Consider the following 144179-nt stretch of genomic DNA (forward strand, 5'->3'; position numbering starts at 1 on the left):
TAGACCCGATGCCGTCACGGACCAAGGGACGATCGAAAGGGGTGACGGCGGGCTTGCGGCAGCTGCAGACACAGGTGGAGGAGTCCACCCGAGTGCAGGAGCAGGGAGTGGTGCCGATCATGCGTGCCACCCAGGCCGAAACTGCAAGGGTAGCGTCCGCGATGGGGGAAATGGGTACGATGGTGTCAGACATGGGTCGCAGTATGCAAGGCCTGGGGCGTTCCGTGCAGGTCACGTTCATGGCCCAGGACATGGCTGCCCTCTCACAGGCAGGGCTGTAAATACACCAAAGGGGTCCCTAGTCACAGGTCAGGAACCGCAGGAGTCCATCTCCAGTTCTGCTGTACCGTCTGGGGAACCACCTAGACGTAGTCAGAGGGCCCGTAAGGCCAAACAATTAGACACTGAGTAAGTTGGCACGGGTGCAGGGCACAGACGAGTTTTAGGGGCTCGGGCATGTGGATGAACTGTCCGTTATTAAATCACTTCCACGCCTACAGAAGTTGCCTTTGCTCTCTGTCCGATGCGTGCGGGGTTGTGGTGTGAGGTGAGCACCAGTGTGTGTATCAGGGGTGATAGAACGTTGGCCTCAGTTGAGTGTGCCCCCCCTCCTCCCGGGTCGCCCTCGCCATCCCCCCAGGCAGACGACGGGACCGTGCGCTGCAGTGTCACGGCCGCATGCAGGGACGGTCCGGATGGAGGGTGGTACTGTGGCCATGGGTCAGACATTGTCCAACGATATAGAGGCCAGAGCTCATCACAGAGCGGGTCGTCATCATCCTCCATGGCCTGCAATAGACACGCTTCCACCGCCGACCGTGTGAGCCCAGCCCGTTGTGCCGCAGGTGGATGTGCAATGGAGGGGTAGTATGCATGGGGGTGGGGTGAGGGTAGTAGGCTGGTGGGTGGGTGGGGTGAGGGTAGTAGGCTGGTTGGTGGGTGGGATGAGGGTGGTTGGTGGTGGGTGGGTGCGGTGAGGGTGGTAGGCTGGTGCCGTAGTGTGCAGTCTGTGCCCATGCTCGGCGATTCACACGCCCCCCTAGTCAGTGAACTGGGTGGCTATCAGCCAGTCCTGTGCCCGCTGGCCCAGCCAGTAACGGTGGGCAGCCTCCCGTCCATGTCCAGCCTGTCTGTCCGGACCATTGCCCCCATCCTCCTCTTCTGGGGAGGTCTGTGCCTCGTCATGCTGGTCCTCCCCTTCCCCTTCCCCTTCCTCTTACTGCAGCATATCGCCCCTCTGCTGGGCTATGTTGTGCAGGACACAGCAGACCACAGCGATGCGGCCGACCCTATCTGACGGGTACTGGAGGGCACCTCCAGAGCGGTCCAGGCACCCGAAACGCATCTTCAGCAGCCCAAAGCACCTCTCTATCACACCCCTGGTTGCTGCATGGGCATCATTGTAGCTGTTCTCCGCGTCAGTCTGTGGCCTCCGTATAGGGGTCATCAGCCACGACCACAACGGGTAACCCCTGTCGCCCAGCAACCAGCCCCTCAGCCAGCTGGGTGGGGGGGGGGGGGGGGGGGGGGGGTCCTTGAACATGGTGGGGATGAAAGATTGCGCCAATACGAATGAATCATGTACACTGCCCGGGTACCGGGCGCAGACGTACAGGATCATCATGTGGTGGTCACAGACCACCTGAATGTTCATGGAATAGGTCCCCTTCCTATTGGTGAACACGGCCCTGTTATCTGCAGGTGGCCGCACGGTGACGTGCATCCCATCGATCACCCCCTGAACCATGGGCATCCCGGCCACCGCAGCGAAGCCCGCTGCCCGGGCATCCTGCCTGGCCCGGTCCACAGGGAACTGGATGTAGCGGTCTGCAATGGTATATAGGGTGTCTCTCACTGCACGGATGCACCAGTGCACCCCTGCCTGCGAGATGCCGGACAGGTTCCCACTCGGGCGCCTGGATGACCCCGTAGCAGAAAAGTTCAGGGTCACCATAACCTTGACGGCCACGGGGAGAAGGGGTCTTCCCCCAGTGCCACGCGGTGCCAGGTGTGCCATCAGGTGGCAGATATGGGCGACGGTTTACTGGCTCATCCGGAGTCTCCTCCTGCATGCCCGGTCCGTAAGGTCCTGGTAGGACTAACGGGGCCGGGACACATGGGGGAGGGGGGTGGGGGGAAAGACGACATGTCATCATTGCCCATACCACTCCCCCCACCCCTGCAGGCAGGTGCCATGGGCTGCATGCTCGCGACTATTGTAAGCTGCCACCTGGCCAGGCGGACACCCCCCCCCCCCCCGTCACGTGACCTCCCCCCTCCCCAGCACCCGCCCTCTCCACCCCGGCACTCGCCCTCTCCTCCCCGGCACTCGCCCTCTCCTCCCCGGCACTCGCCCTCTCCTCCCCGGCACGCACCCTCTCCTCCCCAGCACTCGCCACCCTCCTCCCCAGAACTCCCCCCCCCCCCTCCCACACCCCTCCCCAGCACTCACCCTTTAATCCCCGGCATGCACCCACCCTTCCGTGGTGCTCGTCTCCCTCTCCCCGGCACACGCACCCTCTCCTCCCCAGCACTCGCCCCCTCCTCCCCAGCACTCCCCCCCCCCCTCCCCCACACCTCCCCGGCACTCGCCCCCCCTCTCCCCAGCACTCGCCCCCCCCTCTCCCCAGCACTCGCCCCCCCCTCTCCCCGGCACTCGCCTCCCCCCTCTCCGGCACTCGCCCCCTCTCCCCAGCACTCGCCCCCCTCTCCCCAGCACTCGCCCCCCCCCCCCCCCTCCGGCACTCGTCCCCGCTCCCCAGCACTCGCCCCCCCCTCCCCATCACTCACACCCCCCTCCACCACTGGTGCACAGTGGCAGCAGTGTGTGACTTCTCCAAGATTTATTGCTGAAGGCAGCACCTTCCAAAGCCGTGACCTCTATTACCAAGAAGAACAGGGGCAGCAGATGCATGAGTCGGGAATTGAATCTGATGGGTGGGAAGATTCAATGAGGTCTGAAGATGTGACTTTAATCTCACTAAGTAAATTATAATGGTTCAAATCGATGTAAATGAGATGCGCGCCTTTCTTTGGCGTGGACCTGGTCACTTCACCAGGTAGGGACCAGGCAAATCGCGTTCGAAAACCTCACTGCCGAAAATCCCATTGTTGACCTCTCACAATATTTTACGACCATTATGGGATTTGCATCCATAGCTGATGGGTCCGCTAAATCCTGCCCACTGATAAATTATGGGAGTTCTCTGCTGCAGACGCCTCACAGTGTTGGCCTCGTTGCCTCAGAGTGACAGCACCATCTCCTCAGACTCCTCCAGTCGGCCTTGTTGTCCAAGAAGATATGTTGACATCCCTTCCGGATATTCATGACTCTGCCTTTGCAGCTCCAGTAGCTGTGGGAGGACCAAATCCAGGGGCACATCATCCGATCCCTGGGATGTCCCTGCCTCCACCTGCTGTGGAACTTCAGCTGTGAGGTTTTCACCTGTGAGTGACCCAGAAGCCTGTCTACCAGCTATTCCCACCGAGGTATGGATATCTTCGTTGGAGGAGAGGGTGGGGAGAGCTGTGGTGCAGCTTCAATGTTTGACTCCGAGTTGTCTCCCTCGGACCTACTCGGTTCTGTGGTCTCCAGAGGGCTGGAGGATAGTAAGGGCTGATCAACTGATTAACCCACAAGAGAAGTGAGATGGTATCAGTACATGACAGGGGCAGACTGATAGAAGATAGTAAGCTAACGTAAGGCTTGCACCACAGCTGAACATGTTGAGGGTCCTCACTTTTGTCTTTTGCTTCCACAGACACAGTCCTGCTCCTCCCCAGACAGCTCAAGGGCTCTCTCCTCAAATGGGGTTTTCAACTCGGGAATCACACTGGCTGTCTGTGCCCGATCTTACTTGTTGTGCTTGAGTTTGTCCTGCAATGAGACAGCTTGGGGGTGTGTAGGCAGAACTCCTGCCAGGTCAGGTGTTCATAAAGCCTGGCATGTGTGGTAGGTAAGTAGGAGCAGGGGTGTGAAAAGAGGAGCTCCTTAGGAGAATAATCGAGTGGCGGGGTGGGGGGGGGGGGGGGGGGGGACACAATTGTCAGGACCCCATTACGTGGCTAGGTGTGAGGTCACCATGGAAGTGTGATGGGTGTGTTAAGGGGTGCAGCTGGACACATAAGGAGGCTGACAGCATGAAGGAGGCCATTCTTCTTCTTTTGGCATAGTATCCCAGTTCTCTTATGGAGCAAGCTGGTGCTCACTATCACAGCCACAGCCTCCCAGGCAGGGTTAGTCATCTTGCAAGCTGCCCATCTGCCCATTCAATGGGAGAGGATGTCACACCTCTGCTCATTCCATCTAGCTGTTACGATCCTAGTTGATGTTACTGGAAGGGAAGGACCCAGAATGGAACCCTGGCTCAAAAGACCGTGGGCTAGATTCTCCGCTGGCGGGATGCCCCGTTTTGCCAGCAGCCCAGAGGTTTCCCGATGGCGTGGGGCTGCCCTACAATGGGAAACTCCATTGACCAGCCGGCATAACTCAACATCCCGCCGGCGGGGTGAAACAGAAATGTGGTACGGCAGAGCGGAGAATCCAGCCTCGTAACTTTTAAAACTGAAAATGTGGAGGACCAGAGTTACAAGCCCGCTAATTAGTTTTGACAAGAATAGAAACATTTATTAAACATAAAAAGATTGGTTTATGATACAATATGACTTTACTCCCCTTTACCTTCACAACGGCACATACATTTTAGGATTAACAATGGTTACAAAGTACATCTTAATCTACAATAGTCTCATTAACATAATGTTCCTATTAAGCACACAAGATGACTGTGAGCAAATACACTCTCCACGCTGAATTCTAAGTGAATGTCTGTTCAGAATCCCCCCAATGATTGTCATGAGAGAGTTTCCAAACTCCACTCCCAAAAATATGCTTTCAAATTTTCTCTCATAATTATGCTTTCCCTTTGCAGTTTGCATTCTGAAATCCAAACCAGGTTTTCCAAATAACACTTTTAAACTAAGCTGCTGTTCCACAATGGATCCAGTACAGGAGTTTACAGCAACTCTTTAGGATTACTTTGTCTTGACTGTTGTGCAAACTGCTCACAATTGCTTTAACTCTCGATTCCCAGAGTGCATTAAAATGACAACAAAACATTCTACTTCCCTCTGAAGTCTGCTGTCCAACTTTAAATCTAGTTACTGCAATTATCTCTTTAGCTCTGAACACTTTGTTTACTCTTCCTTGAATTATTCTGAACAATACTCCGGTCTCTGTTCTCTTAACTTCAAACACCTCAAGAAATTCAAAGAGAAAATGCTGGAAAATCTCAGCAGGACAGGCAGCATCTGTCGGGAGACAAAAGAGCTAATGTTTTCAGTCCAGATGACCCTTTTTCAAAGCTTTGACAAAGGGTCATCTGGATTCGAAATGTTAGCTCTTTCTCCCCCTACAGATGCTGCCAATCCTGCTGAGATTTTCCAGCATTTTCTCTTTGGTTTCAGATTCCAGCATCCGCAGTAATTTATTTTTATCCTAAGAAATTCTTTGTGTCCCAATTCCCTGGTAATCAAGATCATATCTTGTTGCTTCGCAAGCTTGCATCTTTGCAACTCCCTTGTACAGTCCAGCTTCTCCTGGCAGAGTTGAGAGCTATTCATCCCCCAGTGTCCTGTCTCCAACTGCAATCAAATTAGCTAAATTAAAAGTTAAGCTTACAAGGCCCTAGTTGCTAAGCAGCACCCACATGCGTATGCTCTTATTTACTCTTCACGGTTTAACCCTCTATTAGCACAATAGAAATGCAATTGGAACTTCACCAACCGCCACACATACACCTTTGTCCAATACAAATCTAAATATAAGTTTTTCCCTTCCAGGCACAAAAACATTAAATTAAACCCACTTAAAACTCTACCTTATTTTTAATAACTAAGAAAAATTACAGCACAGGAACAGGCCCTTCAGCCCATCCAGCCTGCGCCGATCCAGATCCTTTATCTAAACTTGTCGCCTATTTTCCAAGGATCTACTTCCTTCTGTTCCCCGCCCGTTCATATTTCTGTCTAGATGCATCTTAAATGATGCTATCGTGCCCACCTCTACCACCTCCGCTGGCAAAGCGTTCCAGGCACCCACCACCCTCTGCGTAAAAAACTTTCCACGCACATCTCCCTTAAACTTTCCCCCTCTCACCTTGAAATCGTGACCCCTTGTAATTGACACCCCCACTCTTGGAAAAAGCTTGTTGCTATCCACCCTGTCCATACCTCTCATAATTTTGTAGACCGCAATCAGGTCCCCCCTCAACCTCCGTCTTTCCAATGAAAACAATCCTAATCTACTCAACCTTTCTTCATAACTAGCACCCTCCATACCAGGCAACATCCAGGTGAACCTCCTCTGCACCTCTCTAGAGCATCCACATCGTTTTGGTAATGTGGCGACCAGAACTGTACGCAGTATTCCAAATGTGGCCTAACCAAAGTCTTATACAACTGTAATATGACCTGCCGACTCTTGTACTCAATTCCCCATCCGATGAAGGCAAGCATGCTGTATGCCTTCTTGACCACTCTATCGACCTGCGTTGCCACCTTCAGGGTACAATGGACCTGAACTCCCAAATCTCTCTGTACATCAATTTTCCCCAGGACTCTTCCAAAGGAACAAAGAAAAAATGTTTATCAATATAAATATACCTTTGTTCTCCGGACATAACATTTTGGTAAGGGCTCCCTCTGAGAAATGTGGGGCTGTCGTTCTGGCTTCCAACCCCCGAATAGACTTGGAACATGTGCTGGGAGGCATTTAAAAGGAGCTCCGGCACTGATTGCTGAGATGGAGTAATTTTGAGTGAGCGGGCCAGGGACAAGCCAACACGAGCGCAGTGTTGAACATGTGGAAAAATACTTTTTTACAAAGTGGCTGAAGATACACCAGTTTTTCTCCCCAGTGTCGGCAGGATCTTTGCCAGTTCTCTCGTTGAAACCAACACTTAATGCATCATTTAGCAGGCCAATTAGCCATGGGCGCAAATCCTGTATTGGCCGCTAAATCTCACACGAGGACAAAACTGCGGCAATATTTCAGAACCTGACCTTCCCAGGCCCCCTCCGCTGACACAATCAGGTTCATGCCCAGGAAGGTCACGAACCAGATTAGCATTGATGGGACCATCAATTCAACCAGAGACACGAGTTGGAGTAAACTGTGGCTTTAATCGGCTTACAACTGAGCCTGCCTGCGACTGTGCTGAACTGAAGGCGGACTCGCAGGACCGCAGCACTTTATACTTCCTGCTGGGGGTGGAGCCAAGGGCGGAGCCCTGTACATGCTCCTCATCTCCCCCTGTGGGCAGAGCCCCGCAACGGCTCACAGATGAAGCCCACAGGGGCACAGTAATGTACAGTGTGAATTATTGTGGTTACACATTCACCACATTCACCCCCTGTTAAAAAATCAAGTCTGGTGGGGGGTGACGGGTCTATAAATTCAGTCGGTCCGGTGCCCGAATTGTGCGTTGCAACCGACGAAGCACCAGTGTTGCAGCCGTTTCAGGTGGCTGTGTGAGGATGTTTGGTGCGGGTCCGGGGGTGGACTCCGGGGATGGTTCTTCCTGAGCTTCGTTCCTGCGAACCGGTGTGTCGGGTGGAAGGGAGCGCGGGAAGCAAATAGGTGCGGGGGCGCAGGGCCTGGGAAGTCGGGTGGGGTGTAATGTGGGAGGTACATCGGCGGTAGTGGTAGTAGAGCCTGCGGGTGCCAAGTCCCGGAGGGAAACGGTGTCCTGTCGGCCATCAGGGTGTTCAACAAACGCGTAGTGGGGGTTCGAGTGCAGGAGTTGGACCCTCTCTACCAGGGGGTCGGTCTTATGTGTCCGAACGTGTTTTCGGAGGAGGACAGGGCCCGGTGTCCTCAACCAGGGCAGAAGCGAGACCCCTGTAGTAGTTCCCCTAGGGAAGGCAAATAAGTGATCATGAGAAGTCTGATTTGTGGCCATACAAAGGAGGGACCTAATAGCATGGAGTGCATCAGGGAGGACCTCCTGCCAGTGGGAGGTCGGGAGATTCCTGGACCGTAGGGTCAGTAGGACGGTCTTCCAGACCCTCGCGTTCTCCCTCGCCACCTGCCCGTTCCCCCTGAGGTTATAGCTGTGATGGAACCATCAATTCTACGGACACATGCTTGTAGGGTTAGAATAGCGTTTTAATATACTTACAACAGAGCCAGCCTGTTAGCCGTTGAACTTTCGATGAACTGGCTGGCTGACTCTGTGGCACGGATCTTTATACAGCAGCTCCAGGGGGAGGAGTTCTGGGCGGAGCCAAGGGGGGAGTCAAGTGCAAACTCTCGAGTACTCCCAGAGCTACTCCCCCTGGTGGTCAGGTAGTGCAACTGCACTTACAATATCGGTACATATATACAATGGGAACAGAGTGACATTGGTAACTTATAATACCGTGTGAATCTCATTCACCACAAGCTGGTAGTCCTGCTCGAGGCGATGCCCTTACTGAGCAGGTACTAACGCAGTTTATCGCTCATGAAGGACGAAACCCTGTCACTGTGGACATAGTTGGGGAAACCGAACAGGGTGAAGACACTGTGCAGGGCTCTAATAACTGTAAGGAAGGTCATATTGGGGCATGGGATGGCAAACGGGAAACGGGAGAATTCATCTATAACGTTGAGGAAATAAATGTTGTGATTAGTTGAAGGGAGGGGCCCTTTGAAATCGATGCTCAGGCGTTCAAAGGGCCGGGATGCCTTTACCAGGTGGGCCTTGTCTGGTCTATAGAAGTGCGGTTTACACTCCGCGCAGATCGAGCAATTCCTGGTGACAACTTAACCTCCTCAGTGGAGAAGGGCAGGTTGCAGGCCTTGATGTAATGGGCGAGCCGGGTGACCCCCGGATGGCAGAGGTCATTGTGGATCACCTGAAGACTGTTGTCTTGCGCGCTGGCGCATGTAAGGGAGGTCATATCGGGGCATCTGGGGGCTCATTGAGCTTCCCAGGACGATATACGATATCGTAATTGTAGGTGGAGAGTTCGATCCTCCACCTCAAGATCTTGCCATTTTTGATCTTGCACCGCTGCGAATTGTCAAACATGAAGGCAACCGATCTTTGGTCGGTGATGAGGGTAAACCTCTTACCTGCGAGGTAGTGCCTCCAATGCCGCACGGCTTCCACAATGGCTTGGGCTTCTTTCTCGACTGAGGAGTGTCGAAGTTCGGAAGAACAAAGAACAAAGAAAATTACAGCACAGGAACAGGCCCTTCGGCCCTCCCAACCTGCGCCGATCCAGATTCTTTATCTAAACCTGTCTCCTATTTTCCAAGGTCTACTTCCCTCTGTTGGAAGGGGAGAGGGTTCGGGAAAAGAACGCTACTGGCCTGCCTGTCTGGTTCAGAGTGGCAGCGAGAGCGACCTCTGAGGCGACGCTCTCCACCTGGAACGGGACAGACTCGTCTATTGCGCTCATGGCGGCCTTAGCAATGTCTGCCTTAATACTGTCGAAGGCCTGGCGAGCCTCGGCTGACAGTGGGAAGAGGGTAGCCTTAAATAGTGGGCGGGCTTTGTCTGCATACTGGGGGACTCACTAGACATAGTACGAAAAAAATCCGAGGCACCTCTGGAGGGCCTTGGGACAGTGAGGGAGAGGGAGTTGTAAGAGGGGGCGCATACGGTCAGGGTCGGGTCCTAGGACTCTGTTTTCCACGACGTAGCCGAGGATGGCTAGCCTAGTGGTGCGGAAAACACATTTCTCCTTATTATAGGTGAGGTTGACCTTTTGGGAGGTCTGGAGAAATCAGTGGAGATTGGCGTCGTGGTCCTGCTGATCATGGCTGCAGATGGTGACATTATCCAAGTACGGGAAAGTGGCCCGCAGCCCATACTGGTCCACCATTTGGTCCATGGCTCACGGTCCATCCACACAGTCTCAAAATCAAGTTTTGGTTTCAGCCTCAGGGGTCAGGGCTCTCAGCTTGATGGCATGGGAACAAGTGGCAAGAGGGTCACTTCTCTCCGGGGTCCCCAATTCCTGCCAATCAGGATCCATCAGCAGCCCCTCCCTCACCCCACCAAGGCAGACATCACTGTCCAGCTGTCCTCAGCCAGTCAAGATGACCAAACACATTTCCCTCCTGAAGGAGGGAGGGGAAATCCAGACGAAGGCTGGATGCAAGCCGAAGTGGGCGAGGGCATATCCAAGGTGGAGTAGGAAGTGCACCTGATCTGTGAATGTGCAATCATTTCCAGAGATGGTTTTGGGTTGACTGAACCCAGGTCAGGAGGGCCAATGGGTCAGGTGAGATAATGATGAAGAGTGTTGTGAAGATCAACCTGACTCTCTCTCTCTCTCACACAGGGTCCCAACACCTGATCTCCCACAAGCTTCCTCACACCTCCTGGGAGTCCTCTCCGTGCAATCCCTCCTTGCTCACATACCGTGCCCACAAATGCCAGGTTTCATCGACATCTGAAACGCCAGCAGCCATCCAATGTTGTCCCCCATATGTGTTCCTGCAAAATAAGCTTGTTCACAACTACCACGAGCAAGCAATTTGAGCCCTGTAGGGCCGGAGTTGAAGATCCTGACTCCATTTGAGGAGAGAGCCCTGGACCTCGCAGCGGAGGACTCTGCTAGGTGGCAGTATGTGAGGGCAAAGTGGGGAAGGGTGACGACAAGGTGAACGCAGAAAGGGTAAATGAAGTACTTGCCCTGGAAGGATGGAGTAAGCCATTCATCTTTTTGCAGCACTGCATCTCCGTCCTCTTGCAGAGTACGCTGGCACTCAACAGTGCGACCACTGTCTCCCAGTTAGGGTTTGTGACTTTGCTGGAGGGTCTGCTGCGAGCCTGAGGGCAGATTGTTGCCCCTGTGTCCTCCAACACATCCATCATTCTGACTAGGACCACTGCTGTAAAGCATGAAGCTAGCTTCCTTGCTGCCAGCCTCCTGGAATGAATGAGAACAAGTGTTGTGGAGCCATTTAAATGCAGTGCCCCCTTGACTAAATGATCCTTCGGGCAGGTGGATCTGACACTCTGCACCACAGCTGCAGTGTTTTTTTTACATGGGAATTTTGCTTTCAAAGTGTCGAAAAATTGCGTTCCAGACTGCGCCGCCAGGATTTAGTACATTTTCCGTCAGCCACCGCAGCAGGAACCTCGCCACATCGTCCCGAAACATAACCTCATAAATGTAACAGTATTAATCTGAATATTGGGAGGATTTTAAAATTCATGAGCAAGAAATTGATAAAGATAGAGAAAATAGGGCATCAGCGTAAACTAGCAAGGAATATTAAGCAGTGCATCAAAGCTCCTCCAGGTATTTAAAAAGGAAGAACAAGCAAAACTGAAGCTACGTCCCTTGGAGGCAGAGACAGGGGAAACTGGAATTGGGAATAAGGAAATAATAGATATTGAATTAATATTGTTTAACTTTCTTGACATAGAACACACAAAGAAAAATGGGAAGTAGTGGGGTATAAAGTGTCTACTGGGAATGAGAAACTAGTATTGGTAAAAAAATAAGACTGGAGAGCAATTAATGAGACTAAAAGCTTGCAATTCCTCTGGACCAGATGGCAGAGAGGCATCTCTGATGTTGCTACAGGGAGCATGGATATGTTTGTTTTCATATCCTGAATTCCCTAGTTACCAGAAAGGTCAACAATGTATTGGAAAATAAAATGCTATTCAAGAAAGGAGACAGAGAGAAAACAGACTAGTTAGCCTGACACCGGTGTAGAGGAAAATTCTAGGACCTATTATTAGGGCGACGATAGCAGGACATTTAGATGATGTAATGATAAGATTTGGCAGAGTCAACAGGGATTCACAAAAGGAAAATTATGGGTGGGATTTATCGACTGGAGGCAGTGTGCCCTTTGCTGCTGGCGGGATGTTCCAATCCCGTCATTGTCCACTGTGTTTTACGTGCCTCGCCCATAACCCGGGAACCTGCCGTGGGCGGTTCGGGGGCGGTTACCTTCGGCAGGACCAGAATATCCCGTCAACGGGAAATACTGGAAAATCCCGACCTACGTTTAGTAAATCTAATAGGTTATTGAGGTTGTGTCCAGTAGGATGACCGGTAACCAGTGCATCTACATTTCCAAAAAGCATTCAAGCACCAAACAAGAGATTAGGGATAATTTATTACCTTCGACTGAGAACTGTTTAAAGAAAACAGGGTAGAAATCAACGGGCCATTTTCTGGTTGGCAGACTACAATTAATCGTGTACTATTGGGATCAGTGATTGGGCCACAGATAATTACGTTCTATCTTTACGATCTTACATGAGGGACCGAGTGTGAATCAGTGGACAGAAACATGGCAGATGGATTATAACGTAGAAAAGTGTAAAGTTACCCAATTTAGCAGGAAAGTCCGAGAAGCAGAATATTTTTGAGCTTGTGAGAGACTGGAACATGTTGATACTCAAAGGGATTTGAGTGTCCTTGTATGCAAATTACAGCAGGTTAACATGCAGGGATAGCAAGCAATTAGGAAAGCAAAGGGCATGTTAGTCTTTATTACAAGGGAACTGAAGTCAAGGACCGTAAAATTAAGTTCCATTACACAGCTGGCTTCGGAGCTATGGGAGCCCGAAGGAGCTAATAATGGTGTGGGATCTATTTACATGACTCCCAGCGCATCCCATGCCTGTTTTAAAGGACTATAACTCAGGTGGCCATGTGTTTGCCAGGAGCATGAAGAATGGACACGTCGTGACATCAGACTGGCATCTGACCTACCATTTTAAACCCAGCGGTTTCAGTTAATTCCTTCACATGAATAGGGACAATGGAAAACTAGATGGGCCTCTCTCTCACTGGTGCTATTTATTTAAAGGCACTGCATGGGACTTTCACGCGACATGCTTTTCATCTTCTTTTGCTGCTGTAGGGTTACTGTACTGTCTTATTGGAGAAGCTTGCACAAGTTGTTTGAGTCAGAAGTGAGCGGTGTTGGACTTTTCTTCTAAGTTCAGTAGATCCCGAAAACTTTTGCTCAGAAGACACACTGTCAATCATGGTTTACAATCCCTCATGGGCTGCAGCTCAAGAGGGGAGTGGGACGCAGGGAGCAGAGAGGAGAGGGTGTACGAAGAGAGAAGAGGAGGAGAAGGAGGAGGCACCCAGGACATTGTCACTCTGTCTGTGAGTGGCTCGTAAGACTCCAGTTCCCCTGAAAAGATCTCCAAGTCACCATTGCTGTACAATTCAACACCTTTCCATCCCTAAACTATGAACAATCGCAGCATCCTCTTCGCCAAAAGACTGAAACAAAAGACACAACTTTAGCCAAAAGCATTTCCAATCATACATGCAAAAATAAATTATTACATCAGAAAATAGGAACAGAAATGGGAGATGGAGTAGGCCATTCAAGCCCTCAAGCAGGCTCTGTCATTCAACCATATCTTGGTTGATCTTCCAGCTCAATGCCATTTCCCCCACATTATTTCCATTCCCCTGATGGCTTTTCTAACTCGATCTCCATCTTAAACACACTCATTAATTGAGCCTCTGGGGTCGAGAATTTCAAAGATTTAGCAACTCTGACTGAAGAAACTCCACATTTTAACCCTACCTAAAAGCTAAAAGTATGTGGTCACCCCATCTGCAGCTTTTACATCATACCAGTTTGTACGCCAGGGATGAGGGTGAAATGGGATTTGAGAAGGTGTATAGGGCTGGACCACATCGTCCACTGTCTGGCATAGGTCGCTCAGGCACCCTACCAGAGTCAGCAATGTTAGACCCCAGCTATACCTATGAGAAAATTGGTGGCTTATACATGAATGTAAGAAACAAAATCCTCACCAATGCTGTTTTCTGAAAAATGAAAATCTGAATATGGATGGCAACTTGTGAATGACGTTACTATTGAACCAGGTGTTTTCTTTTAAAAAAAAGCAATAGTAGATTCATGATCACTGTTACAGACAGGATTGGAAGAGAACTTGAACCCTTATACCCTTTATTTTACTGTCTGCAATCAGTGTGGTTTTATAACTGTGGGTGTTTCCTAACCCCGAAAGTGTGCGGTCAATTTGTAAACAGCAACAAGTTACAGTGGGTTCAATAAAGAGGATTATTTATTCATGCACTCACCACAAAAATGTGAATGCTACATCACTAACATACACACACACACACCACATACACTCACAAACACGAAAGATACAGTTCAAGAAAATAGTGCACTTTTGCAAGTTCGAAACAAAAAAATAGTTCATTGCTCACATGTTTGGTTCCTCATGGGAAAACTGTCATTGTGGGCCCATTGGAGGTGATATTTTACCATCAGAAGAATAGCTTAGATGGCTTCATTAACTGGAGGCATATATCAGGATAATTGAAGAAATCTCATTTAAATTAATACTTATCAAGTCGTAAATTCACTTGGAAGAAAAGCCAGGCTCTGAGATATTTTAGATGTAATACGCTCCATGTTTAAAAATAATGTAAGTCTAGAGCCTTTTAATCTGCTGATGTCTTGCTAGTGAGTAAATATAATTCAATACTTAAAGACAGTTCCAATCACGTGATCAACTTTTATTGTCCACCCAGAAGGTTTGGAAATCCAAAACCATGGATACACAATGTGGTAATAGATGAGTTCTTCGCACTTATTCAGGTTGAATACGTTTCTGCCCAGCTCACATTGTTAATGTTCAAAACCAGAGACAGTTAGCAAATCCCAGAATTGCTGCTACATCTCGCAAGTGGCCAAAATCAGGATTTACACCGATGAGAGCTCAGTTTGACATCTTCCTCACTCCCCGCTGGTGCTGTGATCAGGTCCACGACCTTTCTGATTTCAATACATTAACATATTCTAATATATAATTAAAGGTCTTGATGCCGTAGGGTCCTCCCCCCTCCCCGATAGAGTGACATCACACCGGTGAAATTCATCACTGGTTTTCAAAAGCGGAAATCAGCCATGATTGCCATGGTGGGGCGTAAAGGTGCAGTTCCCCCTGGCACCCTGGCAATGGCCCACTTCCAGGGAACAGTGCAAAGAAGGCAGTGCCAAGGGCACATGCAGGGGCACTGCCAAGGGGGCACATACAGGGGGCTCTGAAGGGGGCTCTGGCAGCGGGATTTACCTTCATACATTGGGGGAAATTCCCCTTCAGCATGTGGGGGTTTGGGAGTGTTTAATTTGTTCACCAGGGGGATCCTAATCTCCATGAGGCGTTCCCAATGTCTATTGGGGGGCTATCAATATCCGTGGGGGGGGGGGGATTGCCCCAAATTTCTGTTGAGAGGGTCTTGATATCTGTGGGGGGGGGGGGGTCCTGATGTCACGTTGGGGGGAGTGGGGCCTTACATTTAAGTTGGAGATTGGGGCACCCTTTAAAAACGGCTTGCCAATCTCAGATTCCTAGCTTTGCGGTGTGTTTAGGCCCCGCCCCTTCAGCCGGCTATGTGATCCTTGCCAGCACTCTGAAATTGCACAGAGTACTATTAGATCAAGCACAAAAAGGCAGCTGCAATCTCGGTGAGAGTTTCACACAGCTTTTCTCACCTGATCTAACACTCTGTGCAATTTTGGGAAAAGTGCACCCAGGGTAGCAGGGGCAGCAGGGTAGCATGGTGGTTAGCATAAATGCTTCACAGCTCCAGGGTCCCAGGTTCGATTCCTGGCTGGGTCACTGTCTGTGTGGAGTCTGCACGTCCTCCCCCTGTGTGCGTGGGTTTCCTCCGGGTGCTCCGGTTTCCTCCCACAGTCCAAAGATGTGCGGGTTAGGTGGATTGGCCATGCTAAATTGCCCGTAGTGTCCTAAAAAGTAATGTTAAGGGGGGGGTTGTTGGGTTACGGGTATAGGGTGGATACATGGGTTTGAGTAGGGTGATCATGGCTCGGCACAACATTGAGGGCCGAAGGGCCTGTTCTGTGCTGTACTGTTCTATGTTCTATGTTCAGTCTCGTGTTTTTGATAAAACCACAAAGAAAAGCAAGTGTAAATTCCACAGACTGTTTTGAACTTTGTCTGTCCATCCAAGGGGGAGCAATCCATCCTCAGGCATCCAAGTAGAAAAGTTGGGATAGCCTGTGTAGAATTTGCAGAAGTTACCTGCCCCTTAGCAGCCATCTTAACAGTCTTGTAAGTGTCTAGATGTTTAACAAAAGACAGTTCAAGAAGGTAGATACTTAGTGTCGTCCACATTTAAAGCTATGAACAGGACATTCCTTCACTGGGCATGACAATCATCATAATGACCAGTTTCCATTCCAGAACACTTAAGTAACTTATTATTGATCAATTGAATTCAAATTCCACGAGGTGCTAAGGTGGGATTCAAACCCAGAGCATTAGCATGGGCCTTTGGATAACTAGACCAGTGATGTTGCCACTATGCCATCATCTTAATTGATCATTCCTGATAAAGTATAACTGATTACTCTGCGGGTATTGATAAATAACTGGTTAGTCAATAGCTGGGGAAAAGAAAAGAAAAATAAATAGGATACTGGCCAATCTGCAATTGATGACAATAACTAAAAGAACCACACAGGATTTTTCCATAGAAGAGGTAAATATGTATTAATTTTGCTTCGTGGCAGCAGGGAGGGTGTATTTATAAAAAGTCTGCCTGAATTGTGAAAGAAGCTCCATTGGCTTTTGCATTGCTTCTCACGAACATCCCAATCTCATCCATTGCCGGGAGCAGTTAATCTTAACTGTCCCTTGCAATCCTGGTTTAATATAAGTTTGTACATTGAGTTTCACCCACAGTATATTGTCTCCAGGAATATTTTGGCCCACATAATTCAAAAAAATTCTCGCTATGGATAATATTTAATATTACTTTCCGTCACTACAGGAATCTATATCAATCTTTGCACATTTCATAGAAATCTGACATGAATGTATTTTTATTAAAATATTTCAAGCTTCTGAGCACAAATGCAAACTGATATAACCTGCAAGGGTCTTAAGGGGTGGGTACAATTAACTATCCGTGAATCTTGCAGAATATGAGCTCCCCCATTGAGGGAGTGGGGGATCTCTAAATAAAATGTACAGTTGTGTTGTATATAAAGCTGACCAGTTAGGCACCAGCAAGGCAGACCCAGGAGGGGTCTACCACATAATGTATATAATAGTTATTGTAATGAACTACGTTTCTTTGAACTACCCAGTGTGGACTCCTTTGTGGCCTTATTAAACTGACGACGAGCATCAAACTGGATAGCTATCAACGCTGCTACACCATCGGATAAGCCATCTCCCAGTCCCTGTAGGATAATGGTTGGTATTCTCTCTTCATTCTGCCTCTGTTTGGGCAGCTAGATGTCTTTGATGCCGGCTTGGAAGACTGGAAACAGTACACGGAGCAAACATGCTACTTTTCCAGGGCTAACCCTAACAATATCATAGAGAATGATCGGCAATCAGTCATCTTGCTGCCTGTCTGTGGCGCACGTGCATTCCGAGTGACACAAAGCCTTGCGTACCCAGCGGCACTGAACACGGAAACCTTCGACCGACTAGTAGCTCTAGTGATGCAGCGCTCTAAAACAAATCCATCCGTTATTGTACAGCAGTGTCATTTTAATATTGCAGAGAGGACCCCAGGGTGAGTCCATCATCGAGTATTTGTCAAGGTTGCGGAAGATTGCCAAGTTCTGAGAATATTGACAATGCAGAAACCTAAGACAAATTATTGGATGAACCTTCCCGAATCTACAGCAGGCCACGCAAATTTTGCTATCCTGGGAAAGCGCTAAGCGAGGGGTGTAGAAAATCCAAGGCATGGAATTAAACACTTTGGGGCACACCCCCCTCCCAGTGTAGGACCCTTCTCTGAACCACTATCTTGCCCTTGACCAAGTGCGGTAAAAACCCAGACAACCATTGAGAAGTTACAATCATCATTCAGCCCTCTGAAGTTCTCGTTACAGACAATGGAACTTCTTTTACAAGTGAGGAGTTCTCTGGGTTTTTGAAGGGGAATGGGTATAGTATATCAGTACTGTTCTGTACCACCCAGCTTCTAATGATTTAGTAGAGCGGGCGATACAGATGTTGAAAAGAGGCCTCAAGAAGCAGCCTTCTGGTTCGATAGACATAAGGTTAGCTCATTTCTTATTTTGCGACACGACCACCCCAGACACAGTGACTGGGGTGGACCTGGCTGAAATGACGATGGGCTTTGAACCCGCCTTAGTATGATTTTCCCTGACATGGGTGTGAAAGTTGGATTGGATTGGATTGGATTTGTTTATTGTCATGTGTACTGAGGTACAGTGAAAAGTATTTTTCTGCAAGCAGCTCAACAGATCATTCAGTACATGGGAAGAAAAGGGAATTGAACAGAATTCAAGAAAATGCATGAGAATACATAATAGGGCAACACAAGATATACAATGTAACTACATAAGCATTGGCATCGGATGAAGCAGACAGGGTGTAGTGTTAATGAGGACAGTCCATAAAAGGGTCATTTAGGAGTCTGGTGACAGTGGGGAAGAAGCTGTTTTTGAGTCTGTTCGTCCGTGTTCTCAGACTTCTGAATCTCCTGCCTGATGGAAGAAGTTGGAAAAGTGAGTAAGCCGGGTGGGAGGGATCCTTGATTATGCTGCCTGCTTTCCCCCGGCAGCGGGAGGTGTAGATGGAATCAATGGATGGGAGGCAGGTTCGTGTGATGGACTGGGCGGTATTCACGACTCTCTGAAGTTTCTTGCGGTCCTGGGCCGAGCAGTTGCCATACCAGGCTGTGATGCAGCCCGAGAGGATGCTCTCTATAGTGCATCTGTAAAAGTTGGTAAGGGTTAATGTGGACATGCCAAATTTCCTTAGTTTCCTGAGGACGTAAAGGCGCTGTTGTGCTTTCTTGGTGATAGCATCGACATGAGTGGACCAGGACAGGATAGTGCGTCACAATCAGGAGTTGCAAGGGCGTTGCCCCATTCGCCAGTTTTCTATCAAATGTATGTCCAAGGTCGGATCATGTGGTAGCACCTTGATCACATTTGGTATATGTAGGGCAGCACGGTGGCGCAGTGGGTTAGCCCCGCTGCCTCACGGCGCCGAGGTCCCAGGTTCGATCCCGGCTCTGGGTCACTGTCTGTGTGGAGTTTGCACATTCTCCCCGTGTTTGCGTGGGTTTTGCCCCCACAACCCAAAGATGTGCAGGTTAGGTGGATTGGTCATGCTAAATTGCCCCTTAATTGGAAAAAATGAATTGGATACTCTAAACTTAAAAAAAACATTTGGTATATGTGACCAATTGTTTGGAAATTTCCTCATGGGCGTAAGGTTTTCATCCAGCCAACAGTGATGCAACTGCAGGCCATAATGGAGCCCCAAGGGGTCAAGATGCTGAAATGAGGGAGGTCATGGACACAGATTTGAAAATGGCACCTCAAGCATCACAAATCTCCGATGGGGATCAACAGTACCGCAGCCTCTAGCAGAGTATCCGCCACGGCGTTCGAGTCAAAAGCGGCGTCCGCCTTCCAGATTCACGCTGCTCGATCCAGCAACTCGGGTGCGCGCCACCTAGCCTGACACAAAGGGAGTCTGGCTCCCTCCATCCCCGCAGACATCGGAGGATTCTTCGAACTTTGGGGGGGGGTAGGGATGTTATAACCCACAAGGGTCTTATGGGGCAGGAAAAATTAACTTCCCCGTGAACCTTGCATAATACGAGCTCCCCCATTAAAGGGGCGGGGGACCTCTATGCAATGTCTAGTTGTACGGTATAGTTTGGCACCGGCAAGGCAGAGCCAGTTGGGATCTACAGGTGATGTGTAGAATTATTGTAAAATAAACTAAGTTTCTTTGAACTACTCGGTGTGGACTCCTTTGTGGCCTTATAAAACAAATATTTCAAGTTTGAGTTTATCAGCAGTTCCAGGCCATGTATGGTATTGGAGCTCCTGTTATTGAATGCTGAAGGGCAAAATGAATGCGTTGTGATGGAAGGTCAGCGACCAAAACCTGTTTCTCTTTCTACAATCCTGTCAGACAAGCTGAGAATTTCCATCATATTCTGCTTTTATATCAGACTTTCAGCATCCACGCTATTTGCTTTTGAACAAAATGATACATGTTAAGTAATCCTCTGATTATTACCTGTCAAAATTTAAAGGCAAAGAAGATATTACAATGAGATTTCACATGCCCAGCACAAAAGGCCACTGGCATGCTCAAGGCTCCTATAAAAACAAGGACGACCTTGCGAGAAAAGTAACCAAGGGCACTGGATCTTCGGCTGAAAAATAAAAACTCGGGCCAATTTTAGTCATGTGGCCTCTGTCAATTCTAAATGGTTGAGTGCTGTTAGATTACAAATCTCACCTAAAAAGAGAAATACTAACAGCAAGCAATTATCCAGTGCACATTCATTTGAGTAATCTCATAGAAACAGGCAAAGTCGATGATGGGGTTCATTGAGCATACTTGGGGTGGCGACAATGTTGCATACAATTCAAAACTTACTGGTTGGGCTAACTAAATTACAAATTAGAACAAAGGGAAAGGGAATCCAAGTGTTAACATGGACCTGCAGACAGATGTTGAAGCTACTTGTTTGATATGGGCAGCACAGTAGCACAGTGGTTAGCACAGTTGCTTCACAGCTCCAGGGTCCCAGGTTTGATTCCCGGTTTGGGTCACTGTCTGTGCGGAGTCTGCACGTTCTCCCCGTGTCTGCGTGGGTTTCCTCCGGGTGCTCCGGTTTCTTCCCACAGTCCAAAGATGTGGTTAGGTGGATTGGCCACGCTAAATTGCCCTTAGGTTTGGTGGGGTTACTGGTTTACGGGGATTGGGTGGAGGTGTGGGCTTAAGTGGGGTGCTCTTTCCAAGATCCGGTGCAGACTCGATAGGTCAAATGACTTCCTTCTGCTCTGTAAATTCTGTGATTCTATGATGGCTATGAAGGAGCTACATTAAGTGTTTGTACTTGGGATCGTAAATTCCATTCCTCCATCTTAATTGATGACCATTGCAGGACATGCAAGCAACCCTATCATTGCACATGCTAGTTGTCCTTGGAGAAAATGGCATGTCTCTGTATCTGCCAGTTGGATTGGTTAGAACTTGAGAACACAGGTCTATCCTGGTCTTTGCCACCTCATGCACCAAAGCTTCAGAAGTGATTGATGGGCAATGGTTGTCAGAAGAGATCAGTCACCTGATTTTTACTTGTAACAGCCCTTTTACAGATTTCCATAAACGTCTTACAAACTTTGCCTTGCATCCTAGTGTGTAGTGGTGAGGTCTGGCCCTGGCAGAAACACCCTGGCCAGCGGCACAACAGTCAGCACACTATAGCGATGTTGGACAATTTTTGTCCCCCCTCTCTCTCCCTCAGCAGCCACGGTGCCCGTGTCTCGGTTTTTAAAACACCAAGTGAACGCGCCATCAGTAGTTCCTCCTGGCGGAGGTGGAGCACTGCGGGAGCCCCAGAGAATATTAGATCAAGTCTGTTAATGATATGTCAATGTAATTTACTGTACTGTGCAGAGTAGAACGCATTGACGCCGAGACACCAGAGCATGGCATTCTGTCGGGCGCCCGGCGCCGGCCACGGCTTTTGCCTCCCACACGATTCTCCGCCCAATCACGTTTCCTGATTCTAGCATTGGCCGAAGAGGAATCCCGCCCCAGCAGCGACATAGGCACAGAAAGAAGTCAATTGGTCTGTGCTGGTAGCCGACGGAATTCCTTTTAATCCAGGGAGAATCTTGTACCATCCTGTGAATCAATCTTGGATATTGGCTTGTGACTATCCAATTTTAAGGTGCAAGACGCTGATGTTACCACTTTTCAATCCCATTGCCACCAAATTGTTAAACCTGGAAAAAGTATTTGCTACACTTCTGGAAACTAATGATCAAATCACACAATGCAGATTATTGCCATGAGATTTCTGAAACTTTCCCCCAAAGAGCACATTGCTTATCCCAAAGTAGGTGAGAACAGGGCTTTTATGCACATATGTTGGTGAGTATAATTTCCAACCTTGTGGTGATTTAGGTATGCGGTAGATGCTGAAAGGAGCAGCAGCCAGTACAACTGACCCAGCGCTCAGATGTAGGATCTATAAAGGATCCAGTAACAAGAAGATGGAGCCTGCACAAAAGGTATGTTAATCAACATTATTGTCAGAAGTGGAGGTCCTTTGACCTCTGTTTTAGACAGCAGTCAGAAGGCCCTGCAACCAGCGGCTGTTACCGTGGTGACAGATCTGAGAGACCTGTTATAACAGCTAAATCTCTGCCTCCCTTCCAGGCACAAGGACACGGTCTGGGTTAGTCTCCTCTAAGTAATCTAAACCCACAGTCAGATTCCTGCTCCACTTTCCAGTCTACTGGCAAATTCAGATTTTCTTATAAATATACAGTTGGCTGCGTGCAGAGAATTTTGTGATCAGAATACCATGCAGAGTCTTTAATGCTCTCTGACCCTAGCTCTTCATTTGCCTGGAACTTTACGCATATCCCTGTCTAAAATCCTTTCTTGCCAACAGCAACGCTGAAGTCCATTATTACACTTACGAACAAAAAACATACATCTTGTCCTTTCAAAGAATACCAAGAAATGTCCCATTAGACACACTCACACGGTAATATTTCTCGTAACATGATGCCAGTGACAAATCAGAGTGCAGCATGATTTGACAGATACCAAATATGGCAGTCCGTTCATGTTATTCAAAACACAGTAACCTAGGGTATGAGCCTGTATGAATGATCTCCAAATAAGTTATCTAACAGTAATGATACAGTAGTTGCCCTCAGCCATAATAATGTCCTCAGTCTTCCGAATTAAACATTCAGTCAATCTAGTGTCCCTTGAAGCACCATTCGGGTAGTGCAGATCTCGATAACGTTCATTTCTCTTATGATGCAACACATCTGGGTGAATTGTGTTTTTGAATTACTGAAATGGTGCAGCAGATCTTTTCATTTAAAAGTCAGGATGGTCAAGCTTTTGAAAGACTGTTTTGAGGAAGATGAAGGTAATTAACAATGCATTATCAGGAGTTTCTTTCCAAAAGCCAATACTTTCTTCCTTCCTTTCATTAGCATCAAGTCTTGCATTGATCCTATATTCGCCCTTAACTAGTGGATACATTCATCTTGGACATGACACCTGGGATAATTTTTCTAATGAATCAAAGAATTAAAAGAAATAATTAATATTTTTTTGAAAAAACATACTTTATTCGCAAAATATCTGAAAGAACATTCCAAACATTTCAAAATAGCCATCACACAAAGTGCAATAATCTTCAGGTTCTCTACATACTTTTTGCCGCATTCTTGAGGTGGCTCAATAAGTCAAAGAAACATTCCAGACAGTTAAAGCCTCACCAAACGTATAGCTGAAGAATTATGGGCGTGGTCTAATGGCCTCGTCGTGCCCGACTCAGTGACAGGACAAAGCAGTGCCTCTAATGAGATTTGTGACACTCTGAATGTCTCACGAGATCAGACAAGATCTCCCCGTGAGATGTCATTATCTGGACCTCGCCCTCGCTGGGCGAGATCTGGATTAACAGATTTAAGTGAGCCAATAGGCTCATTTAAATATGTCTGTGCCGGATTCGCCCAAGGGCCAGGAAATAATGATCTCATCTGGGAGGCCTCGCCATGGAACCATTTAGCACTAGTCCACACAAATGTGGATCAGGCCGAATAGCATCTGGGTGGTCTCTCAGGCTATGGAAAGCACACTGTTTGTTGGGCTCTGGACAGGGTGGTACCCTGGTATTCCCACTGGCACCCAGGCACCTTGGCACTGCCAGCCTAGCACCTTGGCAGCGGCACCCAGGCACCTTGGCAGGGCAACCCTGGAAAGGTGCTTGGGTGTCAGGTTGCCTGTGCCAGACATTGTGCCCAGGGGTGCCCTGCCTTTAAGAGATGGCGTGAGAGGCGTCTCGAGGACCCCTCTAAGAGGTAAGCTGGGACAGTGGTATTCCTGAGGGCGGTTGAAGGATCGGGGCAGCATTTCAAAATTGATCCCTGAACCACGGGTCAACTTCCTGCACTAGCGAGTGCAGGAAATTAGATAATTGTGGGCTTGTCGAGGAATTCCCGACTGAGGCCTAAAAATATGGCAGAGTTCCATTAAATGGTGGGGTCGTTCTCGACACAGCAGGCGCTGAGAAACATTCCGCTCGACACGCCCAAACCAGGACTCTTTTTCTATCACTTTAAATCGCTCCCTATGTCTCCTCTTTTAAAAAAATCCAACTTACATTTGGGATGCGCTACAGACCTCTAGGTCAGCATAAGAAGGAAAGCAATTTACTCCACAAAGAGATAGGATGGATGTGTGAGTACATGGAAGTTGCATTACGGGAGATTTCTATCAAACAAATATAAACTGTGAAACTTCAGGTGATTTAGAGTAAGGTTTGATAAAAGTGATGCATGGCTGTTTCACTATCCAGCACACCAGGAAACCACAAAATGCAATGCTCATCTTGACCTGGCATTCATTACTTACACTTACAATGTACGGGAAATTAAAGTTGTTGTAACCTTGAATATAATACACTCAGCACAACCAAGTTCAACATAAACTGGAATAGTATGTGGCCAGGAATCAGATTTATAATGTTAAAATAGCTAAATTCAAAGAAATGAATCTTAACTAAAGCCATTAAGTTGGATTGGCAACTGAACTAGGCTCCAGTTGAGGACACATGGAACACTTTAGAAGGAATTATGCTAAACATGGAGGGTTAATATATTACTGGACAATATAAGCTCAGACGAACAAGCATGGTCCCAAACTATAATCATATTTTTTATTATTGTCACAAGTAGGCTTACATGAGCAATGCAATGAAGTTACTGTGAAAATCCCCCTGTTGCCACATTCCGCACCTGTTCGGATATACGGAGGGAAAATTCAGAATGTCCAAATTACCTAACAGCACGTCTTTCAGGACTTGAGGGAGGAAACCGGAGTACCTGGAGGAAATACACGCAGACTGCCTCACGGCGCCGAGGTCCCAGGTTCGATCCCGGCTCTGGGTCACTGCCCGTGTGGAGTTTGCACATTCTCCCCGTGTTTGCGTGGGTTTCGCCTCCAAAACCCAAAAGATGCGCTGGGTAGGTGGATTGGCCACGCTAAATTGCCCCTTAATTGGAAAAAAATAATTGGGTGCTCTAAATTTCTAAAAGAAAAACACGCAGACACGAGAGAACATGCAGATTCCGCACAGACAGTGACCCAAACCGGGAATCGAACCTGGGACCCTGGTGCTGTGAAGCAACAGTGCTAACCACTGTGCTACCCATTGGAAGATATTACGTTCCTGGACCAGACCCCAACAATGGCCAGAATACTGGTCAGAAATCACAATATTTTATTTTAATTTTGTAAGACTGTGAAGAATGAGGAAGATAGGGAACCTAGTGGCGTGGTTTAATGACAATAATCTTTCCCTCAACGTCAACAAAACTAAGGATGTGGTCACTGACTTCCTGAAGTGAAGTGTCTTACACACTCCTGTCTGTATCAATGGTGCTGAGGTGGAGATGGTTGACAGCTTCCAATTCCTAGGTTTACACATCACCAACGATCTGCCCTGGTCCACCCACGTTGATACTACAACCAAGAAAGCACAAGAGCGCCTATACTTCCTTATGGTAGCGAGGGATAGGTTTAGTTATTTGGGGATTCAGGTAGGGAGGGAATGGATGGGGCTCCATAAGTGGAACTTAACAAAGCTGGTGGAGGAGGTTAGGGAGGATCTTAAGAGGTGGGATGCACTGCACTTAACATTGGCGGGGAGGGTCCAATTGGTGAAAATGAATATTCTGCCGAGCTCCTTGTTTATCTTTCAAGCTCCCCTGATCTTTATACCAAAGGCATTTTTTCGGAAAGTGGAAACGATCATTTTTGACTTTGCCTGGGCGGGGAAAGTGCCGAGTGTGAGGAGGACCCTGCTACAGAGGCAGAGAACAGAGGCGGAGGGGCGGGGGGGGGGGGACATTGCTGAACTTGCTTCATTATTATTGGGCGGCGAATGTGGACAAGGTGCGGCGGTGGTGGGAAGGAGAAGGGGTTGAGTGGGTTTGGATGGAGAAGGAATCTTGTCAAGGGTCTAGTTTGAGGGCTATGGTGACGGCAGAGCTACCAATGGCTCCGAGTAGATATTCAGGCAGCCTGGTGGTGCTGTCCGTGATGAAGATATAGAATCAGTTGAGGAGGCATTTTAGGGTGGAAAGGATGTCGGTGCTAACGCCGCTGTGCGAGAATCATGGGTTTGAGCCGGGGGAGATGGATAGTGTATACAGGAGGTGGAGGGATGTGGGGCTGGTCAAGGTGAGGGATTTGTATTTGGAGGAAGGGTTTTCCAGTCTGGAGGAGCTAAGGGAGAGGGTAGGGCTGCCGAGGGGTAGTGAGTTCAGGTATCTGCATGTTAGGGACTTTGCACAAAAGGTCTAGAGGTGGCTCCCTAGGTTGCCGAGATACACCGTGCTGGAGTGACTGCTGCCACCAGATGTGGAAGGGGAGGGAGGAATTGGGGATATATACAAGTGGCTGGGGGAGCAGGGAGGTGAGCGGGTGGTGAAGGTCAAGGAGAAATGGGAAGCAGAGTTGGGAATGGAGATCAATTGGGGAGTGAGGCACTGCAAAGGGTAAATGGGACCTCTTCTTGTGCAAGGATGAGCCTAATACAGTATAAGGTGGTGCACAGGGTGCATATGATTTGGGCGAGAATGAGTGGGCTCTTTCAGGGGATAGCAGATGAGTGTGAGATGTGTGGGTGGGGGCCAGCGAATCACGCGAACATGTTTTGGGGTTGTGAAATATTGGGAAGATTCTGGGCAGGAGTGTTCGGAATCTTAGCCAGAATAGTGGAGGAGGAGGTGGACGCAGACCCTTTGTTGGTGATATTTGGGGAGAAGCCGGAGCTCATGAAGAGGAGGAAGGCCGATGTCATGGCCTTCGCCTCTCTGATTGCGTGGCGGCGAATTTTGCTGGAGTGGTGGTCGGCCTCACCACCGGGGGTAGTGGCTTGGTTGGGTGACCTGTACGACTTCCTGCGTTTAGAGAAGATAAAGTATGAGTTAAGGGCTCTTCAGGGGGGTTTGAGGAAAGGTGGGGATGTTTGTGACCTTGTTTGAGGGGCTGTTTGTCACGGGGAAGGGGGGCTGAAAAAGGGGAAATATCTGCACAGACTGTATAGTTAATTGTTGGGAAGTATGTTTCCTGGGGTGTTTATTCGCTGTAACCTGTTTTGATACGTTTGTAATAAAATACATTTTTTTTTAAAAGAGCGCCTATACTTTCTCAGGAAACTAAGGAAATTCGGCATGTACACATTACTAATTTTTACAGTTGCACCATAGAAAGAATCCTATCTGAATGCAACACAGCTTGCTATAGCAATTGCTCAGCCCAAGACCATAAGAAACTACAGAGAATCAAAAACACAGTCCAGTCCATCATGCAAATCTGCCTCCCATCCATTGACTCTGTCTACATCTCCCGCTGCCTTGGGAAAGCGGGCAGCATAATCAATGGCCCCTCCCACCCGGGTTATTCTCTCTTCCAACCTCTTCCATCAGGCAGGAGATACAAATGTCTGAGAACACGCACCAACAGGTTCAAAAACTAGCTTCTTCCCCGCTGTTACCAGACTCCTAAAGGACCCTCTTATCAAGTGAACTTATGGGTGTCCAGCAAAGGTTCACCAGACTAATTCACAGAATGACAGGGCTAACATATGAAGAAAGATGGGATCGACATGGGCTTGTATTCACTGGAGTTTAGAAGAATGAGAGGGGATTTCATAGAAACATATAAAATCCTGTCACCTGCCACTCAAACAATTTCCTAACTATGTTGTAAGGGTCCTTCCTGATGGTTTCATTATTTCCCCATCCTTTACTTTTGTTGATATCATTCTTGGTCTATGGATGCTTAGTAGACATTTACCTTCAAGTCAAGAAGCAGAGAGAATGAGAAAGTCAAAAATTTGCAACATATTATTTGATAATAGTGTTCGAACAGGAAACCTCAGACTGTTTGGCTCCCGAGAGATGGGGTGAGACTCAATTCGATTGATTGGCTGATGGCCAATGAATTGGCCAAAAGGCCGTATCTGCCCAGTAACAGATGGTGATTGGGTCTGACACAAGTGGATTGATTTTCAGAGACTCAGTGTTATAAACTGCCTTTTTAACTACTGGCTGGGGACTAATTGCAATCCCACAATCCTTAGTGACCATGAGCTTCCCCAATGTGGGGGGTGGAGAAATCATTATCAGAGTCACCTGCATAAATAGAGCTAGCCAGTGTGGAACCAGCCAGAGCAGTAAGGGAGTGCCGCCATGTTATTTCTTTCAATTCTATAAACTCGTGCTGAATTCTTTGTGGCTTTCACAAAACCCAAGGAGCTCAGTTTGAATCCTGGACACTCTGGGGAAGGACCTGCTCTTCTCTCTCTCTCTCTCTCCCCCTCCAGAAAGGCCACCCAATCGATTTGGCAGTGCAATTAGAAATGTGTGTACCAGCTGGAGCTAGGGAGGTGGAGATAATTGATGTGATTGCTCAGCATTTAAATTTGAAAGAGGTGCTGGGAACACAGGAGAGCTCACAAAGTAGTTTAGCATCAAGGACATTTCTGGTGGGGAAATTGTGCTGGAGAGAATTCAGTTGCAGCTTGAGCATGAAAGGGAATTAAAAAGAATAGAAAAAGAAAAGGAGATGCAGCAAAAGAAATGGGGATCGAGCAAAAGGAAATGGAGATGAAGCAAAAAGGAAACAAAATGGAGATGGAAATGAAGAGGTTGGAATTAAAGAGCAGGGGAAGCAAAATAGAGAGAGAAAAAGCAAAAGAGAGAAGCTTCCAATTTAAGGCACTGGAAATTAGAGGAGAGCTACCAGAAATTAGAAGGGGGCTTAATCTTAGAACAAAACTCAGTGGCAAAATGCTTAAACGTATACAGGCTCTCCAAAAAATTTGAACAGAAGGAGGGAGAACTTTTATTAGGGCTTTTGAGAAAATAGCAACACAAATGGACTGGCCAAGAGAAAAGTGGCCAATGCCAATACACATGCAGAGTAAATTGAAATTTAAAAATGAAATGAAAATCGCTTATTGTCACGAGTAGACTTCAATGAAGTTACTGTGAAAAGCCCCTAGTCGCCACATTCCGGCGCCTGTTTGGGAAGGCTGTTACGGGAATCGAACCGTGCTGCTGGCCTGCTTGGTCTGCTATTGACAGGGTGGGCATAGGAAGTTTATGCCTCCCTGTCAGGGTGGGTGTCTCATGAATTATGACATAGTAATATGGCTATTCTGGTGCATATGAATTGGTTCCTGAAGCATACAGGCAAAAGTTTCGGAATTTAAGGAGACAGCCGGAACAGATGTATACCGAATTTGAAAGGGTTAAGCAGAACAATTTTGATAGGTGGGTACGAGCATTAAGAGTTGCAAATCACCATGAGGCTCTGAGAGACATCCTTCTCGTAGAGGAATTTAAGAATTCCCTACCTTCCATAATAAGAACCCACGTTAAAGACCAGAGGGTGAAGACCACCAGGCAGGTACCAATTATGGCTGATGATTGTGAGCTAAATTTAAACATTTGCTCCATCATTCACATAATTTTGAGAAGGATAGAAAGTGGGAGAGTGAAAAGAAGGAAGGTAGTCAAGGTGAAGCACTCAGACCAGGAAAGAAGGTACTGAGAGCGGAGGTGAGATTCAGAAGCCTAGATGTTGCCATTGTAACAAGCTGGGATACATTCATTCAGCACATTGTAAGTTGCAAGGAAAGCTCATGGGACTGGCGGGAGTTAAGAGTATTCCAAAAAAGGAACAAAAGTGGAAAATACTACAGGGAGAGCTGTAGATTTAACTGGACTTAGGATACCCGTGTAAACACTGCTGTAGGGTGTGAGGAATGAGGCAGATGAGAGATATTCTGTGTTTGTGTCTAAGGGGAAGATCACCCCCTTTTCCTCAACTGATGTGGCCAAACATACAACTATCTTAAGGGACATAGGTGCTACTCAAACTCTTCTACTGGAGAAGGATATGTTTTTCCTTTCAGAGAGCTCAATGAAAGCTAAGGTATTAGTGATTGGAATAAGTGGAATTTATATCCCAATTCTAGTGTATAAAGTACAATTGGAGTGCGATTTAGAGTCAGGTCCAGTTATTGTCAGAGTGATTAAGAAATTCCCAGTGGATGGAGTAGACTTATCTTTGGGGAATGATTTGGCAGGAGTTAAGGTGGTAGCTTCATCCATAAGAGTCCGAGGGAGGTACTGGAGATAGTACCTGAGGTACATGAGATACCAAAGGTAGGTCATGTGGGAATTAGGAAAACTCATTGAGCATCAAATGACTCAAAGAAATTACGACATATGTAAATCACATATCAACTGACAATGGTAATAAGTCAGATTATGCTGATACTGATGAAATTATCTCTATGAGAATGATTCCTCACAGAAGCTTGTTAAAAATAAAATCTAGTAGAGAACCAGGGGCGGGATTCTCCCGTAACTGGCAGGGCGAGCCGTACCGGCGCCAAAGAGTGGCGTGAACCACTCCGGCGTCGGGCCGCCCGGAAGGTGCAGAAACATCCGCACTTCCAGGGGCTAGGCTGGCGCTGGACGGATTGGCGCCACACCAACTGGCGCCAAAGGGCCTCCGCCAGCCAGCACGAGTTGGCGCATGCGCAGGAGCACCGGCGTGTTCTGGCGCATGAGCAGAACCGCTGTCGTGATCCCTGCGCATGCACAGGGAGTTTCTTCACCGCGCCGGCCATCACGGAGCCTTCCACAGGCCGGCGCAGAGGGAAATAGTGCCCCCACGGCACAGGCCCGCCCGCAGATCGGTGGGCCCCGATCGCGGGCCAGGCCCACCGTTGCCCCCCCCCCCCCCCCCCCCCCCCCCAGCCCCCCCCCCCCCCCCGGGGCCAGATTCCCCCGCGCCCCCCCGAGGACTCTGCAAGCCGCCCTCAAAGCCAGGTCCCGCCGGTATGGACCTTGTCTAATCCACGCCGGCGGGGCTGGCTGAAAACGGGCGTCCGCTAGGCCCATGGGGGCCCAGAGAATTGCCGGGGGGGCTGCTGCCAAAGGCCCCCGACCGGCTCGGTGCGATCCCCGCCCCCACCCAAAAACCGGTGCCGGAGAATTCAGCAGCCGGCGACGGAGCGGCGGGGTGGGATTTCCACCGCTCCCCGCCGATTCTCTGACCCGGCGGGGGGTCGGAGAATCCCGCCCCAGATTCTGAGCATTCCAAGACTAAAGGTGACCCAAAGAGAGTGGAGTTTGAAACTAACAGTAATAAGTGATGAAGTCAGATGAAATTTTTGAATCCGATTTCAGCTCTGATTCTGAATTAATGATCCTAACTGATCTTGAACAAATGGCAAGTAATTCTTACAAAGCTGTAGAGAAGACAGCAAATCAAAAGAAAAAAGTGAATCAAACTTTCCTAAAAGTGGTTTGCCGGCACTCTTGCAGTAAACCCGTTGCCATCCACTTCAGGTGCAAATATTTCCCAGAGCATGACTCTGTACCCAATAGCATGGTATCAGTTATGCAGGATGAGGATGGCAAGGAATGTGAAGTGACACCAAGCAAACAATTATTAACCTGCATCCTTTTAAAGGTCTACAGTGCCTCTTCGAGGTAATGGAAGCAAACAGCAAAGGAAATGAAATAATCAGTCATCAATTCCTTTTCAAAATTAAGAAGAGGGTGGATGGAGACCCATGTAATGATTCTGTCACTGCATCTGTTAACAACAACCAGAAAGTTCATAATGTGCTACCTTCTGATTCTGAAGGTAAAGAAGAACAGTTGACATTTGGAAAGTACAAATTGTTTCAGGCTGTCTGACTATGTAGAGATAAGGGCTGTGGTTACGAGGACTTGAATGAGAGGTAAAAGCTGTAAAATAAAGAATAATGCATGTACGGCCAACTAATTCTGCGAGAATTAAACCCTCAGCTTTACTTGTCACTGAAAGTAACCATGTGAAGAAAAAGAGAGAATGTAAAGCTAGAGGGGTTGAAGAGTGCTTATTGATTAAAAATGAACCAAATATTTCACTCAGCATTGACAATATTGCCTGTAGTTTGGCTACAGAAGGTCTTTGAAATTTAGATAAACTTTCATTGGACTATTCGGAAAGACTGGCTGCATTACACAAGTGACAGAAATGCAGAAGAAACTTATACAGGGGGTCCTCTCTAATTTGGACAGCCAGAATCCTGACAAAGGGAAGTACGCTGGGCAGGTTTTCTCCAAAAATGGAGCTACGTCCCTACGACGGCGTAAAAACGATGGTATTTCATTCCCCAGTTTCCTGCAAAAAGAAAAGAGCAAATTCACTTACCTTCAAGGGGCTAGCAGGGACCCAGCACTTTGGCCGTGCGAGCGCCATGGCGGACTCGGGAACACGGATCGTCATGAAGAACCAAGGTCCCCCTGATTGACCCCGCCCCCCTTCATCGGACCGGCCCTGTTGCTGTCCTGGTCGCTCCATGGCCCCCCCACCGGTGCTGGATCCCCCCGACCCCCACGAAGGTGGCCGTGGACTGAGTCTGCAGCCGCCACGCAACAGTCCCGACCAGCCATACGTGGGTAGAACCACGCCGTCAGGAAATCGGCAGTTCTGGAGTTGAGTACTGCTGGGAGGGCCTCTGGCAATGGCCCCCCAGCCGCGCGGCGTGATTCACGGACGTGCGATTCTCCGTGGCCCGGTGAATCACCGGAGCAGCGCTGGGCGCAGTTAGGATGTGAACGTCGATTCTCTGCCCCCGCGCCAAACACAATTTTGGCACAGGGCTGCAGAAAATCCAGCCCGTTATCTTTGATTTTGATGGTGAAAGTGAACACAAGACACTGGGCTGGATTCTCTGCCACCCGGTAGCAGGGACCCCGATGCGGAGGACGATCCGGCATCTTAGTAAAAACCGGGATCAGAGCCTGATCATGATGCTCTGGCCCCCCACTGGCAGTGGGATCGGGATATGTGCCCACATTAACTGCATCAAAGAGGGTTAAGTGCATTCCAAGCATGCCACTTCACAATTGAGTGATTTTGAAGTGCTGAGATGGAAGTTGACAGCACCTCTCTTTGATGTGGTTGATGTTTTTAAACATTGTGTCTTCAGAACTTAGACTTACTCATCCATGAAAGGGATGAATGAAGTAAGGCTTACAGACGGTTTGTGGAAGCTGTCAATCACAGCCCTGTGCCATATATTAATGAATGGCTTGCAGCTAATAGAGCTGAAGGATTTAAACACAGGTCGCAGTTGTTCCCCTTCCAAGAATGGACATGGGGTGCTTCCAGGTAAGTGTTACAACCTGCTCTCTATATTCTCTATATTCCAGACAAAAGCCTGTGAAGGAGCCCCTTTAGTTGGAGAATCCCTCTGGGGGTGTCCTTTAGTTAGAGGGTTCCTGTGGCGGGGGGCTCCCTATTTAGGGGTCTATGGGGTGTCCCGCTAGTTAGGGGGTCTCTGTGGCGGACCCTTCCAGTTCGGACGTCCCTGTGGGGAGTCCTTTTCCTTAGAGTGTCTCTGTGGGGGTCCTTCTAGTTAGGGGATCACTACGGGGTGGGTGGGGGGGGGTTCCTTTAGTTATGGGGTCTCTGGTGTCTCCCTATTTATGGGGTCCCAGCAGGGGTCTCCTTATTTAGATGGCCCCTATGGAAGGGTCTCCCCACTTATGTTTATCAAGGACAACTAGGATGGGGAATAAATTATGACTGTGCCAACAAAGACCATGGTCCAAGAATGAAAATAAAGCATTGCATGTGCGTAAATGACATTGCACAATATGCATTAGTGAAAACACCCAGGCTTTGCACACAGGCCTTGTCACATGGGAGTGTTTAGTGGCATATTTTATCATAATGGGATAGCCATGTTACAAGCTGTAACTTTAAAAGAGCTGGTCACCAAGGATTTCCTGTCAATGTAAGTTGTAGCAAACTCATCAAAGGACCAAAATTAACTGGACATGTTGGAACAGGACATTCCATTTTACATGGACAGATTGCTGTACAGACCATGTCTGCAGGCAGACAACTGAATCAAGACAAACAGGCCATGAGTCATGAAACAGCCCAATCTCAATCAAAAAGGGGCAGTTCAAATGCAAATCACTTGCGGCCCCGGCCAGAAGGACTCACAATACCTTAATGGGATAACAATTAAAGTTATCTCCAGTGGCCATTGTCAAGAGACATGGGGCAGTTGAAATGCAAATCACTTATTGCCCTGGCCAGACGGAAGCACAATACCTTAATGAGATAACAATTAAAGTTGTCTCCAGCGACCATTGTCAAGAGACCAGCAGAAATCAGAGACATTGCAAGCTTTTTGTAAGGGCACTGATTAAAATCAAATTACATTATGACACCTTTCGATTGGGGTGTCGATTGATCACTTCCATTCTGTCAACAATCAGAAAAGCTTCCTTTGTCCTGGAACTCACCTGTGGGAGGGTCAGTGTTTGACCCATTCAGGGTTTTGCCCTTGAAAAGTCAAGTCTGAGGAACTGTTGGAAGAATTCTACTCTCCTGCAAAGAACTCTACTCTCCTGCAAATAACTCTACTCTCCTGCAAAGAACTCTACTCTCTTGCCTGTCATACGCTTCGCCTTGCTGAAAACAGACCACGAGAACCGGAGGAACAACAGCCACAAGGACCGGCCAGCTTGGAAGAAGATCTAAAGAAATCTGTGCCAACGTTTTTTTAACTATCCTGTCCCTGGAGCGGTGAGTATATTCCTCCAGCTCACAGAAAACTCCCAATTAGTAAAGCTTGTTGAGGCTTGGGGTGGTGAGTGAATATATCTGTGTATCTGTGTTTGCGTCGCGAAAGTAAATCTGTGTAAGCTGTAAGAATTTTCGATGTGCCGTTTAGTCTCTTGTTTTGCACATAGTATTTCATAATCGGGGTGTGTGTGTGTGTGGGGGGGGGGGGGGGGGTTAATCTGAGTTGCAGAAGACTTAATTTCTCTTGAATAAGTCAATTATTGTAAAACTACCAATATTGTGGTCTCACCTTCCTTTCACTGTCCGCTCCGGTCAAGTCACAATAATTGCCAGAACATAATCCCATATTCAAGGACCGGAAAAGGGAATCTGAGCGCTTCGAACACGCTCACTCAAGAGAGGCTACTGGTCAGTAACAAACAGTGGTCCCTCTTTCTCTCTCTCTTGTGAAGTTGCACTAGTGGGGCACTTCCGGGTGACATTTCACCATCACAGGAGAGAGACTCACACAGGCGTAGGTGGCAGTCAAGGTAACTGGTGTGGCATAAGGACAACCTCACTGGTTAGGTATAAACAGTGAGACTTGTCCCCTCTCTCTTACGAAGCTGTCGCAGTGCGACACTTCCAGGTCATGGTTTCAACACCTGCAAGAGAGAGACACCCACGGTTATCTGTGACACCCAATACCAGCCTGTTGCGGAGTAAAGGAAACCCTTTTTTGTTACAGGGTCTGTCTAGTTCCAAGGACTGACTGGGAAGCTGTTAAAATTGAAGCATAGCACAGTGAATAGCATGGATACATTCAGGGAAGGTAGATACATGCTTGAGGGAGAAAGGAATGGAAGGATATGTTGATGGGATTGGAAGGGTGGAAGGAGGTGTGTGGAGCATACACATAGTCATTGGGTCGAATGGCATGTTTCCGTCCCGTAAATGCACCATAGGTTCTTGCACTCCTCTATGCTGCAAAGTTATCAGAGATTACAAATTGTAATGTGACATGGAAATGGCATGTGCAGGAACAAAGTGGAACAATGATGAAACATAGGTAAAAGGTCTGAATCAGTGCAGAAAGGGTTAAGAGCATCCCAAGTACTTTTATAGCAAATGGAGGATAAAAGAAAGGGGCACCGACCTGACAATGTGTATCTGTGGAGCAACACTGACAATCCAACAAATGGAACACGACTGTTTCACAGACACGCAGGATTAGAAGGAACAGGCACTCGGCTATATTTAGTTTGGCATTCAGCAGGATCCGGCTTGCTAATAAAAACTAATAGATAATATTGCTAATTTCAGCTCCCAAACCTGTCAAAAAAAACAGTAATAAGGCAAAGCTGGCCTAAAAACAAATCTGGTAAAACTACGTCATTGCTCACAACAATGTCAGGAGCTGTATTATATAGATGAGTAGCTCAAGCAGAAAGCCAGATCTAAATTTAAACAGTTCCTTCTTATTTCAGGCTGTTAGTTTTTTTCTGATGATTTTAAACATTGTAATGTTTATAACAACAGCAACTATTAATACTGCTACTTAAATTTACATCACCCCTGGCTGCGATGAATCATCCCAAGGTATTTCACAGGGCCATTATAAAACCAAATATGGATATAACAAGATATTAGGTCAAATGATCAAAAGCTTGGTCAAAGAGGTCGCTCATAAAAGAGAAAATTAAGGTAGAAAGGTGGAGAGGTGTAGGGAGAAAATTCCAGAGTGTGTTGCCTAGGCAACTGAATGCATAGCCACCAATTATGAAGCAATGAAAATTTTTGGGATTCAAAGAAGAAGCTAAAATTAGATACGGACAGATATGAAAAATGAAATGAAATGAAAAAATGAAATGAAAATAGCTTATTGTCACGAGTAGGCTTCAATGAAGTTACTGTGAAAAGCCCCTAGTCGCCACATTCTGGCGCCTGTTCGGGGAGGCTGGTACGGGAATTGAACCGTGCTGCTGGCCTGCCTTGGTCTGCGTTCAAAGCCAGCAATTTAGCCCAGTGTGCTAAACAGCCCCGGGAAGGGTATATCTTGGAGGGCTGTGTGGTTAGGAGAGATTGTAGAGTTAGTGAGGGCCAGGCACCATGGCAGGGATTTCCCGACCCCGTGCCGGGTCAGAGAATGCTTGGGGGGACGCGCAAATCACGCCCCGCCGCACCGGCGTCAGCTTACCGATTCTCCGGTGCCGATTCTCGGGCACCCGCATTGAAAGTGGCCTCCCCCGGCGATTCTCCGGGCCCCAACGGGCCGAGTGGCCACCGAGTCCCGCAGGCGTGGGTTACTCAGGTCCAAGGTGTGTCTGTGGGGGTGATCCTGGAGGGGGGTGCAGGGCGACCCAACCCTGGGAGGGGGCGTCCACAGTGGACTGGCCCACGATTGGGGCCTATCGATCGGCGGGTGGCCTGGTTCCATGGGGGCCTATGTTCCTCCGCGCTGGACCCCTGTAGGGCTCAGCCATATTGCCCGGGGGCCAGCACGGAGACGGGAGCCCACGTGCATACGCGGAATCACGTGCGCGGAATCACGCTGGCTGTTCCGTGCTGGCTTGAGCTGCGGGGACCACTCCGGCGCCGACCTTGCCCCCTCAGAAGGAGAGCATTCCTGATTATCGGGGACCATTGACGTTGGAGTGGTTGACGTTGCTTTTCACACCGGTGTCAGAACTTGGCCGCGGGATTGGAGAATCCAGCCCCTTGACTCTATGATTTGAAAACAAGGATGAGAATTTTAAAATAAAACTGTTGCTTGACTGGGAGTCAATATAGGCAACAGACTAACAGCGCAGGTATGATAGAGAAATGGGACTTGCCTCAGTTAAGAAATCGGCAGCAGAGTTTTGAATGACCTCAAATTTAAAGAGGGTGCATTGTGGGAGACCAGCAAAGAATACATTACAAAGGTTGAGTCTAGAGTTAGCAAAGGCATGAATGAGGGTTTAAGAAGCAAATGTACTGAGACAGGAGTGAAGTCAGATGATGTTATAAGGATGAAAAATAGGCAGTCTTCGTGATAACATGTATACAATTGTCATGTGAGAGTACCTTTAGGAAATGAGTGTTTATAAATGGGTATGTATATAAATATCTGTAGTGAGAGTACCTTTAAGAAATGGGTGTTTACTATTGCAGTGATGTCAGAGAGTGGTTGGAGCTGGGCTGTCTGTCAGCTTTTTACTTTTGTTTTAGGCCGTTTGCTGCAGGGTGCGTTTTAGTTTCGGTTTCAGAGCTGGATAGCTGCAGTCACAGCCAGAAGGGGTATTAATCTCCCTCTCTGTAATCTAAAGAATTTAAATCAATCATTTGGTGATTTAAAAGTAATAACTGCTCTCAATGACTTTAACCTGATGTGCTTCTGTTAAAGTTTTTTTTAAAGTCTTTTGGATGTTAAAAGGACAGCTAAAGTATTACGTAGTGTTGTATTCTTTGGGGGTTGTATTTGAATTAATGGTTGCTAAGATGTTCACTGTATGTTTTAAAAAGGATAACTTGAGTTCATAGAATAAACATTGTTTTGCTTTAAAAAAATACTTTTCCATTTCTGCTGTACCACACCTGTAGAGTGGGCCGTGTGCTCCCCATACCACAATCTGTTATAAGTTGTGGGTCAGGTGAACTCCATGAAACACTTTGGGGTTCTCTAAACCCTGGCCCATAACACTATGAAAGAAGGTAATTTCAGGATCAAGTGTAACACTATCACAGACAGAATGTATTTTCCCTCTTGCTGCCTGTATTCAGAATGTTTTGTATGGAAGGAGGAGTATCTTTTACCTTTGCAGCGTGCAGTCCAATAAAATAATTCAGCAGAAATGTTTTGTGAGTTTGAAATAAAGAATGCTATTTATTCTTGTACTCTTAACCCAAATTAACACAGCATCACATGCAATCTCATGCATGCACACACACACACACACACAAAGGTTAGATACAGATAAATATAGTGCACTTTAACAGATTACAGTTAATTTAGTGTCTGATTTGCAATTTCTGGTATCCCACATAGCAGACCTGTAGTTTCTTGAATGGTTTTGATGAAGTGAGGGCCTTGTAAAGTCAAGGGTTCCAAGCAGGCTGTGAGGTTTCTTGTAATCAAATACTTTGGAGGCTGTTCCTCAGGTGAACTTTGAAACTGGATCAAGTTAAACACTTGGATTTCTTGATGACTTGCATCTAGTTTCAGGGTCTGGTTCTCAGTCTGATGGTCATTACAAGGCATAGATGGCACAGTCTTTCTTTAAGATGTTGTCTTGTTGGTCTTCTTCTACAGTCTGCCCCAAGATTTTCTTACTCTTGGGATAATAAAGGATCTCTCAATCAGCAGCCATATTTGGCCACATGGTTAACAGCCATTGTCCATCCAGAATAGCTCACAGCTAAACAGCAATTGATGTACAATAGGAGGTAGATGGTGGTCTTTCACACTTAACTGATCTTGTCAGCTTTCCTTTATCGAACTGCAAATGTAGAAACAAAGAGTCTAAACATTCACTGAGTCTGTGTTTGTGGTAAACTAACAATGGCAGGAGTGCATTCCACAGGCAAACTCATCTTGGTATGTTCATTCTAGGGGAGGGCCCCTACCTAGGGTTATTCAATTTGAAACTCTCTGGAAGCTTGATAGTTTGTGTTGAATAATAAAAGGTCACCTGACTGCTTGGCAACCATCATCACTGTCTATTTTAGACAAATAAAAAACAGATCCAGAAGCTTGCATGCGTGGGCATGACAGCCACCAGGGTAGTGAACAGATTGGCTTAATCTCAGAGCGTTGCTAGGGAGAAGAATACAGTCAGTAACTACAGTTTGTACATACACAAGGCTTTGAAGTAACAGGAGAAGATTCAAAGACTGTTAAAAAAAAATATGGAAAGGTATGATGTAAGTTCGAGAGCAGCTGTGTTTTCACGAGCTCTGGTTCTGCACATCTTTTAAACCGTAGGTTCATTCTGATGCACATTTCTTACCTGTTTATTTTGGGCTATGTGGATTGCGCCATGCCCCTCGAAGTTTTAGATTGCTCTTTTTGTGAAAAAGAGCTGAAATAAAATGCGAAATTCTTGGGCGGAATTCTCGGTCCAGTGACTAAGTGCTGACGGCAACAGAGAATCCGCGGGTGGATCCCGACAGGAAAATCGGCACGAACCCCTCACCAATTCCGGTACTGGTGAGGGGCTAGCACTGGCGTGGCATGAACCACCTGCGCGTCGCACAGAAAACAGCCGGAGCATCGCCGGGTCCCGGGCTGCGCATGCGCAGTGCTGGCAGCCTGCACCGGTCGCACCGGAAAACATGGTGATGGCCATGTTGGAACCCTAGCCCGACCACCGCGACCCCACAGCCCATCCCCTGTCAACCCCGCACCACTCCCTGAGCAGAAACGCCCCGGACAGCTGCATGGATCCCAGATGTGTGGCGCGGCGCTGGACACTGTCCGCAGCCAGCACGCCAGGTTCCCGATTGCTGGGACCACGCGTGGCCCACGCCGTCGGGAACACAGCCCATCAGAGGCAGAGCATCGCGGCAATGGCCTGTGACAGCACGCAGCACGGGTCACGATTATGCTGATTTGGAGGGGGTGGAGCATCGTGTACAGGCATCAGCCGGCCCCTGTCAGGATTCCAGCATCAGGAGCCATTCTCCACCCGTTTGCCAAACCCAATTTTGGCGTTGGGCTATGACGAATCCCACCTCTTGTTTTATTTTGTGGTGGTTGGAGTGGGCTGAGGTGGGACCCGACTGGCAGTGGTGCAGTTGGTGCTGAGCGGAGCCGCACCTTGTTGGTCCTGTGTACATTGGATGATGGCCAATTTTGAAGAGGCTGTCTTGACAGAGATGTTTGGTTCTGCAATGCAGGTCATCAAAGCTCACTTGGAGGGATTGTGGGGTTACCCTGAGAAGAGTGGAAGAGACATATGAGAGTGTTCTTGCACTCTAAAGAGTGCTGTCCCTGGTCAGGTGCCACCTTCATGTTGTCAAAATCCTGCTGCATGGTGCGTCATTTATCCTGACAGGTTCAGATGAGAGGCCGGGCAGGATGCCCCTGAGGCCAGTCCCTACTGAGTGATGGAAGATGAATTCCTGATTGAGTTTAAAAATTGGTTGCCATGTTTTGGTAATCTTGATTTGGATGCTGTCTGCGAGACCTGGGGTCGGAAGGGTCCATTGATCACTGGTCCTATTTCGTCCTGTTCTCAATGCTCATCACGAGGGTTTGGAGTCATTCCCCCTGGCGAGGGCCTAGGCTATGGACCACCTGGACATTTGGGAGATAGCATAGTAGAAGTAATGGTATCTTGTGCTCTAACCGATGGAATCCTTGAGTGATCCTGGAGAGTACTCATTGATCCTACCTTATCCTTTGCCTTCTCATGCAACATGGAAGACATCTTTATCCTGCACCTGCATTCTTCGATAAACCTGATTGTTATTCCCTGTTGATCTTGTTGACTTGTTATTGCTGTCTTTTTTCTGTACGAGCGTGTGAAATCTGAGAGTGATGGCTTGTGCCGCTGTTTATCCTTATCCTGTTATCCTGTGTTTGTCAGAACATTGTGAGTCAATTATGGGATGTGTGATTTGTGGACAATTGTACTCCTTCTAGTCGATGTGTTATATAATCATTATGATTCGGTGTGGGGAGTGACTTTTATCACCCTCTGTCTTGTTTATGAAGAAGACGTGTGGAGCTGGAATGGGGTGAAGGGTACATTAGTAAAATGGGTACATTGGTAAAATTGGTAGTTAGTTCAGTCCTCACTGAGATTGAGGATAGCCCCCCAGTTGGAGCTAATCCATTTCAGGCTTTTCTTTTGGATTTGTACATTCTTTGAATTAAGAATCCGTGCCTTCAGCATTCTTTGGCCTAGGCAGTGGTTCCTTCTGTCTCGTTCTAGGGGTTGAGCTTTTCTTTCCCCTGGTTTGGATCAATCTTTGTGCTCCTCCCGTGGGCTTTTGCGAAGGTTGGGTTGTTGAGGTGGAAGGATGCTACAGATATCCTTTCTGTGATGGTGGTTACTTTGATCTAGGCTGTGTGTCCGCTCTCTGGGAGGTGTCTTCTCCTCTTCTCTTCATTCGGGCAGGAATAGTGCTGTTTTTTTAAATCCTAATCTGGTCCAGTGGCTTGGGGAAAAGTATCTATGTTTGTGTCAGGGAAAGTGGAGTCGATCTTCCCTCCCAGGGTGGCTAATTATTGAGAGTTTAATGAGCTGGAGTTGGAATAGTTATCCTCTTGCCCTGGATAGGGTTGGGCAGGTACAGGCTTGAGGGGGATGCAGGTTTTGGGGTGTGATGGAGGCCCTGGAGGGTATAGACGTTTTATTGTCGGTTGGTGCTCGGCTTGGCCAGGCCCAATGCTGTGGCATGTCCCTTTCCGAGGGCATTGAGAGAGGCTTCCTGGATGTTTGGGTTTTATTACCTTGTCTCTCAGGTGCACACGGGCAGGGGATGGATCAGGTTCTGTATCTTGGTGGGTAACCTGTGGTTCTCATGGGGTGGGGGTGGGTCCCCATTTGTTGATTGAGTGGCCTGATCTCCTTTTCACTGGTGAGTGTCGTGATCTGGTGGGATAGACCGGTTAGCTCTGTTTCCTTTGTTCTTCTTTACCTTCTTTTCTAACTTGGGAGGCCCTGCGGGCTTGACCATGGTCTGAACATATTGTTACTGTTGCCAGTCCTCTCTTCCTCTCCTCTCGTTATAATTGTGATTCCGCCTTGGGCCTGGCTTTGGGATTTTGTAGCATTATGTGATTGACCCCCCCAACCAAGGGGAACAGCTGCTTCCTATTTACCTTTGATGTGGAGATGCCGGCGTTGGACTGGGGTGAGCAGTGCTCCGAAAGCTAGTGATTTGAAACAAACCTGTTGGACTTTAACCTGGTGTTGTAAGACTTCTTACTGTGCTATTTATCTTGTGCAAATCCCCTTAAAATCCTCCACCTCAATCGTATTCCCCCTTTGAACAACTCAATGCATTGAGATGTTATGATCTAGAAAGGGGGTAGTAGCACATTCAATCAGAACTTTCATGAAGACATTGGTTAAATACTTAAAGATGAAACATTTTCAGGAGAGTGGGACTAAGGCATAGATTCAAAGAATTAGCATAGGCCAAATGGCATCCTCTGCTACACCAGTCAAAAGTTTCCCTAATTTTAATATACTTAGAATGATCTTATTTACATGGGTTCAGTGTACCTCCATTGTTCTGTGGCAAGACAAATGCAGCCGCCATTAAACACGTAAAGGATGGAAAATCCGCAGGATTGGATGGAATTCCAGCGGAGATTTTCGAACTTGGAGGGGAAGAGATCACCGATCATCTCCATCAGATGCTCCTCAAAATCTCAGACAGAGAAGAAATCACTGTCAGTGTCAGGGATGCACTGACAGCATCCCTGAGGTTGGCTGAGTTGACAGCCAACCTCAGGGATGCTGTCAGTGCTATCATCTTCAAGAAAGAAAATAAAGCGAATTGTGGAAACGACCAGGGAATTCTCCCCACTCTCCATCACCAGGAAGATCATCGCCAAAATCCTCGCTAGCTGTCTTCTCCCAGTCTCTAAAGAAATCCTTCTGGAAAGGCAATGTGGCTTCCAACCAAACCATGGAAGAGTGGACATGATTGTTGCTGCTCGACAAGTTCAAGAGAAATTCCAGGAGCAACATCAACCACACTACATGCCCTTCATCAATCTGACCAAGGCTTTTGACTCAGTCAATCGGGAAGTGCTATGGAAGACTCTGTCATAGGCAGGATTTCCAGAGAAACTCATAAACATCGTCCAACTCCTCCACGACAAAATGTCGGTGATAGTCCTCACTGACGGAAATTAAATAGAAACCTTTGAGGTTAAAACTGGAATCAAGTGGGGATATGTCATCATCCCAGCCTTTTCTCCAGCTTCATCACCGCCATCCTTCCTTCATCTTGTCAAGAACACGCTTCACAGTGGAGTGGACATCGTCTACAGGATGGACAGAAAGCCTTTAAAACTCAACAGCGCTCATGGAATTTCAGTATGCAGATGACATTTCCATCTTCATTCTCTCAGAAGAGAATCACCAGGCCATGCTTGATACCTTAGCGGAAGCATACAACCTCAAGAAGACTCAAGTCCTTTACCAACCCACCCCAAGGCAAGATCCAGCCTCTCCCTCCAACAAGATCAACGGAGAAACACTTGCAAATGTGGAATATCTCCCCTACCTGGGGAGCCATCTCTCATCTAAGGCTGACATTGATGGGGCGTTCTGACATCGTATCCAACCTGCAGGCACTGTCTTTGGACACCTAAGGACAAAAGTCTTCAATGAGTATGACATCCGGGCTGATACCAGGATCCTCGTGTACAAGGCACCTATCCTCTCAATTCTTCTTTTTGGCTCAAAAACATGGACGAGGTACCGATGCCACCTCAAGGCCTTGGTAATGCACCATCAACGCTATCTGAGATGGATTCTCCATATCAGCTGGGAATACAGGCATATTGACATCAGTGAACATGAAGGAACCAGGAGCACCAGCATTGGGTCCATGATCATCCAAAAGCAACATCGCTGGACCGGTCATGTGCTTACGATGCCAGGGTCCCGACTGCCAAAGTAGATCTTCTTTGCCCAGCTCAAGGAAGGCTCCCAAAAAAGAGGACAAAGGAAGGGCATCAAAGACACCCTGAAGGCTTATCTCAAGAAATACAACATAGACATCAATGCCTGGGAGATCCTTGCTCAGAAGAAACCTATTTGGAGGAACCATCTGATTGATAGGACATAATTGTTTGAGAATACACAACGGCAAGAGGAGATTTGGAAAAGGAGTCTGAGAAAGGAATTCCAGCAGTCTCCAGTCCAAGGACCATCCCACCTCCTGGAAAATCCTGCCACGTGTGCGTTCAGAGGTGTGACTCTAGGATATAGCTCATCAGCTACATAAGGCCCAACAGAACCCATGACAAGTGACACAGAGTTTCTTAGGTGGACAATCACATTCGTTAGCGAGTGATTGTCAAAGCCTGTGATAAGGTGGACATGAAATGGATTACATCCCTCAGTGACTATGTGCTTCATCGCACCCTCTTTATCCGGAAAAATTAAAGGGGCGAGGAATAAAGTTCTTGACCACAAAATCTTGAGACAGGAACTAAGTACTGAGAATTTTACTTACATAGCTGTTCCAACAACGCAGATCCAACATAACACACAAAGGTGGACAAACGCAGCATACTCACCAGTCCACTCTACCTTGTATTCAACTACCATGGATGTTACCCTATTCCTCTGTTGCTATTTTATTGCGCTGATACCAAATTAACGCTTATGAAAAAGTTATTCTTTCAATCACTGTGCCCATGTCTGTGATTCCTGAGGGTAGGATGTGGTATGTGGTTAGCAGCTCAATGTCACTTTGTGACTATCAGGACAGAGATGCTTGGTCATGGATACCGAAACTCTCAATTTTTATGTCTCCTGCTCCTTCCAGATTGCTACAAGGAACATCTGCACTGCTGGATTCCCCAGAGTTGAGGGGATCTTTGAGACAACCTGAAGCACAGTGCAACATGCCAGACGAACAGAAAGAGCTTCATTTCCAATGATATGCACTTTTAAAGGTGGACATCTACACTGTTTCTTGCTGGTTGAATCCACTTCCCAAGCAAAGGCCACAGTGTTTTCCTCATCAGGTAATCATCTGTGTTTGGTTCATTTGAAGGTACTGGGAAGGTAGTTCCTTGGAGAACGAGGCTACGGCTTCATCTCTTGCTATTGATACCGTGATGCGAGCCATGGGGAGAAGCACAGTGCTCAATGAGGCTCATTCATGCAATGACAGTAAATAAAAGCTATCCATGGATGGATCCCAAGAATGAATTTTTAAAATCCTGCTGACCAAGTTAGTTTTACAGTAACAATCACGCTGAAAATTATTTGTCACCTCACAGTAGCACACATCCCATGGTCTCCATATCATTGTCAACATTCCTTACAAGTTACACAGCATCACAAGATAAATGTTGTGTTTGGTTCAGTGGTAGCCTTTAAATTAAATGCAGGGAAATTGTATATTAAATTGAGGCACCATCTGTTCAGCTGGTAATATTTAAACATTCAATAGGCCTTGAAGAAACACAGAGAGCTTTCCCTTGTCCTTGTCAATGTTTATCCCTCAAATGACACCATCAAACCAGATTTAACTGGTCATTTATTTTGTTCCTGCTTGAGAAATCTTTCCTCCTGCACACTTCATTGAACAAGGATTGATCCCCTGGCGTGATTGTAACGGTACAATGGCAGATATACCATGAGGTTACAGATTGTGGTTGTATGTTGGAATTACCTTAGAATGTAAATGATGTTATATAGATACAAGTTTTTCCTTTGTTTCTTTCTGTACATCAAAAGATCTAACTGTGGAGGTGGAGGATCAGATAAAACTGGACAGAAGAATTTATAACCTAGGCCAGCAAAGTGTGTAGATACGTGTTAATGGGAAGGCAATGTAGCCAGGACGACCATAGCATTTGAAACTACTCCAGTAGTTGTTAGAACCTTTTAAATGATCTACGCAATTAAGCTTATGCAACAACCCCATTAGGCAGCCTTTGATGCATGCGGAAGTTCACTTTTACACAGACAAAATATGTTAATTCAGAATATTAGCAATAAATGATCATCTGCCTTCAGTAATGAGAAAACCTTGCATTGCGTCATTTATTCTAAAATAGAGTCCAAACCGGTTTATGGAACAAATAGAGTTGATTACAGCACATGAAGCAGGCAAAACAAAGTGAGGAAATGGTCCATCATAAGTTCAAAACTTACTTCACAATACAGATTGCAATTTTTCTGTGCTGACTTGTATTTCAATTGCTTCACTTTATTTGCATTGTATTCTCAGGACAGGGTATATAAGATCAACCAAAAACACAAATCCAAATCAATGAATGTGAATTATCCTGATGATATTGTGCTGTCACCAAGGCAACCTCACAAAGTATATGTGGACTATTAAACATTGATGAAAGACGAAAGCATGTGGGACTGCATAGCAACATAAAGGAAAGAGAGCACATAGAGGTACAGTTAAAGCCTGGCATAATGGTTGATGTGCAAGGTCAAGGGACAGATGTGTACAAGCAGAAAAGTGGCATTGATGGAGTTGATGGGAAGGAACTCTGATGTACAATTTGTTAAAATCTGATGGACACATAACATGAATATAAAATCTATGCAAAGTGAGCATTGACATAACTAGAATAACATTAAAGCAAGAGATTTATTTTTCTTCCTTTCAGTTGATTCCGGCGATTGAATGTCGTTGTGAAGCTGCAAAGCCTCTTCCTGTCAAGTAACCAGTAAGTCCCTGTTAACATCAAGTAGAAAACCAGAGCTCACCACATGAGACTTCATTCATAACACCACCATATCCAATAATTTAATAGAATAATTAAAAGTAACAAATTAAACATATATGAAAATTTGCATGTATCGAAGAAGCGCAATCTTAAAAATGTAGTCAAGGTAGGCAGCACACAATAGCAACAAGTGTAATATTGATGCTGCCTCATAATCAGCTTGCTGATTCACTCTAAAACAAAAGCAAAATACTGTGGATGCTGGAAATCTGAAATAACAATCGGCAGGTTAGAATGTGGAAAGAAAACAGAGTTAACAGCCCAGTTTCTCTCTCGGAATTGGATAATGCAATTTGGGGTCATTGTCCACTTCCAAAACTTGAGGCAGCCTGCAAGCCCCATTCCCACAAATGATTGTTTCTGGGATATGTGGGTGGGGACAGGTCGGGTTTTGTGACCTATGGCATATGCCTATGCCAGGAGTTCAGGAGGAATGTGAATGTGAGGCAGGCTGGTTAGCAGGTATGCCTCAGTTCTCAGGGACAGTAACCCAGCTCCCAGCATCATTTTCGTGCACCCCTAAATCTCACCCCTCAACATCTCACTCCACAACTCACCCTCCATGCACCCCCACCACACCCTCATGATCCCTCTACAGCTATTCCCCCATGATATGCCCATAAATGGCATTCTTCAGAAGCCACAGGCTGGATTCTCCAATTCTGAGGCTATGTCCGCACGCCGGCGTGGGAATGGTGGCGTTTTACAACTGTAGATTCTGTGCAAAACAGCCACCGATCCTCCATTTGGCTTGGGGCTAGCATGTCAGCAGCATAGAGCACCCGGTTCTAGCTGCCAATACGCCGGGTCCGTGGCCACGCATGCGCGCGGCGGCGGCTTCGAGCGGCTTCGAGCACCGCCCGGCACAGACCCGTCTTACAAAATAGTGCCTCCCCTTTGCAAGCCCTGGATCACCCCCCAACAGTGCACCCAGCCTCTGACAAAGTCCCCCCCCCCCCCCCGCCCGCAGATCGTCCCTTTCCAACACGGGGCAGCACGGTAGCATGGTAGTTAGCATTAATGCTTCACAGCTCCAGGGTCCCAGGTTCGATTCCCGGCTGGGTCACTGTCTGTGTGGAGTCTGCACGTCCTCCCCGTGTGTGCGTGGGTTTCCTCCGGGTGCTCCGGTTTCCTCCCACAGTCCAAAGATGTGTGGGTTAGGTGGATTGGCCATGCTAAATTGCCTGTCCTAAAAAAGTAAGGTTGGGGGGGGTTGTTTGGTTACGGATATCGGGTGGATACTTGGGTTTGAGTAGGGTGATCATTGCTCGGCACAACATCGAGGGCCGGAGGGCCTGTTCTGTGCTGTACTGTTCTATCTATCTAACTGTGGCAGCGGTGGACTGAGTCCACAGCTGCCACGCTGAGTTCCCGACGGGTGATAGCACACGCGACTGTTGCCGTCAGAAACTCGGCCAGTCGTGGGTGGAGCATCGGGGGGGTGCCGTCAATACAGCGCGCTGCGAACTCTGTGAATATGCCATTTTGGAGGGGGCGGAGCATCACAAAAGCGGTGCCGCCCCCGATTTGGTCAGAAATAGGTATTCTCCTGCCAATCACCGAACACGAATTCGTCATCAGCAACCAGAGAATCCTGTCCCACATTTTTGAAATGGGCATTTAAGCAAAATAAACTTCTAACAATGAAATCATCTGTCATTCACACAGAAATCTTTCATTCATTGAAATCATTCAAAAAGTTTAGATCCCCTCTAGTGGTCAATCTGTAGTATAAAAAAACAACAGACATTGATTAAGTAACCACATAAAAGATAGATAATCCTCTAACAATCTCTTAAAACAATTGACAAAACTATAAACACAATCCCCTGCTGAGATAGGTAGCTCTCTAGCTTTTGGAACTCCGCCAAACAGTTATCACTGCCAAAGCAAACTCTTTGAAATGTAAATAATTGAGTTTATTGGAACTGATAAATGGATCATCTTTTTTCTAGTCTGCTGGTGGTGCCTTTTCCCTTTCAAAGCAGATTGCCTGCCAATCAATGAAGTGCAACAGGTAGTTAGATTATTTTCTAATTTTTAACAGCAGGGTCTCTTTGTTTCAAAGGTAAAGACCTCCCGACATTTAAATAGTAGTACAAAACATGACCGGAGAGTTTCCCAGCATAGTGTTCTTTCATTTCCATTGCATTATTACATATTTTTCCAGTGGGGAAGGTACTCTAATACATCTCAACATTAAACAATGCTTATCAATGTAATGGTCAACTTATTTTTTTCAGAAAAAAGGAAAAAACAAAATAAACTTACATTTTCAGGACAGATCCCTATGATGAATCGGTGCTGATTTTATTTTATTTACATTAAATACAGAATTTAATAGTAACATTTGAAGTTGTCAAAATATTTAACAATTACCTGTTAGAATGTTCCCAATTCTCAGCAGTCTTCCCCCCAGTGGTCATGAATTCTACGATGAGGTAGAGTTTTAACGACTTCCAAAAACCCAGACCAGTGTTTGGAAATCGCAGGATAGAAGAAACTCAAATTTACTACAGGGCTCACAATGGTGACCCTGACCACAGAAGCGGTCATGTGCAAGTCATGATCCAAGGCCTACCCAATCTTTGAGAAAGCTGCACCATCAAATGCAAGGCTGAGAAAACACTGCAAATTTGAAATTACTGCACAAATTCCAAGTTTTCATCATACCCTCACCTCCATCACCAGGAAGAAACTTGGCCCAACTTCTCCAGTCTATAACATTCCATTATCTCCAGGTGCTGCATGGCTCTGAGAGCATTTACAGAATTTTTTGTTCTTACAGCTGATTTTGACTGTTTGTAAAGTCTTTCTGTACCACAATGGTAGCTCGACTGATGACATGTGCCAAATCTTTGGGGCGACACGGTGGCACAATGGTTAGCACTACTGCCTCACAGAACCAGGGACCCGGGTTCAATTCCAGCCTTGGGTCATTGTCTGTGTGGAGTTTGTGCGTTCGTATCGTGTCTGCATGGGTTTCCTCCAAGTGCTCTGGTTTCACCCTACAGCGCAGGTTAGGTGGATTGGCCATGCTGAATTGGCCCTTAGTTTCCAGGGATGTGTAGATTAGGTTATGGGGTTATAGAGGTAGCGGGGTCTGGGCATTGTAGAATGCTTATTTGAAGGGTCGATGCAGTCTCAGTGGGCTGAATGTCTTCCCTCTAGGGATTTTATGATTCTATGATGATTCTATGATCTCTCTTGCCATGGATGTCATCCACAAGCACTAGCTAAGAGCGTATTGTCCAATTGCCAATGCAATCACCACATTTACATCTGTTTTGCACTCGGCGGTTAATAATATGAGCAACAAATTAACATTTCATGATTCTGAAAGAAGCACATGGAATGGATAATTTTATACAGTGGTCCTGTGAGTATCTTCCAAGGGCACGAAGAATGTCAAGAGCACCATGGCAACTGCATAGGACAGGGCTGCGGAAAGGAAACAACTCTTTCCTCTTGTAATTGAATACCATCACTCAAACTGAAATGAAAATTGTAAACTATGATGAAAGACTCTTCAAAGGAAAACAGATAACAACAAAGCTAACACTTCTTAGCATTCTGGTGACATAAAGTTGCAGATCTAAATGAGCTGGTTGCTTCTCTGACGAGAACTGGATCACTGCCAGGTGCAGGCACACTTTCATGGTAATGAGCTTTTATGTTTTAAAAATAAATATGTGATGAGGCAAAATGCTTAGCTATTTCGCAGAGCTTTCATTCTATAAATTATGGACTCCTGCGGCTGCCAGTGGTGTACCGATCAAACATAACAAGAGAGCTGCTTCCTGTGCCCCGTATTATGCATTCTGGTTTATTCATTTCAATATTGTAGATTAGGTCAGATGTCAAGGGATCTGTTCTATCTGAATAATAAGGGCTGTTCGGACAGAAAATGTTGATGTATCAGCACAGTTACAATGGCACTGAAAAGATAATAGATTATAGTATATACACAGTAGAGTGAGAGACGGACGGAACAAATCTCTTTTTTGATAAAGCATACCTCTATGTGATTTAAGTATAATGACCCCAGAATTTACAGGGAGGGCGGCGGGAATGTGTGCTGGGAGCCATAACAGCTCAAGAACCTATCGAGGCACAGGATGAAGAGGTGCTACCAAACCTAATGGCAGGACTTTGTTACCATTTTCTGATTTACTTCCTGCCCTGCAGCCAATTTGGCGTGCTGGCCTGAGGTTCGGAGGAGGCTATGCTTGGTGGCAGAAATTCGGCAGGGAGGGATGATTCACCAAGGGAAGGAGAGACCATTGAGGCTGGGAGGGGAGACTTATCAGGCGGGAGGGAGAGGGATGTCATCATGCCTTGAAGGGGACAATATCTGGCATTGGGTTGGAGAGGGCGGCTGGAGATTGTGATGTAGGGAGAGAGACGCCGCAATAGGCAGAAGGGAGACCACAGACTTCCTTGAGGAGCTAGGGGAGAACTGTTGCTCCTGCTGACCCACAACAAGTGCTGGAAAAGACATTTAAGTACAGAATCTGGTCGATCACCTGGAGTGCTATGTACAGTTTGGGTCTTCTTACCTAAGGGAGGATAAGCTTGCCTTGGAGAGGTGAATCAGATTTGTTCTTGGGACGAGAGGATTGTTCTATGAAATGAGATTGAGTAGAATGTGCTCATGCTCTCTGGGCTTCAGAAGAATGTGAAGCGATCTCATTGAGGTATGTCAACATTTTTTAGATGGTTAAACTGGGTAGATGTTGACTAGCTCTTTTCCCTCGTTTTAAGCATTAGGGGTTACGGGGATGAATCTTCCCTGCTTTATGATGACAAACTAAGACAAGAGAGCTGGTAATTTGGTGGGGGAAGGTGTCAAGAGGGGAGAGCCAATAGCTTGCCACTGCCTTGGCATATTACAGTGGCAGGAATCTCAGTGGCACAGGCACTCACCAGGTGCCTAATTGAGCCTTTTAAGGGCCCAATTAAGGATTATGTCTCAACCTTTTAATTGGCTGCCTGTAAATTGCCCACCAATTTAGTGTCATCTTTCACTTTCAACCTGAACCATGGGACTTCAAACCATGGAGAGATTTCGGCCAATAGGCTCAGGATAAAGGGTTGACCATAAAGAGATGAGGAGAAATATTTACACTCAGTGGGGTGTGAATGTTTGGAATTCTCTATTACAGAGGGCTATGAATGTCTAGTTATTGAATGTATTCAAGACTAAGATCAGTAGATTCTTGGACACATAAGGAATCGAGGGAGTTATGTGAAAGGTCAGCCATAATCTTATTGACTGGTGGAATATGTTTGAAGGCACACGGAGCCTTCCCCTATTTCATGTGCTCTATGTTCTTATGCTTCCTTTTCCCTTTTAATGCTGAGAAATCTATGCAGTAGCTGTAAATTTTAAATTGGTCTTCTAATTGGGCTGTGGCTGTTTTACTTAAAGAAGAGAAATTTTTGAGGCGATTTGGTAGAGGTGTTCATAACCATGAGAGGAATAGACAGATTAGATAGGGAGAAACTGTTCCCAAGAATCGGAACCAGAGGGGTTTAAGTTCAAAAGAAAGCGGGGCTTTGGGAAAAAGGCTTGGGAGTGGGATATAATGGAAGAGAGCCAGCACAGACATGACAGATCAAATGGATTTGTTCTATGTGGTAACCATTCTATGGTAATTGCAAATGGAAGTCCGATTTAAGTGTCCTATCTCTACACATGAACAGACCGCAATCACCACCATAAAACAGGTGGTAGGCAGTGTAGGATAAGGGATTTTGGCAGTGTAAGGGTTACTGAGGGACTGGAGAACAGTACTGCCCACAGTATGATGTAGAAAGCCACATGATAATAGACCATCTGTGGTGTATCGTTTGGAAAGAGCTGACAGGGACAGAACCCATGCGTGGTTGTACCTGGGATGTGTACATAGTTATTGTTCACCATTGAAGGATTTACGTTCAACCGTACAAACCTTTTTCTTTTCTTTTTTTTAATAAATTTAGATTACCCAATTTTTTTTTCCAATTAAGGGGCAATTTAGTGTGGCCAATCTACCTACTCTGCACATTTTTGGGTTGTGGGGGTGAAACCCACGCAGACACAGGGAGAATGTTCAAACTCCACACGGACAGTGACCCAGAGCTGGGATTGAATCTGGGACCTCAGTGCCGTGAGGCAGCTGTGCTAACCACTAGGCCACCGTGCTGCCCTCAACCATACAAACCTGAAGAATTCTCCCTGAGCTACCAAAGAACAATTACAACAGGCAGGTGTTGCAATCATGATCCCTTTGTTTGCATCTTTAACACCTCCCCCCTCTATCAGCCCCAACTGCCCATTATAGATTTTACTATCAAAGCCAATATTAGAAACCTGGGGCATATTTTCTATGTTTTCGTTTCTAAAAATCATTTAGCTGGAAAATTGCCCTCTCTGTCATCCCTCATCCTCAATTCTTCAAGGTATTTGGCATGTTGCATGTAGGAAGTCTCCAGTTTCTATATGATCAAACAGAGAGGTTGCCTCAGGAAAAATAGGCTCAAATAAATAAAAATAAAAATGTTAGAAATACTCAGCATGTCAGGCACCATCTGTGGAGAGAGAAAGCAAGTTAACATTTCAGGCTGTTGACCATTCATTAGGAAAGTTCTGATGAAAGGTCCTCGACCTTAAACATTAATTCTGTTTCTCTCTCCACTGATGCTGCCAGATAGAACATACATAGAATCTGGTGAGTATTTCCAGCATTTCCTGTTTTTATTCCAGATCTCCACAGTATTTTGCTTTTGCGTTAACTTAACCAATTGTCCTCAGAGCAAGTACATTTCCCATTTGGTTCCTGGTTTGTGCTGAGTCAGATGGTGTCAGTAAGGACACGATTACAAACGTCACAGTTATTGTCAGTGCTCCTTCGTGACAGATGGGAAATTCCAACCTGGTTCACATTTCTGTTTGCCATCTGATGTCTCTGTTTAGAAGTCTGTAAACAGTGATATCAGACAGGGATAGCATCAAACTGAACTCAAATGTCTGTTTTCCGTACCACTGCAAAACTCACCATTTAGGTTTCCAAGAGGACAAGTGGCTTTTTCCATCCTTGGGGTTATTGGAACCCATGGCAACATGTTCCAATACAACTTACTTCCAATAATGTAAGGGAAACAACTGTTGTAGGAGGGCATAAAGCAGTTGGTGGCATATAAATCTGCTTATTGTCCACCATGTCTGATTTGCCTGAATATAGAATGGAAGCCTGATTGGCTACCAACGTTTCTTTTTGCCTCCACCAAACTTCATTTTTACCCACATAATTCTTAGTAATGTTTACAAAAACTGCACATTTGTTGGAAATTCAACTTTGCTGCTGAATTTCGAATTGTAGAATCATAGAATCTCTACAGTGCAGAAGGAGGCCATTCAGCCCATCGAGTCTGCGCAACGACCTTCCGAAAGAGCACACCATCTTGGCCCACGCCCCCACCCCATCCCCAAAACCCAGTAACCCCATCTAACCTTTTGGACACTAAGGGGCAATTTAGCATGGCCAATCCACCTAAACTGCACATCTTTGGACTGTGGGAGAAACCGGAGCACCCGGAGGAAACCCACGCAGACACAGGGAGAAAGTACAAACTCCACACAGACAGTGCTAACTACTGTGCCACGTGCCACTCCAATTTTCTTTACAGACTTCTGTGAAAGCTTTCCCTGTCGTCCAGCGTTTCCACCATTTCTGAAAGCATCTGCCAAAACTCTGCTGAAGTTACTGGTAGGAGACTGCGGGAACTCCCATTGAGAGTCTAAAATTTGGCTTCAATCTAGTGCGATAGATCAGTGTTCAAAGTGATTTAGTTCATATATAGAGCAGCTTAGACATGAATCCTGTCGTAAATGTGCAGCCTCATTATTCTGCAGGAGGCCTTAATAAGCAGAAAAGGGACTTCCTGCTGTCCCACAGTGGAGAAGTCCCACCGTCAAGAGGCTTGCAGCCCCAGCAGCTCCACAGCTCAGTAGTGGGCACTGCTGGGACTGTGGGTAGTCCCATGAAGAAGATTGATGGATCCCGGACCTGGGTATGTCCCGAGCTTTATAATAATATAATAATCTTTATTGTCACAAGTAAGCTTACATTAACACTGCAATGAAGGAACTGTGAAAAGTCTCTAGGCCCACATTCCGGCGCCTGTTCGGGTACTGATGTGACCATCAATTCACAAGACACGAAATTGGAAGTGAACAGTGGTTTTAATAGTCTTACAACTGAGCCTGCCTGCGACGAGATGAACTGGCAGCAGGCTCACAACCGCAGATCTTTATACTTCCAGTTAGTGGGAGGAGCCATGGGCGGAGCCAAGGGTGGAGCCCAGTACAAACTCCTCATCTCCCCCTATGGGCAGAGCCGCGCAACTGCTTGTATACCGAGCTTACAAGAACACAACACATACAATATAACAGTGTGAATTACTAGGAATGTGATTCACCACAGGTACACTGAGGAAGAATTCAGAAAATCCAAATGACCTAACAGCACGTCTTTTGGAACTTGTGGGAGGAAACCGGAGTACCCCGGAGGAAAAACACGCAGACACGGGGAGAACGTGCAGACTCCGCACAGACAGTGACCCAAGCTGGGAATCGAAACTGGGACCTGGAGCTGTGCAGCAACAGTACTAACCACTGTGCTAACGTGGAGATTGGTCACGGGTTTGAGTGGGTTTTGAAAGCCAGACGGGAGGCACATAGTGGGGGAGGGAGGGATATCATCTTGGTGGGGAGGTGCACCCAATACGCACAGGGCGCCCCTAAAGAATACCTTTCCTTCCCGCACTTTTAACAACTTCGGTGAAAAAAGTGGCCTTCCCACTCTCGCCACCCTCCATCACTGCCAGCATATTATCGGTGGAGGCAGATTGAGGTGCTTAAATGGCCCCACCATTATATTATGGGGACTGGGTTGGTGAGGAGGCAGTGGGCTACCCACCCATTACATTATATCTGCCCCTCTGCCAAAAACACACCTTCTGAAAGGCCATAAAATCCAGCTCTCTGATCAGAACAGTGCAAAGAGCTCAGTGGCCTTGTGTACATGTTACTGACAACCTGGGATGGGGGAGACGATTCTAAAATGTGAAACCTCCAATAAAGTAGTTTTTTCCCCTTTTTAAGATGTATGACTGCTGACTGTCCTCCCTGCCCTACATCACAGACACCCCAGTGTTTGTTTTTAAAGATAATTAACTGGATGAATTTTATTTGTATTTATGACTAACTGTAAGACCCCAGCGGTTTAATGAATGGCTGCAACCAATGTGAGACTGTGCAGAGAATAGACACCAACTCTCACTGCACTCAGATATCTTTCCATTACCTCCACACAGTAACACAGTAGCCCACTGTAATCTGCTGCTATCTCTCACACAGGAGCTTGGCTTGAATATTAGCTGTTTCTCATCATTGTTAAAGTAAATGAAATCACATTGAATGGAGATAATTTTGGTAAATGTCAGACGTTTCAATTATTATTTGTTCCACCACACTTGCTCAAACATCAGAACAGTCAACCTTGCTAAACGTGTGGGGGTGAGGTAAACCATGCACATTGAAGGGATGGGCAGCTCTGTGTTACAGTTGTTAGAATGACTGCCTCACCCGTCTGTAAAGTACAGTTCTCTCTTTTTAGTCTTACTCCAGCATTCTGGGACCTTTTCAAACCTTTTCCAAGTTCGTTCGGTGCTCCTGCTCTGTGGCTCCCATGATTAGGGGCACAGTGGTTACCACAGCTTCCTCACAGTGCCGGGAAACCCTGGTTCAATTCCAGTCTTGGGTGACCGTCTGTGGAGTTAGCACGTTCTCCCTGTGTTTGTGGGTGCTCCGGTTTCCTCCCACAGTCCAACAATGTGCAGGCTAGATGGATTGGTCATGCTAAAAAATCAGAACAATTGCCCCTCAGTGCCCAACGATGTGTGGGTTAGGTGGTGTTATGGGGCTAGGGTGCAAGAGCAGACCTAGATCGGGTGGTCTTTCAGAGGGTCGGTGCAGATTCGGTGGGCCTCCTTCTGCACTGTAGGAATTCTATGGGTACTGATGAAGAATGTTGGTGGGTGGGCAATGGGGGAAAGGTTAATTAAACTGTGAACGAGGCGAGTTGGTGCAATTGATAGGAAATAATCATTTAAAGATTGAACTCACTTACCGTTACAACTCGAAACAGAGCAATAAACATCTTTCTGCACTGCACCCATGCTCTCAGAGCTATACCCCTGGCATTGACCATCCAACTATGTCTCGAGCAACGTGCCCCACTGTGGATGCAGGATGCCCCTATTTCTCTACATATCATGCACCAAGGCCTACAGTGCATCATCTGAAAACGTTGATGCACGCTCTCTCAGATTGAGCCATCCTGAAGAAACTCAATGTTGCTTGCTGATTCCATGATTGCTGTGTGCAGCCAGCAGTGCCCATGCTGTTCATTGACTGTATGTATCAGCAGTCAGGCCAATGCTGTGAGCAGCAAACATTACTTAAAGGTATGCTGGCTGCACACAGCAATCATGGAATCAGCAAGCAACATTGAGTTGATGAGCAGTCTACAGCACAATGTACAGGCAAAGTCACGCACATGCTGTGATTCCCATGGCTGTTTTCGGGTCTAATCCAATTTCCCCCCTCTAAATGATCTTACACAAGCTCTGTACAGTGTAACCTCAAAACTAAAGTTTTAGATCAAACTCCCTGCAGATGTCTGACATAAGGCACTTATACAAGAGTTGGAAAATGTGTCAATGCTCAACATTTAGCTGCAGTGCCTGTGAAGTAATGAAATATGTGGAGGAACTCACAGCGAGCTATTGGTAAAACAAAAACACCACATAAAATGATAGCTGAGATTTCGCCTCTCTCGATGTGTTGCTTACACCTGTCAAAGTACATCAGTGTGTCAACAAATTAGCAGCACCCCCACCCAAGAATCATTAAACATCAATATTTCTTGAACATGTTTTACCAGTATTCAGGTTTCTATCACTTATGTGAGGTTACACCTTCAGTGATAAGCAGTTGCAGCTGATAAAATATTAAAAGTATTGTTCTTCTGATTCTAATGTTAAGAGCATAAATAAGCTACAGAACTCAACGCCTGATTTAACATCGTGAAAATAATTAAAGCAACTAATGGTTTTGTCTCTTCCTGCGCAGAATTTCTCAGTTTTCTCCCAGCTTGCGGCAGCTTGCTGTGCACATCTTGGTTGCCACGCTAAATACATTACACCAGTGCATATACTTCAAAAGTACTTCATTTCCTGCGCAATGCTTTAGGATATCCTGAGGTCATTTGCAGTGCTATATAAATGCAAATCTTTCTTTTTAGTCCTGCAACTTTGATTTTTTTTTAAACACAGCAACGATCTCCTGAAGGGATAATAGTTACTGTACTGAAAAATAGGAATAATAAATGCTTCACTGAATCACAGATTCTTCACAATGGCCATCCAACCCATCGGATCTCCACTGGATGTTTGAAAGAGCATTCTAACTAATCGCGCTCCCCTGCTTTATTCCTGTAACTTTGCACATTTTTATTTCAGATAGCAAACCTTTTGATTGAACCTGCCTCCAACACACTATCATGACGTTCGTTCCAGACTCCGAAGACCCCCGGGGTGAAAAGATTTTTCCGCACATCTCCTCTCCTCCTTCTGCTCATTATTTTGAATCTGAGGCCTCCAGTTCTTGATGTTCTCTTGAGAGGGGGCAGTTTCTCATTCGTTACCAGCGAACCATGTCCACTTGTTTTGGGCATGTCCACAACTGAAGGGGTTCTGGCAGGGGTTTGTGGAGGTAATGTCCAAGGTGTTGGGGGTGAAGGTGGTCCCGAGCCCAGTGGTAGTGAGCGATATTTGGGGTGTCGGAAGACCCGGGAGTCCAGGGAGCGAGAGAGGCCGATGTTTTGGTCTTTGCCTCACTGATAGCCCGGAAACAGATTTTGATAGGGTGGAGGGATTCGGAGCCACTGAAAGCGGGGTGTGGGTGAGCGAGCTGGCAGAATTTCTGAGGTTGGAAAAGATTAAGTTCGCCTTGAGAGGGTCGGTTGATGGGTTCGCCTGGAGGTGGAAGCCATTCATTGACTTCTTTAAAGAGGATTGAGAAATCAGCAGGGGGAAAGGGGGTGCAGGGATAAGGGAGTTAAAAAGGGGAAGGCAGAATGGGAGGAGGGGAAAGGCGGGGGGGGCGTGGTGTTGTTTATTTATTATGCTGTACAAGTTTGCTTTTGCTCTTTGTGTGTTTGCTGTTCATACAAATGCCTTAATAAAATATTTTTTTTTTTAAAAGAAGCAGTTAGATATAGCACTTAGGGAGAAGGGGATCAAAGGATATGGGGGAAACTGGGATTAGGCTATTGAGTTGGGTGATCAGCCATGATCATAATGAATGGCAAAGCGGGATTGAAGGGCTGAATGGCCTCCTCTTACTCCTATTTTTTCTATGTTTCTATGTGGCTGATGAATAGCTCGGGACTGCAGTAATAGCAGTGTGACACTAACATTTCAAGAATGAGTCCCTCCCAGGGTACCAAGGGACTTCTGCATTGGAAGGTGTTTACTAGGCACAGATGCACTACTCACCTGTCAACGGTTCACTCACCGAACAGCAGCAGCAACGTGAGACAACCACATTATACAGCAAAACCTGCAATTCTGGTTTTCCGAGGGACCAGAAGGCCATTGACTGCACGTATTATTCATAGAATTTACTGTGCAGAAGGAGGTCATTCAGCCCATCGAGTCTGCCCTTGGAAAGAGGACCCCACTTAAGCCCATGCCTCCACCCTATTCCCGTAACCCAGTCCCCCCACCCAACCTTTTTAGACACTAAGGGCAATTTATCATGGCCAATCCACCTAACCTGCATGTCCTTGGACTGTGGGAGGCTCCCGAGCACCCGGAGAAAACCCACGCAGACACAGGGAGAACGTGCAGACTCCGCACAGACAGTGACCCAAACCAGGAATCGAACCTGGGACCCTAGAGCTGTGAAGCAACTGTGCTAATCACTGTTCTACTGTGCTGCCCACGGTAGCACAGTGGTTAGCACAGTGATCATTTTGCACAATCCTGTGCCCTGCATGGTCTATAAGGGATTTTAAAAAAAAAATTTGTATCAGTGTGTTCATGGAATATGACCAGCAACACAACTCAAAAAAACTTTTCGGACTCGATTCTCCATTCGGGCAGTTCAGTAAATCACTTCAGGTAAACTCACAGCTGTTGCAATTTACTTCAGGGAAGTGGGCAACGTTTAATTTTAGATGGAAGAATGAGGAGAGCGGATAGAAATATAAATTACAAGGTGAAAACGCAGAGAAATGGGTTACTCATCCTCTGCGGTAATCACACTTCATCATCTGTGGCACCATTACCTGAAGTGGAATGAGTAGTGGAATGATAGCACTAGAAAGGCCAAGGCTATCAATGCAACAGTAGTTCATGGCAGCCGTGTCCCAACCATAGAAGCAGAGGAAGTGCAAAAGAGATCATGCTGCAATGGAGTTATCAAACATACTGTGTATCTTTACCTCACACATTTGAACTGACTTTGACAACCTCACTGTACATGACGCCACATTTCTTTATCCTGCCCTTTTTCCCCATACCAATATAATTGGCATCTATATAGGCCAAGTGGGAGTCGTCATGCGGCCAGCAATGCGCTCACCACATGTCCAGGATCCATGTGGGACTCCAGAGAAAAGATGCGTGAAGGTCACAGAAAAGAGGAGAGGGTGGGTTTGGAGGCAAGGACAGGGGATGGCTTTCAGAGACCATCCCTTCCCAATGTCAGGCCCCTTGATCTGAGACAAAGTGCCTGACTCTAACCCAGGGAGGTAGCAGGCAAACCCTTATTTTTGGCAACCTTCCAAGCATCTGGGAAAGTTAAGCAGACCCTATTTAATCTCCGAGCTACCATTAAATTGTGGTGGGCTGAGGGATAATGGGTGTCATTAAGGAGCCTGACTGACAACCTGTCACTGGCTGGGCATTCCACATCAGCCCCTTCCGCCCTCCCACGTAATCGGGAGAGGTTTTGCTTCCATTGAAAGACTGTTGCAGGACCTCTCCCGCGATTAAATGCGCCCGTAAACTATGGTTTCTGCATTAAATCCAGCCCTCTGTGGCGATATAGATATCCAGTCAGGCAAAAAGAAAAGGTTTCAGGTAATGGAAACAAGAAAAACAATTACGATCAGCCATTTTGCACCATTACAGTCAGGATCCACCTGAAATCGTAACTTGGGATCAGAATCGAAAACCACACCAAAAGTTTCCACATTAATCTCAATAAAGATAGGAGTTAAAAACAGGGTAAGTGTATAGATGGGAATCTCAGCTGCTTCTGAATACCTGGAAGCAAGGGGTTTGATGACTTGTAACAGGTTAGATTTCTGTTCTAGCTCCCTAATGAATATAATTATTTCCCATTTACTGTACAAGCATCCATTTGTGATGCTCTGCGTGAACAAGTTTTCAATGCACTAACTCAATTATTAAATCATTATATACTGTTTGTCTTTGCTAAGGAAATTTAAGCTTTGCACCAGTACACAGCGCTTCCTGTATATGAAGGTTTAACTCTCCAGATAATTTTTGAAGGGCTGGAAAGGGGGAGCTGCTATGTCCGGCCAAGGCAGACATTGCAAAATAAGTTATTTTCAATACACCTTTGGATTTTTTAACTAATCTATTCTCAGTAAGAATCTGGTTTGAATATTATTGTGACATTGGTTTTATGATCTACGGTTTGATCATGGGATAAAGGCAGAAAATGCTGCGAGCATTCAGCAGGTAAGAGAGCATCAGTGCTAAGAGGAAAGTAGGATTCACGTTTCAAGCCATTGGTCTTTATTCAGAACTAGCAAAAGTAGCAGATGAGCAGTTTTTAAATAGGTACAGAATCAGGTGAAAGACGATAAGATAAGATTCAGTAGTGGACAAGAAATGATGGTGTGAGGTAAAAGAAGATGAGATTGTAGACATTTTGGGTGGAATATCCCATTCCAGAAACTGAATATGATGGCCGACGGGTTTCACCGTGTGATTACCAGTGGGCAACATGGCAGAAAATCGCACCCAATTTCACCACGAAAGCTCATTAATTATGCATCGGAGAGTAGTTCTCTGAATCACATGGCAGAGCAGGCATTGATTCGAACACCCTGCCGTCACCTAGCGGGGTCAAAGGTCTGCACTCTACCACTAAAGCCATCCATCAGTGGCTAGGAGAGAGCAGGAGTTGGGCACTTCATGCATAGAAACAAGCTTAGAAAATAGAAGCAGTGGGAGGCCATTTGGCCCTTCGAGCCTGCTCTGCCATTCATTATGATCATGGCTGATGATCAAGTTCAATACCCTGATCCTACCATCCCCTCCATATCCCTTCATTCCTTTAGCCCCAAGAGCCATATCTAATTCCTCCTTGAAATTAAACAACGTTTCGGTCTCAATTACTTTCTGCGGTAGTGAATTCCGTTGGTTCACCACTCTCTGGGAGATGATATTTTTCCTCACCTCAGTCCTAAAAGGTTTATCCCTTATTGTCAAACTATGGCCCCTACTTCTGGACTCCTCCACCATCGGGAACATTCTTTCTGAATCTACCCTGTTAGAATTTTATAAATTTCCATGCGATCCCTTATCACTCTTCTAAATTCGAATGAACATAATCCTAACCAACTTTGTCTTTCCTCATATGACAGTCCCGCCACCCTAGGAATCAGCCTGCTAAACCTTCGCAGCACTCCCTTCATAACGAGAACATCCTTCCTCAGATAAGGACACCAAAACTGCACACAATACTCCAGGTGTGGCCTTACTAATACCTTATACTTCAACCTCACACCAAAGAGTCAGGCAGGGCACCCCTATGTTTTATAAGCATACTAAAGGCAAAAAGGTAACTTGGGAAAGAGTATGGTCCATTAGGGACCAAAGTGGCAATCTGTGTGTGGAATCGAAAGACATAGATGAAGTATTAAAAAATATTTTGCATCTGTGTTCACTATGGAGAAGGACGTGTAGGTATAGAAAGCAGGGAGGGGAACTGTAATATAATTAAACAGATTAACATTGAGAAGGAGGAAGTGTTAGTGGCAAGCATTTGTAAGGGCTAGAAGGCTGGGAACAGACAAAGCCCGTGAGGAATATAAGGAATGTAGAAAGGAACTTAAGCAAGGAGTCAGGAGGGCTAAAAGGGGCCACAAAAAGTAATTGGCAAACAACATTAAGGAAAATTCAAAGGCTTTTTACACATTAAGAGCAAGAGGGTAACCAGGGAAAGGGTTGACCCACTCAAGGACAGGGGAGGGAATCTATGCGTGGAGTCAGAGGAAATGGGCGAGGTACTAAATGAGTACTTTGCATCAGTATTCACCAAAGAGAAGGACTTGGTGGATGATGAGTCTGGGGAAGAGTGTGTAGATAGCCTGGGTCACATTGAGATCAAAAAGGAGGTGTTGGGCCTCTTGAAAAACATTAAGATAGATAAGTCCCAGGGCTTGATGGAACCTACCCCAGAAAACTGAGGGAGGCAAGGGAAGAAATTGCTGAGGCCTTGACAGATATCTTTTTACCCTCTGGCTACAGGTGGGATCTCAGAGGACTGGAGAAAGCGCATTTTGTTCCTTTGTTTAAGAAGGGTAGCAAAAGAGCAGCACGGTGGCCTAGTGGTTAGCACAACCGCCTCACGGCACTGAGGTCCCAGGTTCGATCCCGGCTCTGGGTCACTGTCCGTGTGGAGTTTGCACATTCTCCCCGTGTCTGCGTGGGTTTCGCCCCCACAACCCAAAAATGTGCAGAATAGGTGGATTAGCCACGCTAAATTGCCCCTTAATTGGAAAAAATAATTGGGTAATCTAAATTTATAAAAAAAAAGAAGGGTAGCAAGGATAATCCAGCAAATTACACACCTGTGAGCCTTATGTCAGAGGTAGATAAATTATTGGAGAGGATTCTTCGAGATGGGATTTACTCCCATTTGGAAGCAAAATAGTGTGTGGCAGCATGGTTTTGTGAAGGGGAGGTTGATTCTCACTAACTTCATCAAGTTCTTCGAGGAAGCGACAAAGATGATTGATTTAGGTAGGGCAGTGGATGGTGTCTGCATGGACTTCATTAAGGCCTTTGACAAGGTCCCTTATGACAGACTGGTACAGAAAGTGAAGTCACATTGGATCAGAGGTGAGCTGGCAAGATGGATACAGAACTGGCTCGGTCATAGAAGACAGAGGGAAGCAGGGGAAGGGTGCTTTTTGGAATGGAGTGCTGTGACTAGTGGTGTTCCGCAGGGATCAGTGCTGGGACCTTTGTTGTTTGTAGCATATATAAATGGTTTGGAGGTAAATGTAGCTGGTCTGATTAGTAAGTTTGAGGATAACACAAAGGTCAGTGGAATTGCAGATAGTGATGAGGACTGTCAGAGGATATAGCAGGATATAGATCGGTTGGAGAGTTGGGCCATGGAGATGGTAGATGAAGTTTAATCCAGACAAATATGAGGTCATGCATTTTGGAAAGTCTAATACGGGTGGAAAATATACAGTAAATGGCAGGACCCTGAAGATTATTGACAGGCAGAGATCTCGGTGTACAGGTCTACAGGTCACTGAAAGTGGCAACGTTGGTGGACAAGGTAGTCAAGGAGACACACGGCAAACTTGCCTTCATCTGTCAGGGCATAGAGTATAAAAATTGGCAAGTCATGCTGCAGCTGTACAGAACCTTAGTTACGCCACAGTTGGAATATAGTGTTGAATTCTGGTTGCCGCACTACCAGAAGGAGGTGGAGGCTTTGGAGAGGATACAAGAGAAGTTTTACCAGGATGTTGCCTGGTATGGAGGGCATTAGCTATGAGGAGAGGTTGGATAAACTCTGTTTGTTCTCACTGGAACGGCAGAGGTTAAGGGGAGACCTACTAGAAGTCTAAAAAATTATGGGGGCATGGACAGAGTGATAGTCAGAAGCTTTTTCCCAGGGTGGAAGAGTCAATTACTGGGGGACATGGGTTTAAGGTGCGAGGGGAGGGGCAAAGTTTTGAAGAGATTTGCGAGGGATGATTTTTACACAGAGGGTAGTGGGTATCTGGAACTCACTGCTGAAGGAAGTAGTGGAACCAGGTATTATAGTGACTTTTAAGGGGCATCTTGACAAATACATGAATAGGATGGGAATAGAGGGATATGGACCCCGGAAGTGTAGAAGGTTTTAGTTCAGACGGGCAGCATGGTTGGTGCAGGCTTGGAGGGCCAAAGGGCCTGTTCCTGTGCTGTACTTTTCTTTGTTCTTTGCAGGGCCGGCTCAAGGTACCGGCAACTCGGGCAGTCGCCCGGGGCGCCATGTGCTAGGGGCGCCGCGTAAAAGACTCGGGTCCCGCGCATGCGCAGTTGGGCCGGTGCCAACCAGCGCATGCGCGGTGGCCGCCCTCCCTCAGGCCGCCCCGCACAAACATGGCAGATGGATCCAGGCTCGACGGTGGTCACTCCGGCCCCCCCCCTCGGGGTCACTCCGCCCCCCTCCCCCCCCTCGGGCCCACTCCGCCCCCCCCCCCCTCGGGCCCCCTCCGGTCCCCCCCCCCCGGGCCCCCCTCCGCCCCCCCCTCCCTCGGGCCCCCTCCGCCCCCCCCTCCGCTCCCCCCCCCTCCACCCCCCCCTCCACTCCCCCCCCTCCACTCCCCCCCCTCCACTCCCCCCCCCTCCACTCCCCCCCCCTCCACTCCCCCCCCCTCCACTCCCCCCCCCTCCACCCCCCCCCTCCGCTCCCCCCCCCCCACTCCCCCCCCCTCCACCCCCCCCCTCCGCTCCCCCCCCCCCCTCCGGCCCCCTCCGCCCCCCCCCTTTGACAAAGAGTCATCAGACTCGAAACGTTAGCTCTTTTCACTCCCTACAGTTGCTGCCAGACTTGCTGAGATTTTCCAGCATTTTCCCTCGAGTCTCACATAAGTGGTGGGAAAATTATTGGAACAACTTTTGAGGGACAGAATTAATCTCTACTTGGAGAGGCAATGATAAATCAAGGATAGTCATCATGACTTTGTTAAGGAGAGATCATGTCAAACAAATTTGACAAATTGGATCCAAAATTGGCTGAATGGCAAGAGGCAGAGGGTGATGGTCAAAAGTTGTTTTTGTGGATGGTGTACCAGAGGGATTGGTGCTGGGTCTTTTGTTGTTTGTGAATGTGGGGTATGATCAGCAAGTTCGCAGATGACATGAAAATTGGTGGTGTGGTAAATAGCGAGGAGGAGAGACTTAGAATACAGGATGATATTGACAGGCTGCTCAGATGTTAAGAATGGCGACAAATGAGCAGCACGGTAGCATGGTGGTTAGCACAATTGCTTCACAGCCACAGGGTACCAGGTTCGATTCCCGGCTTGGTTCACTGTCTGTCCGGAGTCTGCACGTTCTCCCCGTGTGTGCGTGGGTTTCCTCCGGGTGCTCCGGTTTCCTCCCACAGTCCAAAGCAGGTTAGGTGGATTGGCCATGCTAAATTGACCTTAGTGTTCAAAATTGCCCTTAGTGTTGGGTGGGGTTACTGGGTTATGGGGATAGGGTGGAGATGTGGGCTTGGGTAGGGTGCTCTTTCAAAGAGCCGGTGCAGACTCGATGCGCCGAATGGCCTCCTTCTGCACTGTAAATTCTATGATTCTATGAAATGGAATTTAACCATGAAAAGTGTGAGGTGATGCACTTTGGGAGGACTGACATGGCAATGGAATACACTATGAATTGTAGGACATACAGAGGACCAGAGGGACCTTGGGGTGCATGTTCAAAGATCCCCAATGACAGCAGGATAGGCAGATAAAGTGGTTAAGAACGGATACTTGTTCTTTTTAGCCGCGGGCTAGAATATTAGAGCAAGGAGGCTATGATGAAGCTGTATAAAATGCTCCTTAGGCCAAAGCTTGATTAATGTGCTCAGTTCTGATCACTACACTATAGGAAATGATATAATGGTACTAGAAAGGCTGCAGATGAGATTCACCAGGATGTTGACTGGGCTGGAGCATTTCAACTATTAAAAGAGACTGAATAGGCTGGGATTGTTCTCCTTACAACAAGGAAGGTTGAGGGGGACCTCATCAAGGTGTACAAAGCTATGAGGGATATAGATACGGTAGATATGAATAAAACTTTCCCCTCAGCAGAGGGGTCAATAACCAGGGGGCATAGATTTATGGTCAGGAGGAGGAGATTTAGAAGGGATTTGAGGAAATACCAGTGGGTGATGGAAATCTGGAACTCATTGCCTGAAAGGGTGGTAGAGGCCGGAACCATCTCAACATTTAAGAAGCATTTAGATGAGCACTTGAAACACCATAGCACACAAGGTGATGGACCAAGTGCTGGAAAATGGGATTAGAATAGCTAAGCACTTGATGGCTGGCACAAAAACACGATATGCCAAACTGGAAACTCTATGACTCGGGCACTGATAGGGAAGAGGATTAGCTGCTGGAGGCCCCAAGGCCATCCACCATTGACAGCAAGAGTGTCCAACCGATCCCAATCCCCACTGCCTGTGACCCCATCATCTCCAGTTGTACAGGCCGAGGAAGTTGCATCGCCCCCACAGCAAGACATCCAAAACAGACCAGAACCTTCCATGTCTTGAAGCTTTATAGGATCCACCAAAGTTATCAAAGACAACAGGAAATTGTAATCAGCAGCCTGCCCCTACTTCTGCTATAGATGTCGGGGAATCCACAGGGATCTATGTGGCATCTCGCAGTCCTCAACATATAAATGTGTCAAGGAGGTAAAAATATATTTGAAAAGCTGGCTGCTTGGGGATCAGGAGAACATGATCAAATTATGGCTCATGATACCCGGGCATCATCTCCAGAGTTCATCTCTGTGGCGCTTAGGTCAACATGATCCATCATCGCACAGACTATTGCCATCCTGAGGATGTTTGGACAAAAAGGTTGGGTCTACAAAAATTAAGAAACTTTGACATTGCCTCTTGGTCACAGGTGTTCAATCACTGGATACATCATACACCTGTGTAAATACATTTGCTGTTCATGAGAATAGTCTTGTCATTTGAAAGCATCGTGCATGTGCATCTATGTGTTCTCTTACTGAGAGGATGAACCACGCTCCCACTCTGTGATCATTTCTCTTTGTGAACCTCACACCCGTGCGATATGTGGCTAACTCATGATCGTCACTCGACTCTTGTGTTATGTCAGAGAGATGTCTCAAACACTTTACTGGAAATATTTGCTACTCCTTACAAGACAACCTGCAGTTAGACGTGCTGGAGGATTAGCTGTAATTGTTTCTCAAAATGAGATGGCTGTCTTCATTGGTAATGCCAAACACAAGACCTGCAGCCACGATGGCCTTTCCAATCATGTGTGCATCTCAGTGTCCGCTAAAAGTTTTCATTAAGGCGATGATGACCACATTAAATCCTTTGATGCAGCGTTTGAGCTGTTGCACCTCCACTTCCCAGAGTGCCTGGACCCACGGTTCATCATTGACCTGTCCAGAGATTAGGGCCTGGTGCATCTTGAGAGGGGAAGGTGTGAGTCTGAATGCTGAACTTGCTCTCGATGTGACTGGCTCCAGTGCACTGGCATAGTGCTAAGGGAGAAATGGAATGTGGCCGTATCCTGTGGTTATGTGTGTTGTACAGGCGCACCTTCCACATTGTGCTTCTTCAATGGAACCTTCACCTGGAAGCAGAGCTTCATCTCCCTCTTCAGGTTGCTGCCCTTCCCGCTCTTCATCATTAGAGGAGCCTCCTCCATGTCTCTCACTGGAAAGAGATCCCCCACCTTGAATCACTAGGTTGTGTAGGGCGCAACAGACCATGATGATGTAAGACACCCTCTGTGGAGAGTACGGCAGATCCGACCTTTTTGTCCAAACATCCTCAGGATGGCAATAGTCTGCGCGACGATGGATCATGTTGACCTAAGCGCCACAGAGATGAACTCTGGAGATGAAGCCCGGGTATCATGAGCAATTATTTGAGCATGTTCCCCTGATCCCCAAGCAGCCAGCCTTTCAAATATATTTTTACCTCCTTGACACATTTATATATTGAGGACTGTGAGATGCCACATAGATCCCTGTGGATCCCTGAAACTATAAGGTGCGCAAAACCCCAGGACTGCCTTTAATCTCTCACTCGGACCTCTTGGGCGGCACGGTAGCACATTGGTTAGCACTGTTGCTTCACAGCACCAGGGACCCGGGTTTGATTTCCGGCTTGGGTCACTCTCTGTGCGGAATCTGCACATCCTGCCAAGTCTGCGTGGGTTTCCTCCGGATGCTCCAGTTTCCTCCCACAAGTCCCAAAAGACATGCTTGTTAGGTGAATTGGATATTCTGAATTCTCCCTCAGTGTACCCGAACAGGCGCTGTAGTGTGGCCACCAAGAGATTTCCACACTAACTTAATTGCAGTGTTAATGTAAGCCTACTTGTGACACTAATAAAGGTTGTTATTATTGTATTGGCCCCAGAGCAGTGATTATGACTGTCTCGCAATGAATTATCCTATCCTTTCAGGACTGATCACAACACAGCTTCTCTTGTCCCCCACTCCACCTCTCATGACCCTCTCTGCAACCTGTCCCTCATGTGCAAGTCTTCCCCCTTTCTCACCTCCATGAGTCTCTCTGCAACACATCCCTTTTGTGCCATATTAATACAATGCCTTCCACTTCCATTTCCATAGTGCATTCCCTCCCATTCATACAGTTTAATCACCATCCAGCCCCTTCTGTGTCTGCATTCTAGTCTAGTGTCGGGCTCCAGTTCCCCCATCGTCAGTCTCTCCTTTGCCTGTCATTGTCCCCCACTCCCCTACCTCCAACCCCACCATCGCCCTTTGTGCCCCATGTCTCCGTCCTCTTTCACACTCACACCCACTGCCCCATTGAAGCCCATGTCTCAGTCATCCTTCCACCCACATTGTGCCCAATGCTGGTCTTGGTTTCAGATGTAGCCCTGCCTGAGACCTGGGTTTGGAGGAAACCTGTGAGCAAGCCAATCCTACACTCCCACCATTGGAGGGTCACAGTGGCATTGCTGAGCAACCGGAGAAGTGCTGCTGCAGGTTGGCATTGAATGTTGAACCCCCCTCAAAATCACAAGCAAAATAAGAGTGGACAGCTACACGCCACTCATATCCGATCATGTTTTAGACTGGTCTAACATCCATGGTAATATCCATGACATGGTAATGCTTGAAAATGGGGTTCCCAATATGGAGCAGCAGGAAACATGACCCGCCATCAGCCTGACATGTAAGTGGTGAAAGGAAAATTCCGAACTGATTTCCCAGCAGCGGGTTTCCAATTTTTGGTCTTTCAGAATTTTCCACTCCTCCCTCCATGAAACCCATCACTGGCAAGACCTGAAAATTCCTTACTTTGTTTCCCTTTGGACCAACAGACAGTTGAAGTGTTAAGCAGAGGAACCGGAGTTGTAACCTATTATGTTCTGGCACTCTTTCTGCTTTCATTTGCTGGCTCACTTCCTGACATAAGTCGAAGTTTTATCACAATTTGTCAGAGTGTCTGTCTCTGAATGAAAACCGGCATGTATCTCTCCAGATGCACTGCTGAGTATTCAGACAAGATTTTCTGGTATTTAGTGCACAGAATATCTGGGGTCGTGGTTTCCACTGTCACTCTGGCAGGGCGGACCTCAAAGTGCTAACAAGGCCAGCTCCACAGAGATCAGGGCGCCATCTTTAAGGGGAGCCCCAAATGCATTAAAAATATACTTCCCCCAAAACACCACGGGCAGAGAAGATCCCCCTACAAGCACAGGGGCAACCTCCTCACCACGGAGAAGACGGGGCACTCCCCCCCCCCCCCCCCCCTCCCACAACCACACAAGTATCGGGGGCACACCTCCATCCCACCGCCACAGGAGTGTCAAGGCACTTCCCATCCCACACCCTCATAGGCATCAGCTCCCCCCCGAACACACATATGGGGAAATCTCCCCCATGGGACTCCCCAGAGGACCCACTCTGGCACGGCCAGCCTGGCACTTCCCCCTAGATAAGGGTGGTGCTGCCAGGATGGAACTGCCAAATCTGTGCCAGGGGGCAGTGCCAAATGTGCCAGAGGCATGTCCCTCTCATCCCAGAGGTTATACTTACCTTGGAAACCTGGTGGATTCCTCTTAACTGATACCCATTTTTATATACCTGGTATAGGTGGCTTGGTGGCACAGTTGTTAGCACTGCTGCCTCACAGCAGAAGAGACCCAGGTTCAATTCTGGCCTTGGGTGACTGTGCGGAGTTTGCATGTTCTCCCCGTGCCTGCATGGGTTTTCTTCGGGTGCTCCGGTTTCCTCCCACAGCCCAAAATGGACCCGGGTGGAGTTCTCTTTCCGAGAACTCGATGGGCCAAATGGTCTCCGTCTATGACTCTTTGGTGTAAATCTCACCAACATGACATCACATTAGCGAGGTATGAAGAGTCAGTGAGGCAGGGGGTGGGCGATCATGTGGCTGAAAAGGCCTTTAATAATATTTAAATTTATTAAAATGTAAGGAAATGAGGTCCAGCCATTTGTGGGCAGGAACCTTGTTACTTACCGGCGACGGGTGGGGAAAATTGGGAAATGATCTCACTGGCGAGAATCTCGTTTCCTGACTCTTGCGGCATTTTACCCCCACCATCACCATTCATGGTCACAGTGCACATGTGGGCAAAATTGCCCCCCCATCTTATTATGGCTTGGAATGGCATAAGGATGTTTACCAGGTCATTCTCCAAGCTGTTTGCCTTGAAGACAACCAAAATGCTCACCCAGAGAAAGTGAGTGCTGGAGAATGGTTTGTAAATGCTGGCATTTTCAGATTGGATACTATATCAAGATCTTGTAAAGCCCTACTTAACGGCACTGTGAGAATAATTTCACTACAGGGGCTGTAGTGGTTCAAGCAAATGACTCACCGCCACCTTCTCAAGGAAATTTAGGGATGGGTAATAAATGCTTGCCTTGCCAACAATCCCATGAATTAATAGATTTAAAATAATGAAAAATCAGGCGACGTTCCGTCCCCCACCAAACTTCCATTCCCCAAATTTCAGGGTAAACATTTGCATCCTGCTGGACACCAGGTTCTGCAAATAAGCTGAAGCTAGAAAATTAGTTGGATTCAGGTATATTTCACTTCCTCCATTTTGGCACACATCTCGTAACCATCCTGCTTCACACAAATAATAAACCTGTCCAATATTTTGAAGATGAAAATGTTTCAAATGCTCCAGATACTGGGCAGCAATTTTTGTAATATGCCTTTAAGCCGAGGGACAGCAGCATGACATCACTAGAATGGAAGTGTGTCATGTGATCGGGTCTTGCTTTCACTTTTGAGCAGAGTACGCACCCACCTTCCTGCTCCTGATGTCTTCACACTTTATAACTATGTATAAATGTTCTCATGAGCTATTCTAAATAAACCCACAATCTGTTTACACAATTCCTGATGAGTGATTGGTATTTATATTAGTACAACACAACAATAATCTGTTCCAAAATCTAACAAATTGTCAAATTGTTTTCAAAATGGTTGGAAGATTTCTGAAGTGCTGTCTAAACTTGCACTTTATAGCAACAGCTATCAGTATGAACATTGGTTATCTGGAGTTTTCAGCTGCTCGTGTTTTAAGTTGATTAATATACAGTCTCGGGATAGATATTGTTCTGTAAATCCCCTCACCAGTAACAACAATGACGAGAGCCAACATTCTTAATTCATGTTATAAACATTCAAAATTGACAAGTAGGAAAAGATCAGTTGGCCCTCAGAGCCTGTCACACTCTAGTGGTTGGAACATGATGGTGGAACACTTTCTCCACAGCCTCCAACCTGCCAGCTCCTTTCCAGAATCCCTTGAGGGACGCAAACAAATCCAGGACCAAGAAGGGACAAAATTCTCCGAAAAATGTACCTCTTTTGAGAATTTCAGCCTTTTGGCAGCAACTTTTCTCATTCGCTTCCCACACAATTTGCATATTCAGAATGTTTAAATTATTTTTAGGGGTGGCACCGTGGCGCAGTGGTTAGCACTGCTGCCTGTCAGCACCAGGCATCTGGGTTCAATTCCAACTTTAGGTGACTGTCTATATGAAGTTTGCACTTTTTCCTTGTGTCTGCGTGGGTTTCCTTCGGGTGCTCCGGTTTCCTCCCACGGTCCAAAGATGTGCAGGTTAAGTGGATTGGCCATGCTAAATTGCTCCTTAGTGTCCAAAAGGTTAGGTGGGATTACTGGGTTACGGGGATACGGTGGGGCCGTGGGTTAAGATAGGGTGCTCTTTCAGAGGGACGGCATAGACTTGATGGGCCGAATGACCTCCTTCTGCACTGTAGTGATTCTATTTGTCCTCACATAATCTGTCAATGTGAAGGAGCCTCACAAACAGAGCGGCTGCCTGTAGCAATTTGGAGAGCACTGCGAATTTTGAACCCCAAGTGTGGAATCAGTCCTTATGAGAGATCTTACATACTTTCTGAAATCAAGTTTGATAAACATCATGGCATCTATCGCCTATTGCACAAGAAGGTACCATGTGGCCCAATTTTCTTTTCATCTATTTGGATTCAATATTATCTTCTTGTTTGTTGAATCGCAGACCAGAAATTGAATTGAGCCTGAATGGTGGGGCCGAATGTATGTCCAATATGAAGCAGAGCAGCTGCAGAAAGTAAAAGCTTGACTGGTGAAGCTTGTTTGATGATCAAGTCACTGCTACCAGCAGCCCTCAAATAAGGGAGACATTGATGGAAAAGTTATAGGTTGAAGGGGCAAACCAGTAACATGGGGAGGAGATTTAGTAGCTAGGAGTTGTCCATAGCATGGGGGAAAAGCATTCTGCAGCCAAGGGTTAGCAATAGGAATGAGAGAAAGATTTCAGTTACCAAGATGCAAAGATGCACTTTCACAGGCTTCATTAGTGAACACAAAAGGAATGTATTTACCTTTCATTACAGAAGCCACATTGCCGTAGGTCGCTCCATAAATGTCTCTGTCGAAGAGCCTTCCTCACAATGGGTGAGTCCCAATTGGTCACCCAGAACAGGTGACCCTGACTCTGTTGTGCTGCCTTAAAGGGACAATCACTACAATGCCTTCCCCTATAATTCCTTCATGCCATCTTCAATAACTAATTTCCTCCGTCCTAAATACTAACTAAACATTATGTACGATTTGGACAATGGTTTGTTGCATCTTTGAGGGGGTTTTCCATTTCTTGTACAGCAATATAATTCCGTTGTCTGACATGCTTCCACAGGATCAACATTAACAGGAATTGCAATAACGAGTACCTCTTCTGACACAAGTGATTCATTACTATTTGCGACCACAGAGAAATCAGTTATGTTGAGAACAGGTCGAGAAAGTACTTTGGTGCTTACAGGTTCAAAAACATTTCTTGATGGCAACACTGACAGCTGGAGCTTCTCTCTATTCCTCAAATAGTTCACGCGTTTAAGAACGAAGCATCCACCCACATCCACTTAGTATGAAAGGGGTCCGGTCTCAGAGACAATTCTCGGGATCCAACTTGATCCACTACCCAGGTTTCTCACGTATACGGTTTTATTTGCCATAAATGATTGTGCTGTACTATGTGAATCATGGCTTGCTTTCTGATTATTTTTTCTGACTTCTACCCTCCCTGGCAAATATGGAGACACGATGCTCAGTCTCATTCCAAGACGACGTCTCATTAGTAGTTCTGATGGTGGAACTTGCATTGTTGCATGTGAAGTAGAACGAAAGCTAAAGAGGAATCGCGAGATTTTGGTCCCCGGGATTCCTCTTGACTTTAGGCCAGACTTGAAAGCTCACTCAGCTAGTCCGTTTGAAGTTGGATGGTAAGGTGTAGTTTTAATGTGTTTAATACAATTGAGAGCGGTGAAGTTTTGGACCTTAGCAATTGTAAATATGGTTCTATTGCCTTATACCATGACTTTAGTTAGTCCGTGAGTTGAAAAGCATTGGCGTAATCTTTCATTGGTGGCATCTGATGTAGGTGACTTATCTTCGAAAATATTCATCCATTTGTTTGTATCAATCATGAGCAAAAGCATTGTGCCCAGGAATGGACCAACATAATCGACATAAATTTGTACCGGGGTGGCACGTGGCACAGTGGTTTGCACTGACACTGCGGAGCTGAGGACCCGGGTTCGAATCCCGGCCCTGGGTCACTGTCCGTGTGGAGTTTGCACATTCTCCCCATGTCTGCGTGGGTTTTACCCCCACAACCCAAAGATGTGCAGGTTAGGTGGATTGGCCATGCTAAATTGCCCCTTAATTGGAAAGAAAAATAATTGGGTACTCTAAATTTAGAACAAAACATAGATTTGTACCAATGACCGGCCAGGCCATTCTCAAGGGGGCTGTGGGACTGCCGCTGTCAATCTCTGTTGCGACTGGCACTGTTGACAGTGTTTGGCTAGCTTCTCAATATCAGCATCAATACCAGGCCTTCATACATAACTCCAGGCAAGCATATTCATCATAGAGATGCTTTTGTTGAGGTCCCAGGTGGAAGACTGATAGCGAAGATAAGAGTCCAACGGATCCAAAGAAATCTGGAAAATTAGATCCAGAATTGGCAGATTGGTGAGAAGCAGACGGAGATGGTCGATGGGGTGCTTTTCTGACTGGGAGCCTGTGTCCAGTGGGGTCCCGCATTGCGGTTTGTGGTTTATATAAATTATTTAGACTTGAATGTAGGAGGGTTGATCAGTAAGTTTGCATATGATACGAAAATTGGCGGGATGGTAAATAATAGTGAGGAGGATTGCCTTAGATCACAGGAGGCTATAGACAGGTTGGTCAGGTAGGTTGACCAGTGCAAATAGAATTCAATCCTGATAAGTGTGAGGTGATGCACTTGGGCAGAGCAAACAAGGCACGAGAACACATGATAAACGGCAGGATTCTGGGACGCACCGAGGCCCAGAGGGACCTTGATGTGCATGTAAGTCAGTCCCTTAAGGTAGCTGGGCAGATGGTACAGTGGTTCAGAAGGCATATGGTATACTTGCCTTTATTAGCTGAGGCATAGAGTTCATGAGCAGGGCAGTTATGCGGGAACTGTAATGTTAGGCCACAGCTAGAGTATTATGTGAAGTTCTGGAAATCCACGTCATCAGAAGGATGTGAAAACACTGGAAAGGGTGCCAAGGAGATTTACCAGGATGCTGCCTGGGCTGGAGAGTTTTAGTTAAGAAGAGAGATTGGGTTGACTGGGGTTGTTTTTCTTGGAGCAGAGGAGACTGAAGCGGGACATGATTGAGATTATAAAATTCTGAGGGTCATAGATAGAGTAGACAGGAAGAATTTTTTTCCCCTTGGTGGAAGAATCAATAACCAGGGAGCATAGGTTTAAGGTAAGGGGCAGGAGGTTTGGAGGGGCTGTGAGGAAAAGCTTTTTCACCCAGAGGGTAGTGGGAGTCTGGAACTTACTGAAAGGGTGGTGGATGCACCCTTATAATATTTAAGACATTTTTAGATGTGCACTTGCAATGCCAAGGCATACAAGGCTATGGGCCATGTGCTGGAAAATGGGATAAGAATAAATAGGTGGTTGTTTTTACTGGCAGACACAGTGGGTTGAAGGGTTTTTCTGTGCTGTAGACCTCCTGACTCTGTGAGATGCCAGGGTGAACACTGTGTTATTCAGTTAGAAGCAGCTCTCTGACTGGTACAGGAACGACTACTCTTATTCCCCAGAGTGTGATGCCGCTCTGACAACTCAATTAATTCTTGACGGTAAAGAATGGTTTCATTTTCTCAGAAACTGGCTCAGTTTCCCATCCCATATGTATTTTGTCTCTCACTGTGGCCAAAGTGGATCTCGATTAGTCCAGTTTCTGATCTGCCTCGCCAAGACTGGCAATGTGTCTGAAATATTTAATGTCATGATGATTTCTTGTGGGACTGGAGTACATGTGATACTTTCTTGCAATTGCCCGTGGCTAAGAACATCCATATTCACTATGTGTGTTCTTGAAAATATAAACATAGGCGGACAGAATTGATGCCCATCATTAAATACTTGCTGAGGCGATCGGCGGGATAACCTTGTCTTCTTTGAAAAGACTCAAGGGCGGCTTGTGGTCAGAAATGATGGTAAAGTGCCTACCGTGTAAGAACTGGTAGGATTTCTTGATGCCAAAGCCTATTGATAGTCCTTCCTTTTCGAATTATGAGTAGCCTTTATCGGCCTCTGAGAGGGTTCTGAGACATATTCACTATCGGCGTTTCAGAGCCGCCATCCATCTCATGGGACAATGCCGCACCAACACCATATGGAGAGACGTTGCAGATCAATATCAATTCTTTAGATGGATCAAAGCATACGATAAATGTTTGAGAAATGCAGCAAACTGAATGGTGTTTCTTAGCAGAGTATGCAAGAGGGGCCAATCTCGTTGATAAGTTTGGTTTAAAACAAAATCACAGTTGTTTACCATCCCCAAAAACGATTTGAGATCAGTTGTGTTGGTGGAGGCAGGCACCTCACCTTGACCTTGTTTTCCACGGTGTGTGAATCTTGTGCATCTACACGGTGTCCCAGGTAGGTCACCTCAGTGGCTTGAAAGGTGCACTTCTCTTTCTTGCGGTGATCTCCAACCTCCTGAAATCTCTTTACCACCTCTTCTGATGTTTGCTAGTTGCTTGGCCTCTTCTGATCCAGTTAAATGGACATCATTAAGGTACACTAAAATCCACAACAATGCCGGTAACAGATTCTCCATTGTTCTTTGGATATGCCAACGCAACGCTAAAAGGCATGTGTCCTGGAATAGACTTTTGTGTGTGTTTATCGTGACATTCCCTTGGGAAATGTCATCTATTTCAAGTTGCTTGTATGCATGACTCATATCCAGCTTTGTGTAATATTGACCTTCTACCAGCTTTGTATACAGACCTTCAATTCTCAGAATTGGATATTTATCTGCTTGGCGGCCTGGTACATCGCTACAAGCACAGATGATCTTGTCTGGTTTCTGTGGTGATATTCATCACTGTTGATCACAAGGGGTTAATGTAAGTACACGTAGACTAGCTAGACACTAGAGGGATCACCAGAGACATGATACACAGACACTCAACCAATAGGTCAGTAAGATAGGACACGACCAATGGGCATTCACGACACACACAGAGGTGACACCACCACAGCAGGCATTACACCAACCCATATATAAAGGCCACAGCACACATGATCTTCCTCTTTCCAGTGGAGGCACTCAGTGAGTACAGACACAGGGTTGATTCAACATCACACCCACCATGTGGATTGTAGCAGACTGGTTCATCAATCTGAGTAGCTATAGAAGGATTAACAGTAGAGGCAAATCCGAGTAGGAGAATTGTAAATAGTTTAATAAACGTGTTGAAGTTATCTCCACGCCTGGCCTTCCTTTGTCAGAGTGAACATCAAGGAAGCAGCTTATGCTACGCCAAGTGCATAACAAGACGTGGTACCAGTGAGTGACTGTTTCAATCCATATAGTTACAACTCAGCAAACAGTGACAACCAGCAACAACACCCAGGCAAGATGATCAAAATTCCGGTTCCACAGCGGCTCAGGTGCCACGCCAATCTCAGTGCAAACTGGCGTGCATTCAAGCAAAGGTTTGAGATCTTTCTGTTGGCAGCCGACCTCCAAGACGTGGCCAATACTGAAAAGACAGAGCTTCTGCTCACTATCCCTGCTGCCAGAGCAGAAGAAATCTTCAAAACATTCAAGTTCTCCAAAGGGCAAAACAGGAGCGATTTCCAGGCAGTCCTGGACAAATTCGAACAATACTGCAAGGAAAATACAAACAAACCAACAGAAAACGGTAAGAGAGGCACCAGTACTTACCACGAGGCTGAGATCCTGGAGCAGAGAACGACAATTTTGATCGGCGTCCATCTTGGTAAAGGTGCTGCACATGCGCAGTTGAGAAAAAGGCCCCAAGTAAAGGAACAACGATCTGAGCATGCCCAATCGCTTCCTACGACCTATGTCACATGCTTCATGACGTCAGAGGCCCCAGGCCACACCCACTTAAAGGGGAAATGTCCCAAAACACAAAAAAAAATTAAAGCCGTAATACCTGATTCTTTCACCTGGAACCATAGCACAATGCCTGACATTCGACCAGTAGCTGAAAGTAACCGCCGCAGAACCCTGCAACAAGCAGTTATCACCACCCAAAGAGATGATACAGTCCTTAAATACTACGACTCAGACCTTTATTTCTTCTTTGGACGTCACGAGCCCAATGCCAGCTCCGACACAAAAAGTGATGATATAGTCCTAGAAGGCTACGACTCAGACGAAGGTTTCATCATTCGAGATGGTGACCCCCAGTACCAAATCCAAACTGCAACGAGATGTGTTTTACAGTGAAGAATCCGACACCGACGTGGATGTGTTCTTCAGATTTGAGGATCTTCAGCCCAGCATATATGATATCCCGACTCATGAGTGCAGGATTATGCTGCGGCCTGACACCAAGAGACAGAGAGCGGTACAAGCCCACAGAGAGCGGCCTGCTGCCACACAGAGAGTGGTCCATGCACCGTGAAGGGTTCCCGACTCCACACAGAGAGTGGTCCACGCCCCACAAATTGTCCCAGCCTCTCCACAGAAAGCGATGAAAGGCTCCACAGCGAGACAACTGCATGTCTCCACACAAGAAGTGACTCCAGTGACACAAGCCTCCACAGCGAGCTCGTGGACAGCCTCCACGATAGAAGCAATGCAAGACTCCAAAGCGCAGTCCTTGCATGAACAAGACCATGAGGGTCTAGCAACCTCCTCTGTGCAACCGGCAGCAGACAATGCAATTCTGCCACGCTCAAGTGAACAACAGAAATACGATGCAGTCACCCTTGCTCAAGTGCACAGCAAGAAGACTATGACAGTCTACCATGCTCCAGTGAACGACAAAGCGACTATGAAAGTCCACCCAGACTGTTTGAGCCATCAGAAGAAGACTCGGGCAGTCTACCCAGCTCAAGTGAACAACAAGGAGCTACTGAGGCTCTACCCACTGTATGTGAGACAAGTGACGATGGCATCCCACTTCCCATACAAGATGTGCAATGTGACAGACCTCAGCTAGTGTGTACAGAGGCACCCGACGATCACAGTGAGACTACTGGTGACTCCGGTGACACCATGTTACTTCAAACCTCATTCGCTCGAGCCTCTCCACAAACAAATATATTCCTGAATGTTTTGACTCCGGACGTGGAGCATCAAGAAACCTCAGAAGATGCAAGTGAACCTGAAATGTCTCCGAACGGGGAGCAACAACAAACCAAAACTGACTCAGATGACACAGACCAGACTCTAGATGGGGAGCATCGACAAACCAACACTGACTCAGATGAAACAGACCAGACTCCAGATGGGGAGCAACCAAACGCCAATGTTGATTCAAGTAAGCCGGACTTGACTCCAGACAGGGAGCGCCGCAAACTCAGTGATGGCACGCTCAAGGTGACAGCAGATGCCACAACGCACACTGACACGAGTAACTGTGTGAAGGACTTGTATTATCCACAGAGTGTGGTCCTTGAGCGCAGCGAACAGAACAACAGAACCATCCAACACAACATCACGACATCTGAAAACCATATCAAAGACAACGACACGACGCATACCAAAGGCAACATCGTCGACTACACCAATGGAACTACGACATGGTACAACTCTGCCCATGAGGGACACTGTTACTGCTCAGCTCAGTACAATGACATACCATGGCAGGACGATGCATCTTTCTACTTCATGTTTGCTGCACTACCAACAGGCAACCTGGCTTTCAGGACAGATGCCATCCAACATCGCTATCACAAGCATCGGAAGAAAAAAATACTCCAAATCAGACAATGGAGTGATTTGACCACTTCTTGGTTCCTGATGCACAGGGACACTGATGGCGTTCACAAGGACATACCACCGTCAAAATCACCAACTCACCAACCCAACAAGAAAGACACTCGAGCATAATGATTAATGGATTTTGGACTCATACATATGAGTTGGACTATTGTTTAAAGATCACTGTTATCATAACTTGTACAGAACATCGCTTATCTACCTGTTTTTTGTTCAATTTTCTTTAACAAGGGGTTAATATAAGTACACGTAGACCAGCTAGACATTAGAGGGAGCACCAGAGACATGATACACAGACACTCAACCAATAGGTCAGTAAGATAGGACACGACCAATGGGCATTCACGATACACACAGAGGTGACACCACCACAGGAGGGCATTACACCAACCCATATATAAAGGACACAGCACACATGATCTTCCTCGTTCCAGTGGAGACACTCAGTGAGTACAGACACAGGGTTGATTCAACATCACACCCACCACGTGGATTGTAGCAGACTGGTTCGTCAGTCTGAGTAGCTATAAAAGGATTAACAGTAGAGGCAAATCCGAGTAGGAGAATTGTTAATAGTTTAATAAACGTGTTGAAGTTATCTCCATGTCTGAACCTTCCTTTGTCAGAGTGAACAACTGGGGAGTTGCGTCTGGATCCACATAAACCTCAGTTTATAGCTCTTTAAATCTCCTAATTCATCACAGAAAATGTTCTTGTATTTTCCCATCAGTTTGGACAGTTCCGGACTTGAATTATCCCGGCCCAATTCAACCTGATTTCTTTAAGCCAATCACTGTTCAGAAGGCTTGGTCCTTCACCCGTCACTATTATCACTGGGAGATGGTAGACTTATCCATAGCTAACAGATACAAGAGTGGTGCCTTTTATTTTTATTGCTTCTCCCGTATAAGTCTTCAACTTGGTAGAAGTGCTCTAAAGTTCAATGGTTCGACTCCCTCTCTTAGGTACTGAAATGTTGGGGCAGCATGGTGGCACAGTGGTTAGCATTGCTGCCTCACAGCGCTGAGAACCCGGGTTCGAATCCCAGCCCTGGGTCACTGTCCGTGTGGAGTTTGCACGTTCTCCCTGTGTTTGCGTGAGTTTCACCCCCACAACCCACAAAATGTGCTGGATAGGTGGATTGGCCACGCTAAATTGCCCCTTAAATTGGAAAAAATAATTGGCTAATCTAAAAAAAATTTTAAAAAGGTACTGAAATGTATGCTTGCCCATCACAGTGGCTGGTGCCCCTGATTCCACTTCTATCTTCAGAGGCTTCCCATTTATCCTCAGTGTTAGAATAATAGTCAATCTATCCTGTTTTTAGATTAAGCAGGGATGAATACCAGCATCATTGGTTCTAGGCTCTTCCACATTGTATACTTGCAACATCTTAGTGATTGATTTCTCAGCGATCTGGACTTAGCTCTGCACTGTTTTATCAAATGGTCCTGTTTTGTGCCAATAAAAACACTCAGCCTTCTTAAACCAACATGATTCAGGAGTCAGATTACCTCCATATTGGTAACATTCCCCTTTAAACATTACTGACTGATTGCCTAGTTTGTTTTATTGGTGGCAGGAAATTGTTGAAATTGGAAATTGTTTCCTGTTTTGTGGCTGCTTCCGTGGTTTTGCTGCCATGGCTAACTGCAGGTTCCTGCTCTAACTGGTGAACGGTGCCATTTTGTGTGCTCTGCAACTCTTTTGCGCCTTTTTCAGTGCTATAAATGGGCAGCGCTATCTCCATTGCTCGTTTGAAACTTATATCGATCTCTACAAGCAATCTGTGTTGCATAGGGCCGTTGTTCATGCCACAGACTAACCTGTCCCATAACATGTCAGTTAGGGTGACTCCAAGATCACAATACTCAGATAATTGCTTCAGTTTAGCAATGTAAGTCGTGATTAATTCACCTGGGGCTCTCATCCTCAAATTAAATACAAATCTTTGGAGCATGACTGATGGTTGAGGTTGTAATTGAGCCTTCACTAAATCCACAAGCTCACAAAATGATTTTGGAGTCGGGTGTGCTATTAATAAGAATTGTACAGCAGTCCCGTGATTGTAGCTAGCTCCCAAAATGCCATGGGGTGATTCCACACACTGAGTCCCGATTAGTCACCCAGGCCATGTGCCCCTTACTCTGCCATATTGCCTCTAAAGGGTCAATCACTACACAAGTGGTACCGATAACCTAGGGAGAGTATATGAATTAGGAGCAGGAGCAGGCCACTTGGCTCCTCAAGTCTGGGGCACCATTCAATAAAATCATGGCTAATCTGATTAACTTCAATCCTCCATTTCTGTCCACCCTAATAAACTTTCTCCCCCTTGTTAATCAAGATCTGTCTAAGTCTGCCTTATTTTTAAACAGTTCTCCAACAATTCTCTCTACAACCATATCCCCATAATCCTACGCATTGACCACAGCCAATCCACACAACCTGTATATCCCTGGACACTAAGGGCAATTCAGCATGGCCAATCTGCCCAACCTATACATCTTTGGACTATGGGAGGAAACCAGAGCACCCAGAGGAAACCCACACAGATGCAGGGAGAATGTGCAAACTCCACATAGACAGTCAACCAAGGCCAGAATTGAATCTGGGTCCCCGGTGTTGTGAGCCAGCAGTGCTAACCATTGTGCCAATGTCCCACTGTGCCACCATCAACTTAAAGTCCAGCAAGGAAGAACAGCGGTGTGAGTTGAGGCTAGGTAGTTCCTAAACCATCTAAGGATGAAAACACTGTCGTGGAGGAAGTGTGGACCAGGATAGGGCTCTCAACCTAAAGTGCATGTCTTGCTTTGGGATGCTATCAGTTAGGAAACACAGATGCGCAACAAGTTACATATCTGATGAGCTCTGCATGATATGGGACGCCTGGAGGGAAATCAAGGTGCTTCATTCTCATGTGGCCTACATCCTGATGGTGCCCACCAGAGTGAGTGGCCATGGAGTGCACGGGTGAGTGTAAATCTAGCAGAACCTGCTGGATCAAGGTCTCCAGGGTGATTGCCAGCCTTCTCATTGTAGCCTCAAGGAGCCCACATCTCGGAGCCACGACATCAGACAGAACGCAAAGGACACCTCCATCAGCCTGATGTCCTGCTCCCCCACTTTGCATCATCTGACTTGGTCTGAGCAGGTGGCTGGCCTTTCCAAGGACCTGGGCTGTCACTGTCTCCAACTGCTGCAGGGATGTGTCTGTGAGGTGTTCTCCAGAAAGCGGCCCCGCGTCTAACCTAGAACTACACCCCACCGAGTTGTATGTCTCTATAGGGCAGCACGGTAGCATTGTGGATAGCACAATCGCTTCACAGCTCCAGGGTCCCAGGTTCGATTCCGGCTTGGGTCACTGTCTGTGCGGAGTCTGCACATCCTCCCCGTGTGTGCGTGGGTTTCCTCCGGGTGCTCCGGTTTCCTCCCACAGTCCAAAGATGTGCAGATTAGATGGATTGGCCATGATAAATTGCCCTTAGTGTCCCTTAGTGTTGGGTGGGGTTACTGGGTTATGGGGATAGGGTGGAGGTGTTAACATTGGGGAGGGTGCTCTTTCCAGGAGCCGGTGCAGACTCGATGGGCTGAATGGCCTCCTTCTGCATTGTAAATTCTATGATCTATAGTGATGGAGGGTGTGGGTGAGCACTGTGTTGGTTCTTCCTGAGCCACTTCATCCTCAGACATACGTCAAGGGCTCAGAGAGCTTCAGGGGCTCAGCGAGCATCTGGGCTGGCTGGCTGGCCATGGTCTGCCTGCACCTGCAAAAGACAAAGGGACAATTTTAGTGGATGAGCTGAAACTAATTCAAAGTATATTGTACTCACTTTGAATTGCAGGATTGGGTAAAGTGATGAGCTGAGGTCCGTGCTAGATTATTGCAGGAGGCCAAGCTCTACGTTGCCATTAGAGCGATCCCAGTCCTCACCGGCAATCTCTGCAGCAGCCTCCTCAAACCCGGTGAGGCCGATGATCTCTGCTGTGCCTCTCCATCTGGGCCTGCTTGCATTTGTTGTGTGCAGTTTTGGCTAGTTTGAGGACCAGAAAAAAAGACGTGATAAGAGGGGATGGAGCAGAGGTGAAATACACATCCCCTGTTGTGTGTGGTGAGCCCTCCCCAGAAGGGACAGAGATTAGAGTTGGTGCAACAAGATTGATGGGATGGTGGTGCTGTTAATGTCTTGTTGAGAGAGTGAGTGTCGATATGTGTCCCCTGTATGAGATCCGTGAAGAGAGTAGATATTTGAGTATAGATTTGTGAAGAGTAGGTAGTTGAGTATATGATGCCATGCTGAGAGTTTGATAGTGGAGGGAGCTGAGGGAGAACTTCCCCAGATGGAGTGGATAGGATCATCCATCATCCTGTGCTTCCTGCATTGAATAATGCTTTGTGGGTGGGTGACAGCCACACTGACCTCCTGGTCAATGGTTATCCAGGCCAGAGAGATGAGGTTGGTGTGCTTCTTTGATCTGTCCCTGGGGTAGAGGATGCACCGGTGGGCCTGCACTCCTCAATTAAGGGCCTCAATGGCTCTGGCTCTGAAAGCTGGTGCTGCCTTAATCGTGAGACTGCTAGCCTTTTGCCACTGGGTTCCGGAAATCATGCCCGGTTTGGTGAAGGTAGATGGGCTGGGGAGCATGATATTAGTGTACTGGACTGGTATTTAAAGATGGCGCCAGGAGCTTCAAACCTGTCATTGAGGGCGGGCTGAGGAATCGAACTCCCGTGCATAATTAAGGAGATTCCAAGCACTGAATCTGGTATGGGATCCCACCAATCTGGTCGGCAGGAGATGTCCAGCACCGCACTTTGTCCCAAAAGCTGAGAATTCCACCCGAGGGCTCCAATCTTGTTGTGTGACCAGAGGAAAACCAAATCATTTTTTAACAAATTTGACTGCAAGTACCAGTAAACAGAACCAGACTCAAGACAATAAAGAGGCGGGAATGAATTTTTAAAAACATGACTGACCCAATGGAAACTCAAGGCAGCTTGCTAAGGTGTGGATAATCCTGCCAGTATAGCAAAGATGGGCTGGATGTCACAGATGAAAGGCCACTGCCCATCAATAAGTTTGCAATGCCTGATGACAGTTTAACCTTATCTGGGGCCGAGGTAATTGGCCATAGCTCAAGACTCCAGTGAAACAGGCAGTAATTAATATCTTCTTTTGACAGTGTTGGAACATACTGAGCTGTAATGACAGATCACCGCATGTGCGAGTCACTTAGACTGAAAAAGGGACAGAAGCTAAAAATAGCCTCAGGTGAGGTGAGGAGCAGAACGTGTTCACTGAAATATTAAAAGTTTCCCTATTCCCACAATGTCCTTCACACAGATAAAGAACAAAGATCATTTGCATTCTGTGACCGAGCTGCAGACCTTTGCAGGGCAGGGTTACGCGGCACACATCCTGCATGCTTCCAATCAGGCAGAGCGACTGCTGGGTTTCCTGGGCATAATGTCACATAGATTCCCTTGTGAATTGCTAATTGAACTCTTGAAGGACTATCTTCAGCTATAATTTGCGAAAGAGAAATGTGTTCAACAATAGGCCTCAGTTAGAGTAATGTGCAGTTCTCTTTCCGAAATTATTGTTCGTAACAGTCACCATTTGATCGATAAGCTGATGATCAGATACCTCCTGCCTTACAGAGGTCAGTGTGTGGAAAAAGACCATCGAATTTGGGAGCAAACATGAATGTTGGGAATGCTCAGGACGAAAGGGTTTTCCAACTTGATCAATGTGTGCTGCAGCACTTTCCTACAATCCAACAGAGGAAAAGCTGCGATTGGTGTCATCGTTGTTTATTTTAAAGATTAATGTGACTGTATGGCAAAGTGAGGGTTTTCTTCTTGTGCAATAATGCAGGAGCCCTGGCTGGATTTTCCGGTCCTGTTGTGGCGGGATCCGCTGCCAGAGATTCAGGCCAAAGGGTCATTAGCATTCGGCGGGACTAGACGATCCCGGTGGCGGACAGGACCGGAAAATCACACCCAAAAATCTGAATTCAGAAGCAGGTGCTGAAGCGGTAAAGTGCCCTATACATTATTATTGATCACCCTTAGCTTAGGGGAGAGCCACAGTTTACCGCAAAAGCACACTTTTCAATGGAATGCAGAAACGTTAGAAGAAAATGCAAATGGGTAAATGAGCATTTGCTTTTGGAAGGAATTTTCTAAATGGCAGATGCCAACGCCATCACAGGCAGCAACCTCAGGTGGTTTCCAGCTTCCAGCACTACAATACACACTTGGTTACTTCTCCGATCACCAGGGCAACAAAACAAGATTGTCAATGAGAAAACAAAACATTTGCCGTGTCCTTTACGTCCGTGTGCTGAATACATTGGAACCAATCCCTCTGCCTCCCCAGCCTGGGCTCCAAATGTCTGCATTCTGGAAAATAATTAACTGCTAACAGAAATGGGCACAGTTGGAATCCTTAATAAGGGATGGCCACTGCTCACCTTTAGGACCGGTTTTTATTGGCGCGCGGGGGGGGGGGGGGGGGGCATGGTGTGTTAGTGAGACTCAAGGTACAGGTCTGGATTCTTGCATTTCTGAACAGGGCGGTGACATCGCTGCAATTTCACCCCTCACATTTGCAGACTCATTTTTAACTGCGGTCTCGGCGAGAAAAGCCGGTGCAACAGAGAACCAGCTCTGTAATATGCGAGAGCTCGGAGCAGCACTTCCACAAACTCTCACGCAGATCAGTCAATCTGGCATGGTGGGGGCAGGGCTAGAGCTGAGCCTTAAATATATAGACTTAAATAGCTGGCTTCATTCATTCCACAGAGATAAAATCACAGGAGGTTGAGCGCCTCGGCCCCAGTGAGATTAATCTCACGTGGGGATAAAAAAAATAGTTCAGTCTGCTTAAGCCAGAAGTTGAAAGAATGTATTTTTTAACACTAAAGACCGTCAGGATGTGCACAAGTCAGCTCCGAGGTCGTTGGAAGGTAAAGATCTTGCTGCCATCTCTCGGCTATTCTTTGCAATTGCTCACCATATACATCGTGGTTCTTCCCTCTCCACCCACTGCACCTGGCCTAGAATATAAACTATAAATATAACCACACCAACTGAGAGCACGAGACAGCAATAAATTGCAGATTTTGATAAGCAGTGAAACTGGAAACCAATTTCCAATAGGGAGCATGCGTTATAGTGCTGGAGGTTGTATGTAAGGTCGGAAAGGAGTCAATCAATCTGGCATCTAGCAATGACTTGACATTGGAATTTCACCATAGGTTGCTGATTTGGGGAGCATCGCATCTGAAATAGAGAGAATGGAGGCGGATATATATAACGAGAGAGAGCATGGGAATCAAATACCAGAGTCGTGTTTCTAGTTCAACTTGCAGTAAATTCTAACCACCTTCCAGTTATGAGAATGCTAGATTTAAAAAGTACATACTGAGTCATTCAGGACTGAAGGTGGGGGTGGGTGGGGGGTAAGTAACGCCTATTATCTGCCCCAGTGATATGTTTTGACCAAAACCTCAGGCGAGAAACTCAGGGCAATGAGGAGGCCCAACACCTGATCAATCAAAGAATCTGACCTGCCAGCTCCCATTATCCCATTCTTAAAGACTTTGGCCGCTGTTTTGACCTGTGTGCTCCTGTTTCCTCTTCTATTGACTTGCTTACAGAGTTTCCTGGGCCTGATCAATAGATTTTAGAGGTAGCAGCTTTGCAGCCGAGTGCAGAAGGACGCAACGAGTTAAAGAGGCTGCAATTTAAAAAACGATCGCCCAACAACCTAACAGCCATACAATGTCAGCGAGTTGATGGCCGGTAAGATTATGAAGGTTAAAAAACTTATGGGGGTGAGGGGGGGCAAAGAACACAGAGCAAACCAGACAAAAGACAAGTGATGATGATGGTAGAATGTACCAAAAGTGGCAGCAGAGAACAGCAGATGGCAGTGAGCAGGTGCCCTGGCGAGAAAGTGGGGTGTACCCAAGGAAGTTGGGATAGAGTAGGAGCACCAATCATTCCAAAGGATAAGCAGAGAGAGAGCACCCAGTCAGTTATAAACAAGCAAGTATTTGAATTTTTAGCTATGGATGTTAGATATTATTCCAGAGCACCTTTTTTGCTTTTCTATGAATGTCAGTGGGAAACATCGCACGTCATATTGCGAATCTCATAAATCCTATGATTTTTGGATATATTGGCCCTGAATTTCAGCATGGGCGTGTCCTGATCTCCCACAATATCTCCCGAAAATTAACATAAACAGCACTGTGTCTAAATACCTGTGAGACAGAGGAGAAATTTGTTCCAGGGAATACAGATCGGCTGCTGCAGCACCTTTCACCCCATGCTACTACCCCACACACCCTGCCCTGCACCACCCGTAACCCACAGAATCCCTACAGTGCACAAGGAGGTCATTCGGTCCATCGAGTCTGCACCGATCCTCTGAAGGAGCACCCCCTGCCCTATCTCCATAACCCTATCTAACCTGCAAATATTTGGACAATCTACCGAACCTGCACATAATTGGACTGTGGAGCACCTGGAGGAAACCCACGCAGATACTGGGAGAATGAGTAAACCCCACGCAGACAGTCACCCAAGGTCTGAATTGAATCTTGGTCCCTGGCACTGTGAGGTAGCAGTGCTAACCACTGTGCCACCGTGCTGCACAACCCCTATTCCAAAAGGTTGGATGTGCCTTCCCCACTACAGCATTATTATTACACCTCTACTCCCGCCAGAGGATGAGCAGTTCAGTGACAATTAGTATCAGGGATAGGCTCATCAGTGTGCATCAAATCCATTTCTTCAGCGGAACACAGCACATAGAATGTGGAATTCACTACCACGAGCGTTACTGAGGTAAACAGTGCAGATACAGTTAAGAAGAATGTGAAAAAATACATGAGGAAAAAGGAATTGGGGATTGTTAATGGGATGACATGAAGGGCAGAGGCTCATGTGGAACATAGGCACTAGTATGGACTAGTTGGGCCGAATGGCCCAATCCTGCTCTGTATCTTCGGTATAATAACATAATAACTTATCCATACTAGAATGGATATTTTATTTAGGAGAAAAGAGATGAAAATATTCCACAATTGTGTTCTCAACTGAGAAAGGCATACATTAGGAATACAAAATGATACAGCATCATTCCACCCTTGACCTTTAGACTATATTCTTCAAATTTATATTCAAAATAATGGTGTATTCACTGTTCAACTTTGTAAAAGTTTTAATTCAGTTGCTTTATGATGACTTCATGAAATGCTGAATGTCCTGTCACCTTCACGCTGTGGTAACCCCACCTCAATTTAACCTATTCCCTTTCTGATCCAAATAAAAATTTTACTTATTTATGATTGAAGTCATTCTGTGCACAGATAATCTATTGAAATCTAGTGTTCTATATTTACCAACAAAGACAGACTTGATTTTGTAACTCTAATCTATCTATTTAATCCAACAAAATCTTCCTGTAGATCTTCTACTTATTTGCAGAGGTGTCATTTTTTAACCCAGGACAAATCAAGAATGGAAGGATCAAGCCTTCGCCACAGAATTAACTTAAACTCTTGAACCTTATGCTCAGTCAATCAGTGATGTTTATAAGCACATCTTATTGTTATTTTAAAAAGTGAGTATATTAGTTCATTTTATTCTCTCACGTAACGTGAAACAAAATGCAAACCCCTTCAATGCTATCTTGTCCAGGGTGAGAAGGAGAGATACATTTTTCCTGGCTGTTCACACTTCCGTTCACCGTCAAACCACCATCTGCTTTCTGTCTGCACCATGTATAAATTGACAAGGTGGGCAAGTGTGATAATCATTCAGAAACCTGGAATATATATATGCATAAAATTATAGCATGATAAGAATTTATTTTGACACGTAACATTAAATTAACGCCAGGAGGATGCAGTGGATTCAAACTTGTAACTCCGCAGGCAGGGATGCAACAGTGTTACATCCCCCATTTACAACCTGGAATCACTGTGACCATGGCTTCCCATGGGATCATGAAATGATGGAGAACTGGGGTTGGATGTCTCTCCGGCAGCTGTGAGGGGAAATGTGATTTGGGTTTTGTTGGCCTCAACCCTGTTCCTAGTAGATACTGACCAACAGCACAAAAATGCCAAATTTTCGATACAAAATGGCCAATGAATGATAATTTCACTCAGAAAGGGCACTGGGCGATGAACAAACACACACCATACACTCAATCAGTAAGGCAGCAATGTCAAATGTGTAAAACCCAGACCCAGAAGACCAAGAAATTCCTATTTGTACTTAAATTTCTTATTCACCCGCCTGTGAGCTTGGAGGTTTGGGAATGCTTTTCACAGCAGTCTCGCCTCATTGGTGGATAAACACAAACCCAAAATATTAAGACTGTTAACATCAGAAGTTTTGGATACTTGCAAATTTTTGAGAACATGCATATAAACTTCATGAGCAGGATTCTCCTCCATTCCTGTAGTCGGCCAATGGGATTTCCCATTGTGGCCACCCCCATACCGTCAGGAAACCCGTGGGCATGAGTGCGCTGCCGGTAAAGCGGAGGATCCCGCTGATGGAGAATCCTGCAGCATATGTGTGGCCCTCAGTGTATACACTAACGGGATCCAAAGTGACATATATTCCTGCATTAAAGGGTGCTATTCTGAGGTTGCTAGGCAATTCCAGAAGCAGCTTTATTTTACAGTTAAGTCACAGTGTATCTGACTTGGATTGTATATGATTTCCATACTAGGTACAAAAAACAGAGCAGTGTTCCATTCCCCAGCATGGACAACCTTCATACAAGTCTGTGCAAGAAAATCGTTTTCTTTCGCTAAATCCTGAAAGACTCAAAATCATCCATTTAATAATAAAAACCATTCAATTCCCAATCATCTGGGAATTTGAAGATCCAAAAGTAATTTTTTTTAAATACTTTTTCTAATGAAGGGAAATTTAGCCTGGCCAATCCACTTACCATGCACATCTTTGGGTTGTGGGGGTGAGACCCACGCAGAGAAGGGGAGAATGCACAAATTCCACACGGACAGTGACAGTGATGGGGCCGGGATTAAACCCGGGTCCTCAGCGCCGTGAGGTAACAGTGCTAACCACTGCGGCACTGTGCCGCCGAAAGGTCCAATAGTTTTTTTTTAAATCACTAATTTCTGAACGCAACAGGATCAGTAACAAAACAGATCACAAAATGGTGCCTGATTTAGTTTCGATACCAAGCATCGCTTTTGTGTTCATGAATGCAAATGACACATACCCTATCTCATTGAAAATAATTTCCTCCAGACACAACTGCTGAGGTATTTCTTACAAGTCCTTTCAAGTTGGAATACTTGATGGATTTTTTTCCCCATAATAAGTTTTCTACATTCTGCTGCAGCAGTACGACAAATAAAGGATAGGACTACTGGTGAGGTGCTGTTTGAAAGCATTGCTTATGCAGAATGTACTGATAATAATAGCTAAAAAAATGAGAGGCGTCAGTTTGACACACTGTGTGGGTGACTTGTCACATTTAATGGATAGGGAAGGTTTTTTTTCAAAACTCTGTAAATCTGTTTGCATTTTATTCCAAGAATTTAGCATTTATTCCATTTCATAGTTCACCGATAGTTATAACACACCCGAACGACTTGATTTCAACTACACATGGGCTTAACTCTATGCTGATTGCAAGACTTTTAGAAAGGCATCTTTTTTGTGTCGGACAGAACTGATTCAAGATTACTTCAGATGACTTTCTGAAGCTGAATATTGCAAGTACAAATAGTGGAAATTGATTCAAATTGCAAATGAAGAACACAGCCTTTTCATCTCCACAGAAGGATGTAGAGCCCATCTTCAGCAACATTTGGCATTAAGTGGGCAACCTCATTCAGAAGGCAAAGCATATATAGGGCGGAATTTTAACCGTGTCACTCTGTTCCCGATGGTGGAACAGGGAGTGGGCACCACTTCCACTGTCTTGCTTTTTGCTGGTTCCCAGGTGACTGCGATTGAAGTTTAAAGTGCCAGATATGTGTTCGGAGACATGTGCGATCACACAGCAGGAAAGTTGTTCAGTGCTGAAACCCACCATCAGTAGGCAATGCAGAGGTTAGGGGCTGCCTATGATCGAGCCTTCACGTCAAACAGGGAGACTCTACATCATGGCAACAACATTCCTGTACAACTCCATTGCCATGAACATATGACTTATTAAGAGCACCAGGATGAAATGGGAGGTTTTCAAATTTAATTTCACCTGTAAATATTTCACTTTACATTGGTTTTGCTTTATGCATGTGTGCGTTAGCATTACTTGTTAAGACTAGCTTAGTCAGAGAGCTAAATATACTGGCACGCCTCATGTAAAGGACGCATTGATGGTTACAGGGAAGGTAGGGACATTTCCTTTTCTTGTGGAAGGAATGACAATGTGCCTTTGTGTTCATTCTTTATTGGATTTTTAAAACTCATTCATGGTATGTGGGTATAGCTGGCTTGGCCAGTATTTATTCCACATCCCTAATTGCCCTTGAGAAGATGATGGTGAGCTGCCTTCTTGAACTGCTGCCGTCTATGCTAGGGAGGGAGTTCCAGGATTTTGACTCAGCAACGGTGAAAGAAAGGTGATATATTCCCAAGTCAGGAAGGTGGGTGGCTTGGAGGAAAACTTCTAGTTAGTTTTGTTCCCAGGGGTCTGTTGCCCTTGTGCTTCTAGATCATAGTGGTTAAAAGCAAATTACTGCGGGGGCCAATGGAGGAGGCTTGTTCCTGGAAGGGAGCTTCGCGAACATGAGGGCGCTGGAGAAGAAGTTCGGGCTGGCGAGGGGGAATGACTTTCGGTACTTGCAGGTGCGGGATTTCGTATGTAGACAGGTCCCGTCCTTTCCAGGCCTTCCACCAAGGGGGATCCAGGACAGGGTAATTTCCAGGGGTGAGGTAGGAGAGGGGAGTGTCTCAGATATTTATAAGGAGCTTATGGGAGCGGAGGGCACAGGGACCAAGGAACTGAAACTTAAGTGGGAGGAGGAGCTTGGTGAGGAGTTGGAGGAGGCGTATGGGAAGACGCTCTGAGGAGGGTAAATGCAACCGCAACATGTGCCAGGCTCAGTCTGATTCAGTTCAAGGTGGTTCACCGGGCCCACATGACATTTGCCCGGATGAGCAAATTCTTTGGGCTGGAGGACAAGTGTGCTAGATGTGGGGGAGGACTAGCGAACCATGTCCACATGTTCTGGGCGTGTCCAAAACTCAGGGGATACTGGCAGGGATTTGCTGACATCATATCCCGGGTACTGAAAACAAGGGTGGCTATGAGTCCAGAGGTGGCGATTTTTGGGGTGTCGGAAGACCCAGGAGTCCAGGAGGGGATAGAGGCCGACGTTGTGGCCTTTGCTTCCCTGATAGCCCGGCGATGAATACTGTTGGCCTGGAGGGACTCAAAGCCCCGAAAGACCGAAGTGTGGCTGTCGGACATGGCAAGCTTTCTCGGCTTGGAAAAAAATCAAGTTCTCCTTACGGGGATCACTATCGGGGTTTGCCCGGAGGTGGCAACCATTCATCGACCTTTTCGCGGGGAACTAATCGTCAGCCGGGGGGGGGGGGGGGGGGGGGGGGGTAGAATAGTGTAGAGTAGGGGGGAAGAATAGGCGGGTCTATTTGCGAGAGAGGTACTGTTATTTGCACTATATTTTTTGTAATTGGTATCTGCACATTAATGCATATTGTTACTGTTTACAATGCCAAAAATACCTCAATAAAATTGTCTGTTAAAAAAAAAGCAAATTACTGCGGATTCTGGAATCTGAAATCAAAGAGAAAATGCTGGAAAATCTCGGCAGGTCTGGCAGCATCTGTAGGGAGAGAAAAGAGCTAACATTTCGAGTCCAGATGACCCTTTGTCACAGCTCATCGTAGTGGTAATCGGTTTGGAAGGAGCTATCTGAGGAGCCTTAGTGAGCTCCTGCAGTGTATCTTGTGGACACCGCCGCCACTGAGAATTGATGGTGAGGGGAGTGAATGTTTGTGGCTGTGGTGCCAATCAAGTGTGTTGCTATGTCCTGGATAGTGTCAAGCTTCTTGAGTGTTATTGGAGCTGCGCTCATCCAGGCATGTGGAGAGTATTCCATCACATTCCTCAGCCATGCCTTGTGGATGGTGGACAGACTTTGGGGATCTGGAGGTAGGTTAAGGCGCCACATGATTTCCAGCCTCAGTATTTATATGGCTAGTCCAATTTGGATTCTGGTCAATAGTCACCCTTAAGTTGTTGAGAGTGAGGAATTAATGCCATTCAATGTCAACTGGTGATGGTTAGATTCTCTGTTGTTGGAGATGGTCACTGGCTGGCACTTGTGTGGCACAAATGTTACTTGCCATTTGTCAGCCCAAGCCTGTATATTGCCTGGGTCTTGCTGCAGTTTGAAATGGACTGTTTCAGTTGTGAATGGTGCAATGCATAGTGCAGCCTTCAGCGAATATCCCCACTTCTAATCATATGATGGAAGGTCATTGATGAAGCAGTTGAAGATGGTGTAAGGGTTCCTCCTGGTTGTTTTCTGTTTATATCCTCATTTCCCCTTTTATTTTGCCATAACATTTTTGATCCACAGATGAATAAGGGACTTGTGACTTTAAATTTAAGCAGAGGATTGCAGCAGCAGGGGAGATCAGTGATAACTCGATTTGATTAATTTGGCTGATGGGCAATGAATTGGCCAAAAGGGGCGGTGTTCTACCCGGTGACCGGTGGTGATTCGACCTGGTCACATTGCTCTGCTTTTCGGTGTCACAAGGCTTGTGTTTTCATTTCACTTTCGATTCTGCCGGCTGGATGGATGAATCGAACAGGCTCACTCCAAGTATATTCAGTTAATTCTCAGCAAAAGGCCACTGTCAAAACCACCTCTCTCTGCAGACCTCGCTGTGCAAGCAGAATCCAGAATCGGATAACTCTCTCTCTCCAGAAACGATTGATGCAAGCAGAGACCAGAAACTGATAACTCGCGCTCTAGAAAGGCTGTGAGTAAAATATTGCTAGGCCAGAAACTTTAAACCACACTCGTACTGTGAAGAGAGTGCACTGAAGAACTTATCATCTGAAGCAAGGACTCTTATCTTTTGACCTTAATCCTTATTACTTTTTCATCCTTTTCTTTCCCCTCCATGTGTGCCTGTCTTGTATTTGTGGGTATGGGTGGGGCAGTTAAGGGAGAATCAGATGTTAAAGGACACTGCATATTTCATATTTATTCTAGTTATAAATAAACAGTAATTGTGTTTAAACTTACAAACCTGGTGACTGTAACTATTAGGCAGCCAAGAGCCAAAGATTTCGGGTATTCTTATACAAATTATTGCTCAATTAACTCATGTTGTGACTCTGGGACCAGAGGGGCTGGAATTGACTGTGCACTTGCCCAGGGTGTCGTAACAATGGTTGGACCTAGAACACTACCCCCAACGCCAGGTGGGAGAATCGCCGGGGCGCCGCGCGAGTCCTGCCATGCTGCCCCGGCACCCGCTCGCGATTCTCCCAACCCCCCCCCCCCCCCCAAAACCAGCGCAGCGAGAATCACGGCTGGCCACACGGAGAATCGCCGTTGGCCGTTTACAAAGGTGAGCGGCGATTCTCCAGCCCGGATGGGCTGAGCGGCTGCAACAACACGACAGGCTCCTGCCGGCGCCGTCCACACCTGATCGCTGCCAGCAGGAACTTCATGGGAACACTGGGGGGGGCGGGGGGCGCCTGTGGGGGGAGGGAGGGGAGTTCCTGCACCGGAAGGGGCATCCGATGGGGTCTGGCCCGCGATCGGGGCCCACCGATTGGCGGGCCGACCTCTCTAAAGGAGGACCTCCTTTCCTCCGCTGCCCCGCAAGATCCATCCGCCATCTTCTTGCAGGGCGGCCTCGGGGAGGACGGCAACCGCGCATGCACGGGTAACTTCATTTACGCGGCGCCGGCCGCGTTATTTATGCGGCGCCGCTTTTTACACACCGCCAAGGCCCAGCACGCTCCTAGCCCCCTGGGCACGGGAGAATAGGGAGCGGGCTCCGATGCCTGAGTGAAACACTCCTGTTTTCACTCCGGCGTCGGGACTTTGTCTCCATTTCGGAGAATCATGCCCCAGATCTTGTATCCATGTTTGAGGTCAGGACTCAGTGACCCTGGTGGGACCCAGCTGTGTGTCAGGGAGCAGGTTATCATGAAGAATGTGCCACTTGATAGCACTGATGATGGCCCCATCCATCACTTTACTGACGATTGAGAGTAGATCGGGTTGGATTTGAGCTGCCTTTGGTGTGTCTTCAGAATTTTCCACATTGCCGGTTAGATGTCAGTGTTGTAGCTGTATGGCAGAAGCTTTGCTAGCAGTGCAGCAAGTTCTGGAGCACAAGTCTTCAGTATCATTGCCTCAGTTGTTTCTGGCCTTTTTAGTATTCGTGCCTCCAGCCGTTTCTTGATATTACATGGGGTAAATCGAATTGGCTTACTGGTCTCTGTGATGCTGAGGCCGAAATAGGGGCTGGATTCTCTTCCACATGGGAAACACCATTACTGGCAGAGGGCGGCGGAGAATCTAGTGTCGGACAGAATACAGGGGCACCGATCCCGATCCAATGCTCCAGTGCCCCACTAGCGTCAGGGTCAAGGTTCGCACCCCGCACCAGTGGGACGATGCAAATGAATCATTAAGACTCATTTGCATCCTATTCACAGGCTAGGCACCATATTGTCCTGGCCTGTAGGATTCTTCAGTACTCTAGGTCTGGAATCATGTGAGCGAAAATCGGTGCAGGTATTTAAAAATGTAGCCTTGACGCGGTGGACCTCACAGTGGGCTAAGGGGGTAACTGTTTTAGGGAGTTGCCCCCAAAGTCCATAGGACGGCCACCCTCATCCCCACAATGCAACGCCTGCTCACCCCACCCCATCAATGACCGATCGCGTGGGTGATGTGTGGTCTCAGCGTTCGAGAGCCCAGCATGGCGGCTGCGGATTATGTCTAGTGCCGCCACACTCGGCTGGGATCCATGCTGCTGGCTGGGGGGGCGTCCACAATGGCTGGGGGGGGGACTAGTAGGGGGTTTCCAGGGGGTGGCCTATGGGGTCACGAATGGCAGGTCGGTTCTGCCATTGCCGACGCCATGTTGTACGGCTCGACCGCTGTAGATCATCGCCGTGCACGGCCAAGTACCGACCATTTTGGGCGCGGGTGCCAGGAGTTTCACCCGGCGCAGTCGCTAGCCGCTCACCGGTCCTGGAATGTGTGAGGGTTCGGCACAGATTTTGGTGTCATGAAATGCCTGCAAACTCTCCGCTTGAGCCGGCAATTAGCCGCTGAAACGGAGAATTCAGCCCCTTATTCCTGATCCGTTGGTTGTGGAATTGCTTTGTTCCGTCTATCACTTGCTGCTTATGCTGTTTGGCACACAAGTAGTCCTGTGTTGTAGCTTCACCAGGTTAGAACCATAGAACCATAAAATTCCAACAGTGCAGAGCGAGTTCGCACATGCACGCTACAGCAGGCGTATTTCCGCACATGCGCGGAACGGCCGCCGTGGGTTCAAACATGCGTGGGCGTTGCCTTCTCTGTGCCGGCCCCCGGGCAATATGGCGGAGCCCTACAGGGGCCCGGCAAGGAGGAACATAAGCCCCCACGGAACCAGCCCGCCTGTCAATTGGTAGGCCCCGGTCGTGGGCCAGCCCACCGTGCCCCCCCCGGGGTCGGACCCCCTCCCCCCTCCAGTCCGGCACCCGCAGAGACACCTTCCAGGTCCCGCCATGTGGGACCTGAGTAACCCATGCCGGCGGGACTCAGCCGAACTCGGTGTCCACTGGGCCCATCGGGGGGAATCCCACGGGCACCCGAGAATCGGCGGCGGAGAATCAGGAAGCCGGCGGCGGAGCGTAATTCTCGCGTCCTCCCCCGAAGATTCTCCGACCTGGCGTAGGGTCGGAGAATCCTGGCCTAAGTTCTGACGGTGGGACTCAATCGCGTGAGTTCCACAGCCCGAAGGTGGCGCCAGTCAAAGCAATTCAGGACATCCTAATGGGCTAGCATAGGCACCACGTGGAACTAGTCCAATTCCAACGAACGCTGGTGTATGATTCACCTGGGTTGGGATCAGCACTGGAGAACCTGACTAGCAGGAGCTGCGTATAGGCACTCCACTCCCCAGTCACACTCAAGTCAGCCAAGAAAATGGCTCTGGTTGCACTGGAGCAAGCCCAGCCCATTGATGGATCAGCTGAAGCCAGAGGGTACCCAAGGGCATGACCTGGGGAGACACCCATACGGCCAGAGGTGGTAAGTTCAGAGTGGGCAGTTAGTGGTTTGCACAGCTGCATGACTGCCTTGTCGGCTGCTACAATGGTGATCTGTGCCCATTCACCCTGACCCCCACGGCCCACCTCCTGGCCGCCCCCCTGCTACTCTCCCCGCCCTGGCAGTAGCACCCCCGGCCAGCAGCACAAATGTCAGCAAACTACAGCGATGTTGGACACTCTTCATACCCCCTCTTTCCCCTCAGCAGCCATGGCATAAGTTTTCCAATTTTAAATAACGCAGCACGGTAGCTTTGTCGTTAGCACAATTGCTTCACTGCTCTAGGGTCTCGGTTTCGAATCCCGGCTTGGGTCACTGTCTGTGCGGTGTCTGCGCGTTCTCCCTGTGTGTGCGTGGGTTTCCTCCAGGTGCTCCGGTTTCCTCCCACAGTCCAAAGATGTGCAGGTTAGGTGGATTGGCCATGCTAAATTGCCCTTAGTGTCCAAAATTGCCCTTAGTGTTGGGTGGAGTTACTGGGTTATGGGGGTAGGATGGACGTGTGGGCCTTGGGTAGGGTGCTCTTTCCAAGAGCCGGTGCAGACTCGATGGGCCGAATGGCCTCCTTCTGTACTGTAAATTCTATAAGATAAACCTCGCTGCCGGTAATTCCTCCTGGCGGAGCATCACGGGGGGCATGGAAATTGCCGGATTTGGCCCATTAATGATATGCAGTATAATTTGGATAAGTGTGAGGTTATTCACTTTGGAAGTAAAAACAGGAAGGCAGATTACTACCTGAATGGTTGTAAATTGGGAGAGGGGAGTGTGCAGTGGGTCCCGAGTGTCCTTGTGCATCAGTTGCTGAAGGTAAGCATGCAGGTACAGCAGACGGTAAAGAAGGCGAATGGTATGTTGGTCTTCATTGCAAGAGGTTTCGAGTATAGAAGCAGGGATGTGTTGCTGCAATTGTACAATGCCTTGGTGAGGCCACACTTGGAGTATTGTGTGCAGTTTTGGTGTCCTTCTCTGAGGAAGGATGTTCTTGCTCTCGAGGGAGTGCAACGAAGGTTTAGCAGACTGATTCCAGGGATGGCGGGACTGTCTTTTGAGGAGAGATTAACTAGATTGGGATTGTTCTCACTGGAGTTCAGAAGAATGAGGGGGGATCTCATAGAGACTTATAAAATTCTAACAGGACTAGACAGGGTAGATGCAGGGAAGATGTTACCAATGATGGGTGTGTCCAGAACCAGGGGTCACAGCCTGAGGATTCAGGATAAACCATTTCGGACAGAGATAAGGAGACACTTCTTCACACAAAGAGTGGTGAGCCTGTGGAATTCATTGCCACAGGAAGTAGTTGATGCTAAAACTTTGATTATATTCAAGAGGCGGCTGGATATAGCGCTTGGGGAGAATGGGATCAAAGGCTATAGGGAGAAAGCAGGATTAGGCTATTGAGTTGGATGGTCAGCCATGATCGTAATGAATGGCGGAGCAGGCTCGAAGGGCCAAAAGGCCTCCTCCTGCTCCTATCTTCTATGTATCTATGCCAACGCAGTTTCCTGTACAGTTTGCATGCCCACACCGGCGTGGAACTCATTAACGCCGCCCCTTCCACCTGAGCCTCCGTGCAAGCTGCCATACTCCTGCTGTACCCCTTATGCTGCAGAATTTGACAAGTAAAACTTTAACCTCAGGCACAATGGTTCAGCAGAGCCACTGATCTACCATCAATTCACTACAACAGTGTTCTTCAAAGTCGGGGGCGTGACCCGCGGGTGGGTCGCGGGCGGGTGTCGGGAGGGTCGCGGAGGCGTTGGCCGTGGCACTCCCGATCACGCAAATCCCCGCGCAGCAGCCGACATTTCATAACGCTGGCTGCAAGCGGCCGCGAACATGTTTTAAAAAATTTGGCCGCATTGCGCATACGCGCCGATAATCGGGCATGCATGCGCAGTGCAGCTGCTATTTTTTTTAATCATTGCAGCTTTTTGTTTTACAAGTTCTGAAGTGGTTTTTATTCATTTATTCATTTATTTTATTCATTTAATTTTTATTTTTTTCATTTATTTTATTCATTTTATTTTTGTTTTACAAGTTCGGAGGGGGCTTTATTCATTTTTTTCATTTATTTTACTCATTTTATTTGATAAAATTTTACAGGAAAAAATTCAGAACTTTGGACAGATGGAGACTCCATACTTTCTCACACAGGAAGGCTTCACCTTCATCCAACAGGTTCCATTGGAGGAGCGTGTACGAGGGCCAAAGGGACCCAAAACCATTTCCTCCATTTTTGTCAGCAGCAAACAAGGTAAGAGAAAATGGTGGGTCGCGCAGGTCGGCCAGCGTGGGTCGCGAAAGTCGGCCGGCGTGGGTCGCGAAGGTCGGCCGGGTTGGGTCCCGAAGGTTGGCCAGTTGGTAAAAATGGGTCCCCGTAAAAAAAGTTTGAAGAACACTGCACTACAAGACGATGAGAGCGAGTGAACATAGGCTCTATTATCCAAGAACCTGCCTGCCTGTGACAGCTGTAACAAATGAGCACCGTCCCCGGGCAGCTGGTCTATATACGGTCGGAGAGTGGCGGAGCCCGCCAGGGTTCTAGTACAATACATGGAAGGAGGCCACAGTACTACACAGACAACTTATATTATGGTGAATACATTCACCACAGCTACCTTAATGGAACACAGTGCCATGTGATTTCCATGCACCACTAACGTTATCTTGAAGATAAGACCTAATTTTAAACGTTTTAGGCCAATGTGTTTTCAAAGAACAAAGAAAATTACAGCACCAGAACAGGTCCTTCGGCCCTCCAACTCTGCACCAACCATGCTGCACAACTGAACTAAAACCCCCTACCCATCCGGGGACCATATCCCTCTATTCCCATCCTATTCACGTATTGTCAAAACGCCTGTGGTGAATGTATTCACCATAATGCATGCATACTGTAACCTGTGATCTCAGACCTGGAAGTGGTGATATGAACTGCTTCCAGGTACTGTACTGTAACCCCGATATGGCTCCGCCTCTGGCTCCGCCCTCACCGGGGCCATATATAGACCGGCCGCCTGTGGGCAGCATTCATCTGTACTACTGACTCTGGCTAGGCAAGTTCACTCACTCTCTCTGCCTCTCAGTGAATTGAAGGTATATCAATTTATTATTCATGGACAGCACTATGAAAGCCGCTCTAAAGCCAGATAGACTCGAACTCGATGCCCGCGCATCCGAAGCCAAGGAAATATTCGAACATTGGCTCCGATGCTTCGAGGCCTAGATCAACTCCACCACAGCGCCTCCCTCAGGGACTCTCAAGCTGCGACTCCTCCACGCTCGGGTGAGCCATCGAATCTCAGTAACGATCGAGAAAGCGGCCACGTACGAGGCGGCGGTCGCAACTCTCAGGGCACACTTTGTGAAGCCTGTAAATGAGGTGTTCGCCAGACACCTCCTCACTACTCGCCGTCAATGCCCCGGAGAATCGCTGGATGAGTATCTCGAAATCCTGACCCCACTCGCGAAGAACTGCAGCTACCGAGCTGTGACGGCGGAGGAACACATGAAGTCACAGATCTGGGACACCTACGTGGCCGGGGTCCTGCTGGAAAACGGGACCTCCGACCTGCGGGACACGATAAAGCTAGCTACCTCGCTAGAGGTGGCCTACCAGTACCTCAGCACGTTCCCCACGGGCCTGGCGAACCCCTTGTGGACACCCTCGTCGTGGTCCCCGTCAAACCCTACTACGTCGCAGGCCTGTGCGCGTGTCTGCCAGCCCAGCCCGGGGAACCGCAGTGCTACTTCTGCGGGCATGTTCAACACTCCCGGCAGCACTGCCCAGGCCACACAGCGACGTGTAGCAATTGTGGGAAAAAGGGGCAATTCGCTAGAGTCTGTCTGGGCCGGCCTAAGGCCCAGAAATCGAAAACGCACTGTGGTAGTCACCACTGATGTACATATTGTATATAGAGGATGTCGGTGTAGGTGCTTTACGGTAAGGCCATGTACTACAGGTACGGGGGTAGTTCCCTGCCTGCTGGCTCCGTGCCCGCCAGGCATCTCATCGCCTGCCACCATCGACCACCAGCCGCGTCGCGCCTCGATCACGATTGACCAGACTTGCCCACACAACCTGTCAGCTGCTTCCACCAACGTGAAAATTCGATGGGCACGAGATCTCCTGTCTGCTGTACTCCGGGAGTACTGAGACCTTCATTCATCCCGATATGGTAAGGCGCTGCTCCCTCGCGGTACACCCCGCCAATCAGAGAATCTCCCTGGCCTCCGGGTCCCACTCCATGGCGATCCGGGGGTACTGCATAGCCACTCTCACTGTCCAGGGCATGGAGTTCAGCAGCTTCCGTCTCTACGTCCTCCCCAACCTCTGCGCTGCCCTGCTACTCGGCCTGGACTTCTAGTGCAACCTCCAGAGCCTAACTCTGAATCTGTGACATGACCTGGACTTTTAAAACACCATCCCTCTGTACATAATTTTCCCCTCCACCCCGCTGGACTCAATTTTTTTTGCTCTCTGTACTTTGAAAAGTCTACCTGTATATAGTTCTCCACCACCCCCGCCTGACTCAATCTTAACAGGGGGTGAAATGTGGTAGTCACCACTGATGTGCATATTGTATATAGAGGATGTCGGTGTAGGAGTTTTGTGGAAAGGACCCTGTACTACAGGTACGGGGGTAGTTCCCTGCCTGTTGGCTCCGCCCAGTAGGCGGAGTATAAATATGTGTGCTCCCAGTACAGCAGCCACTTCGCCAGCTGCTGTAGGAGGCCACACATCTTAATGTAATAAAGCCTCGATTGCATCCAACTCTCGTCTTTGTGTAATTGACCGTGCATCACGCACCAGGCCCAACCCATGGGCCACAGACCCCGCAATGCGGCTGCGTGCCTGCCCGGAACGCCCCCGTCAGATGCGCCATCGGCATCGTGCGACTCGTGGAGGCCGCTATCTTGGTCTCCGATCCCAACACCGACCGACATGTGCAACTCACGGGGGCCGCCATCTTGGTCGCCGGCCCCGACCAACACGTGCGACCGATGGGGGCGGCCATCTTGGTCGGCATCTTCACCCCAGCCCGACACATGCGACTCATGGGGGCCGCCATCTTGTGACTCCACCGACCACACAGACTACCCGCAGCCACCCTCGACCAGTCGCAGCCAAAACAGCTGAAGAACCCCATGATGGTCTTCAGGGTCAACGGGCAGGAGACCCCCTGCCTTTTCGACTCCGGGAGCATGGAGAGCTTTGTCCACCCCAATACGGTAAGACGCTGCTCCGTCCACACCTACCCAGCCTGCCAAACAATCTCCCTTGCCTCCGGGCCCCATTCGGTTCAGATACGGGGGTACTGTATGGCCAATCTCACTCATTTTAAGCTCTACGTCCTCCCCCAACTCTGCGCCCCCCTACTGCTCGGATTGGACTTTCAATGTAACCACTGAAGCCTGACACTACAGTTCGGCAGACCCTTGCCCCTTCTCACCGTGTGCAGCCTCGCGACCCTCAAGGTCTCCCCCCCTTCACTCTTTGCAAATCTCACCCCTGACTATAAGCCCATCGCCACCAGGAGCAGGCGGTACAGTTTGCTAGACATGACGTTTATCAAGTCGGAGGTCCAGCGACTGTTGAGTGAAGGGATCATCGAGGCCAGCAACAGCCCCTGGAGAGCGCAAGTGGTGTTATCCGGACCGGGGAAAGGAATCGGATGGTTGGGGACTACAGCCAGACAATTAACCAATTCATGCAACTCGATGCGTATCCCCTCCCCCGCATAGCGGAGATGGTTCAACCAGATTGAGTACCGTGTGTTCTCAATGGTCGATCTGAAGTCAGCCTACCACCAGCTCCCAATCCGCCTGAAAGAGCGCCACTACACTGCTTTCGAGGCAGCAGGCCGGTTCTTTCACTTCCTCAGAGTCCCTTTCGGCGTCACTAACGGAGTCTCAGTCTTTCAGAGAACAATGGACCGAATGGTGGACGGTTTGCGGGATACATACCCATACTTGGACAATGTGTCCATCTGCGACCATGACCAGCAGGACCTTGACACCAACCTCTTGAGGATCCTCCAGGCTATGTCGTAGAGAATGGAGTCCTAGGGCCGGACCCCGACCGTATGCGCCCCCTCACAGAACTCCCCCCTCCCCACAACCTCAAGGCCCTGAAATGATGCCTGGGGCTGTTCTCCTACTACGCCCAGTGGGTCCCCAACTATGCGGACAAAGCCCGCCCACTTATTCAAACAACCACTTTTCCCCTGACGGCTGAGGCCCGCGAGGCCTTCAGTAGCATCAAGGCCGATATCACCAAGGCCGCAATGCACGGGGTGGATGAGTCCATCCCTTTTCACATAGAGAGCGGCGCGTCAGACGTCGCACTGGCCGCCACACTCAACCAGGCGGGCAGGCCAGTAGCATTCTTCTCTGGGACCCTCCACGCTTCCAAAATTTGACACCCCTCAGTCGAGAAGGAAGCACAAGCCATAGTGGAAGCCGTGCGGCACTGGAGGCACTACCTAACCGGTAGGAGGTTCACCCTCGTCACCGACCAACAATCAGTAGCCTTCATGTTTGGCAACGCACAACGGGGCAAAATAAAAAATGATAAAATCTTGAGGTGGAGGATCGAACTCTCCACCTACAATTATGATATCAAGTATGACCTACATTCCCCCCTCCCTGCTGTCCGCCGCCACCCACAGAGTACCGTACGCTTCCCTGGGTCTCCTGTATTGTCCGGCGCCGACACTGCCACTACCTATCACCCCGCTGCCTATCCCCGCACCCCAACCGTCTCCGACACCCTAGACTGAGGCACAAGCTCCAGACACAACACCCCTGCGACGAGTCACCACCTGCGACAGCTCTGCCCGCCGCACCTCCAGAGCTGCGGAGGTCGAAGAGAACGATCCTCCTCCAGATTGACTGAATATGTAATAACCCCACGTCACCCCCGCTGGACTTGATTTTTTTAAACAGGGGGTGAATGTATTCACCATAATGCACGCATACTGTAACCTGTGACCTATATCCTGGAAGTGGTGATATGAACTGCTTCCAGGTACTGTACTGTAACCCCGGTATGGCTCCGCCTCTGGCTCCGCCCTCACCGGGGCCATATATAGACCGGCTGCCTATGGGCGACATTCATCTGTACTATTGACTCTGGCTGGGCAAGTTCATGACTAATAAAGCCTACTGTTCACTCGCTCTCTCTGCCTCTAAGTGAATTGAAGGTAAATCAACATACCTTAAAAGTCACGATCATATCTGCTTCTATTACCTCCTCCAGCAGCGAGTTCCAGGCTCCCACCACCCTCTATGTAAAAAATGTGCCTCGTACATCTCCTTTGAACCTTGCCCCTTAAACCTATGCCCCCTAGTAATTGAGTCCACCGCACTGGGAAAATGCTACCACTCTGTCAATGCCCCTCATAATCTTGCAGACATCTATCAGGTTGCCCCTCAACCTCCGTTGTTCCAGTGAGAGCAAACCAAGTTTCTCCAACCTCTCCTCATAGCTAATCCCCTTTATACTAAGCATCAACCTGGTAAATCTTTTCTGTACCGTCTCCACATCGTTCTGGTAGTGTTGTGACCAGAATTGAACACTATATTGTAAGTGCGGCCTAACGAAGGTTCTATAAAGCTGCAACATGACTTGCCAATTTTTATAATCAATGCCCCAGCCGATGAAGGCAAGCATGCCGTATGCCTTCTCGACTACCTTCTTCACCTGCGTTGCCACTTTCAGTGACCCGTGTACCTGTAAACCCAGATCCCTCTGCCTATGAATACTCTGTAGGATTCTGTCATTTACTGTATAATGTTACGCAAGTGGGAATTCGCCAGAAGATGTTGCGAGACCTGGTACAGTGTGCTGACTTTCTGCATCTCTACCCACCATCAGTAAAGCAACATATTAGCTCCCACCTTATTCAGTCACTCTTCAATCCATGTTTCCCCTCCTTGCTGCTTCCATAAAATCACTGACCAAGGATAGGAAATGGAACTGCTACATAAATGGAGTGAGTAGGTGGTGACCTCTGTGTTTGAGTGGAGGAAGATTGTTCAAGCACATAAAGAAAGCTTTCCCCGCATCAGAGCTGTGTTATTAGTCACTGGAGAACACTTGTTGCTGACATTTGGTGCACAAATGTGGGGGGGGGGGGGGGGGGGGGGGGGGAGAATTCATTTCCAGCACTGATATTCTATTAACTTCATAGAATCATAGAATTTACAGAGCAGAAGGAGGACATTCAGCCCATCGAGTCTGCACCGGCCCTTTGAAAGAGCACCCTGCTTAAGCCCACACGTCCACCATATCCCCGGAACCCCACCTAACCTTTTTGGACACTAAGGGCAACTTGATGAACACAATTTGCTTTAAAGGGAATGTTTGGTATCTGCACCTTAAGAAGGTTGTTCTCAAGAAATCACAGAGTGAAGGTGAAGCATCTCCTTTATAAATCAGGATGCTGCAGAGGCATGATCAGCCTTAATAAAAACAGAACAAATGAATGCACTGTCTTTCGCATTATGCCAGGCACATCATCTGTTACTTTGCTACTTTGTTCCAGCTGTCAACATGACTCATTACCGAGGAGCCTGTACCTAGCTCTCCTCAGCCAATCTAAAAAATAGACAACCCCTTCAGTGAACCTTTCTTGAAATGGAGTAGTTCATGCTGATTTACGCAGCCTCTTCAAGAATCAACAAGAGATGTTATTGGGGAGAGCGGCACGGTGGCGCAGTGTTTAGCAATGCTGCCTCACGGCACCGAGGACCCGGGCCCTCTTGCACCTGGGACCTACCCTGGGAGCTGGCAATCAAATACGCCTAAGTTTTCCTGTCACTAGTGCCGCACGGCAAACACTTCCCCACCCCACCCTCACCCCCCACCACTGGGTTATTACCATCAACAGTGAGCTGAAGCCTTTAATCATGCATTACTTGCCTACATAGGGGCCTCAATTGACGGCAGGGTGGGAAGGTCATCCATGGGCCTGCCCACCATGGACTTAATCAGGGTCCCTGCCTGCCACCTTCCGGACAATTAAATGCTCCCTCGCCACCAAATCCACCATTGGGGGGGGCACAAAAGTCCGCGCCATAACCTGGGTTAGTTACAGAATATAACGGTGTGATTGCTTTTGGTTGGTATCACAAAATGGATGATAATGCTCGGTAGCCAATTTTGCTCTCTGTTCAATTTGTTTTTTTCCCCCCTTTGACTGCAGAAGTTCTATTGTGTTCAGCTGCCCAAAATTAAATTAATTCCCACCGAGTCCCTTTTAGTTTATCGAGAGAACGAAAGAAAGAGTGCTCTGCATGAACTACTTAAAACTCCTCCGACATATTCTACTTTCCATAAATGTCCCAAAGAGTGTGTGGTGGAGAGGATCAATTATTTTTCAACTTCCAGGACTAAAAGCTTTCACAATGGATATGCCTTTGTCTATACATATTAAAGCAGCTTCATGAAATGTATCACGTCCACATAATTCTGACTCTTAAAACAAGAGGTGTGTTCTGTTTATATAGCTATCAGAATTGATTGCTGGCAGCTGTTCACAATTGGCATTAACCACCTGCCGTTAGAAAAGCTTCAGAATAATTTACATAATTGGAAAGGAGGAAGATCAATTTTAGCACCTCAGATATCAAATAACCTTTATGTCTGTAACTCAAGGTTGTCCTTCTTTAAACCAATCTTCAAAATCTATTATGGGATTTGGATATAGGACGGAATCTTACCATACTTTTTTTTAGAATTAGAATTAGAACAGTACAGCACAGAACAGGCCCTTCGGCCCTCGATGTTGTGCCGAGCAATGATCACCCTACTCAAGCCCACATATCCACCCTATACCAGTAACCCAACAACCCCCATTAACCTTATTTTTTAGGACACTAAGGGCAATTTAGCCTGGCCAATCCACCTAACCCGCACATCTTTGGACTGTGGGAGGAAACCGGAGCACCCGGAGAAAACCCACGCACACACGGGGAGGACGTGCAGACTCCGCACAGACAGTGACCCAGCCGGGAATCGAACCTGGGACCCTGGAGCTGTGAAGCATTGATGCTAACCACCATGCTACCGTGCTACCCCTGAAAGGTGCTACACCAGCCTCTCAAAATGACATTGAATTCAATCTCAAACTCTCAATCCTCAGCTATCGTCTCCCCGAGGGCACTTATAATCAGATTAAACTTGTATCGCTGCATTATCACCGAAGCCTTTGGGTGATAATGTCCCTTGACTAATTCTCCAAACTGAGCTGCCAACTCGTACTGATTTTCCGTATTTCAGATGGAAAATCGATTAGACTACGGAATGCGATTTGTTGTGTTGAAATACGCAATCGGGGAAATTTACAGCAACCCAGTAGGGGGCGGGGAATGTGGAGAAAGTGCCACGTTATTTACAACCATCGTTTAAATTCATAAGTCAAGCGGTCAAGGGTGCTTGCGCATCTTAAAAGTTTGAAAGCCGATGTGGCAATGCTGCAGGAGACTCACTTGAGGGTGAAGGACCAGGTGAGACTTAAAAAGGGCTGGGTTAGCCAAGTGTTTCACTCTGGATTTGATGGAAGGGCTCGAGGGGTAGCGGTGTTGGTCAACAAAAGGGTACACTTCCAGATGAGAAGCTGGTGGCAGATCAGGGGGGTAGATACGTGATTGTGACAGGGGCGCTAGAGGGTAGATTAGTGCCGCTGTTAAGTGTATACGGTCCCAATTGGGACGATGTGGGATTCGCGAAGAAGGTGTATGGGGCCATTCCCGACTTGGACACACATGAGCTGATTGTGGGAGGGGGATTGGAAGTTGGTGCAGGAGCCACGGTTGGACAGATCACGGCCGCGCTTGCTGGTCTCATCAGCGGGGGGGTGAAGGCGCTGGCTAGGCTAATGGTGGAAATGGGAGTGGTGGCCCCTTGGAGGTTCCTGCACCCAAGGATATGGGAGTACTCGTTTTTCTCAGCAGTCCATACGGTGTACACACGGATTGAATTTTCTGTGGTGGGAAAGGCTTTGCTGGCTGGAGTCAAGGGGTCGGAATACTCTGCAATTGCAGTGTCAGATCATGCTCCGCATTGGGTGGATATGGTACTGGAGAAGGGGGTAGCGCAGAGGCTGGGGTGGAAACTGGATGTGGGGCTTTTGGGGAACCAAGTGTTCTGTGAGAAAATTGAAAAGGTAATTAACGAATATGTAGCTTTCAACTGTACGGGTGAGGTGTCGAAAGCAGTTGTCTGGGAGGCTCTAAAGGTGGTGGTGGTGAGGGGTGAGATGATTTTGTTTAAGGCCAGGGTGGACAAAGAGGAGAAGTTGGAGCGGCAGAGGGTAATAGATCAGATATTGGAGGTAGGTAGACGTTATGCAGAAGATGGGGACCCAGCGAAGCTGGAAAAGAGGAAGGAACTACAGGCGAGCTTCGACCGACTGTCTACCAGGAAGGCGTTGCGCCAACTGAGACGAGCAAGGGGTGCAGTTTATAAACATGGAGATAAGGCGGGGCATATGTTAGCAGGTCAGCTCCGGAGGGAGGCAACGGCAATGGAGATTCTTCAGGTGAGGGATAGGGCAGGGAAGTTGGTGGTGGCTCCGGAGCGGATTAACAAGGTCTTTGAGGAATTCTGTGAGAGATTGTACAGATCAGAGCCACCCGGGGGAGACCGTGAGATGCAGGAATTTCCAGATGGGTTGGAATACCCGAGGCTAGGGGAGGGGGACAGGGCTACATTAGAAGGAGCAATAGTGGAGCAGGAGATAAAGGATGCGATTGGGCGGATGCAGTTGGGGAAGGTGGCAGGGCCGGATGGGTTTCCGGTGGAATATTATAAAAAATTTAAGGATAAGTTGGCACCCCTGATGGTGGGGATTTTTGAAGAGGCGATAGGGAATAGGGTGCTGCCACAAACCTTGGGGCAGGAATCGATTTCACTGTTGCTAAAAAAAAACTTCTTCAAGTGTCAGAGCGAAAACTGGCACGTAGCTCCCCAGCTGCGCAGACCAGTTTTCTCTCCAGATCATGCAACTCGTTAAAGAAATAAAATGCGTCGCCGTGGTTTACGCCATCACTCTGGCGGGATGGGGCCTGATAGAACTTCAAAGGGCGCCCCAGTCAGAACAGAAGTGTTAATCTGCTGCCACTCCCCCCCCCTCAATCACGGAGGTATCGGGGGGGGGGGGGGGGTGGTGACCAACCAAACCCCCCTACGGACAATCATTGAGGGCTGTCCCCCCACCAGTACCGTGGAGGAATTGCTGCCCCCCCCCTCCCCCCGCTCATTGCTTGCTCCCCACATGCCTGAAAGTTCCACCCTCACTGCCCGCTCACCCACCACCCCCAACCCCACATAAATGGAAACCTAATGCCATGGTCTTCCACGAGGGCCTGCCTCTGGCAATACCCCCTGGCAATGTTGGCACTGCCAAGTTGGCAGTGCCAACATGTGTCAGGGGACGTGCCAGGGCATGTGACGTACGTCGGTAAGTTTTGAATATTTAGTGTGGGAGGATCATGAGGTAGGGAGGCCCATTAGTAAAGTTGAAATTTATTAGAATTCATTTAATATTGGCGTCTGCCTACTTAACTCACCCCACCGCCATGTTTCTGCTCTTACAAGTCCTATGAAGTACTGTCCAAAGAGAAAAGAAACAGAGACAAAAAGAGGCTGTGGCACAGTGATCAGCACTGCTCCCTCACAGTGCCAGGAATCCGGTTTCAATTCCGGCCTTGGATGACTGTGTGGAGTTTGCACGTTCTCCCCATGTCTGCGTGGGTTTCCTCCAGGTGCTCCGGTTTCCCCTGTAAGGTTAGGTGGATTGGCCAAGCTAAAAAAATGCCCCTTAGTGTCAGGTTTGCAGGTTAGATGGAGTTACAGTGCAGAAGTGGGCCTAGGTAGGGTGCTAATTCAGAAGGTCAGTGCAGACCCGATGGGACGAATGGCCTCCTTCCGCACTGTAGGGATTCTAAGGCACACACAATTCTTGTGAGGAGAAGAGGCAAATCACTCTCTGAAAGAAATCCCATTTTCTGTTTGGCAGAAAAGGAGACAGGAGCCCCTGGAGGTATTATGCGCTTTTGCTAAAAGGGAAAACTCTGAGTCACCGCATGATGCCACATGTCTGCAGGGAATGATGTGGGTGCTTGTAGTTGTATAAGATGTATCTTTATTTTATCAAATGTGTAATTACCTTTCTTTTAGAAGTATAATTTGCCTGTTCAGTCATGTTTAATTTACATTGGTTCTGATTCGTTTTAAAGTAAAAGTTATAAAACAGAAATCTTGTTGGTAATTTCTTCATTTGTGGGTCGCCTGGTAAATTTGATTATTTTGGTTCATGCTTCATCCATCAGGATTGTAAGATAACTTTCAACACTACTTCTGGTGGGTTACCCTGCTGGCAAGTTTGTTTCCCACCAGCCTCCAGTAGAAGGTGGCCACGGTGATTTTAACCACTAAGTCTCAGTAACATGCCACCTTCTCGTCTTTCTAGCCAGCAACTACTGCCCTGTGCAAAACCACACTCCTACCAACATTTGTCTAAGTGTAAGGACAGGGAAGGTCACAGTGAGGCATGGCTAATTTCCATAGTCATAGAGGTAAATATTCCTAGTGGGGTCCAGAAGAGCTACCCTATTCCTCTGAGAGGAAAGTATAAAAACACACCTTGAATGGCCGCTTCCACTTCCAATCCTCTTCTGACAGCCTTCATTTGGTCGGACAGAGCAGTGGATTCCCCATTCAGGCCAAGGTTGAAATTGCAGTCGGGGGTCAATATACTCCATAAGAAATAGGAACAGGGGTAGGCCATTCGGCCCCTTCAGCATCTTTGTCACGGACATCTTTAAAGGAGGTCCCTGTCTTCTTTGTACAGCTGGCTTAACTGACGTCTAGACATATATTAGTAACAATCAGCAATGGCAGGATTTAGGCAGCCTGTAGGTGGCGAGTTCAGCTGGAGAACCTAAATGATTTATGCACCCAATTTCTGTTGGGTAGGTTAGGGTTAAAATTCATCTCTAAGTTTAAACTAAATTAGCTGATATTGCCTTTCTACAAAACATATCTGTTTCGATGAATTTGAGCAATTTTGTCAGACTGTGCAGCGTCCATAGAAAGAGGATAATCATCTGCTTTCATTGATGAATCTTAATGTGACAAAGCCTGGTCAGTTGGACAGATTTCAAATGAAACACTTTCTCTCACATTGTGTGTTAAAGATATCCTTGCCCTCACATAATTTCAGCCCATTTTATATCCATTATTTTTAAATGTTTTATTATCATAGTAAATTCTCCTGATGTGCCGGAGATTGATTAGTATTCTACCACTAATTGGACTGCCTCGCCCCAGGTCACTGGTAATATGATCATTAATCTCTATTATATTTCTGGTCCATGCAAATGTGTAGTGCATCTAGAATTACTGACAGAGTAGAAAACAATCGATCAATTGAATGTCATAAAGGGTGTTGGTGTATACCCTTAAGAGTGCAATGTGTGGCTAGCAGGCTTGTCTGTGCGGTAATACAAATAGAAAGTGCTGGAAAGAAATTCAGCAGGACAGGTAACATCCGTGGAAGGAGGTGGAACAGAGTTAACACGTGAGTGCAAAATGACTCCTCTTCGGACCTCCCTGAGGTTTTCCAGCACTTTCTGTTTTTAACTTGCATTTCCAGCATCCACAGTGTTAAACTTTTAGCTTGTGTAACGCTCCCAGCATCTCGGTCGTCACTCTTCACAATGACATAGAAAACCTCCTTACCTGTGTCAATGCGTTAGCAAATCATTCTCGTTAACACAACAGCAGAAAATATCTATATGGTGCCTTTCTTGGCCCCAGGTTATTCCAAAGCCACTTTGCAGACAGTTCAGTACTTTTGAAGAAAAATCACTGTTGTCATGCAGGAAAGGCGGCTGTCAATTTGTGCGCGGAGAGCTCCCACAAACATCAATATGACGACGAACAGACAATGGCTGGAATTCTGCGTCCGTTCCGGCAGGTGGGATTCTCTGGTCCCGCTGCGTGAATGGATTGGAAAAAAGCGGAAAATTCCCCTTTCTCGCTGGGAGTGGCAGCTGGGTGAACCCAGAGAATCCTGGCCAATATGTTTCAATTTTTTTTTTTTAAATTTAGTGTACCCAATCATTTTTCCAATTAAGGGGCAATTTAGAGTGGCCAATCCACCAACCTTGCACCTTTTTGGGTTGTGGGGGCGAAACCCACGCAAACACGGGGAGAATGTGCAAACTCCACACGGACAGTGACCCAGAGCCGGGATCGAACCTGGGACCTCGGCGCCGTGAGGCAGCAGTGCTACTCACTGCGCCACCGTGCTGCCCGCCAATATGTTTCAATGTTGCTCTTTGAGGAATCAATATTGTCCAGAACACCAGGGGGGAACCCCACCTCCCCAACCCCTTTGCTCTTTATGTCTGCCTGAGAGAGTAGATGGGGCCTTGGTTTTTAATGTCTCATCTGAAAGCTCTTCACTCTTTCTCTAGATGTCGCTCTAGATTTTGTGCTCAAGCCACTGGACTGGGAGTTGAACCCTCTGATCCATATGCAACACTGAGTCACAACTGTCACCAAGTTTAACAACATTGGATCTCATTTGACAGCACTTTTCTCACGGGGCAATAAGGCCATCGGACTAATGCCTAACATTAAGAAATTCCATTTTCAATTGATGTCCAGGATCTCTAAACAGTGGGGGGCAATCAGGAGGCCATGGAAAGAGTATAGCAACATGAAAATATGTGTGAGGAACTTTTAACAACAAAAATAAAACCGGTGGGGTTGGTTTGGGGACAGGATCAAGTCTTAAAAATTAGATTCTCAACATAAAATGGCCCTCTTCCCAACTCACCATTATTTTTAAATGTTTAAGTCAGCAACATGCGCTAAAGGAGGCTGGTTGGCATTTTAAATATAATGAGTTTGCGAAGTTCATCAGTTTTACAACTTTAAGTAGAGGTGTAATAACCTGACAGACGGGTGACCACCAAGTAGATTAACGAATAACGGTTTATTAAAGTAGTAACTATATACAGAGAATGAGATAAAAGCCACCATGTTCCAAGACTCCAACCTGACTTTGAAACATGAACTCAGCCCCAGGGTTCGCACACTCCGGCCCGATTGGCCGATCGGGTCACATGAACCTCCAGGAGCTCCCACCCTTAAAGGGGCAGACTACCACACCCCTCCCCCTTTTAAGTTCCTGATTAACACATTTAAATAACAATGGAACTATTTACAACTACACCATCTCTTATAAGGTAAATTGGTCAGGGGACTTTTTGATCCTTTGAGAGCATCATAATTCGTTGACACATGTTTCAGCAGTAGAGGTAACTTTGGTTTGAACCTCAATGGGTTGACTCTCGATTTGGGAAGGTGCATCCATGCAGATAGTTTCCTCAGATCCCCTTGGGATGTTTCTGGGTTCTGCCTCGGGATAGCTTGCTTTCATCCATAGTAATCTAGTGACAGGCCTTCTAGAGCCTACTGTCCCACTGGTTCTGTGTGCAGTTCTCCTCAAATTGTCCAGGTGATTTTTACATTTTTTCCTTGAGCATCTATATCATAAGACGCTGGACATGTTTTTGCCACGACCGTTACCAGGATCCAATTTGGGTCAGTCACAAAATTCTTCACATATACCAAGTCATTCATCTCAAATGTTCTCGCAGTTTTCTTCGAGTCACGTTTTTCCTCTGTGCATTCTGCTCAGCCTCCACCCTCCCCGCCAAGTTTGGAAATAGAAGTTCCAAACGTGTCCTGATGCATTTGACCGTGAGCAACTGGGCGGGTATAACACCACCTACAGGAGTGTGGTGGCTTACTCCCCACTTGCCTGAATAAGTTCAGCCCCAACTACACTCAAGAAGCTTGACTCCATCCAGGACAAAGCAGCCCCTTGATCGGAACCCATCCACAAACATTCACTCCCTCCACCACCGTTACACAGTAGCAGCCATGCGTACCATCTACAGGATGCACTGCAGGAACTCACAAAGGCTACTTGAGCAGCATCTTCCAAACCCACGACCTTGACCATCTGGAAGGACATGGGCAGCAGATACATGGGAATACCACCACTGGAAGTTCCCCTCCAAGTCAGTCTCCATCCTGACTTTAAAATATATCACCGTTCCTTCACTGTCGCTGGGTCAAAGTCATGGAATTCCCTCCCTAACAGCATTGTGGGTGCACCTACACCTCAGGGACTGCAGCAGTTCAAGAAGGCAGCTCACCACCACCTTCTCAAGGACATCTTGGGATGGACAATAAGTGCTGGCCTAGGTAGTGACACCCACATCCCGCAGATTATTATTTTTTTAAATCCCTGCCTCAGTTCATCTGCTGTTGAAATCTTCATCTGTGCTTTTGGTACCTCTAAACCTGACTATTCCAATGCATTCCTGGTAACCTCCTAAAACCCTATCCACAAGGTAATCCAAAATCTAATTGGAGGGCATCTAATTTGCACGTGGCATGGGAGCAGGTGACATCCCCAGTGTTCATCTGTCCCACTCATTTCACATCGCGCTCTCAAAACCCACCATGTTCCCATCCTCCCTCTGAGCTTTGGGACTGATCGAGAAAAACTAAAACAAAAGTGACTTTCAGGCACCCATCCAGCCTTGCAAATGCTGACACAACTCACTTTAATGGCAGACCATCTGCACTGATAGCCTGAGCCCTAGATGAACCCAGTCAGTAGGAACTCTTGCCTTTGGGACTCCACCACTTTGGTGTCATTTGCCTAGTGAGAGGCAGGCAACGTTTCCATGTCTTGAGTGGCCCATTACAATAGCCTGGAAACAATATGTACTGTATTCTTAGGATGGGCCTATATTTCGTGGAGTTCAGAATAATCAGAGGTGATCTCAATGAAATGCACAAAGTTCTTTGGGGATTTGTCAGGTTAGGTGCGAAGAGGTGTTCCCCCTAGCTGAAGAGTCTAAAGCTTGGGTTACAGTCTCAGGCGAATGGGTTGGCCCATTTAGGACTAAAATGGGGAGAAATTGTTTCACGAAGAGAGTTGTAAATCTTTGAAAGTCTCCCGCCCAGAGGTTTACGAAAGCTCTCAGCTGTGGCTCAGTTGATGGCAACCTTGCCTCTGAATCGAAAGGTTCTGGATTTGAGTCCACTCCGAGTACAAAATTCAAAGCTGACATTCCAGTGCAGAACTGAGGGAGAGCTGAGCCATTAAATCAATGTCCCATTTGCCTGCTTGAGTGAATATAAAAGATTCCATGGCCCTAATTTGAAGGTGAGAAGGGGAGTTACTCTGTCGTCTTGGCCAATATTTACCTTTCAATCAACATCACAAAAAAAAAAGATGACCTGGCCATTATCACACTGCTGTTTGTGGGAGCTTCCTGTGCACATTTTGTCTGCCGCATTTCCTACATTGCAATAGTGACTGCACTTCAAAAAGTGCTTCATTACTGTACAGTGCCTCAGGATGTCCAAAGGTTGTGAAAAATGCTAAATAATGAACATTTTTCTTTCATGTTAAAAACTGAGATTAATAGTTTTCTTGGCACTCATGGAACAAGGGCAACCAGGGATAGAAGTTAGCCATGAGTTTAATGAATGATAGACCAGGCTCAGGGACAATATGGCCTATTCCTGCTCTGCATCTTATGTCCTTGAAGAAAAAGTTGGTCAAAAGAAATACAAGGGACTATATGTTCACCATATATATTAATGATCTGGATGAAGGGACTGGGGGCATTCTAGCGAAGTTTGCTGATGATACGAAGTTAGGTGGTCAGGCAGGTAGTGCTGAGGAAGTGGGGAGGCTGCAGAAGGATCTAGACAGTTTGGGAGAGTGGTGCAGGAAATGGCTGATGCATTTCAACGTGAGAAAATGTGAGGTCTTGCACTTTGGAAAAAAGAATCCAAGCATAGACTACTTTCTAAACGGTGAGAAAATTCATAATGCCAAAGTACAAAGGGATCTGGGAGTGCTAGTCGAGGATTCCCTAAAGGTAAACATGCAGGTTGAATCCGTGATTAAGAAAGCGAATGCTATGTTGTCATTTATCTCAAGAGGGTTGGAATATAAAAGCAGCGATGTGCTACTGAGCCTTTATAAGGCTCTGGTTAGGCCCCATTTGGAGTACTGTGTCCAGTTTTGGGCCCCACATCTCAGGAAGGACATACTGGCACTGGAGCGTGTCCAGCGGAGATTCACACGGATGATCCCTGGAATGGCGGGTCTAGCATATGAGGAACGGCTGGCGTTCCTGGGATTGTATTCATTGGAGTTCAGAAGGTTAAGGGGAGATCTAATAGAAACTTACAAGATAATACATGGCTTAGAAAGGATGGACGCAAAGAAACTGTTTCCGTTAGGCGAGGAGTCGAGGACCCGTGGGCACAGCCTTAGAATTAGAGGGGGTAAATTCAAAACAGAAATGCGGAGACATTTCTTCAGCCAGAGAGTGGTGGGCCTGTGGAATTCATTGCCGCAGAGTGCAGTGGAGGCCGGGACGCTAAATGGCTTCAAGGCAGAGATAGATAAATTCTTGATGTCGCGAGGAATTAAGGGCTATGGGGAGAATGCTGGGAGGTGGAGTTGAAATGCCCATCAGCCATGATTGAATGGCGGAGTGGACTCGATGGGCCGAATGGCCTTACTTCCACGCCTATGTCTTATGGTCTTATGGTCTTATATTTTTCGAAAAGTAATGGCTGTTTTGTGATTCTTCACTAATTTTGAAAAATGGAAATTTTTAGCTTTCTGCGTTTTGAAAATGATTCCAGAATTAATGAGGTAAAACACAAGTTAGATGCAGAAGAGTTCTGTCTACATTGCCCTGAAGAGACTTTTGCCAAATTATGGACTATTTATGTTGTGAATTTATGCCTAGCACAAGACTGGCCTTTTCACTTGAAATCTGCATTATCAAAAAGACAAATACAGATTCATGCTATTAGTTTAATTTGGATTCAAATCTTTCATACGTAAATCGAAAAAGGGCAGCATTCCACTAGCCTAATACAACCAGTCCCCCACTTCACCGAATTCCACATGACTTGAGAAATGCAATAACCAATCAATTATATGTCAGAGCGTTTGCCTCACTGGAGATCCTACATGTATGAGTAAATTTGTGTCTGATACTAGATATTCGCTCATTGCAGGCCTTAGAGAGAAGGCAAAACAGATTCATGAGAATGGTTCCAGAGATGACAAGCTTCAGTTATGAAGATGGATTGGGCAAGTTAGAACCGTTTTCCTTCGTGAAAAGAAGGTTGAGAGGAGAATTGATAGAGATATTCAAAATCAAGACGGTTTGGGAGAGTGTAGAGAGGGAGACATTATTCCATTCTTGAAAGGATCGAGCAACAGAGGGCACAGATTTCAGGTAGTTGGCAAAAGAAGTGAGTGATTGGGGTCTGGAATTCACTGCCTGGGCATGTGCTGTGCTGAGCGGGTTCAATCAAGGAATTCAAAAAGGAATTCAATTGTTATTATTTTTTAATTATTCACTCATGGGATGCAGGTGTCGCTGGCTAGACCAGCATTTATTGCCCATCCATAATTGCCCTCTAAGGTGGTGGTGAGCTGTCTTCTTGAACTGCTGCAGTCTGTGTGGTGTAGGTATACACATGGCACTGTTAGGAATGGAGTTCCAGGATTTTGGCCCAGTGACAGTGATGGAACTGCCATATATTTACAAGTCAGGATGGCCTGTAACTTAGAGAGGAACATCCAGGTTGTGGTGTTTCCACGCATCTGCTGCCCTTGTCCATCTAGGTTGTACAGTGCGCTGGTGTGGAAGGTGCTGTTGAAGGAGCCTTGGTGAGTTGCTGCTGTGCATCTTGTAGGCGGCAGACATTGCGGATACTGTGCATCCATGGTGGAGGGAGTGATGGTTAAAGTGGTGGGTGGGATGGTCATCAAACAGCTGCGTTTTCCTGGATGGCATCGAGCTGTTTGAGTATTTTTGGAGATGCACTCATCCAGGCAAGTCGAGAATATCCTGTCACATTCCTGACTTGTGACTTGCAGGTGGTGGACAGGCTTTGGGGAGTCAGGAAGTGAGTTACACACTGCAGAGTTCCAAACCACTGACCTGATCTTGCAGCCCCTGTATTTGCATGGTTGGTCCCGTTCAGTTTCTGGTCAGTTGTAAACCCCAAGATGTTGACAGTGAAGGATTTAGCAATGGTAATGCCTTTGAATATGAAGAGAGAGGGTCATTGACTGGCACTTGTGTGGTGTGAATATTACTTGTCACTTATCAACCAAAGCCTAAACAATGTCCAGGTCTTTCTGCATATGGGCATGGACTGTCTCAGTATCTGAGAAGTTGCAAATGATGCTGAACATTGTTCAATCATCAGCAAACTTGTCCTCTTCTGATCTTATGATGGAGGGGAGGCCACTGATGAAGCAGTTGAAGTTGGTTGGACCTAGGACACCACCATGAGGAACTTCTGGAGCAATGTCCCAGGACTGAGATGATTGACCTCCAACAATCACAACCATCTTACTTTGCGCAGGGTATGACTTTAACTACTGGGGACATTCTGCCCGATTCCCATTGACTTCAGTTTTGCTAGGGCTCCTTTATGCCATACTTTTTAAATGCAGCCTTGAGGTCAAGGCCAGTCACTCTCACCTCATCTCTTGACTTCATGTTTGGACCAAGGTTGTAATGAGGTCAGGAGTTGAGTGGCCTTACCGGAACCCACACTGAGCATCAGTGAACAAGTTATTGCTGTGTAAATGCTGCTCAGCATCGCTGTTGATGCCACCTTCCTTCGCTTTGCTGATGATCAAGAGTTGGTTGATGGGTGGTAATTGGCCAGGTTGAATTTGTCCTGCCTTTTGTGGACAGGCGATATTTGGGCAATTTTCCACATTGCTAGGTAGATACCAGTGTTGTAGCTTTACTGGAATAACTTGGCTAGGAGCACAGCTAGTTCTGGAGCACAGTTCTTCAGTAGTATTGCTGGAATGTTATCAGGGCCCATTGCGTTTTCAGTATCCATTGCCTTCATCCATTTCTTGGTATCACGTAGAGTGAATCGGGTTGTGATGCTGGGAATCTCTGGACTTGATAGGGTGACATTTTATTCATTTCTCAATTAATGCAACCAATGTACAAATTACTGATATAAATCAATATTGATTAGCAAGGTATTAGAATACAACCATTAATTAGCACTCTGAATGGCATCTGTGATGTTGGGAATCTCTGGAGGAGGCCTAGATGGGTTATCCACCCAGCACTTCTGGCTGAAGATGGTTGCAAATGTTTCAGCCTTGTCTTTTGCACTGATGTTCTGTATTACCACATCATTGACGATGTGGATATTTGTGGAGCTTCTTCCTCCTGTTAGTTGTTTAATTGCCCACCACTATTCATGACTAGATGTGGCGTGACTACAGAGCTTAATCTGATCCATTGGTTGCGGCTCACATTACTCTGTCCACCGCATACTGCTTCTGCTGATTGGTATGTATGTAGTCCTGTGTTGTAGTTTCATCAGGTTGACACCTCAGTTGTAGCTCCGGGCAAGCTCTTGTGCGCTCTTGACTAAACCAGGTTGGATCCCATGACTTGGTGGTAAAGGTAGAGTGGGAGATATGCTGGGAAATGAGGTTACAGATGGTGGTCAAGTACAATTCTGCTGCTACTGAAAGCCCACAGCACCTCGAGGATGCCCAGCTTTGAGCTGCTAGATCTGTTTTGAAATCTATTCCATTCGGCACAATGGTAGTGAAAAGAAAGAATGTTCAAGACTACAGGGATAAGGTGGGAGAAGCACAAAATGAATTGTTCATTCGGAGAGATGATGGACACATAATAGGCTGAATGGTTCCCTTCTGGCTCTGTAATAATGCTGTGATTCTGTGACTCTGAACTTGATACAGTGACATTTTATTCATTTCTCAAATAATGCAACCATTGTGCAAATTAGTGATATAAACCAATATTGATTCGCAAGGTGTTAGAATACAGCCATTAATTAGCATTCTGGAGATTGTGGAGGAAAGGAGGCTGAGAAATCATTATTCACATAACATCAGCAATACCTCCTGCAAACTCATTATAGCGTGATGATCTAACGGCCCAAATAAGGTAGAACTTTGCAAATTGCTGATCTTATCATTGCAGCAACATTGTCAAGGTTAACTCTAACAGGTTTCTTTCAAAGATCTGATTGAAATTCTGCTACATGTGTTTACTTTTCCCTCAGCTAGTCAATGGCGAACTCTCATGGAATTCATGAATAAGTTTGAGCCATTGACCCTGCAGTCTTCTCCATAAAGGTTTTGAGTAATCTTTATAGAATTCTCCTTTCAATTTAGATAGCAAACTCACTTTGACAGCAATTTCCCTGATCACCAGAAATGAATGACGGAGATCAGTATGAAACCTATGCGGAAAAATGTGTTCTGTTTCTGCAGACACTGCAAAAATGATGTTGCGTTCAACAATCATATTTGAAGTTTTTTAATGTTTTATGAAAGAACATTCTTTAGGTTATTTAAACTGCTACTTTTATTATTATGCTATAACACAGCTAAAATGTATTGGCAGTATGCCATTGATAAACATCACTGAAGTGTATGCATTGAACACGACTTAATGGTGCTTCATATCTTAATACCCGGTGAATGGGAAGAATTTCAATGCAGCATTCCCTCAGGAGATGGCAGGGATAGGCAAATCTATATTAATTTAAAGCCTCAAACATTTCAACCATTCAGCAGGCAGGCATTTTAACCTAGCAGCAACAATAAGGCCATCAAAAATACGGCATTGCTCATATTGTTAATATGGCAACAGATGGCAGAAATCTCACAATCATTTCAGTATTAATCATTGTATATATATGTCCTTTAGCAGAGACCTTGGGACCCAAGTGGAGTGAATTATATGCTACAATCTGATCAAGGGATTTGAGCGGTTTATATACAGAATAATGGACAGCTTATGGTGAGTTATTTGTGAGTCAAGAGGTTCAAACAGCATAATGGGCACACAGGATCAAGTCTGGGATTTGACTTCCACGTCTTTATGGTGTTTCCAACAGTAAAATGAATCTTGGAGCAACAGTCGGTCATAGCAAGAACTGGGCACCCGTTATGGATAGAGGATCCCCAATTCAGACTTGCATTAAAATAAGTTCACAGAGATGGGGCGTCTTGTTGAAGTTGTACAAGACATTAGTAAAACCACTCTTGGAATAGTGTTCAGTTCTGGTCACCCTATTATAGGAAGGATATTGTTAAACTAGAAAGAGTGCAGAAGAGATTTACCAGGACTTGATGGTCTGAGTTATAAGGAGAGGCTGGATGGGCTGGGATTTTTTTCCCTGGAGTGCAGGAGGCTTAGGGGTGATCTTATAGAGGTCTAAAAAATAATGAGGGGCATAGATAAGGTAGATAGTCAACATCTTTTCCCAAAGGTAGAGGAGTCTAGAACTAGAGGGCACAGGTTTAAGGTGAGAGATACAAAAGAGACCAGAGGGGACATTTCTTCACACAGAGGGTGGTGAGCATCTGGAGCGAGCTGTCAGAGGCAGTGGTAGAGGCGGCTACAATTTTATCCTTTAAAAAACAGTTGAACAGTTACATGGGCAGGGTGGGTATAGATGGATATGCGCCACATGCGGACAAGTGGGAGTAGCTTAGTGATAGAAACTGGGCGGTGTGGTCCAGCTGGGCCAAAAGGCTTGTTTCCATGCTGTAAACATCTATGACTCTGAGATGTCAGAAAAACACAAATTAAACTTATGGCTCTGAAAAGTGGCTGCGGAGGGTTTCTCAAGAATGCAGAAGTTCCTTTTCAATTTGAAGGCAATTTTGGTGCAGAGGAAACTGTTGGTAGAAAACAGGCTCACCTCTGCTAGAGCTCTCAAAATAGTACCCGGGGTGAAGACGCCTAACGGGCATGCCAGTGAGTCATATGATGAGGTCCCAGTGACTCCTAAATTAACCAAATTGCTTAGTCATTTGGAGATAAACATAACCTTCCTCCAGAGAAATGCTTTTGAAAAAGTGATTAATAGCCTTAAGAGGCTTGCATCACATGACTTACCCTCACACCCCAGCCATTCATCGACCAACACATCCATCATTATGATGCACTGCCTTCCTTTGACAATTGGAAATCAAAAAAATTCATTGCCCAAACGAATGGTGTTTGACTGTTCCAACCTTCCCCGCACCCCACCCCCTCCCCCATCATTTTTATATCTGGCAAAAGAAAACTATCAAACAAAAAGGATATCCTGGAGGAGACAAAGGCAGAATCCAATTTGTTGAAGTTGACAAGTAAAAAGAGTATGATCACACCATGCAGAGTATTCTAAATTCCTCCAAACAGTGCTGGAGATATAGAGAATCAAACCTGCAGGGAAATCACAATGGACTATAATTATACATTGGAGGAAATAAATACCCAACGTTGATTGGGATAATGTTAGAGTGAAAGGTAAGGAGGGCGAAAATGTTCTGAAATGTGTTCAGGAGAAATTCCTTGACCAATATATTCTTGTTCCAACTACGAAGAAGGCATTGCTAGGGCTGGTTCTGGGGAATGAGGTGGGCTAAGTGAACCGAGTACCTATGAGGGAACACGTGGGTAAAAGTAACCATTGTACCATCGTAGATTAGTGATGGACGTGAGCAAGGAACAATCTGACGTAGAACTTCTAAATTGGAAGTGGGCTAACGTCAAAGGGGTGAGAGCAGATATATCCAGGGCAAAACAAAACAAATGATTGAAATGAAAACTGCAATGGAACATTGGGTGATCTTTAAGCTTTCAGGTACAGACTTGGTACATTTCAACAAGAGCCAAAGGTCATGGAACCAAAGCCTTATTTCATTATGCAGGAGGTAGATAATACGATGAAATAAAAAGAGGGTGTATGGTGCATGTCACTTGAATTCTTCAAGCCAGAACCAGGTCAAAAATAACAAGGGGAAGTGAAGAGGAAAATAAGAATGCAGTGAGAGAATATGGGAATGGAATTGCACTTAACATAAAACGGAACCCAAATGTCCTCTACCAGAACTTAATAGTAAGTGGGTTGTCAGAGGCAGGTTGAGTCCTCACTGTCAATAGGGGTGGTACCAGGGGATTGGAGAGTGGCGAATGTCGTGCCCCAGTTCAAAAAAGGGAATAGGGATAACTCTGGGAATTACAGGCCAGTTAGTCTTACTTCGGTGGTAGGCAAAGTAATGGAAAGGGTACTGAGGGATAGGATTTCTGAGCATCTGGAAAGACCCTGCTTGATTAGGGATAGTCAGCACAGATTTGTGAGGGGTAGGTCTTGCCTTACAAGTCTTATTGAATTATTTGAGGAGGTGACCAAGCATGTGGATGAAGGTAAAGCAGCGGATGTAGTGTACATGGATTTTAGTAAGGCATTTGATAAGGTTCCCCATGGTAGGCTTATGCAGAAAGTAAGGAGGCATGGGATAGTGGGAAATTTGGCCAGTTGGATAACAAACTGGCTAACTGATAGAAGTCAGAGAGTGGTGGTAGATGGCAAATATTCAGCCTGGAGCCCAGTTACCAGTGGCGTACCACAGGGATCAGTTCTGGGTGCTCTGCTGTTTGTGATTTTCATTAATGACTTGGATGAGGGAGTTGAAGGGTGGGTCAGTAAATTTGCAGACGATACGAAGATTGGTGGAGTTGTGGATAGTGAGGAGGGCTGTTGTCGGCTGCAAAGAGACATAGATAGGATGCAGAGCTGGGCTGAGAAGTGGTAGATGGAGTTTAACCCTGAAAAGTGTGAGGTTGTCCATTTTGGAAGGACAAATATGAATGTGGAATTCAGGGTTAACGGTAGGGTTCTTGGCAATGTGGAGGAGCTGAGATATCTTGGGGTCTATGTTCATAGACCTTTGAAAGTTGCCACTCAAGTGGATAGAGCTGTGAAGAAGGCCTATGGTGTGCTAGCGTTCATTAGCAGAGGGATTGAATTTAAGAGCCATGAGGTGATGATGCAGCTGTACAAAACCTTGGTAAGGCAACTTTGGAGTACTGTGTGCAGTTCTGGTCGCCTCATTTTAGTAAGGATGTGGAAGCTTTGGAAAAGGTGCAAAGGAGATTTACCAGGATGTTGTTTGGAATGGAGAGTAGGTCTTACGAGGAAAGGTTGAGGGTGCTAGGCCTTTTCTCATTAGAACGGAGAAGGATGAGGGGCGACTTGATAGAGGTTTATAAGATGCTCAGGGGAATAGATGGAGTGGACAGTCAGAGACTTTTTCCCCGGGTGGAACAAACCATTACAAGGAGACATAAATTTAAGGTGAATGGTGGAAGATATAGGGGGGATGTCAGAGGTAGGTTCTTTACCCAGAGAGTAGTGGAGGCATGGAATGCACTGTCTGTGGAAGTAGTTGAGTCAGAAACATTAGGGACCTTCAAGGGCTATTGGATAGGTACATGGATTACGGTAGAATGATGGAGTGTAGATTAATTTGTTCTTAAGGGCAGCACGGTAGCATTGTGGATAGCACAATTCCTTCACAGCTCAAGGGTCCCAGGTTTGATTCCGGCTTGGGTCGCTGTCTGTGCATAGTCTGCACATCCTCCCCGTGTGTGCGTGGGTTTCCTCCGGGTGCTCCGGTTTCCTCCCACAATCCAAAGGTGTGAAGGTTAGGTGGATTAGGTGCCCATGCTAAATTGCCCTTAGTATCCAAAATTTCCCTTAGTGTTGGGTGGGGTTACTGGGTTATGGGGATAGGGTGGGGGTGTGGACCTTGGGTAGGGTGCTCTTTCCAAGAGCCGGTGCAGAATCGATGGGCCGAATGGTCTCCTTCTGCACTGTAAATTCTATGATAATCTATGATTAATCTAGGACAAAGGTTTGGCACGACATCGTGGACCGAAGGGCCTGTTCTGTGCTGTATTTTTCTATGTTCTATGTTCTAGAAACAAATAGGGTGAAAGATGCTTCAATTTGCAGGACAAGGCTGGAATATTTAACGGGAACTTTGTGTTGCCATTGTTGGGAACAATGTATAACTTTAAGTTTAATTTATATTTGCGTATTAAGAAAGGTGGAACACAGGGCGGGATTCTCCAAGCCCTGCGCTGGAGAATCCCCGTGAACGGGCCACGCCGCCCAAACGCTGGCACACGATCCTCCGTAGTGCGAAGAATCGGCGCCGGTGTGGTTGGCGCGGCGCCGGTTGTGGGCCGCTCTACACGGCCGGCCAGCCGATTCTTTGGCCCGGATGGGCCGAGCGGCCGCAGGAAAAGAGCCGAGTCCCTCCGGCGCAGTTCTAACCTGCTCTGAGCCGACGGGATCTCGCCGTGTAAGGGTCGGGTTGCGGCCTGTGGAGGGGGAGGAGGGGCCCAACCCCGGGGGGGGGGGGTCCTCCGATGTGGCCTGGCCCGCATTCAGGACCCACCGATTGGCGGGCCGGCCTCTGTGACTGCGGGCATCCTTTCCTACGTGTCGGCCCCTGTAGCCCTGCGCCATGTTGCGCCATGTTCTGGCTCATTGAAGGATTCCACTGTGCATGCGCGCGTTGGCACCAGCGCAACTGCGCATGCGCGGATCCCACGGTGCCCAGTTTGCAGCAGAGCTGCAGCTGGAGCAGCGCGAACTGCTCCAGCGCCATAGGGGCCAGAATCAGACTTGGGGGCGGCCCTTTCATACCATCATAAAACGCACCAGCATTTACGATGCCGTGGACACTCTGCCGCGGGATTGGAGAATCCTGACCATAGTTTCAGATTCACCTAGCTTTTTTGTGAGTTTGGTGCTGAAAGGCCTCCGAGCAAAAAATGGTGTTTTGGGGGGGCATTTGTTTGTACCCATCCTTTTTAATTAAGATGTCACAACCCTTGAAGTAAAGAAAAAGATTAGAAAGAGATTAGTATATTAATGATTTTGCAGCAAAAGAAAACACAAAGTAGAAAAAATCTGCACTGCTGCCCAGTGACAGGGGTCCAGGGACACTCAAGAGGCACAGGGAAAGACAGAAAAGAAGTTCAGAGAGAGAAGACAGAATTTCTAAGTCCTCATAAGATACTGAAAGGCTGCTGGGGAATGCGTTTAGGGAATGTATGTATTTGCTCCGCAGTTTCGAGTGCAGTTTTGAGGGTCTCAGGGAGAGATACCAGCTGAGGATAAAGTATCTAATTAATGCTGAAATAAACCCATTTGTAACTGGGTCAGCCCAAGCACGCTGCCTTGGTGTTAAGATAGTGGCAATCTTTACTTTTTTTCTGTCTATCTAAGCATATTACTGGGATAAAAGAAATAGTGTCATTTTCTTGCATTGGTATTGAGATCTTTCCAACCTTATTTGTCTGGTATATTGCAACTCATTGTTTCCCCTTGATTAATAAATATTTTATTCTTTATGTTAAATGTTCATCAGTAAACTTCTGTAAATTTGCTCAGTAACTTTCTTCCACTGCTTCTGAAGGAAAAACAAAGTTAGGATCTATCAAGCCCAGTTTCCCTATGGGATCTGACTTTCCCAGTATTAGCATTAATTGAGATCGTAACTAAGGAAGAGGCTGCTGACAAAGTATTGGTGGAAGCGTAGCTGGTAAAGGTAATAGATGTGATGAAAATTGACTGAAAGAACATATTGGAAAGGCTGGCTATGCTGAGAGTGGCAAATTAACTGGTCCAAATGGCTCACATCTCAGGTTGCTGAAGAAAGTGGCAATAGCAGAACGGCTTTCTATTATCTTCCCTAGCTATAGGAGAGATGCCGCACATTCGAGAGTAGCAAATGCGGCAGCCTTATTTAAGAATGGGTGTAAAGACAATCCTAGTCAATTTAAGACATCAATTTAACACCACTAATGGGTAAGATATTAGAGACAATAATCATGAAGAAAAAACCTACATGCGTTTGGAGAAGTGTCAGTTAATTAAACCAGCCAGCATAGATTTTTAAAATGCAGATCCAGCTCGACTACTGTTATTGATATTTTGTGAAGTGTCAGAGTAGGTTGCTAATATCAATGGATTGAATCCACATGGATTTTGAGAAGTCATTTGACAAAGTACAAAATGGCTAATCAAAAAAATTGAGGCTGATGGAATAGGAAGGTCATTGTTAGTTTGGATTTTAAAAATGGTTCAATGACAGAAAACAGTAGTCTGGTAAATGGTTGTTTTTCAGGCTGGAGGATGATAGACAATGACCCCAAGGGTCTGGGTCTGCATGATATACCCAGAGCCGGCCACGTGGACCGTGAGGGCTCCTCCCTGAAAAGGGTTGCACTACCCTATCCCTACCCCACTCAAGTCCCTCAATAACACGCTTAGAATGGGTTATATACAGTCACTATGTACAATAAAAGAGTTGAAAAATAAAAGGAGAGAGAGTCCATAATAGTTCATTACAATGTCCAACTGTCAGGGGATTTTATAGACCTTGCGGACCGCCTTAGTGCCCTAACCGTCTCCTCCACCCATTGTCATCTATGGAAGTTTGCCTCTGAGATGCGACCACTCACCTCCCTCCTGGTTCGTCGATGCAGCCTCCACAGAACTCCTAGAATTCTCTCTGTTCTGACCCCTCCATGGGAGCACTGGTGCTGACTGCTGACTCTAACTGTTCCGAGATTCAGCTTGTGGTCTCCCGTCTTCTTATGTGGTCAATATGCCCCCACACTGTCCTGCCATTCAAATCCACCATATACAAAAACTGTGGTCAACATGCCCCCACACTGTCCTGCCATTCAAATCCACCATATACAAAAACTGGAGCTGACATTAATACAATTCTGCCTGGTAGCCAAAGTGGGCCTGAGGCAAAGTTCTTGACAAAGACCAGGTTGCCCTCCTGAAATGACCTGTCCCCGTGCAAAACATGCTGTTCCCCCTGTGATGCCCATCGTGTCTCCACCCTCGACGAAAGATTCGGGAAGACAAAGTCCAATCGGGTCTGGAGGCGAAGGCCTATGAGTAACACCCCAGTGCGACCCAGTGGTGGCTTGGGGGGGGGGGGGGGGGGGGGGGGGTTGTTATATGAAATGGAAGAAAGTTGGCCAACCTAAAGAATAGTGGTTTGATAGATTGTTTCTTCATTACTGTATTGCACGTCTGAACTACTCTCTCCGCAAACCTGTTTGAGGCGGGATGATAGAGGTTTTATAATATGGTGGATGCCATTTTTTTTGGACCAAGTGTTGTAACTCATCTCCAGTGAATGTCAGTGCCATTGGCAGGCACTATTATTTCAGGGAGGGAATGGGTAGCAATAATCCACCACAGAGTCTCCATAGTGGCCAAGAAGGTTGCTGTCCCCATCTCCTGAACATGTCGCATAAAAGACTGATCAAGAAGGTGATATCACAGGGGGTGGCGGTAGAGTACTAGATTGGATTGAAGATTGGCTGACTGACAGGAAGCAGAGGGTTGGCATAAAAGTAGCCTTCTCTGGCTGGCTGGTGAACTCTATCTAGTAGGGTGGCGCAGGATCAGCCCTCGGACCTCGATTGTTTACAATTTATATACATTATTTGCAGGGAGACACAGTGGCACAGTGGTTAGCACTATCGTCTCATGCCGCTGAGGTCCCAGGTTCGATCCCGGCCCTGGCTCACTGTCCTTGTGGAGTTTGCACTGTCTCCCCATGTCTACATGGGTCTCACCCCCTCAACACAAAGATGTGCAGAGTAGGTGGGTTGGCCACATCAAATTGCCCCATAATTGGAAAAACCTTTTTAAAGAAAAGTTAAATATATGATCTGCAAGCAGGGACAGCGTGTAACATAGTAAAATTTGCCAAAGATACTACAATAGGTGGTAAAGCAGGCAGTGAAGAGGAGATAAAGATTTTAGAGATGGATATAGACAGACTAGGAGATTGGGCCAAAATGTAATGTGGATAAGTGTGAGCTTATCCATTTTGGCTGGAAAAATTGAAAGGCAAATTATTATCTAAATGGAAAACAGATTCAAAATGGAAAACAGATTCTGCGTCAGGGCAGAGGGATCTGGGTGTCTTTGTTCATGAATCGCAAAAAGTTGGTATGCGGGTACAATATGAAATTAAAAAGACAAATGGAATGTTAGAGTTTATTGCAAAATGACTGGAGTATAAAAGTAGAAAAATGTTGCTGCAATTGTATAGGGTGATGGTGAGGCCACATCTGGAGTATTGGGTCCAGTTTTGGTCTCCTTAGTTGAGGAAGGATGTGGTGGCATTGGAGGCAGTTCAGAGGAGGTTCACTAGATTGATTTCTGGGGTGAAAGGGTTGATGTATGAAGAGAGATGAAAGAGTTTGGGTTTATACTGGGCGGAGTTTAGAAGGATGAGAGGGGATCTGATCAAGGTATACTAAAAGGGATTGATAAATAAACATAGACACAATGTTCTTCCTTGTGGGGAAATCTAGAACGAGAGTTCATAGATATATGTTGAGAGGCGGTAGATTGAGAGCTGAGATGAGGAGGAACTACTTTTCGCAAAGGGTGGTGAATTTGTGAAACTCATTGTCCCATAGTGCGGTGGAAACTGAGTCATTAAATGGTTTCAAGAAGTAGATAGATACATTCCTGATTTTTTTTAAAACAGGTGAAAGTGATATAGGGAACAGGTAGGGAGATAGATTTGAGACAAGGAAGACATGAGCCATGATCTGATTGAATGGCAGAGCAGGCTCAAAGGGCAGAATTGCCTCCTTCTGCCCCTAAATCCTATGTTGGCCTCAAGTGGGTGCAGGCCTTTTGAGTCCACCTTGAATTCTAACTAAGTAACCTCACTAGCTTGGAAAGTGCATTTCTTCAGCTTCAGTCGGATTCCCGCATCTCTAAATCTTCTCGCCATCTCTTTTAGGCTTGCCAGGTGTTCTATGTGATGTTCCTGTCGCTAGAACCTCATTCAGATAGACCGCAACCTTCGGGATGCCCTAGAGCAGATTCTACAAAATCGGTTGGAATATCGCACAGGACAAGGAGATGCCAAAAGGTAATCTAGTGTCTTGAAAAAGGCCTTCATGCCTGTTAATGGTTGCAAACCTTCAAAGAATCTCCATCCAGTTCTAACTGCAAATAGGCATGACTGAGATCAGGTTTAATGTACAGGAGTCATTCGCCAACTTCGCATAAAAATCTTCAATTCATGGAATTGGCTGTTTATCTATTTTGGCTGCCTGCTTTATCATAAGCTTGGAATCCTCACATATTCTAACTGAGTAGTCCAGTTTTAGCACAGGGATGATGGAGGATGCCCATGCATGGGATTGATAGTCCCCAATTCTTCCAGGTGTTTACGTTAACATTCCACTTTTTGGTGTAAGGTGTAAGGGACTGGTATCATTCTGAAGACCTTCAGCATGGAATTAGGGTTAATGTAAATCTTGGCCTTTACTTCTCGTACACAATCCAATTCATTCTGGAATACATCTCTATATTTACAAAAGACATCCTGGAAAACACTATCCAATATTTTGAAAATGTCCAAACAGTTGAACTTGATTTGGCGTAGCCAATCTCGTCCCATGAAACTTGGCCAATGCCCTTTGACAATGATTATAGGTAGCTGGGAGTGCTGTTGTTGATATGACACTGATGCAGTGGTCGTCTCCAAACTTCTCAGAGTTTTCCCTGTATTGTTCACCAACTTGGCCTTTGTGCTACTTCGGTTCAAAGACTGAACTGCTTCATGAAGATATTTGAAAGCTTGTTTGCCCACAGCCATGGCCGACTCCCCGGCTTCGGCCTCCATCTTTAGTGGTCTTCCATTTACTGTGATGATTATCTCAATTGGGGCTGCTTAACTCACTTTCACTGTGTTTAATATATATGTTTCAGGTTCTTCATCAGGGTTCCTTTCCACTTTCTTCACTGGAGTTATGACTTGTTCTGTACTGTACACACCCCTGTCTGCATCAACAGGGCCGAGGTGGAGATGGTTGACAGCCTCAAATTCCTAGGTTTGCACATCACCAAAATTCAGTCCTGGTCCACCCACGTCGACGCGACAACCAAGAAAGCACAACAGCGCCTATAGTTCCTCAGGAAACTAAGGAAATTCAGCATGTCCAAATTGACTCTTATCAACTTTTACAGGTGCACCATAGAAAGCATCCTACTGGCTGCATCACAGCAACTGCTGGGTCCAAGACCGCAAGAAACTTCAGAGAGTCGTGAACACAGCCCAGTCCATCACACGAACCAGCCGCCCATCCATTGACTCTGTCTACACTCCTGCTGCCTTGGGAAAGTGGGCAGCATAACCAAAGAGCCCTCCCACCCAGCTTACTCACTCTTCCAACTTCTTCCATCGGGCAGGAGATACAAAAGTATGAGAACACGCACGAACAGATTCAAAAACAGTTTCTTTCCCGCTGTTACCAGACTCCTAAACGACCCTCTTCTGAACTGATCTGATTAATACTACACGCCTGTCTGTATGCTTTACCCGATGCTGGTGTCTATGTGTTTATATTGTGCACCTTGTGTTGCCCTATTACGTATTTTCTTTCCATGTACTAATGATCTGTTTGAGCTGCACGCAGAAAAATAGTTTTCGCTGTACCTCAGTACATGTGACAATAAACAAATCCAAATCCAAAAAACTCCCCAAGGCCCAATAAAAATGACTAAGGGGTGGATTCTCCACCCAGCGACGCCAGAATCGAGATTGGCTGGAGAGTCAGGTGTCACAAATAGAGGTCGGCGCCCAACGGAGCACCATACTGCGGTGCCTCCATAGCGGCTTGAATGCGTTCCACGACGTGAGCCGGCGTGATCATGCAAAACATACAGGAGCATTCGTTAACATGTCATTAACAGGCCTGACCCAGTAGCCTCCGGTCTCCCACGATGCTCCACCTCCGCCAGGGAGAAGTGACACTGGCGCGGTTTCCTTGTGGTATTTATAACGTGGACTGTGCGCTGTGGAAAGAAATGTTTCCAAAGACACAACGGTGGGCTGACAATTGTGCCGCTAGCTGATAGGCGAATGCCAGGGCAGGGGGCATGGGGTGAAATTAACTGGGGGCAATCAGAAAATAGGCCAGGGGTCCAATGCGACTGTCTGCTCCAGAAGCAGGACTGTCTGTCCCCGAACAGGCGCCGGAATGTGGCGACTAGGGGCTTTTCACAGTAACTTCATTAAAGCCTACTTGTGACAATAAGCAATTTTCATTTCATTTTCAAGCCCGAAACCTGCCGAGACAGCATCTCATCACTGGGGACAGCCCACCCTCCGACCATCCACCCCCTCGGGAGTTTCTACCTCCACCTGATGAATGGGCGAAGCTGTGTGGTGAGCACCAGAGGGTGCCTCAGGAGCCTCTTCACTGAAGTGTCCAACCGAGGTGAGTGTCTCAGGGATGGTGGAGGGTGGAGGATGATGGAGACAACTGTGACGGGAAATCAGTGTCATCCCCAGACTCAAGTTCCTGGGTATCTTGGGTCACAGGCATAATATGGCTCCCCTCCGTGTTGTTGTCCTCGTCACTGTTCGGCACACAGGAAGGCTCATGTTGTGCCACTGGCTGGGAGCAGGGGACACCAGATGGACCCGCGCCATCATAAGCAGGTCCTGCAAGACACAAGACAAGATGCATGATTAGACCAGGGGTCGAGGGGAAGTGGGGTGGGGTGGGGGGGATGAGGGTGCTGTGGGGTGAGAGGGGTGTTGACACACGTGTCACGAGGAAACGTAACTAAGCAGGGTCTCACTTCCTCGCCAACGGCCAGCCTCCACCCCTTCAACTTCCCTTTCCTGAGGGCCATCAAGCACATCCAGGGCCCGCTGCTCTGCCATGGTGAGGGGCCGCAGGTCCGGCGGTCCCCCTCCTGTTTCCATCCGCTGCCAGCATCTCCCAGCGGGAGTGACAGAAAACAACGGTGTTAGACAGTCAGCACCCAGGCACGGTGAACGGCGGCGGCTGGCAGCCTCTTTCCAGGGTACAGGGTGGCCCGGCTCTCTGCCATACCATCCAGGAAGGTCTCCAGCTCAGCATCTGTGAAGTCTTGTGTCGCTCTCCTTGCTGCCATCTTGTTGCCTGGAATGAGTGTGTGTGAGGAGTGCAGTGTGTATAAGCAGCTGCAGTTTGTCAGCCTCTTGAGTGTCAATCAGAATCGGCGAATCCGGCACCATTTCCCATTGGAACCGATCGTGTTCAACGTGGTGCCGGTGCTAGCCCCTTAACAGTCACCGAATCGGTCCAGGTGAGGCGCCAGTGTTGCTGTTGTGGAACTCCATCAACTGGATTCTCCCTTCTGGGGCACTAAGTCGCCACTCCAGCAGGAGAACCAGAGCCAACCACTCCGGCGTCAACAGAATTCCGCACTTTCGGGGGCTACGTGGACGCTGGAGGGGTTGGCACCGCTCCAGCCGGCGACGAAAGGACTGCGCGAGTCTGCGCATGCGCCGAAGGGCTGGCATGATTGCACGCATGCGCGGAACCGCCAGCGTGGTTCCGCGCATGCGCAGACCAGCCGACGTATTTTGCCGCATGTGTGGGGCGTTCCCTTCATGGCGGAGCCCTACAGGGGCCGGTGCGGCAGGAAGAAGTGTCCCCACGGAACAGGCCTGCCTGCAGATCGGCGGGCCCTGATCGCGGGCCAGGCCACCATGGGCCCGCCAGGGATCGGATCCCCTGCACCCCAGCCGAGGACTGCCCCCACCAACTTACCCGCCAGGTCCCGCCGTGTGGGACCATGCGTAACCCACGGCAGCGGGACTGGCCAAAATCGGACGGCCGCTCAGCCCATCGGGGCCCAGAGAATTGCCAGAGGGGCCGCTGCCAACGGCTTCCGACCAGCGTGGCATGAATCCCGCCCCCCACGAAAAATGGCGCCGGAGAATACGGCAGCCGGCATCGGGGCGGGATTCACGCTGCCCCCCCGGGGGTTCTCCGACCTGGCAGGAGGCCGGAAAATCCAGCCCCATGAATCATGGGCGGGATTCTCTCAGCCCGGGACCAGGCCGGAGAATCCCCGCGACAGACGCGAATCACACCACGCCGCCCCGACGCTAGGATGCGATTCTCCGCAGACCCCGGGGGGGGGGACTCGGTTGTGGCCTGGCCCGCAATCTGGGCCCACCAATCGGCAGGTCAGCCTCTCGGGGTAAGGGCCTCCTTTCTTCCACGCCGGCCCCTTTAGCCCTACGCCATGTTGCGTCGGGGCCAGCGCGGAGAGGGAGACACTGCGTTGACGCCGGTGCCATAGCGCATCCCGGACCCCGCGGCGCCCAGGACCAGGACCACCACCAGGTCCTGACACCAGGACCAGCAGCTGGAGTGGCATGGGCTGCTCCAGTCCCATGCTGGCCACTGTTGGGGCCAGAATTGATGATCCTGAGGCCATGTTGACGCCATCGAGAAACGCGACGGCGATTCTGACGGCGTCAACACTTAGCCTCAGGATCAAAAAATCCCGCCCCCTGCTCCAGCGGCAACACATAGTCTCAGGAAGGGAGAATCCCGCCGAATGTATTTTGTGACAGACATGTGTCTGGGTTGCTGAGAAATCTGCGGGATCTGTCTTGATCACATCTCATTTTACGTGTGATGTGGAGTATTCGGCCACAACCCATTTGTTGATTCCTATTCACCTCTTGTTTATTCTGAATATTGGAGAATGAGATGACATTGTAAATTGTTTTGCTTTAAGAATTTGTGTGATAAAACTTTTTTGTTTAAAATCAACTTTATTCTCTCAGTGGATAACTTGGTTTTCAATTATTTTCCCCAAAAAAATTACTGATTCCCTAACCATATCGTAACACACTGTTAAGAATAGTTAAAAATGTACTGTCGGAGAATGCTAAGCACACAGAGCGGGCTGCACAGGAAAATCTCACTGAAATGTGAGGGACGGGAAGGTTGCAGTTGAACCAGCTCATTTTCTTTCATCTCATCCATTTTGTTTCTTACAATTCTTGCATTCATACGAGTTAAATGATGCAGGAATTCTCACATTAATAGCATTTGTAATCACTACCTGGATTATGCTGTGTTCAACAAGCATGGAACAGGATAACTATTTATGGATTCTATGCCTGTTAATATGCTGCAGATTATTGCAAAATTATCATACGCTTAGCAAACCACATTTCCAAACTAACTAAAAAGAATTGCATTTGTTTACTGTAAAAATAGTGTGTAATCATCGTAATCTGGGCCTGTTATGTAACACATATGCTAATATATGCAAATTGCTGCCAAAAGCCTGTTTTTTGGTTTTCACATTCTGTATCATAGTGGAAGCTGCTCTACTCGTACAGGTAACAAGTTTAATCTATCCTGCTGATACACAAGAAGGTCAACACACCAGGAGCACTTCATTTCTTTTTGAGGCAAAATAACAATGCCCTTAATAATAAATCATTTTTGTCTTATACAATATTATGTTGCAATTTTAAAGCACTTCGCAGAGTGAATAACTTTGAGGCAAGCAACATGCTATTAACCAAGTGTTATTAAAATAACACTAGACATAGAAGGCTAAAAAGAGATTTGACAGAGGCTGGTAAAGTTATGAAGAGCTCGAAAGAGTGAAAAGGGGAATGAGATGGTTTCAAATTCCCCCTGGGGTTCTCCTGATCTTCTGGTGCAATTCGATGAAACATCAATAGATCGCCCTGAGAAACTGTGTAAACAGATGCGTTTGACCATGTTTGTTGCTTTTCCCAGGGGTCTGTGAAGGAGCTCCCAAGGAAAAGACTGGCATATGTCCTCTGGTTAGGGGGTCGATGAAGGTGGGTCATCAATGTATATTATCACTGAGGTTAGAAGAAACCTCTTAGATTTGAGAGTTGTTGGAGTATGTTTTACTATAGGGTGTGGTTGATGGAAAGTAATGATTTAACCATCATGCTATCAGTGATGTAGATGGACCTCCGGTGGCGGCAATGAGGAGCTAAGCCGCACATTCGGCAGCTCCCGCTGAGAACGGACTTTGGGGCTCTTTTCAGGGCCCCCAACGGAGCTGTGGCGGCAAATCCCGACGTGGGAAGAGGTCAGGAGTCGACCCCAGCGGTCCTATGGTCCGGACCAGGAGTGGGGTAAGGAGAAAACCGGAGAAAGCACCCCGAAACAGCGGGGGAAGGAAGACAAAATGGCGGCCGGCGGAGGCCTTGAGGAGCTGAGGCAGTGGGTGCAGGAGCAGCAGGCGACTCTGCTGCGCTGCTTCCAGGAGCTTAAGTTGGAGCTGCTGGAGTCGCTGAAGGTAACCGACAGGGAGCTGATGGAGACCCAAACAGCCCAGGGGGCTGCGATCCGGGAGCTGCAGCAGCAGGCCTCCGAAAGGGAGGATGAGGTCGTGGCCATGGCGGGGAAGGTGGAGATGCACGAGGCGCTCCATAAAAGATGGCAGGAGCGGTTCGAGGAGCTGGACAACCGGTCGAGGAGGAAGAATTTGCGGATCCTGGGCCTCACGGAGGGGCTGGAGGGGTCGGACCTAGCGGCCTATGTGGTGACTATGTTAAACTCACTGATGGGGGCTGGGTCCTTCCAGGGGCCCCTGGAGTTAGAGGGGGCCCACAGAATTCTGGCTAGGAGGTCCAAGCCGAACGAGCCGCCACGGGCGGTGTTGGTGTGGTTTCATCGGTTCGTGGATCGTGAGTGTGTGCTCCGGTGGGCCAAGAAGGAGCGGAGCAGCAAGTGGGAGAACACAAGGTGCGGATCTTCCAGGACTGGACTGCGGAGGTGGCGAGGCGGAGTGTCGGGTTTAACCGGACGAAGGCGGTGCTTCATAGATGGAGCGTGAAGTTCGGCATGTTGCAGCCGGCGCGTCTGTGGGTCACCTATAAGGATCGGCACCATTATTTTGAGTTCCCGGAGGAGGCGTGGGCCTTTGTGCAGGCCGAGAAATTGGACTCAAACTGAGGGTCTAAGATGGGATATGCTGTATAATACTATATTTGTATTTGCCTGGTTTAATGTAAGATGTGGGTGGCCTTAGGGTGGGTGGGGTGATGTCGATTTGTCTTTCCTATATGGGTTTTACTGCAGGGGTTGGGTGGACGGGTTCGGGCAGAGGGGTAAACGGGGAGTTGGGGAGGAGCTGGTGGGGGGGACTGACAATGGGAGTAGCCCTGGAGGAGGCGGGGCCGGGCAGGGCGAAAGTGCGGGCTTTCTGCGGGTTTCCCGCGCTGGGAGATGGTGGGGGCGGGGTCGGGGCTCAGAAGTGTGGGTCGTTGCTGGCTGTTTTCTTTTCCCGCTCAGGACCGGGGGGGGGGGGGGGGGGGGGGGGGGAGGACCCGCTGACGGGCACGATGGAGGAGGGGTAGTCAACGTGGGGAGGAGTCGGAGGTAGGACGGGAGTCGCCGGGGTCAGCAGAAGTTAGCTGGCTCACGGGAGTCCTATGGAGGGAGGGGCACGGCTAGGAGGGGTCCTAGCCGGGGGGGGGGGGGGGGGGGGGGGGGTACCGGGTTGCTGCTGAAACAGTCAGGAAGGAGCTGGAGGACGCAGAGGGTGCTGGAGGGGGGGGGGGGGGGGGGGAGTTGCCGCCGTGGGGAACTGGCAGAGCGGGGAATGCTGGCCGGGGGTGGGCAAGGGATGGGGTATGGCTAATCGGCAGGGGAGGGGGGGCAGGGAGCCCTCTCATCCGGCTGATAACCTGGAATGTGAGGGGGCTGAATGGGCCGGTCAAACGGGCCCGGGTATTTGCGCACCTGAAGGGGCTGAAGGCGGATGTGGCCATGCTCCAGGAGACACACCTGAGAGTGGTGGACCACGTTCGGCTGAGGAAGGGATGGGTGGGCCAAGTATTTCACTCAAGGCTGGATGAGAAGAGTAGGAGGGTGGCGATCCTGGTGGGGAAGAAGGAGTCGTTTGAGGCGTTAAATGTGGTGGCTGAGAGTGGCGGGAGATATGTGATGGTGAGTGGCAAGCTGCAGGGGGAGCGGGTAGTGTTGGTGAATGTTTATGCCCCAAATTGGGACAATGCGGGGTTTATGCGGCGTATGTTGGGCCGCATTCCGGACCTGGAGGTGGGGGGCCTGATCATGGGGGGGGACTTCAACACAGTACTGGATCCCCCATTGGATCGATCCAAGTTCCGAACGGGTAGGAGGCCGGCGGCGGCTAAGGTGCTGAGGGGATTTATGGACCAGATGGGGGGGTGGATCCCTGGAGGTTTGCGAGGCCAAGGGCCAGGGAATACTTGTTTTTCTCCCACGTACATAAGGCCTACTCGAGGATTGATTTTTTTTGTCCTGCGTAGGGGGTTGGTTTCGAGGGTGGAGGATGCGGAATACTCCGCCATTGCCATTTCAGATCATGCCCCACACTGGGTGGACCTCGGGCTGGGGGAAGAGAGGGACCAACATCCGCTCTGGTGCTTGGAGGTGGGGCTGCTGTCGGATGAGGAGGTGGCCGAGAGGGTTCGGGGGTGTATCGAGAGGTACCTTGAGGCCAATGACAACGGGGAGGTCCGAGTGGGGACGGTCTGGGAGGCATTGAAGGCGGTGATGAGGGGGGAATTGATCTCCATCCGAACCCATAGGGAGAGGGGGGAGCAGAGGGAGAGGGAGAGACTGATAGGGGAGATGGTGCGAGTGGATAGGAGATATGCAGAGGCCCCAGAGGAGGGATTGCTGGGGGAGAGGCGTAGCCTTCAGGCCAGATTAAACCTATTGGCTACCAGAAAGGCTGAAGCTCAGTGGAGGAAAGCACAGGGGGCGGTGTATGAGTATGGGGAGAAGGCGAGCAGGATGCTGGCACACCAGCTCCGAAAGCGGGACGCGGCCAGGGAGATTGGGGGAGTGACGGATAAGGCTGGGAAGGTGGTGCGGAGGGGAGTAGATGTTAATGGGGTCTTCAGAGACTTCTATGGGGAACTGTACCGGTCGGAGCCCCCGGTGGAGGGGGGTGGAATGGGGCGCTTCTTGGACAAGCTGCGATTCCCGAGGGTGGAGGAGGAGCAGGTGGAGGGACTGGGGGTGCCGATCGAGCAGGAGGAGGTGGTCAAAGGGATAGGGAGCATGCAGTCAGGGAAGGCGCCGGGGCCGGACAGGTTTCCGGCGGAATTTTATAAAAGGTATTTGGACCTGTTGGGCCCCCTGTTGGTCCGGACCTTTAACGAGGCAAGGGAGGAGGGGGGGGGGGGGGGGGGCTTTGCCTCCAACTATGTCACGGGCGCTGATTTCCTTGATCCTGAAGCGGGACAAGGACCCTCTGCAGTGCGGGTCATATAGGCCGATTTTGCTGCTGAACGCCGACGCTAAGCTGCTGGCAAAGATCCTGGCCACTAGAATAGAGGATTGTGTGCCCGGGGTCATTCATGAGGACCAGACGGGGTTTGTGAAGGGAAGGCAGTTGAATACGAACGTGCGAAGGCTCCTCAATGTCATTATGATGCCGGCCATGGAAGGGGAGTCGGAGATAGTGATGGCACTGGATGCGGAGGAGGCCTTTGATAGGGTTGAGTGGGAGTATTTGTGGGAGGTGTTGGAGAGGTTTGGGTTTGGGGAGGGGTTTATCCGGTGGGTGAGGCTGCTCTACGAGGCCCCGATGGCGAGTGTAGCCACAAATAGGAGGAGGGCGGAGTACTTTCGGCTGTACCGGGGGACGAGACAGGGGTGCCCCCTGTCCCCCTTGCTCTTCGCGTTGGTGATTGAGCCCCTGGCCATGGCACTGAGGGAGTCAGGGAATTGGAGGGGTCTGGTGCGGGGTGGGGAGGAGCATCCAGTGTCGCTGTATGCGGACGACCTGTTGCTGTATGTGGCGGACCCGGTGCGGGGGATGCCGGAGGTGATGAGGATTCTTAGTGAATTCGGGGGTTTCTCGGGGTATAGGTTGAACCTGGGCAAGAGTGAGTTGTTTGTGGTGCATCCAGGGGATCAAGAGGAGGGGATTGGTAGGCTCCCATTGAAGCAGGCAGGGAAGAGCTTTAGGTACCTAGGGGTCCAGGTGGCTGGGAGCTGGGGGGCCCTGCACAAGCTCAACCTCACAAGGTTGGTGGAGCAGATAGAGGAGGAGTTTAAGAGGTGGGATATGTTACCGCTGTCACTGGCGGGGAGGGTGCAGTCCATTAAGATGACGGTGCTCCCGAGGTTTTTGTTCCTGTTCCAGTGCCTCCCCATCCTTATCCCAAAGGCCTTTTTTTTAGGAGAGTCAACAGGAGTATCACGGGATTTGTGTGGGCGCATGGGACTCTGAGGGTGAGAAGAGTGTTCCTGGAACGGGGCAGGGATAGGGGGGGGCTGGCGTTGCCCAACCTCTGTGGGTACTATTGGGCTACCAACGCAGTGATGGTGCGTAAGTGGGCAATAGATGAGGAAGGGGCAGCATGGAAGAGGATGGAGGCGGCGTCATGTGTGGGCACGAGCCTGGAGGCGCTGGTAACGGCGCCGTTGCCGCTCCCTCCAACGAGGTATACCACGAGCCCGGTGGTGGCGGCTACCCTCAAAATTTGGGGGCAATGGAGACGGCATAGGGGAGAAGTTGGGGGCTCGATGGAGGCCCCGATACGGGGGAACCATCGGTTTGTCCCAGGGAGCATTGATGGCGGATTCCTGGGCTGGCACAGGGCAGGGGTTAGGAGGTTGACGGACCTGTTTGATGAAGGGGAGGTTCGCGAGCTTGGGGGAGATAGAGGGGAAGTTTGGGCTCCCCCCGGGGAACATGTTTAGGTACATGCAGGTGAGGGCGTTTGCCAGGCAGCAGGTGGAGGGGTTCCCCTTGCTGCCCCCACGAGGGGTGCGGGATCGGTTGCTCTCCGGGGTGTGGGTTGGAGGAGGGAGGGTTTCGGACATATACCGGGTGATGCAGGAGGTAGACGAGGCCTCGGTGGAGGAACTGAAGGGTAAATGGGAAGAGGAGCTGGGTGAGGAGATTGAGGGGGGGACGTGGGCGGATGCTCTGGAGAGAGTGAATTCCTCCTCTTCCTGTGCGAGGCTTAGCCTCATGCAGTTCAAGGTGCTGCATAGGGCCCACATGACTGGGACGAGGATGAGTAGGTTTTTCGGGGGCGAGGACAGGTGTGCTAGGTGCTCGGGGAGCCCAGCGAACCACGCCCATATGTTCTGGGTATGCCCAGCACTGGGGGAGTTTTGGAAGCGGGTAGCAAGGACAGTGTCGAGGGTGGTAGGATCCAGGGTCAAGCCAGGCTGGGGACTCGCAATTTTTGGGGTTGCAGTGGAGCCAGGAGTGCAGGAGGCGAAAGAGGCCGGTGTTCTGGCCTTTGCGTCCCTAGTAGCCCGGCAGAGGATTCTTCTTCAGTGGAAGGATGCGAGGCCCCCAAGCGTGGAGGCCTGGATCAATGATATGGCGGGTTCATTAAATTGGAGAAGGTGAAATTTGCCCTGAGGGGATCAGTACAAGGGTTCTTTAGGCGGTGGCAGCCTTTCCTGGACTTCCTGGCGGAACGGTAGGGAAATAGGCCGGCAGCAGCAGCAACCCGGTGGGGGGGGGGGGGGGGGGCGGGAGGGAGGGATGGGGGGGGGGGGGGTTTGGATCGGGGGGGGGAAGGAGAACTGTGTACATGGGTTTGTGGGATGTGGCGGGTGTTATCTCTTTCCCTTTTGTCGTTGGGTGTTCTTTTGTTTTTTTTTTCTTTTGTTTGTTGTTGCTTTTGAAGTTGGGTGGGAATTGTTCTTGGGGTGTTACTGCGGTTGTTTTGTTAATAGAGTTGAGTTGTTTATATTTTGTAAAAATTTCAATAAAAATATTTTTTTTTAAATGCTATCAGTGATGTAACTGTGTCATCAGGTGACAAATGACCAAGAGGGATAGGCTCAGAAAAGTCTGTGTGCTAAACCCATGTCTTACTCAGAGGTCTTTTTAAATAGTTCTTAATCAATGATGGTAAAACCTGTCTTTATG

Source organism: Scyliorhinus canicula, chromosome 4, assembly GCF_902713615.1.
Source record: "Scyliorhinus canicula chromosome 4, sScyCan1.1, whole genome shotgun sequence".
Taxonomy (NCBI): domain Eukaryota; kingdom Metazoa; phylum Chordata; class Chondrichthyes; order Carcharhiniformes; family Scyliorhinidae; genus Scyliorhinus; species Scyliorhinus canicula.